Here is a 144,179-nt window from a genome sequence, read left to right as displayed (position 1 = left end):
AGGATTCAACCTCATCTTTATTGGTGCTGAGGGAACATAATGCAGGACATTGAGCAGAGGCATTGCTCGCCATTGAAGTATGGCACCAAGAGCACCAACCAAAAGGAGCAGATCACATGTCAAGATGGTACAAAATATTTATTCAGTACTGGAGATCTCTTGTTTTAAGTGGATGCTGCCATCTGTATGCAATGATGAAGTACTGCTGGCTTATCTGAATTCGACAGAGTTTTATATGCATAGTTTGATCTCCTTTGCCCCCTGACACAACCTTTCGTTTGGGCGAAATTGGTCCATATTGGGCTTTCTATTGTGTGAGATCGCCTGTGCTGAATGCATATTTTGTTCAGTCTTAGACATAGCCTTTCTGTGGTTACAAGCAAAATTGTTTACATATTATATACAGGTACTTATTTTGTACCTGGGGCATTGGAGAGTTAAGTGACTTGCCCAGAGTCGCAAGGAGCAGCAGTGGGAATCAAACCCAGTTCCCCAGGATCATCTGCTGCACTAACCACTAGGCTACTCCACATGTGATCTGTTCGTTTGATCCCTTGTGGGCTGTCAGCAGTACTTGTGGGGATCCCTCTGCTGTTGTCTACCAAGGCACGAATTCTATGCTTGACGCGTGGAACCATTCATCCTCCATGCTGACGGACCTGAGATCCCAGTTCTGATATGTCCCAAGTGACTCAGGAGAATGTGACCACTCCTGTAGTGTCCATGCCTTTTGTTAATTGCAGACTTCAAAGAGCAGTTCATGCAGAAATTCAAAGAGTAGATGGAGTACTTCTTTGGCAAGATGCTGGCAGCTTTGACATTGTCAGCATTGAAGATAGAGGTGATCCAACTGATACTTGAGACCCATACTCTGCCTGAAAGGGATGCATCAACACTGAGGCAGGCCACATCAATGTCCTTTTCCAATGCTTTGGGGGAAGAAACTCTGTTAAATTCTTGGTGTCTCGAATGCTGTAGAAAACCTGACCCAGCAGTCAGTGGTGTAAGACAGGCAGAGACTTAGACCTCACTAACCGATTTCTTCTATAGATCTGAGTCAAAATGCTCCTTGGATAATGAGGAAGAGCCATGAAACTTCTCAGAGGAGAGCTCTCCACTTAGATCGTTCCCCATCTCATGAGAGATGCAGATCCCCACCAGTGGAGCTGTCTTTCATTGATTTTATTTGGGAGATGGCTTAGATGTTCTCATTTCAGTTAGAAATGGAGACAGAGATCAGGACAGAAGTCTGTGCACAATTAAACTGTGGAATTCTTTGCCAGAGGATGTGGAAAGGCTAGTATTATAGCTGAGTTTAAACTCATTTCTATAGGACAAGTCCATTTATATCTACTAGCTAGGTGGGCTTAAGGAGCACAACCTCTTACTGCTGAGAGTGAGCAAAAGGAAATGGGTTAGACACTTTTTCCATTGACTACTGTCAGAGGCAAGATGTTGGTTTCTATTGGTCTGACTCTATATAGCATTTTTCTGTGTTCCTGTGCATCCAATGGTCATTGTGCCCTTCTGACAGTGACCCAGTACTGTTTTTCCGGTAAACACCAATGTCTGGTATTTATTTTCTGACAATCTGTGTACTTGAGGAAACATCTGTTTGATTAATGTCTGCTGCTTGAATATTTGCTTTAAAGTTCTTATCTATTGATTCAGATATAGATGTATGCATACTACATGCTTATTAGATTCACATTTTATTCTCACTCATATTGACCGAGAAGAATTCCTGTATCTCATGAGAGAGAATAAAGCCCTTAAATAAGAAAAACATGTTGATTTAACTATGTCAGGCACGGTTAGAAGGAAAGGTTTTGCCTTTTTGCGGATGACACAAAGATAACCAATAGAGTTGATACTCTGGAGGGAGTAGAAAGAATGAGAAGGGACCTCCAAGCATTGGAAGAATGGTCAAGGGTCTGACAGTTAAAATGCAATCCCTAAACAAAGCACATAAATAAACAATTATAATATTCATACCATATCCTAAATTAAAATTGAAATTAATCCACTCACACCAATTATACAATCATATAAAATAATATATAGTGTAGCAAGAACGAGCAGAAGGTCTATCGATGTTTATTATTCAGAATGAATTCTACCTTACAAATATGAAGCTAAGTACATTCACAGATGTTAAACTAAAACTTTCTGGTGAAATGGAGTAACAAAACAAGCACAATCCTGCATATATGTGTATGTACTTAGCTTCTTATGTGTTAGGTGGAATTCATTCTGAATAATAAACATTTTTATTTATTGCATTTGTATCCCACATTTTCCCACCTATTTGCGGGCTCAGTGTGGCTTACAATACATTGTGAATTGAACATTGATAGACCTTCTGCTCATTCTTGCTACACTATGAGGCATATTTTCAAAGCACTTAGCCTTCCAAAGTTCCATAGGTTTTTATGGAACTTTGGAAGGCTAAGTGCTTTGAAAATATGCCTCTATGTATTATTTTGTATGATTGTATAATTGGTGTAGGTGGTTTAATTTCAGTTTTAATTTAGGGTATGGTATGAATTATTACTACTACTACTATTTAGCATTTCTATAGCGCTACAAGGCGTACGCAATGATGCACAAACATAGAAGAAAGAATATTATAATTGTTTATTTATGTGCTTTGTTTAGGGGTTAATCATGTGGGGGCACTAGTATATATATGAGCTTTCTCCTTGTTTTGTAGGAATTAGAAGTTAAAATATAATGCCAAAAAGTGCAGAAACCCAAAATAGAGTTTCCAGCTAGGAGGGAGAGAGATTAGTAAGCTCAACTCAGGAGAGAGATCTTGGGGTGATGGTGTCCGACGATTTGAAGGTGAAAAAACAATGCGACAAAGTGGCAGCTGTGTCTAGAAGGATGCTAGGCTGCATTGAGAGGGGTAAAACCAGCAGAAGAAAGGAGGTTTTGATGCCCCTGTACAAGTCTTTGGTGAGGCCCCACTTGGAGAATTGTGTTCCGTTTTGGAGGCCATATTTTGTCAAAGATGTAAAAAGACTTGAGGCGGTGCAAAGAAGAGCTACAAAAATGGTATTGGGTTTGCATTGTAAATCATATGAGGAGAGACTTGCCAACCTGAACATATGTATACCCTGGAGGAAAGGAGAAACAGGGGTGACATGATACAGATGTTCAAATATTTGAAAGGTATTAATCCACAAACAAACCTCTTCGAGAGACGAGAAGCCGGTAGAACTAGAGGACATGAATTGAGGTTGAAAGGGGGCAAACTCATGCATAATGTCAGGAGTATTTTTTCATGGAGAGGGGGGGTAGATGCTTGGAATGCCCTCCTGCAGGAGGTGGTGGAGATGAAAATGGTAAAGGAATTAAAAAAATGTGTGGGATAAGCACAAAGGAATCCTGTTAAAGGATCCACAGAATCTAAATGGAGATTAGGCGGCAACACTGGTAACTGGAAAGAAAAGTCAGTCCTGAGCAGACTTCTACGGTCTGTTCCCTGATCGTGACAATAGGTAATGGATGGGCTGGAGTGTAACTGTTAAGGGGCTTTGACGTGAACTTCAGAAATTTTAGTACAAGAACAGAGCTGGACAGACTTCTACCTGAAAATGGCAAGAAAAGATCAAGAAAGATAAAGTATCACATACCATGTTTGGACAAATTCCTGGAGGAAAAGTCCATAATCTGCTATTGAGACAGACAAGGGGAAGCAACTGCTTGCCCCAGGATTAGTAGCATGGAATGTTGCTGCTAATTGGGTTTCTGCCAGATACTTATGACCTGGCTTGGCCACTGTTTGGAAAATAGGATACTGGGCTAGATGGACCATTGGTCTGACCCAGTATGGCTACTCTTATGTTTTTATGTGTAATGAGTTTATCGTTGACGATACGATACTTTGAAACCCTCTGATCAGTGTGCTGTGGCAGCAAAGAAAGCAGATAGAATGTTAGGTATTATTAAGAAAGGAATGGAAAAGAAAAACGAGGATGTTATAATGCCTTTGTATCGCTCCATGGTGCGACCCATACCTTGAATACTGTGTGCAATTCTGGTCACCACATCTCAAAAAATATATAGTGGAATTAGAAAAGGTACAGAGTAGAGCGACAAAAATGATAAAAAGGGGGTAGGACAACTTCCCTATGAGGAAAGGCTGAAACGGCTTGGGTTCTTCAGCTTAGTGAAAAGACAGCTGAGGGGAGATATAATAGAGGTATATAAAATACTGAGTGGAGTGGAACAGGTGGATGTGAATTGCTTGTTTACTCTTTCCAAAAATACTAGGACTAGGGGGCACGCAATGAAGCTACAAAGTAGTAAATTTAAAATGAATTGGAGAAAATATTTCTTCACTCAGCATGTAATTAAACCGTGGAATTAATTACCAGAGAATGTAGTAACAGCAGTTAGCTTAGTGGGGTTTAAAAAAGGTTTGGGTAGCTTCCTAAAAGAAAATACATAAGCCATTATTAAAATGGACTTGGAAAAATCATAAGTATGTAAGTATTGCCATACTGGGAAAGACCAAAGGTCCATCAAGCCCAGCATCCTGTTTCCAACAGTGGCCAATCCAGATCACAAATACCTGGCAAGATCCAAAAAAAGTACAAAACATTTTATACTGCTTATCCCAGAAATAGTGGATTATCCCCAAGACCATTTAATAATGGTCTATGGACTTTTCCTTTAGGAAGCCGTCCAAACCTTTTTTAACTCCGCTAAGCTAACCGCTTTTACCACGTTCTCTGGCAACGAATTCCAGAGTTTAATTACATGTTGAGTGAAGAATTGTTTTTCTCCGATTTGTTTTAAATTCACTACATTGTAGCTTCATCGCTGCCCCCTAGTCCTAGTATTTTTGGAACGCGTGAACAGACGCTTCACATCTACCCGTTCAACTCCACTCATTATTTTATAGACCTCTATCATATCTCCCCTCAGCAGCCTTTTCTCCAAGCTGAAGAGCCCTAGCCACTTTAGCCTTTCCTCATAGGGAAGTCGTCCCATCCCCTTTATCATTTTCATCGCCCTTCTCTGCACCTTTTCTAATTCCACTATATCTTTTTTGAGATATGGCGACCAGAATTGAACACAATATTCGAGGTGCGGTCGCACCATGGAGCAATACAAAGGCATTATAACATCCTCATTTTTGTTTTCCATTCCTTTCCTAGTAATACCTAACATTCTATTTGCTTTCTTAGCCGCAGCAGCACACTGAGCAGAAGGTTTCAACGTATCGTCGACGACACCTAGATCCCTTTCTTGGTCCGTGACTCCTAATGTGGAACCTTGCATGACGTAGCTATAATTCGAGTTCCTCTTTCCCACATGCATCACTTTGCACTTGCTCACATTAAACGTCATCAGCCATTTAGACGCCCAGTCTTCCAGTCTCATAAGGTCCTCTTGTAATATTTCACAATCCTCCTGCAATTTAACGACTTTGAATAACTTTGTGTGTAATTACCTCACTAGTTACTCCCATCTCTAGGTCATTTATAAATATGTTAAAAAGCAGAGGTCCCAGCACAGACCCCTTGGGAACCCCACTAACTACCCTTCTGCTTATTTCTAGGATAAGCAGCATAAAATGTATTGTACTGGTTTGGGATCTTGCCAGGTACTTGTGACCTGGATTTGACCACTGTTGGAAACAGGATAATGGGCTTGATGGACCTTCGATCTGTCCCAGTATGGCAACACTTATGTACTTATGCTGGGCAGACTGGATGGGCCACACAGTTCTGCCGTCATAGACTTTGGGATCCTTTTACTAAGGTGCACTGAAAAATGGCCTGCGGTAGTGTAGGAGCGGGTTTTTGGCGCGCCTAGAATCATTTTTCAGCGCACCTGTAAAAAAGGCCTTTTTAAAATTTTTGCCGAAAATGAACGTGCGGCAAAATGAAAATTGACGCACGTCCATTTTGGGTCTGAGACCTTACCGCCAGCCATTGACCTAGCGGTAAAGACTCACACGGTAACCAAGTGGTAATGACCAATGTATTTAAAATTCCACTTGGCACGCCTAGCTGACGCGCGTCAGAAAATAAAAAAAATATTTTTCGATGCGCATAGCGGATGTGCGCCAAAAATGAAATAATCACAAGGGCCACGTGGTAGCGGGGCAGTAACTCGGAATTGGCGCACGTTGGATGCGTGTAGGCGCTTAAGCGGCTTAGTAAAAGAAGCCCCTATGTTACTGTGTTAGTTTAACTCTCGATGTACCTTGGGCGATTTCACTGATTTTTACCTATTGGAATCAGCTTTGTTAAATTATTCACATCTCCTTGGTTGGAGGTGATGTGTTTCCTCATGGTATTCCAAATTTGGAACTCCGTGAAAAGCTGTGAAAACTTATACACAAATTCATGTAATAGTATTTGGTCATTTATTAGCTATTCAGATGAAGGTGTTTGCATGACAGTAATTTGGCCTGGCTCTTATTTTAAAAAGCTTATTTACACATGTAAAAAATGACACTTACACATGCATATTTATTTATTTGGATTTTGCTCACACCTTATTCAGTAGTAGTTCTTGGTGAATTACATTCAGGTACATTGGGTATTTCTCTGTCCATGGAGGGCTCACAATCTAATTTTGTACCTGAGGCAATGGAGGGTTAAGTGACTTGCCCAAGATCACCAGGATCAGCAGTGCTTTAACCACTAGGCTACTCCTCCACTCCTATATCATACACATGTAAAATCCGATTTTAGAAAGACAGTTTTCTGTACACATAGACAGTACAATGTGTGGGGTATCTTACTGGTTATCGCCTCACACTTTGAAGGACCCTCCCCATCAGAGCTCCCCCGTTTACAAACATACCCACCTCTGATCATATCCCCCTAAACAAAGACCACTCCCTCAATCACATACCCCTCCCATGGAAGAAAGCCCTGTCCCTATGCTCCCAGTACACCCATGCAGATGTTGAGACTGCTAGGCCATATGGCCTTCACAGTCCATGTGGCTCCCATGGCCTGTCTTCACATGCGATAAGCTCAATGGACCCTAGCTTCCCAGTGGTTTCAGGCTGCAGGGGATCTAGAGGATGCAATCCAGCTATCCACCGATTTCACAATTCCCTTCAGTGGTGGACAATTCGATCCAGTTTGACCTTGGGACGTCCCTTCCAAATTCCTCAGCCACAAAAAGTGCTGACAATGGATGCATCTCTCCTGGGGTGGGGAGCCCATGTAGATGGGCTTCACATTCAAGGAGCTTGGTCCTTCCAGGAGTCAGGTCTTCAGATCAATCTCCTGGAGTTGTGAGCGATCTGGAACGCTCTAAAGGCTTTCAGAGATCGGCTGTCCAATTATTCAATTTCATACAGACAATCAGGTTGCCATGTACTACATCAACAAGCAGGGGGGCACCGGATCTCACCCCCTGTGTCGGGAAGCCGTCCAGATGTGGCTGTGGGCTCGCGCTCACGGCATGCTTCTCCAAGCCACATATCTGGCAGGCGTAAACAGTCTGGCCGACAGGTTGAGCACTCAGACCAATCACAAGGTCCCTCAGTTCTGTTCCAGACTTTTGGCCTACAACAGACTAGCGTCGGATGTTTTTCTCTTTCATTGGGGGAAGGGTCTTCTGTATGCATATCCTCCCATACCTCTGGTGGGGAAGACTTTGTTGAAACTCAAGCAAGACTGCGGAACCATGATTCTGATAGCTCCTTTTTGGCCGCATCAGATCTGGTTCCCTCTTCTTCTGGAGTTTTCCTCCAAAGAACCGCGGAGATTGGAGTGTTTTCCAGCCCTCATTACTCAGAACGAGGGGGCGCTTCTGCATCCCAACCTCCAGTCTCTGGCTCTCATGGCCTGGATGTTGAGGGCACAGACCCTGCTTGAATACCTTCTACATTTATCAGAGTCTGGTCTCAAGACCAACTCCGTAATAGTTCACCTTAGTGCAATTAGTGCTTATCATCAGCGTGTAGAGGGTAAGCCTATCTCTGGACAGTCTTTCGCTTCATGAGAGGTTTGCTTTTGTCAAAGCCCCCTGTCAAACCTCCACCAGTGTCATGGGATCTCAACGTCGTTCTCACCCAGCTGATGAAGCCTCTTTTGAGCCACTGAATTCCTGCCGTCTGAAGTATTTGACCTGGAAGGTCATTTTCTTGGTGGCTGTTATTTCAGCTTGTAGAGTCAATGAGCTTCAAGCCTTGGTAGCCCATGCTCCCTATACTAAATTTCATCATAACAGAGTAGTCCTCCGCACTCACCCTAAGTTCTTGCCGAAGTGGTGTCGGAATTCCATCTGAACCAGTCAATTGTCTTGCCAACATTTTTTCCCCATCCTCATACCCGCCCTGCTGAACGTCAGTTGCATACATTGGACTGCAAGAGAGCATTGGCCTTCTACGTGGAGTGGACAAGCCCCTTTAGACAGTCCGCCCAAATGTTTGTTTCTTTTGACCCCAACAGAAGGGGAGTTGCTGTCGGGAAATGCACCATTTCAAATTGGCTAGCAGATTGCATTTCTTTCACTTACGCCCAAACTGGGCTGACTCTTGAGGGTCATGTCACGGCTCATAGTGTTTGAGCCATGGCAGCGTCAGTGGCCCACTTGAAGTCAGCCGCTATAGAAGAGATTTGCAAGGCTGCGACGTGGTCTTCAGTCCACACATTCACATCTCACTACTGCCTTCAGCAGGATTCCCGACGCGAAAGTCGGTTTGGGCAGTCGGTGCTGCAGAATCTGTTTGGGGTTTAGAATCCAACTCCACCCCCCTAGGTCCTTTTTGTTCTGTTCCAGGCTGCACTCTCTGTTAGATGTTTCTTCATAGGTCAATCCTTGTTATGTCCTCGCCGTTGCGAGGCCCAGTTGACCTTTCTTTGTTGTTTTGAGTGAGCCTGGGGGCTAGGGATACCCCAGTTGTGAGAACAAGCAGCCTGCTTGTCCTTGGAGACAATGAAGATACATACCTTTAGCAGGTATTCTCCAAGGACAGCAGGCTGATTGTTCTCACATACCCGCCCGCCTCCCCTTTGGAGTTGTCTTTTCCTTCTTTGCTTTGTTATCAAACTAACGGGACTCTTGCATGACGGGCGGGAAGCTGATGGCTGCGCATGCACGGTGCGCGCGCCTGCTTGCGCTCGAAGGATCTAGCAAACTTTTGTTGCTAGGAAGATTTCCGATCATCGGGGCTGCCGTGGATGTCACCCAGTCTTGAGAACAATCAGCCTGCTGTCCTCAGAGAATACCTGCTACAGGTATGTATCTTCATTTTTCTGTGTTGTGTAGGGGACGGAAACCTGACTGAGATTCGTGTAGAATTGAGAATTTATTTATATATTCTGTGAGTTGTTTGGCTACCATGCTTTCCATCAGTTTGTCTGACATTGGGATGGATGCTACTGGACGGTAGTTAGTGATTTCAATTTGTTTTTATCATGGAGTCCTTTGGTATCGGGGTGAGTAGAATATTGCCATTTTCCTTAGGGAAGAGACCTCGTTGAAGCATATAATTTAGGTGGGATGGGAGGTCTGTTATGAAGCATTCGGGCGGATTTCAGTAGGTAGTTGGGACGTGTCTAGTTTGCAGTGAGTGTTGGAGAACCTGCTGATCGCCTGCGCAACTATATCGACGGTGAGGAGGTCGAAGTTTAACCAGATTCGGTCAGCCGGGTATCCTCCATTAGTTGGGTCCAGTTCATTAAAGAAGTAATCAATGTCAGTGTTGTCGTGAGGTAGTGTGTTGCTTAGGTTTATAATTTTTTCATAGACGTACTTGGCAAGTTTGTCTGCGGATGGAATGGCTGTTTTTGTTGTTGTGACCAAGTTGGTGTCTAGGAGTTTGTTCATGAGTTGGTATAATTAGTTTTTTCAGTTCGTCGTTGAACCATGATATCGAGTTATTCTTACGTGATGTTTTTGTTCGTAGAGGTGCTATTTCGTCTAGTATGTGTTTACATCTTTTGTCCCATTCCAAGAGATAATGTATGGAATCTATTTGTGTTGCCCATTCATTGTTGTAAAGCAGTTGCCAGAATGTTTTCGTGTCTACATGACCTCTTGTTTTGTAGGGTGTGTTTTCTGTCATTTTGAGCCCTTCAGCCTCGCACTGGCGCCTATTTTACAAAAGTCTGCTCCCCCTGATGTCAAAACCTGGCTACGCCTCTGCTTAGAACTACCTGCATAAGTTCATAGTGTTCATAATTTGGTTGCATGAAAAACATGTAACTTATTTGCAAAATGTGTGTGTGTGTGTAACCCTAACTTGCAGGAACACCTTAACGCTGTCCTGCTCTACAGACCACCAGGCAATTGGCAAGACTCCCAAACACACTTCATGGACTTTATCTCAAACACTTGCGTCTCTACCTCAAATCTTATCATAATAGGAGATATCAACCTGCACCTTGAAGATCTCAACTCAACAAGCACCCTAGAATGTGAAGATTTCCTACAACTATGGGAGTTTCACAGGACAAACACGCAGCCAACTCGCATCAAAGGACACACACTAGAGATTGTCACACACAAATTTGATCCAGACTTGAACCTCATACTAACAGACACAAAGTGGACACTCGCACCGTGGTCCGATCATTATAAAGTAAACATCTCCCTCCAATGGCGTACGAAAAACTCGCCGAACAAACAAGAACGGAAAACCTACACCACGAGAGGAAAAATAGATCCGGTAATATTCTGGCAACAAACCTACTATAACGAATAGACAATAAAAACAGATACAATCCAATTCCTCCTAGAATGGGACGACAGATGCAGATCCATATTAGACAAGATAACTTCAATCCAAACCAGAACCTCACGTAGGAAGAATTGAATACCATGGTTCAATGAAGAACTGAAAATAACTTAAAACACAAGTTAGAAGGTTAGAACGAGCATGGAATAAAAAGGAAGACGAGCCCACACTTAATGCCTGGAAACAACTCCAAAGAAAATACAAATATACCATAAGACAAACAAAAAGATTACATTACAAAACTATAATTGGACCAAACTTCAAGGACACACACAAACTCTTCCAACTCGTGAATAAACTACTAGATATTACACCAGTCACAACCAACAGTAAAGATGCACCAGGAGCAGACAATCTCGCGAGATACTTCAATGAGAAAATCGTACAACTACGACTTAAGATACCTGCCAGTACCATCGACCATGCTGAACTCCTTGACTGTCTAGACTCAGACCCTGGCATTTACCCAGCAGACAGAACCTGGACCAACTTCGAGATATTACCAGAGGATATCATCTCCCAAATGCTCAAAAGATTTGCCAAATCTCATTGCAAACTAGACATATGTCCAAACAACATTATGACATCAGCACCTCGACAATTTATAACAGACATAACGAAACACTTGAACTACGTGTTACAAAATGGACTCTTCCCGAAGGAGAACAGAAATATTCTACTCACCCCCATCCCCAAAGACGCAAAGAAAAGCGCCAGTGAACTAACCAACTACAGGCCAGTAGCATCCATTCCATTATTAACCAAAATAACGGAAGGGTTGGTGACCAAACAACTCACAAGCTATCTAAACAAATTCTCAATACTCCATGACTCCCAGTCAGGATTTCGGTCTAACCACAGTACTGAAACAGTACTAGTTACCCTCATGACTAAATTCAAACAAACGATCGCAACAGGAAAGAACATACTACTTCTACAATTCGACATGTCAAGCGCTTTTGACATGGTTGATCATAGAATATTACTACATATCCTTGAATACTTCGGAATTGGAGGCAATGTTCTCAATTGGTTCAAGGGATTCCTAACCACACGATCATATCAAGTGACATCCAACTCGACCACTTCAGCCACATGGATACCCGAATGCGGAGTCCCACAGGGATCCCCCCTATCACCGATCCTATTCAACTTAATGATGATACCCTTAGCCAAACTACTATCAAACCAAAACTTTAACCCATACGTTTACGCAGACGACGTAACGATTTACATCTCATTTAAACAAGATTTAAAGGAAATTTCCAACGACATCAACCAAAGTCTCCATATCATGCATTCATGGGCGGATGCTTTTAGATTGAAACTTAATGCAGAAAAAACCCAATGCCTAATACTCGCATCTCAACATAACAAGAACAAATTCACAGCCATTAACACACCAAATCTGAACCTTCCTATTTCGGACACCCTAAAAATTCTTGGAGTTACCATCAATCAACACCTAACACTCCAAAGCCATGCGAAAAACACAACCAAGAAGATGTTCCACTCAATGTGGAAATTAAAAAGAGTAAGACCTTTCTTCCCAAGGAATGTTTTCCGTAATCTGGTACAATCAATGGTGCTCAGTCATCTAGATTACTGCAACACACTCTATGCCATCTGTAAAGAGCAAATAATCAAGAAACTTCAGACAGCCCAGAACACTGCAGTCAGACTCATATTCGGCAAAACAAAATATGAAAGTGCCAAGCCCCTACGAGAAAAACTACACTGGCTCCCACTCAAAGAAAGCATCACGTTCAAAATTTGCTCCCTAGTTCACAAAATCATTCATGGAGATGCACCAGCCTACATGTCAAACCTGATAGACTTACCACCCAGGAATGCCAAAAGATCATCCCGCACATTCCTTGATCTGCACTTCCCTAACTGCAAAGGTCTAAAATACAAAGTAATGCACGCATCAAACTTCACCTACTTAAGCACACAGTTATGGAACGCACTGCCGCGCAACTTAAAAATGACCTATGAACTAACGAACTTCCGCAAACTACTGAAGACCCATCTCTTCAGCAAGGCTTACCACAAAGGTCAACCGATGTGAATATACATAAATCCTCCACGTGTAGTTAGAAATGTCTTATAATATCTGCTTGTCATACTACTATTATGTCTTATCATTATCATGTTACCAAACATTTTCTGTAACACTAAATGCCTATTTATCTATTATATTTCCACTATCCATGATGTATTGTAAGCCACATTGAGCCTGCAAAGAGGTGGGAAAATGTGGGATACAAATGCAGTAAATAAATAAATAACTAGCATATTTACTTAATGTAAATTTTATTTTGAAAATGATAAAAAATTTAAAAAAAAATAACTAGCATTTTTTACGCACTTCAAACGCTGGAAGTTGTGTACATCTTTTCCACAGGGAAGGTGATTTTCAAAGCCACTTCTGCTTTACCACCAAAATGGGCTTTTGCAGAATTGACTGTGCGATGTGCAGCTAGAAGTATGAGCATACAGCATGTACTTGTGCATATTTTAACCACAGTGAGCAGAAGTGTTTGGGGTGGGGGAAGGTTAATGGGTATGCACAATAAAAGAACACATGGTGTAAATATATGGACATAGCTTTCCTTGGGGAATTTTCAAAACAAAAATACATGCAACTGGCGTACTTAGTGAAAAATACATATGCACCTTTGGTTAATGTCCACAGTTATAGCATATTCTCTATAATCTACTTTCAAGGCCATATTTTACAGGTACCTTGTGTTTGGAATTGTTTTGTGCTTAACTTGTCAAGAGCATTACTGAAAATATTCCCTTTCATCTGTAAATGCTTCATAAATCACAGGAGAATGTTAACTTTGTGTTTCTGTTTTTGGTTTTAGGTGGAAGTTAAGCCATATGTCTTGGATGATCAGTTGTGTGATGAATGTCAAGGGGCTCGTTGTGGTGGAAAGTTTGCTCCATTTTTCTGTGCTAATGTTACCTGTCTGCAGTATTACTGTGAATATTGCTGGGCTGCTATCCATTCTCGTGCTGGCAGGGAGTTCCACAAGCCCCTGGTAAAGGAAGGAGGTGATCGCCCGAGACATATCTCATTCCGCTGGAACTGAACAACTGCTGCAGGGCTCATATGCAGGCATCCCCAAAATAAGTGCACTCTTCTGGTATTCTCAAGTTTGCCTCCCCCAACATCTCTGACCTAGCATGTCCTTTTGTAGTAGTCTGTATTTTAATAATAGTATAATGGAAGAATGACCTATAACATAGGTATTTTGTAGATTCTGGTGTCATTGAAAACTGTATTGGAACTCCTTTTTGTATTGATATCATTCTGTTGCATGCGAGTTTCACTCTGACTTTATTTAAACCAAGAGAGCAGAGAGACTTCTTGCAATACTTTCTTCTAAAAGAGGAGAGCAAAAACAAGTACGAAAATATTGAAGAAGAGAGAAACGAAATAAAAGTATTTTGTGTGATTTAGTTATGATTATTAACAAGGAAAAGTACATAAGAATGTGTATATTAAAATAACCATACACACCACCACCAGAATAACCCTATGGGGGTAGTTCTCTAAGTAGCTGCCTAGTTTCAGACAGTAGGAGGGTGCATAAATGGTGGTATTCTAGTCAATTGCACATGTAAATGACCTCTTATACAATGGGGCTTATTTTCAAAGCATAGGTTACTATGTAGCTATGTAAGTCTAAATGCTTTGAAAATATGCCTCCATACCAGCTAGCAGAAAAGTGTCATGCTTTTATGTCATGTACTTTGCCAGTGGGTGTGTGCATGAGTGGAACTTGGGCGGAGCATGCATATTAAATGCCTGCATCTGGATATACTAGCTATAGGGCTGTATTAAGTGATCACTCCCAGATCTATGCATGTTCTCTGCCACTTCTGTAAAGAAAAGAAAAAGTGCTTACTTTACTTCATAGAATAGGCTTAAAATAAGCCCCATAACCAGCGCCTGTAGTAGGCACCCTGTTAAAGAACTACCCACCCCCCCCCCCCCCCCATCTGTCTAATGTGACACAGGTTTTCCCTGGGGAGATTTTATTTACTGTTCCTTTTGTCTTTTTCTCTGTTTTCTCAAAAATGGAATTAGTGAGAAATTCCCTGTTAACAGGAAAGAACATGTTGGAGTGACAGCGAGCAGATGAGCAAGGTTAAGGTAGCATCCATTGTAAATGAGCTTCTGCTTGGGGTTTGGTTTGATTTCATTTTCAGTGGATTTTGAGAATAGTTTCAGCATGCCTCCAAAATATAACCATCGATATAAGACAAACAAACAATTACTAATCTAGGTAGAGCTTAAAATATTTTAATTAAAGTAATTACATAATAAAAAATCATTTGAAGAATGTAAGCATTGTGTAAAGATACTACTGAAGGGAGAGCACTTGTTTATTTTTTAAAAAGGTAAAAAGAACTAAGTTACCCAATTATAATCCCTGAGATCCTACCAAAGTTAGAATAATTAGATGACTAGTAGAAGACTGGCATTTTCTCTCCTAAGGAACAGATGTATAGATTTTATTTTTGATGTTTATATATCTATATATCTATATCTCTCTCTATATATATATCTGTGTATATATATATATATATATATATGTGTGTGTGTGTATCCTAATTTACTAACCTCCATCAGGTGTCAGCCTTTGCTCTCCATTTTGACATCTAAAACCTACAGATACCTCAAGGATAATATCTTGATTTAAAGTCTAGTAATCCACTGTAACAATAACAACAGACATAAAAATTGGCTGCTAATTTATTTACTTCTTAGTGTTAACTCAGCTTTGTAATCTCTCATCTTCTTGTCCAATAGAGAACTCAACAGAGGGAAAAAAATTAAAGTAGTCTGAAGGCGTTTTTTGCACCATCTCTCGAAGCTCAAAATCTTTGCAAATCTGCGTATATGTAGTTTACTCTTCCTGTAGAAAACAAGAAATCTTGTTTTCAGGACTTAGCATGGAACAATGAACAGCAAGTGTCAGGTGTGCTAAGCAAATGCATGGTTTTATTCAAAATAAACTGTAGCTTGAAAACCATAGCTCAGTACATCCAACTGCTTCATGAGAACACTGTTCAGAATGATCAGTGGAAGCCCTTGTTAAAGTATATTTGCTTGCTTCTCTTCCCCCTCCTTTCAAAATAATGACCTTTATGTATGCCTACATGTGTACACATATTCATATATGGTATGAGTAAAGTGAAAATGGTAAATGAGAACAGCAACTGAAGAATCCAGTGAATAATGTCACCAGTTTCTGGATAATATTCACACTATCCAAATTCCTCACTTCACCCATGTATTTTGGATATTCTGATATATATTCTCTTAATAATGTCCCAGTCATTTTAAAGTAGTTGTGTAGCAGTGTCCAAAATTAAATCCTTTTGGAGGGGCAATCTTCTAAACTATCATACTACCACTGCCACAGGCTGTTGGAAACCAAAGACTTGCCTCAGCACTGTTGCTGGTGACATACCACTTCTGTGGCCCACTGGTTATCTTCATAGAAGCAGTTTATTTTTCTCCTTTCAATACAGGCTTTAATGAACTGTGCTTTTGTAAGTTCCAAAGGTCAAAATGGAGACATTTGCTGTCAAATAGTCAAGTAGAAAAAGGGACCTGCTCTTTAATGAAATTCCCAAGGGCACTGAATCAGTCAGTCAAGCAAGTGGAGGGTGCTCTTCTGTAGCTTGTCAGGGATTTGTTGTTATTTTCTGTAGTACGTAATTCTAGTTGATATGTTAATTCAAAAACTTTTTTTAAACATTTTGTTTTCAAAATGCTTGTAGGTGGCTTGGAATGTGCTACTTTGCCATTTCTAGCAGTAAACAGGTGTGATACGTTAACATTACAAGAAAATAACACTGTTTAAGAACTAGCATTGGAAGAATAATTTTCCCTTTGTACATGACCTGCTGAATTTCGGTACAGTGTTTTTGTAGCTAACTTATTTTGTCATGCACATAATGTATATTTGTTATGCACTACTTTTGTATATCTTGTTTTTCCAACAGTGAGCATTTTTAGGCACACTTTTCACTGACGGATATCTCTTTATGCAATACCTCAATTTTTCATATTGCAGAGAGTAGCTTTTTGTACTTTTATTACTAAGAGATCTTCATATAGTTCATTTTTTAATATAAATAATTTTAATAAATTTTATTTTCTTATATTCTGCTTTTTATACATTTCAGTGCTCTGCATACATTTTGAATTATGGATGTTGGGCACTGGTGATGCTCTTTTAGAATCTGCAGAGAAAAGGAAGCATGTTACTTAAACATCTTCATCCAGCACTGGCTATTTGGTGTGTATTTAATTTTAAGAAGTAGTACTGCTAATGTACAGTTAAAAAAAGCATGAAAGCAACAAATTACAGTTTCATTAGCCCCTTAATTACAGTACATAAATGTAGTATAGACATTTAAAAGCAAAGCAACATAATGAAGAAAATGTTGACTGCTTCTTATTACATTTTTAAACAACAAAAGCATACACAGTTGCAGATGTTTTTGGTAAGTGTTTAGCCATTTTTAAATATTAGCTAAATTGATGTTAGGTGTTTGGAGAAAATGTCTACTCTTTTAAGAATTAAATTATTAATAACAAAGTAAAGAGAATGGCCAAGTGCCTGATGTGTAATGTTAGTATGCATGACTAATGTACGAAAATTGTTATTCTGCTAATATTCACTTGTGATTGTGTAACAAGCGTGTTTACAGACTGTTTGGTAACACTGATATTTACTGGGCAGAAACAGACATGCATTACTCTGAACTTAACATGGCTTTTCGATGACATTGACGCTGTCCTGTAACTCAAAATGAATCCCTTTAGTAGTGAACATTGCTGTGATCATTCACTCTTAGGAGTGAGTCTTGACTCTCTTTTTTTAATGAAGAGCGCCCTTTATGCTGGGCACTTACCAGGCAGAACAAGTAATTTGTATATGCTCCTCAGCTTACACTTTAATTTCACATTCTGCCCTTATTTTGTAGATATCATGCCTAAGAGTATAATTAAGACTCTGCAACGGGTGGTGTCTCTCCTAACTGAGAATTTTCCCTTCTCGGTCTCCCTTTCCTGAGAGAGCATGCACCACTCCATTTCTTTGTATCATTGTGGTTGTGGCTTTTTGTGGGTGACATTTCATTGTACAAATGCACCACTCACTATCTACACCAAATGCCAGGCTATAAATAATAGTTTGAAATTGCACTCTTCAAGTGATACAGAAGTGATGTGACTAGATGTGTTGAGTTTGTATTTTCACTTGATACAGCTTAGCTGAAGGGTGATAAGGACACAGGAGGGAAATAACTGGAGGGTCTGTGATGACATAGTACAAAGGGAAAACAGAACAGACTTGGTGAGCAAAAAGCTCTTTACCTGCCAACAACTGCTGTGCTACCATGACATGAATCTCCCCTATTGTAGACCAAGCTTTCTTGAGGTTGATGAGTTCATCGTAAAAGGGTTCTAATGTAATGTATTTCACGTGTAATCTGTGATTTTCAGATTTCATGATGGCAGTGCTCATAATGTGGAAATGAACTTGAAATCTCTCGTTTTTGGATGTGTATTTGGCACACAGTTACAGAGTAAATACAGGGTTAGTTTTGCACTGTAAAGTAGTGTTACTGATTATTTTATATGTAATGGAACCCCACTGCCTCATGCTTTGGCATAGTATATTCTTCTCCATACACAGACCTCTGCAGAATACAAATTAAAACTTGCAGTGATTGAATTTAGCATTTTATAAGGATGCTGTTGGAAAGACTTGATAATTCACCATTTTATTTTAGTTTTTGTTTTGAAGAGTTAAGCCTTCTGTTAAAAGGTGATTTAAAACTTGAATGTGATAAATTGTGGCAAGTTTAACTTCAAGTTCTTATGTGCAATACTTATTTCTGACTTTTGGAAGATCTTTGCAGTGTAATTCTTTATCATTTTTAATTACAGACATTTAAAAATGTCGGTTTTCTACTGTTCTAGTACTCCTCTTTCTTGCTGGTGTTTCTAAAGAAAAGAATCAGAAATCAAACTTTCTACTAATATAAAACTGAGATTATTTTTAAAAAAAATGGAATAAAAGAGGTTTTGGTCATTTGCTTTATTTTATTACCTTATTTTCAAGCTACTGTGATTGATAGCATTGTAAGAATTGGGACAATATTGTATTCAGCTGTTTTATTTTTTATATTTTAAAATTTAAAAGTAAAATTAGTTTTTATAATTTTCATCAGATTTTTGTTATATTTTTTTGGAAGTGAAACTTTTAACAAGTGGGTGTCTGGTTTTTACTAATCCCTAATTTTTTTTTTCCAATGTATTGCTTATATTATCAGAAGGAAAAGTTATTTATGTCATTTATTAATTGTACTATGTGGCTGAATTTCCATTTAGTTTTTACTGTGTATGGGGAGGTTATAGTATTTATTATAGCATTTTAAATAAAGATAATTCATTTTTTATTAAAGTCATTTTCACGTTTTAAGTTCATATTTTTGTATGTTCTACTCTAATTAAGTTATATAACACAAAAGTTCATTTTTTAAAGAGTTAATTTGTTGAAGTGCTAGTGGAAAATTAATGTTATTAAATAGTTTGCAAATGACTATTTATACCAGTATGCATATAATTTTTAAATATTTGTAATGTGAGATGTTGAATGAATAAAACTTTTAACGCAAGATTCTTTTAAATGTGTTTTTATTGTGAATGCAGTGAAACCGTTACATTTTTTGCCACTGACATCCTTATTTAGTGGTTAGTGCAGTGGCCTGAGAACCAGGGGAACTGGGTTCAATTCCCACTGCAGCTCCAGGACCCCTTTTAGCACAGCGGGTGAAAATAGCCAAAAATGAAATGACCATGCAGTAAGTTTGCAATTGCTGCATGCCCATTTCGAGAGGGAACACTTGCCACCACCCATTTTTGAGGTGGCGGTAAGGGCTCCCATGCTAACCTGGCAGTAACCAGGCAGCGTCTACCGCCTGGTAACCCCCTGCGGAAATGGCGTGCACTGGGGGCAGAACTACATCTAGCACCCACGTTGGGCCAGTGGTAGTTCCAGATTGCCACACAGCAAACCTTTAGTAAAAGGGCCCCTTAACCCTCTGTTGTCCCAGGTACAAAATAAGTACCTGTATGTAAAGTGTAAACCACTTTGATTGTAATCACAGAAAGGCCCGTTTCCATTATTTGATTTATTCCACCTAACCAAGCCTTAGGTTTACTAAGCGGTGCTGTGGGCACGTTAGGGTTTTTAACGCACGTAAATGATGTACGAGCGTTAAATGCTAATGCACCCTTAGAAATGTATTTTACAGGTGAATTAGAAACGCTAACGCGCCTTAGTAAACATCCCCCCCAAATATGCTTAAAGTTCATTGTGGACCTGATTCTCTGAAATATTTCTTCTCTTCTGTGTCAGTCGGATATGAGCTTAGTGAATCAGGCCTATTATGTGATTTAAATACTAGTATATAGTCTTTAATTGTGAACCACATGTTCATCCCATATGTATTTTATTACCACATTCTTCATTGGCTGTGTCCTATGAAAACAAAAGGCAGAAAACACAGGCAATAAATTCAGAAGTTTGCAAGCATTATGCTCCAAGAGATACTCTAATAATACACACATACAAATATAATGGGTTCATTAAAAAAAAAAAAAAAGGATACAAATGTGAGAAGTTCAGTGAGGCACGCTAAGCTCCCAGGAGGTTCCAAGGCCAGAAACACTTTCTTTGTCTTCATACTTGCTTGGACCTGAGGCCGATGTGTCCCTAACTAGGCCTCAGCAACCTAGACTAGACCTCAGGATCAGCACTGAGGCTTTAGAATGATTTTGTCACTGCACCAGTAACCAGGGTCCTCATCACAGCAGATGATAGATAAGCATGGAATGTGCTGAGCTTTCAAGACAACTTCCTCCTAGTGAGCACAGCCAGCTTTTGATTTTTTGTTTTCAGCATTCAGTGCTGAGAATTCTGTGCAATTTCCTTACTGTATAACCAGTGCTTCATACACACAGTGCTGCCATTCTGTTCATGTTGCATGGAAGGGTTTCCTTCCATGGTTTTTGTGCAGACTACTTCTATTTCTTCTGGTCATACATTTTTCTTTCCTGGTATGTGGGCTCTATAACACAGTTCTGGTTGGCATAATAATTCCAATTCCACCAGCGTTTGATCCTCTCAGCCTCTATCTCTGGTTTTCTTTCTACACTCAGTAGACCAGACTTCAGGACCATTATAACAGTCATCTGGATCACCCCCACCTATTCCTAGAGTATGCCAGAATAGTTTGGAAAGGCTAATGCAGAAAATCTGAAACTACAGATTAGAGTGGCCTTTTTAGAAAGGAAATCGGAAGTGAGATGTCCAGGGTCAGGAGGTCTCAAGTTCCACTAGTATTTTAGTACAGGATCTACCAACATAGAGCCTGTTCCAAAATACACAAGGGAATAAAAGTGTGTGTGCCAGTTATGTGTGATGGGAGCATCCATTTCAGAACCATAAAATTCCAAAAATCAACGGGAGCAAAACAGGCACATACACGTGTGTTTTCTGAAATAGCAACAAACACATATATAAGCGGGAACTTACACATTTATATCAACCGTTTTTTTAAGAAATGTATTTTTTCTTATGCAATCACAGAGCCTGTTCCTTGCCCGTTTGTCTTTCAGGGAAGACATAAACCACATTGGGATTAAGGACATGACCTCCCCTAACCTTCCAGTGAACTGCTGCTCAATATGAACATTTTTCTGAAACCTAGACATCCCAGGTAGCAGGTGTAAATCCTGATGGTGATCTTTATTGACATAGATATGAGTTCCAATTTTGAAATGAGGAATACAAATTTACTTTTTAGTCCTGCCTAGATCACGCCCCCTTGCAAGATGCATGTTTTTGGGTTTTAGATGTGCATATCTGGGATTTAGGCATGCATACAACATACATCTCTGAATGCCAGTTTTTGCATATCTAAAACAAGTGTGCTTCTAAAATAAGCCCCACAACATCTCTAAGAACACCATACTAGACTAGTCATTGCCTCTGAATAAAGATTTTTGCATTAAAAGAAATACTTATCTGAGATTCATTGTCTGAAACATACTTATTTCCTTCCAATATGATGCAAAGCAAAACTATGTTCTGATTTTCTTGGCGTGTCAAGATTTGTCTATAGACCAAAAGAGGCCATTGTCATAGTGCCAGTATATGGCCTTCTAAACAGACTCTGCCTTTATTCAATAGGGTCCAGCTCTTGCATTATTTAGGTCAAGGCCGTCATGAATAACCCTAGTAAAGTCCAATGCCTCTTTGACTATTTAGGCAAGAAGGTCTTCCATGAACCAGTGTTTTCAGCCTGGATTTATGAATATCATCATAGCCACTAGGCGATTAGGTTGGTAATGCTTCTCTAGCAAATCCTGGGGCTCCTTGTAAGGACATCCAAATGGCAGATGAAATTTAATGTGGACAAATGCACGGTAGTGCATATTAGAAAAAATAATCTGAATCATAGTTACCTGATGCTAGAGTCCACCTTGGGTGTCAGCACTCAAGAAAAAGATCTGGGTGTCATTGTAGATAATATGCTGAAACCTGCTCAGTGTGCGGCAGCAGCCAAAAAAGCAAACAGGATGCTAGGAATTATTAGGAAAGGAATGGTGAATAAGACCAAAAATACTATAATGCCTTTGTATCGCTCCATGGTGTTGTCCACACCTTGAGTATTGCATTCAGTTCTGGTCACCATATCTCAAGATGCAGTGAAATTAGAAAAGGTTCAAAGAAGATCAACCAAAATGATAAAGGGGATGGAACTCCTCTCATGTGAGGAAAGGCTAAAGAGGTTAGGGCTCCTCAGCTTGGAAAAAAGACGGCTGAGGGGAGATATGATCGAGGTCTACAAAATCCTGAGTGGTGTGGAATGAGAAGTAAATCGATGTTTTTACTTGTTCCAAAAGTACAAAGACCAGGGGACACTTGAAGTTACATGGAAATAGTTTTAAAACAAATAGGAGGAAATATTTTTTCAATGAATAGTTAAGCTCTGGAGCTGATTGCCAGAGGATGTGATAACAGCGGTTAGTGTATCTGGGTTTAAAAAAGGTTTGGACAAATTCCTGGAGGAAAAGTCCATAGTCTGCTATTGAGACAGACATGGGAAGCAACTGCTTGCCTTGGGATTTGTAGTATGGAATGTTGCCATGATTTGAGTTTCTGCCAGGTACTTGTGACCTGGCTTGGCCACTGTTTGAAAAACAGGATACTTGGCTAGATGGACCATTGGTCCTATGGCTACTCTTATATTCTTAAGACCACTTTACCAGACCTAACACTGGTTCAGTCAACGTCTGGGTGGCTGTAAGATGTATCTGTATTTCCCAGTACACAGTTCTTTGGGGTAATGATCCTCATACAGCAATGTCACAGTATTTACCTTATTGTGTCTTTCTCATGTTGCTGTGTGATTCTATAGAAATGCATTTTTAACTAACTTGGAGCCAGAGTACTGGCCTGTGGGATTTCCCACTGGCTAGCTGCCTTTTTCATGTGTAGTTTACTGCAGATGTAAACTTGTATGAAAAACTTTAGATTGTAACAACAAATAAAGCTGTAAAATTTCATTCTGAAATCAAAGCGGTTGCTGAGAAAACAGCAAAAAAACCTCTAGGGACTTACTTTTTCTTTTTGCCTTACCCTGTTTTTTTTTTTTTAATTGCACACACACAAATACAACTGAGTGTAAAAGGTTGAAATTGGAGGAAGTTTAGAAGATTTTTTTTTTGCTGTTTTGACCTAATGGAGGGAGTGTAATTCCTAAAATTTAGTCAAGAAATGTATTAGTCCAATAAAAGTATCACATTTTTATTTTGTTTTATTTATTGCCCTTTATTTCTGCACATTTTCAAAAGAACCCCAGTTTACAGAGGAACAATGCATTTGCCCTTGTAGTTTCATGTCTGCTTTAAAATTAGTTGAAAGAAGGATGTGTTTACATTGGCTTTTGCGTATGTTGATGTCTGACAATCATGCTGCTGGATCTTGCTGGACGTGGGAATTCTTGGTTGGGTTATAGTTAGCTGTTGAGAGAAGGGTGGGCATTTGATCTTCTTTGCCTGTTTTAGTACTGTTTTCATTATGGGTTTGTCATTTCTGTGCTGGCTGTTGGATTAGAAAGCGATCAGCAAATATATAAAAAAAAAAAAAATGTTTGCTTCTAGCTGTTGAAGCATTTATGCCATGTTAAATAATATGTATGTTTAAATTGCAAAAGTGTTTTCTCTGTGATTTGGCACTTGGTGCACTGGGAGAACACTTTATCCCATTGAAAGCAGTACTTTCTGCCTAATTTGCCCTGGCTACACTGAGGGGGTCTTTTACTAAAGCTTAGCTTGAGTTATCTGCGGCAGGGCCCATTGGAATAAATTGGGCCCTGCTGCAGATAACTCAAGCTAAGCTTTAGTAAAAGACCCCCTGAGTTTCTTACTGTTCTTTGTCAATTGCGCCAATGATAACAGGCACCTTGGATATATCTCCTAATAAATTATTCAGTTCCCTCTAGCTGTTAAATGATAAGATCTGACTTGATATAATACTTTTAAATGTAAATAGGTCAGGACATGAGAAAAATGGGTTAGAATGCCCTATGAATTGACTTGCGCACAGCATGACAAATTTTGGAATGCAGAAAATACGTTATTATTACTACCAGGGAACAATTATGGCTGGAAGCCTAACTCCTGGTTCCCAGTAGACATTACATAATTCATCCACAAAAAAAGAGAGAGAAAAAAAACACAGCATTAACTTGTACCTATTAATTCATCTCCCTTTGAATGATTTCACTCCTCATGCCTTCCTATCCATTCCTGTTGTCACACACCCGCAGCCTCTTTCCCATTTAGTTCATATACTGCAGTAACCTCAGATGCCTTTGAAAGTGGCAGTAAAGCTCTTTAGTCAGCTACTGAGGGTTAGCATACGAAACTGGCTTGACTCAGCCAATCCTCAAAGGGATGGTGAGTTCTACTTCAGCAACACTGCTGAAGCAAGGAGTTATCCATGTTATTAATACTGCCTTCTCTCTTCTTTTATGTTAATCAAAAGACAATCTTCTCAAGATTGTTGGAGAACCAAAATCCATTCCTGCACTATTCCTATTGCCACTAAGAACCATGTGGAAGAAAACCTATCTCAGACTCATAAAATAGATGGTTTGGAGTCGTTTATTCTGATTTGACCATAGAAGATCAAATCAATAGTGTTTTAAGAACAGCTCTTTACAATCTGGGGGAGTAATGGTATCCCTGATTCCCTACAGTGGTCTTGTGGTCATTTAGAGCACCTTTTTGTGTCCTATTCATTCTGAAAACAGGTCTAGACCAAAACATTGAATTTTTCGCCCTGGACGTTTTCATTTTGCTCCATTATGGCTGTAGAAAGTGTTAGGCATGCCCTAAGCCCACCTTCAAAATGCCCCGACATGCCTCCTTGTGATTTGGACACACTGCAAATGAAATGCATTGAAAAACATCAGCAAAATGAGTTCAGAAAATACCGATTTGGACATTTAGAGAAGAAATCCATCCAAATGGTGCTTTACGACACTTTTTGGACATTTTTCTCTTTCAAAAATGAGCCCCATAGTGTGTATCTCCAATGGGGACATGGCCATGAGAGGAACATAGGTGGGTCAGAGGTATTCACTAAAGATGCATGCAGTATTACTGACTATCAGGGATCCATATCTAAATTACATGCCAGGATTTACACCAGGTTTCAACTGGGGTAAATCCTCACATCTAAAATTTGGCATGGAAATCAGCTGTAAGCGCTATTCTATAAACAGTGCCCAACTCAGAGCATCATTTATAGAATAGCCCTCCATGCAGATTGTTTTTACGTACTGTTTTTTGAGCGCCATTTACTGAATCTAGTCCTCTGAGAGTAATTTTTTAACTACATAAAGAGGTGAAGTAGGCATCTACTTTCTGAAGACACATTGGCTTATCCTCCTATATAATAATTCTCACCTCCAACATTCTGAGGCTGCCTGGAACCGTGGATCCCTTGGAGGTGGTCTGGAGTTGGAGTAGATAATAGTGACATCACACAACCCACACCAGATTGGCCAGTAGAAGGGAGAGGGGCGGAGCCACGATACAGGGAGCAGAGAATCAGCACAACACGGGGAATGCACAGCAGCAGGAACAGAAGCCTCTCTCACACAGTCACTCTCACATACACTCTCAAACATACACACTCAGAGGAAAACCTTGCTAGCGCCCATTTCCTTTCAAACAGAAATGGGCCTTTTTTACTAGTGTGTCTATAAAAGACCAGCATAAATGCTGGTTACCCCATTGAGGCCACTTTCACTTTAAGACTGTCTAGTGTTCAAAACTTTGTTTTTGTTAGGTCTATTGTATCTGAAATAATGTTGAAGTCTTTATAGCAGGTGCCTCATAGTGTTAGAACCAACATTTTGTTTCAACATTGATGACAGCTTTAACCCGAGTCCCTGAGGAAAGCAGTTTGAAACCTGCGGTGTCGGGCGATTCCAGGGGAGAGCAGTCTGTTATTTTTGCTCTTTGACAGCCCTGAGCGTCAAGACAGCGAGGACGCTGGCTAAAAAGATAAGTCCAGTTCCAACTATTGATTTTGTAACTTTAGAAAAATGGCAGTTGGCCATAGCTGGTGAAGGTTTTACAAAGGCACAATCACAAGTGACACTAATAGCATTTAATATGGTATTAAAAGAATGGAGTGCTATACCACTTGGCAATAGTTATTACTAACTGTCAAAGATAGTAGATATTTCTGAGGGTACTCTTCTTAAAAATATCTTTGAAAAAAAAGAAATAAGATATGGTAGCAATTGTCCTGGTTTTTGATAGTACTCGTAGTGTTAGGTTGCAGTGCACCCAGATGTGTACATTTGTGATCTCTTGGCCTAAGTTATCGAACTCACTAGCTGTTGAACCTTGTTTTGAGTGACATTACAAGGCATTCAAGAATAAGGTGAAAGCTGTTTTTCAGTTGATGGAGGTGATTGGGGTGGTTGAATTAGATAAGATTAAGATGGAGGGCATTGAGTGGATTGGGTTGTGGGATTGGTTGGGGTGGAGGGTTTTTATGAGGTTTTATTGATATTTCTTGACAAGGCACATTATCAAGTTCTGCTAACAGATCCTCCCTTCTTACATAGTAAATGACGGCAGATAAAGACCTGTACAGTCATCCAGTCTGCCCAACAAGATAAACTCATTTACATAGTATGTGGTACTTTATATGTATACCCGAGTTTGATTTGTCTTTGCCATTCTCAGGCACAGACTGTAAAAGTCTGCCCAGCACTGTTCTTGTACTAAGTTCTGAAGCTAACGTCAAAGCCCCTTAAAATTTACACTCCAGCCCATCCCTATCCAGTCACGATCAGGGCATAGACCGTAGAAGTCTGCCCAGCTCCCATTTTGTTTCCCAATTACCAGTGTCGCCACCCAATCTCTGCTAAGATTCCACGGAACTATTCATTTTAAACAGGATTCCTTTGTGTTTATCCCATGCATGTTTGAATTCCATTACCGTTTTCATCTCCACCACTTCCCGCAGGAGGGCATTCCACATATCCACCACCCTCTCCGTGAAAAAATACTTCCTGACATAACATTAGTCCTGAGTCTGCCCCCCTTCAACCTCAATTCATGTCGTCTAGTTCTACCGCCTTCCTGTCTCTGAAAAAGTCTTGAAATAAGTCTTTAAGTAACATAACATAGTAACATAGTAGATGACGGCAGAAAAAGACCTGCACGGTCCATCTAGTCTGCCCACGATAAACTCATATGTGTATACCTTACCTTGATTTGTACCTGTCTTTTTCAGGGCACAGACCGTATAAGTCTGTCCAGCAGTATTTCCCGCCTCCCAACCACCAGTCCCGCCTCCCATCACCGGCTCCGGCACAGACCCCGTATAAGTCTGCCCTCCCCCATCCTAGCCTCTCAACCACCAACCCCTCTTCCCCCGCCACCCAATTTCAGCTAAGCTTCTGTGGATCCATTCCTTCTGCACAGGATTCCTTTATGCCTGTCCCACGCATGTTTGAATTCTGTTACCGTTTTCATCTCCACCACCCGCGGGAGGGCATTCCAAGCGTTCACCACCCTCTCCGTGAAGAAATACTTCCTGACATCTTTCCTGAGTCTGCCCCCCTTCAATCTCATTTCATGTCCTCTCGTTCTACCGCCTTCCCATCTCCGGAAAAGATTCGTTTGTGGATTAATACCTTTCAAATATTTGAACGACTGTATCATATCACCCCTGTTCCTCCTTTCCTCCAGAGTATACATGTTCAGGTCAGCAAGTCTCTCTTCATACGTCTTGGAACGCAACTCCCATACCATCCTCGTAGCTTTTCTTTGCACTGCTTTTTAACATCCTTCGCAAGGTACGGCCTCCAAAACTGAACACAATACTCCAGGTGGGGCCTCACCAACGTCTTATACAGGGGCATTAAAACCTCCTTTTTTCTGCTGGTCACACCTCTCTCTATACAGCCTAGCAACCATCTCGCTACGGCCACCGCCTTGTCGCACTGTTTCATCGCCTTCAGGTCCTCAGATACTATCACCCCAAGATCCCTCTCCCCGTCCGTGTCTATCAGGCTCTCCCCACCTAACACATACGCCTCCCTTGGATTTCTACTCCCTAAGTGCATCACTTTGCATTTCTTCGCATTGAATTTTAATTGCCAAACGTTAGACCATTTTTCCAGCTTCTTCAGATCTTTTTTCATGTTTTCCAGTCCCTCCGGGGTGTCCACTCTGTTGCAAATCTTGGTGTCATCCGCAAAAAGGCAAACTTTACCTTGTAACGCTTCGGCAATGTCACTCACAAATATATTGAACAGAATGGGCCCCAGCACCGATCCCTGAGGCACTCCACTACTCACCTTTCCCTCCTCCGAGCGAACTCCATTCACTACCACCCTCTGGCTTCTGCCTGTCAACCAGTTCCTAATCCAGTTCACCACTTCGGGTCCTATCTTCAGCCCTTCTAGTTTATTCAAGAGCCTCCTGTGGGGAACCGTGTCAAAAGCCTTGCTGAAATCTAAGTAGATGACGTCCATAGTAAGAGCTGAACCTTCATTTCTGGAAAACTAGGTGTTCTCCACCTCCACTAATATTTGTGAACCAGTTTAAGCAATGTTCATAAGTAACCAATACAGCCTGAGGTGCTGCTATAGCATCAATAACTGTTCTAAGACAGATGTTGAACACAGCTTTAATCAGCTCAGAATTATTTCATTCAATGAAAAGGGGGCTCAAGCATGGATTCTCATAGTGTGAATGTACTTCATTATCTCTGAACAGCAAACAATCCCCAAGAAATACAATGGCCACTATATATGTGACCTTGGCATCCATTTCCAGTCCTTTGAAAAATTTGTGCCCATAGAAAACAATACTGGGAAAGCACTGATCATGATTAGCTGAACTAACTAGATTTAACTACACATATGCCAGTGGGACTGCCTGGTAAGAGATGCCCAAAGAATGTGTCTCATTAATAGCATGAAAAGATCCATAATGCTTTACAATCTGATTCTCAAAATGCACAGAGTGGAATGACAACCTTACTAAAAACAACCCCCCCCCCCCCCCCACAAACAAAACACACACACACACATGGCAGAGACGGTGTAAAAAAATTCCAATGATGATATGGGGTTTTTCTGATTTTTATCCTGGAATTTAATTATTTGCATATTATGATGCACTGATCCTGTGAAGAATTAGTTCACTTTACAAATATAGAATATAGTTATCTTCCGGTCTCTAAGTCAGTGGCGTTCCTAGGGTGGCTGACACCCGGGGCGGATCGCCAATTGCCCCCCCCCCCGGGTGCAGCGCAACCCCCCCCCACCCCCGGCGAAAGGCCACGTCCCCCTGGCAAAAGGACACACCTCCCCCTGGCGAAAAGACACCCCCCCCCGGGTGCATTTTTACTTGCTAGGGGGGGGGGTGCAGCATGCCTGTCAGCTTCGCTCGTTCCATGCTCCCTCTGCCCTGGAACAGGAAGTAACCTGTTCCGGGGCAGAGGGAGCACGGAACGAGCAGAGCAGACAGGCGCGCCGCACCCCCCCAGCGGTGTGCACCCAGGGCGGACCGCCCCCACCACCCCCTTACTACGCCACTGTTCTAAGTTGCATATTTTAAAAAAATTATTAGAGATCAAGTTGATAACAAAGCAAGCTTAGCAAACCCTTATTAAGGCAGACTTTGGGAAATCCAATGCTTATCCCTGGGTGCAAACTGCATGAAATCTATCTTTGGGGATCCTACCAAATACTTGTCACTTAGATTGGCCACTGTTGGAACCAGGATACTGGACTTCAGTATGACAATTGTTTTGTTTTTATGTAACACAGGCATGGACAAACATGCTGAATAATGAGTTCTAGCAATCCTATTGGGTCCTGGAGAAAACTGAAGTCTCGAAAGCCTGGGCATCATTTTCTGGTCCAATATAACCCAGAACCATGTAACATTCCATTTTGCTCTACATAATGGACTATTTCTTCCTATCTCTTCTTTGTACCCTGCTAATTGCACCTGTTCTGAATTATGCTCATGAACTTCTCCCCCCCCCCCCCCCCCCTCCCGTATAGACACTGAATGGGAAAAAGACCTTAGTAAATTAAGCTTGATATATTTTTGGAATCAAAAGTGAAAGATGGAAGGTAAAGTCATGCAATGATTTAGCATTTTCTGTATTTATATTTCTTTGTTTCTGCAGCATCTATTTTTTTTGTTTTATTTTTAATGCAAGTAAGATTGCCATCTAGTGGAATGTTTAAGAACAGTATCACCACAGTTCACTACCACCTACTTTACTTAAAAGAGCAGATGCACAACAGCAGGTCCTCTCTGTAGTGTACTACTGTAATGCCATGAATTTGAGGTGTCCATCTTTCTCGATAAAGGCTTTACAATGGCTGCCCGTTTATTTGTAGGTACTGTGTGATCACATCTCTCTAGCAAATATCACTTTACACAGGCTTCCAACAGAATAGTGGATAAATTTGACATGATTACACATGTGCGCTCATGCGAGGCAAGGAACCTCCTTCTCCAGATGCCATTTAATCATTTTACCTTCAATTAGTTTGGTCTCTACCTCCTACCTCCCTATTCCAATTAGGTATGTAAATGCTAGGTCGGTGGTCAATAAAACTGATGTTAATAGGGATTGGTTGGTGGAGAAACAATTTGGGTTGTTGCTGTTCTCTGAAATGTGGCTTTGTTCAACAGAGGATACTTTACTCAATACTTTATGTCCCCAGGGTTACAAGGTCCGTCATCAAACTAGAGCTAAACAGAGAGGGGGTTGAATTGCCATCATTTATAAGGCCTTCTTCAAAGTAGAACTATTGACCCAACTGAACATTTCTGATCTCAAGATTTTCGCCTGCAAATTAAGTGATCCTACATTGTTGGAGCCCATATGCCTTGTTCTCTTCTATCACCCTCCAGGAAGCTGGTCTGCCTTGGAAAGCTATTTTATTGACTTCCTCTCAAATATGTGTTAGGTTTGCTAATGTATTATTATTATTAGGTGATATTAATTTGCATCTCGATAACCCTAGGGATGTTAAGACAAAGAGCTTACTTGATTTTCTTGCCTCCTGGTGATTCCTTCTGCCACATTCCCAAACCTTCCACATTAGGGGTCATCTGCTGGCTTATAGAACTATACATATGGAGAATTTCTACCTGGGTGACCCATCCTGGTGCCATGTCCCTTGGTCAGACCATAAGACTCTGAAGTTTACTCTTTACTGGAGGGAATCTACTAGATCTTTCCAGTCCACTGTCACCTCTCCTCCTTTTAGATCAAGAGGTAGAATTAATCCTGTAAAATTCTGGTCTGGAATGTTTGATATTCCACAATTTCCAGATGCAGACAGCAAAGATTTATTGTGTAAGTGGGATGAGTTATGTAGTTCTACCCTGGATAGTATGGCTCCAATCAAAATTTTGCCCAAACTCATCCAATAGGGTGTCACCCTGGTACAATCAAGATATTTTCCTCATGAAGAGGTAGAGTAGAAAATTAGACAGAAAGTGGACCACACATAAATCTGATGAGAACAAATGTTTTGGAGGAAGGCTATCAGGGATTATAAGAAAAAGACTGTAGAAGCTAAAACCCTCTACTATCAATTGTTTGCATCCACTTAAATACCCATAAGCTCTTTAGCCTTAATAGGATTCTGTTGACTGAAAACTTAACATCAGTAACTGTATCCACTCCCTCTGCTAATCAATTAACCACGCACTTTGAACAAAAAGTAGCTAAAATTAGGGGGGTTGTACTGCAACGTAAGGCCACTAGCGTTCAATCTTGCATCAAGCAGCCTAGTCTGGATACTGGTATTGCAGCTGATCGACTGTGGCCCTCCTTTCTGCTACCCGCTCATGAGACTATCAAATCCTTTCTCAAAATGTATTCTTCCTCACATTGCCTTCTAGATGCTTATCTGAGTTATTTATTAAAAAACTGCACCAACAGGATTCATTGATCTTCTTCAAGCTCATATCTCATTTATGCTGATTTGGGGTGCTTTTCTTCAGCGGAAGGGTTCCATAATACTTACCCCAATCCCTAAGAGCACTTCGGCTTCATTGGGAGACGTTACTAATTACAGGCCTGTCACTTCTATCCCATTGATGACTAAGGTAATGGAGGGAGTAGTTGGTACTCAGCTTATGAATCACCTTTCCTCTTTCTCCCTCTTGCATAAATCTGTCAGGCTTTAGGCCTTGTTATAATACTGAGACAGTCTTGACCACCTTAGTATCTGATTTTAGGAAAGCATTTTATTTATTTATTTGCAGCATTTGTATCCCACATTTTCCCACCTATTTGCAGGCTCAATGTGGCTTACATTATGCCGTAATGGCAATCGCCATTGCGGAGTGAGAAATACAGAGTATTGTAACATTAAGTACAGGAAATATAGGATAAGTTATAAGTATTTCTACAGTTCACTTCAGGCATTAAGGATCAGAGTAGATGTAAAAATCATTCAGCAGTATTCATGTGAGTAAGTAAACCAATAAAAAGAGTTCAATGTTGACTTGAGTTGGTAAGGTCTAAGCTTTAAGTTTTTAGTAATGCAAATTCGATATGTCAAGTGACTTTGACCTCGTTGATCATGAATTATTTTTAAGCCTGTTGGACCAATTTGGACTGTGTGGGGAGGTTCACCAATGGTTCCACAGCTTCCTAAAATTTAGATTGTATCAGGTGTAGAATCTGACTACTTGGTATTTCACAGAAGACTGAAAACTTTCCTTTTTGAGAGGTTTCTACCCATTGATGGAATGTGTTAGATTGTAAATGGTCATCAATGGTTTATTATTTAGTTCTTATTTGTATCTTGTGCTACTCTGCTCTTACTTGATATTGTTTATGGTATTGTAAGCCTTGCCTGTTGTTTTTACACGCCAGAGGACAACAGCTCTCAAGGGACAATAGGGAGGACTCTTGAGGAAGCCTGCGTGAAACGGGTCTGTCGGGACCTCACCCCACATGAGAGCATGGGATCAGCTGTATAAAATGTTTTGTACATTTTTGGGATCTTGCCGGGTATTTGTGACTGGCTGCTGAGCCCAGAGCCTCCACGCTGCTGCGTCCTGCCCCCTTTTGATGTCACTTTCTGCTTCTGCAAGGGCGGGATGCAGCAACAATGAGGCTGTGGGCTTGGCAGCTGACGGGATATGAAAATTGCTGCTGCTCTCTGCTGCAACGTGGTGGATGCATATCAAGGTATGGGGTGAGGTGGGGTTCCGAGCTCTAAACCTCCTTTTAATAATAATAATAATAATAAAGGTCAGGCTCATTTCCACATTATATGAGCCAGCTATAGCCTCTCTTAATCAGCAATTGTTTTGTTGCCATAGAAAATCCCATCTTTATTTCTATGAACCAAACAATGATTTGGACCTGCCTACTACTAGGCCTTGGTGCTCTACTAGTTTAGATTTGGAAGCAGTATTTCAGTGTTAACTATTTTAGGCTCAGCTCTGTCATATAAAGCCTACCAAGAGAACCCTTAACTAACTACAACACAATACCTATCCTACTTTATTCAGGATGTATCCTTCTACAAATGCTTGAACAAACCCTCGTCTACTTTAACGTCTTTGTAACACCAATTGTATGATGTAACTTGGTTTGGCATTGCCATAACAGGTCTCTGTAAGCCACATTGAGCCTGCAAATAGGTGGGAAAATGTGGGATACAAATACAATAAATAATAATAATAATAATAAATTTTGGCTTATGGTGGCGGGTGCAGGTAGGTGCTGGCAGGCCCACTGAACGGGTCTGGACAGGGCCCCGCAATTGCTAAGATCGGCCCTGCTGCTCCTACCACTTAAAATAAACTCTCTCCATTCATTGCGTGTCCTTGTAACCTCCACTGCCCTGAGCCTGCCATAAGGGTCATCTCGTAGTAATACAGCTGGCACATCAGGGCAGGGAAACAAACAAAAAAGTTGTGAATAACATATATATACACGTCTGTACACATGCTAGCAACACCTGTGTAAAAGTAAAGCATCTAGTTTATATATATTTTTTTAATCCCCAGCTTGCTCACCCCTCTCCCCTTCTGCTACGTGGGATATTCCATAAAGATCCAAGTCGCTCCGCCCCCCCGTCGTTGATGTCATTACTGACGTCAACGTGAGCAGGGGCGGAGCTCGCGCGTCAGGAGGGTCCTTTCCACTGAGGCGCAGTTTTTTTTTCTTTCATTCGCTAATTCCATTTTTTTCCTGTGGGGAGAAAGCGGGAAGGGAACGCGACGCCCTCCTTCCGGCATGAAGGTCATAAGAAAGGAAACGTTTAGGGCCGTGTACGTCAACCGCTTCGGCGCTCACTGCTGCGGTAGCATCATCCAATATGGCGGCGGAAGCGAGAAACAACGGGCGGCGGCGGGGGGCGGGGAAGGGGCGGGGTTGAAGTCTTTACGCATGCGCCGCAAACATGTTAGGTATAGGTGGTGGTCTGATGATGCAGATCGCCGCCAGGCTGGTGGCAGCAGGGCAGAATTGGGCAGGCACTGGCAGGGGGCAACCAGAGGTGAGAGGCAAGGGCGAGGGAAGGTAGCAGCAGGGACTACTCAGAGTAGCACCCAGGAAAAAGAAAGTGAGGAGGGGGGGAATGAAAAACTACGGGCTGCTCAGAGTCGGGTCATGGCAAGGAAATGTGAATGCAAGGCAGAGGTTAGCAGAATGCAGAAAAAGACCTGCAAACCAGGATCAGGGATTTCATCAGCTCAAGGGTCGCCCCTGCTGCAGTGTTCAAAGGGCAGGTGTGCTAATTCCTGGAGGAATGGTATGCAGTGTCTCCAGTTTCCTTTCAGTAGTTTGAAATGACCGTTTACTACAATGTAAAACAGTGGTCCACAGAGGGAAGCATTTCCTAAATCCTGTATTTACCTGACTATTTAACTCTATGGTGAACCACTATGCCTCCAGGCTTAGCACTACACATATTTTAAATAATCACATTACATATAAAGGTCTAGATTCAGTAAATGGTGCCCCAAAACACGGACCTTGTGTAATTCCTTGTGCCTTACTTCGGCGTAAATCCCCTTGATTAATATTGCTTGCATCTTTAGTGAATTCCCCAAAATGCCGATGCCACTCCCGTGACCATGCCCCCTTTTCAGTTGCTAGCTAAAAAGTTTACGCACACATTTATAGAATACCAAGATGGGCGTTTAAATTCGGATTGTTGCCAATTAGTGCTGACGATTATTAGTGCCCAATTATTGGTGCTAATTGGCTCATTCAATTAAATTGTGTGTGCAAATTGAGTGCACAGCTAAATTTGTGCACGCAGTTTTCAGTACCATTTATAGAATTTGGGGGAAAATTTAAAATTCTCAACTGCCTATGTTCTACCAAAACAGCAGATGCTTTTCCGGCTGAATTTAGACCATCATAGCTTCTGTGTGCCCCACATCCAGAGGAATGGTTGTTTTGTTAAACTGTATTATGGAGTTAGTGCATGCTACAGTAGGTCCCTTTGTATAACACGGGACCCACAATAAATAACATGCTTTAATTTGTGACACTGGCATACCTAGCTTGTTTGCCACCTGGAGCAGGTTGCTGCTGTGCTCCCCTCCTGGCATGTCACCCTCAAGGCATGCCATCCCCGAACCGCATCACCCCATCGTCTTTCCTCTTAGCAAGGGGGTGTGCAGAGCAGGTGCATGGCTATCGTCTCTGCCAGTCCCCTGTCCCGGAACAGGAAGTAACCCAGACGGGGCAGGGGATCGCCAGAGCCAACAGCAGCTTGCGTACTCCGCACACCCCTTTGCTGCCGGTACCCGGGGCAAACTGCACTTGGTACGCTACTGATTTGTGGTAGCACCAAGTTTGAGAAAAGACCCCCCCCAGAAGAAGGAAGTTCACCTCAGAAGATCCAGGTATGGCTACAAGTAGGTCTCCTTTTCCTTGGTACCCCCTGCACTGCCAGAGCTTCACTTGATGTGAAGTAATAGAAGAGAGAAGGTGGAAATTAATGAAGCAAATAACGAACAGTAGGCTGAAGGCCTAGAAATGGATTCCTGTATTTGCCTATTGAGAAGGCAAAGTAAATAAGAGGCTGAGAAAAAATGGATAGCGCATGGTGCTCCCTTATGCTATTGTCAGCCACTCTTTCCTGTTTTGAGGCAATAAATATAATTTTACTTTGCTCCTGCACAACAAACTTCATAAAGAAGGAAAGAAGATAAATAAATAAGCTATACATTGCTACTGATAGCATTGTTGACAACAGGAGCTCTACCTGCTAACAAAGGAAAGCATGATGTACAGGAGATGATCAAAACAAAGCAGTGTGATGGTCTGCTAATTATGCTGTATAAAGGCCCTGTTTACAAAGGTGCACAATAGCAGTGTAGACACCCATAGGAATATTATGGGCTTCTACAGCATGCGCTAATTTTTAGCGCGGGCTAAATATGCTAGTGAGCCTTTGTAAATGGGGCCTTAAAAGAATAAAAACATGTATGCAAAAACCTCCCTTAAAAATAAGTATTGTGCAGAATGACTTTAATAGCTAACCATTATATGATAGCGTTATCACTTTTTACTTTATTGATACTCAGTAACTTAGGGGCCCTTTTACTAAACTGCAGACAAATTTGCAGTTACTGCAGCTTAACACGGGACCTTACTGCATGGTAGCTGCTAATGTAACATAGCAACCATTGGGGGCGTTCCTGGTATTTGTCTTTATAGGTCCCACGTTGGGGCCGTTTTAATAACTGCAGTCAAATTTGCAATTACCGCAGCTTATCATGGGACTTTACTGCATGGTAGCTGCTAATGTAACATAGCAACCATCAGGGGTGTTCCTAGTATTTGTCTTTATAGGTCCCGCATTAAGTTACCTTAATGTGTGGTACTCTAGAGTTAGCGTGGAAGCACTTAGCACCTCCAGTATACAGTAGGAGGCCACGTTAACTGCACGTTATTGCCAGGTATTTCGAGTGCGCAAACCACAAAATACCTTCCATGCTCGTTCACCCATGACATACCTCCTCACACAAAATGCGTTTGGGAGGAATTCTATAAATGTTGCCTAAAAAATCAGCACGGTTTATAGAATAGTGCTTAAGCCCATGGATTGCGCCTACATTTAGGTGTGGATGCCCCTTATTCTATAATTACACATGTAATTATTAAAATGGACTTGGGGAAAATCCAATGCTTATTTCTAGGATAAGCAGCATAAAATGTATTGTATTTTTTTGGGATCTTGCCAGGTACTTGTGACCTGGATTGGCCACTGTTAGAAACAGCATGCTGGTGCTTGATGGACCTTCGGTCTGTCCCGTTATGGCAATACTTATGTACTTATGTAACTAAAAGTCATGCCTCCAATCCACCCATGGCCCTCCCAGTTCTGCACCCCCTTTTCCGTCTCACATGTACAATTTAGGCGCATACATGTTAATTGATTCTAATTAGTGCCAATAATTGCTTGTTAAAAAGCCAATTATTGGTGCTAATTAGCTCATTCAGTTAAAATGTGTGAGCAAATTGGGCACATAGCCAAATTTATGTGGGCATTTTTTAGCACTTTTTATACAATTAGGGGTTTAATTTGCAGTTTATTGTGCGCTAACTACAAAACTATTGCAAAGCCCTTAATGTGGTTCTGTGCTAGCAGTTAGCATGTGGAAAACTGTGTGTACTGAACTAGATTCTATATATCACACCTAAAAATTGATACTGAAAAAAATACACCTAGGCGTATTTTATAAAGTACACCTAAATTTAGGCATACTTTCTAGAATACACCTAAATTTCCACACGGTTTATAGAATACTTCGAGTGCCCGACTAAATTTAGTCACGGGCAGTTACGCCAAGTAAAACTTGGTATAAATGCCAACACCTAAATTAGGCATGGACCAGGTGTATTCTGTAACAATGCGCATAGATTTTAGAAACACCCACAACCCGCTCATTCAGCGCCCATGGCCGCGCTCACGTTTTAACTGTGCAACTTAGAATTTATGCGCATCACCTTACAGAATACACTCAGACAGTTGTGCATGTAATTTCTAATTAATGCCAATTAGTGTCAGTAATTGCTTGTTAATTGACAATTATCTGCGCTGATAGGCTTGTTAACTAATTAAGTTGTGTACACAAATCCAGAATATGACTGGATTTGAGCTTGCAACTTAAGTTGCGCTAATATAGAATCCAGGGGTAAGTACTTAACATGGTTTATTAAAAGGGCCTCTTAAAAAGGCTTTGCATTTGACTTCTAGATAAACATAATCAACTCACTGCAGTATGCATTTTGCTCATTTTTGCGCTGTTGTAGGTGTTTTACCTGTGACCAAGTACAGTATCTTTGGATTTCATTCCAGTTTACATGGTGGCCTCAGAGTTAAAAAAAGAAAACAGAAAAAGGTATTACCATATGTAATTTACATTTAGCAGAAATGTTATCAGTAGTTTTGAAAAAGTAAGCTTTTTAGGGATAATTTTATAGTTGACAAATTTTCAGAATGAAAGAATGCACATACTTGTTTTATGAAAGTACCCTAGGTAGAGTAAAGTCGTGCAGTAGCCGTGTTAGTCCACTTTTAAAGGTAATAAATAGAAATAAAACAAAACAGAGCAAAGAAAATAAGATGATACCTTTTTTATTGGCGTCCCAATGGGCTGTATTCTGTAACAATGTGGGTAAATTCTGGGAATGTCCCTGGAACACTCCGACCACACCCCCTTGAATTTACATGCTATAGGATTTATGTGTGGAGTGTTATAGAATATGATCCATTTGTAAATCACAATTAAGGCCAATTAACATCAATTAACACCAATAATTGGTTGTTAGCCAATTATTGGTACTGATTTGCTTATTAATCAAGTTGCACGCAAATCTGCAATATGTGCTGATTTACGCACCCAACTTTAGTTGACAACTTGCCATATATAGAATCCCCCAGTTAACTTTAAAATAAAAAATAAAATCATTATTTTTACCTTTGTTGTCTGGTGATTTTGTCTTTCTAACCATTTTGCTCCTCCTTTCAACTTTCTTCAGTTTCTACACCCCCTTAGTCCACATCCTACTTGCAGCTCCATCTGCTTGCCTGTCTCGGCTCTCTGAATTTGCCTTTAGTGCTGCCGTGCTGGTGGCATGATGCTTCTCTCACCGAAAGCTTCTCTCTGTAGTGTCCTGCCTGGAAACAGGAAGTTCTGTCAGAGGATGCGGGACTGTACAGAGAGAGGCTTCAGGCAGGTGAGAGAAGCAGTATGCCTTTAGCACAGCAGCTCTAAAGGCAAGTTCAGAGGGCTGAGATAGGTAGGTAGATGAAGCTGAGAGAGGATGGGAACCATAGGGGCATGTAGACCATTTTTCACAACTGTTTGAGATGTGCAAAGGAGGACTTCTGGGGCTCCTTGAGGCCTGCAGGCTGTGTGTTGGAGACCACTGACAAGCCAACACCCAGACACCCTTTGGTGTCTTACTAAATTTTTGTAATAAATTAATAATACCAGCACCCACCAAGGTTAGTGAGGCTGTTTAAAAACAAAAATCTGGTTGCCTTGGTTTATTGACGATCAGGTTTTAACTGGGAGTTTTTTTTAATCTGAAGCTTTGCATCTTGGAAATCTTGAAATGTTTTTTAGGAGGCCTGATGCAATCATACCACAATCACAGTATTGTCATACAACAGCTATTTAGGGTGTATCTACCACTACAATCTGGTTTTCGCCCTCTCCACTCAACCGAAACTGCGCTTACTAAAGTCTCCAATGACCTATTACTGGCTAAATCCAGAGGTCAATATTCCATCCTCATTCTTCTTGATCTTTCTGCTGCTTTTGACACTGTCGATCACAGCATACTTCTCAATACCTGGATTCCAGGGCTCTGTCCTTTCCTGGTTCTCTTCCTACCTCTCCCTCCGCACCTTTAGTGTTCACTCTGGTGGATCCTCTTCTGCTTCTATCCCTTTGCCTGTTGGCGTACCTCAGGGTTCTGTTCTTGGTCCCCTCCTCTTTTCTATCTACACTTCTTCCCTTGGTTCATTAATCTCATCCTGTGGCTTTTCCTACCATCTCTGCTGATGACTCCCAAATCTACCTTTCTACCCCTGATATCTCACCTTGCATCCAAACCAAAGTTTCAGCGTGCTTGTCTGACATTGCTGTCTGGATGTCTCAACGCCACCTGAAATTAAATATGACCAAAACCGAGCTTCTCATTTCCCCCCCAAACCCACCTCCCCGCTCCCCCCCATTTTCTATTTCTGTTGATGGCTCTCTCATTCTCCCTGTCTCCTCAGCTCAAAACCTTGTGGTTATCTTTGACTCTTCTCTCTCCTTCTCTGCTCATATCCAGCAGATTGCCAAGACCTGTTGTTTTTTTCTTTACAACATCTGTAAAATCCGCCCCTTTCTGAGCACTCTACCAAAACCCTCATCCACACCCTTGTCACCTGTCGTTTGGACTACTGCAATCTGCTTCTTGCTGGCCTCCCACTTAGTCACATCTCCCCTCTCCAGTCGGTTCAAAACTCTGCTGCCCGTCTCGTGTTCCGCCAGGGTCGCTTTACTCATACTACCCCTCTCCTCAAGTCGCTTCACTGGCTCCCTATCCGTTTTTGCATCCTGTTCAAACTTCTTCTACTAACCTATAAATGTACTCACTCTGCTGCTCCCCAGTATCTCTCCACACTCGTCCTTCCCTACACCCCTTCCTGTGCACTTTGTTCCCTGGATAAATCCTTCTTATCTGTTCCCTTCTCCGCTACTGCCAACTCTAGATTTCGCTCCTGTCTAGCTGCGCCCTACACCTGGACAAGACTTCCTGAGTCCCTACGTCTTGCCCCATCCTTGACCATCTTTAAATCTAGATTGAAAGCCCACCTCTTTAACATTGCATTTGACTCGTAACCACTTGTATCCACTCGCCTCCACCTACCCTCCTCTCCTCTTTCCTCTACACATTAATTGATTTGTTTGCTTTATTTTTTGTCTACTAGATTGTAAGCTCTTTGAGCAGGGACTGTCTTTCTTCTATGTTTGTGCAGTGCTGCTTACGCTTTGTAGCGCTATAGAAATGCTAAATAGTAGTAGTAGTAGTAATCTGCCACTATGCAAAGGTTCCCCCTATCGTACAAGAACTGTGTTTTCAAAACCATTGCTGAAACATGAGGTTATTTATGTAGTTTCAGGGCTGGATTTTTCTTACTCTTTGGAGACAAACCTGGGTTTATGTTGATATGACTGAGATTAATTCCCCTCTTTCTAGAGCACTGATATTTTTTTAGCATTCAGACTATTCCCCTGTTGCATAAACACCCAGATGTGGATGATCCTGTCAGAAATACATCTGCTAGCTAGCTGTAAGTACTGCACTGACCAACCAAGCAGGTGCTTCAGAACTCCTTCAGTCTGATCGCTGGTTGTGATATCTTAAACTATTAACCTGTTATGTTTAAACTAGTACTTCATGTAAAAGGAGAGAAATGATTTCTAATGCTTAATATACAGAATTTGATTTTAAGTCCACAGGCAGTCAAAAGGTGTTAAAAGTAATTTCAAGAATGCTGGAAGAAAATGAAAAGCTTAGAATCAGACTGCTGACATGCAGCCAGATATATAGTGAAGGTAGGTAATACAGCAGCTATATATTATTCTAGTATATGTGGGTAAGAAATGTTTTTGGTAGATCCATACATAAAATATCAAATTGAGGGTCCTCCTGTTATGGGAGGATGGTAAAGAGGAGTGGCCTAGTGGTTAGGGTGGTGGACTTTGGTCCTGGGGAACTGAGGAACTGAGTTCAATTTCCACTTCAGGCACAGGCAGCTCCTTGTGATTTTGGGCAAGTCACTTAACCCTCCATTGCCCCATGTAAGCCGCATTGAGCCTGCCATGAGTGGGAAAGCGTGGGGTACAAATGTAACAAAAAAAAGTGGTATCGTAGTTTATATATCAACAGTCAGAGCTCTAAGGATAAAATTCTTCCAAATTTAAATACAAATGAATGTTTGAGTCTGATTTACTAAGCTCATTTCTATAGCGTCCCACAGATCAATCCAGAGACTTGTGGGTTATGTCCCCCTACCAGTAGGTGCGTCATTTTCGCATGGAAACCCTATGGTCGGTTATAGCGGCGGTTCAGCCGGAAGAGTATTTGACAGCCTCCTCATCAGCATTTCCTCCGCTTTGCAGTAGTCGGTCAGCACTTTCAATTCAAGGCTGTGCCATTTGGGCTAGCGACAGCTCCGCAAACCTTTTCCAAGGTTTTGGTCATCGTGGCGGTGTTCCTGTGAAAAGAGGGAATCCAAGTGCATCCCTACCTAGACGATTGGCTTATTCGAGCTCCGTCTTTTCAGGAAAGCGTTCGGGCAATGGACAGGGTGATCAAGCTGTTGCAATCCTTGGGTTGGGTCATCAATTTTCCCAAGTGTCACCTACAACCTTCTCAGTCTGTGGAGTACCCGGGGGTATTGTTCAATACCCGAGTGGGGATGGTGTCCCTCCCAGTAGCTCGCAGTCTGCGAATCCAGTCACAGTTACGAGAGTTGTTGAGGAGCCCGGCTCCCAGGGCCTGGGATTACGTTCAGGTTCTGGGGTCGGTGGTGTGTCCAGACTCTTGAGGCTTGTTAACTTAAAGTCTCAATATCTTGGAGTATAACCTTGGCACACCAGTCACACCTGAAGTCTCTATTATTTTTACGAAGTCTCTTTTATTAAATAAATCACAGATAATTTACTCACAGTCAGATGTTCAGAAGTATTGCTGCAGGGCACAGAGACTCCGTAATCTTTAGAGCTGTTTCAGTGGTTGGAGGTGGAGATCTGAAGAGAGGTAGCTTTATTGCAGGTGAGAAATAGTTGAGCAGCTAGAAGTGGTTCAAAGCTGGGTGACTGGAATGTGCAATATCTCATTAGGAAGGAGATATTTTCAAGGTAAAAAACCAAGTTTATTGCATGGAGTTTCAGCAGGACAGTGCTTCCTGAAGCAAGATGGTGAATGCCTCATGGCTGAAGGGACAAAGAGGTCAGAAAGCCTTACACAGGCTCAGGGAGGAGCAGGTAAAGACCAAGGGGGACAGAGCCTGCCATCAGGTAGCAAGGGGTGGCCCTAGAGGACGGCTCTCGATTGGAGGGAAACGTCATACCTGGCTGACCTCTCAGGACAGAGATAGTCAGACTGACCAGGAAATGATAGCAAGTAAACACAGGAACCAAGCTTGGCTGAGTGAGAAAAGAGGTCTGGGCAGCCTCATAACCAGTGGTAACCGTTCTTATACAGACAAACAAGTGTGGTTGCATTGCCTGTGAACTACATTACACACAATGCCTTGCTCACATATCTTTGTAGAGGAAACTGCAGCAATGAAAGTCCTTAGAAATGAGAATAACAGTAAAAGCATTACACACATTTTAGAATCACATTATAAACTAGTGCAAGGCTGTCAGAGGACAGAACAGGCGGCCACCCTGGACATGGTCCTCTGGTCCAGATGGCACATGAGACCTCTTCAGTGGCATCTGCTCAGTTGGTGGTCTCCCCTTTCGGAGGACTATTCAATCCGCATCCCGTGGTCAACCCGAGTTCAGTCTGAAATGAATTGGTGGTTGAGTCCGGAAAAGCTGTTGGCTGCTCCAGAGTGGATGGTGATAACCACAGATGCGTCCTTAACCGGTTGGGGAGCACACTGCTTGGGACACACGGCTCAGGGGAGGTGGTCTCCGGAGGAGTCTGAATGGTCCATCAACAGACTGGAGCTCAGGGCCATTCACTTGGCTCTGAGAGAGTTTCTCTCCTTGATTCGCAGTCGCCCGGTGAGGGTGCTCTCCAACAATGCTTCTGCGGTGGCTTATGTGAACAGGCAAGGGGGCACCAGGAGTGCTCCCTTGGCTCGGGAGGTGGCTCAGATCTGCCGGTGGGCAGAAGATCATGTGTTCCTTCTCTTGGCAGCTCACATGGGATTGCAGAATGTTCAAGCAGACTTCCTGAGTCGGCACAGCTTAGATCCGGGGGAGTGGGAACTGTCTCCCCTGGCCTTTCAACAGATAGTGTCAAGGTGGGGGCTCCTGGTGCTGGATCTGATGGCGACCCAGCACAACGCCAAAGTGACCAGTTTCTTCAGCAGGAGCAGGGAGTCAGGCTCCAGCGGAATTGATGCGCTTCTTCAGCAGTGGCCGTTGGGGCCTGCTGTATGTCTTTCCTCCCTGGCCCATGGTGGGGAGACTGGTGGCTCGGATAGCCAGGCACCCTGGGCGCGTAATCTTGGTCGCCCCGGATTGACCATGGCGGCCTTGGTATGCGGATTTGATCAGGTTGATGTTCAACAGTCCCTTACGCCTCAGTGGGAGGAAGGGTCTGCTGTGTCAGGTCCCAGTGATTATGGAAGATCCTTCCCCCTTTGGTCTTACGGCATGGCCCTTGAACGGAAGAGATTGAGGAGGAAAGGTTATCCAGAAACCGTTATTACTACCATGCTTCAGGCACAAAAGTGATCTACTTCCACAGCCTATGCGAGAGTGTGGAGCACCTTTGAAACGTGGTGTTCTCAGTCGGGGGGTTCGGCAACGTCAGCCTCTATATCAGTGATTCTTGCCTTTCTTCAGCAGGGACTACAAAAATCCCTATCTTTGAGTACGTTGAAGGTCCAGGTAGCGGTGTTAGAGTGTTTTAGGGGTCGCCTTCGAGGCGTGTTGCTGGCGGCCCATCCAGATGTCGTTTCCTAAAGGGTGTGAACCATCTTCAGCCACCTCATCCTGCTCTGCTGCCGAGTTGGAGTCTGAATCTCGTTCTCAGAGCCATGCAAAGGCTGCCTTTTGAGCCTTTGACGAAGGTGTCGTTGAAGGATCTTACTTTGAAGACGGTCTTCTTGGTTGCGATTGCTTCAGCCAGGAGAATTTCGGAGTTACAGGCTCTTTCTTGCAGGGACCCTTTCCTGCAATTCACGAAAGCGGGGGTGTCCAATCATACGGTTCCGTCCTTTTTACCGAAGGTGGTTTCACGGTTCCATCTAAGCCAGTCTCTGTTGTTACCATTGTTTCGCAGAGAGGATTATCTGGAGGATTTTAGGGCCCTGCATTGCTTGGATATCAAACGTGTTTTGATGCGATATCTGGAAGTCACCAATGAGTTCTGGCATTCGGATCATTTGTTTGTTCTTTTTGCAGGGCACAAGAAAGGTTCTCCGGCATTAAAGGCTACGGTAGCTCACTGGCTTCGGGAGGCGATTGCGGCTGCATACTTGGCCTCAGGGAAGGATCCTCCCTTACAAGTTAGGGCTCATTCGACAAGAGTGCTGGCTTCTTCGCTGGCGGAGGTCCGTTCGGTGTCTTTAGAGGACATTTGCAAGGCGGCCACATGGGCGTCGGTTCATACTTTCGCTAAGCATTATCGGGTGGACATGGCTGCTTGCCAGGACGCGGTTTTTGGTGCGTCGGTTATCGCAGCAGGGTTGGGGATTTCCTGCCCTACTTGAGGACTGTTTTGGTACATCCCACAAGTCTCTGGATTGATCTGTGGGATGCTATGGAAAGTAAAATTAGTCCTTACCTGATAATTTTCTTTCCATTAGTCCCAACAGATCAATCCAGAGGCCCGGCCAGTTAGGAGTTTTTTTGCTGCGGTTCGGTTTGTTGTGAGTTCTATAAGGATTCCTTTGTTAGTACTGTTTAATGATTATTAGCAGTTTAAATGTGTTGAAGGTTCTCACACGCATGGTGTGGTGTTAAATTGTTCTTCAGGAGAGGCAGGAGAGTGAGTTTGGTATCACATATTTCCACTGCTTTGGTATCGTTCATACTGAGATATAAGTGGCTGCACATGACCACATATAGAAAGCCTCTGGCGTTTTCTCTATCTCCACCTGCTGGTAGGGGGACATAACCCACAAGTCTCTGGATTGATCTGTTTGGACTAATGGAAAAATGTTTAGTAAATTCAAGGGTGGAGGAGTAGCCTGATGGTTAGAGCAGTGGGTTGAGCATCAGAGAATCCCAGTTCAAATCCCACTCAGGGCCAGATGCACTAAACTAAACGAGCCTTTAATGAACAAGTTTTAAACCGTGGCATGCACTAAAGTCCATTTTCCGACGGCGGTACCAGCTAACGAAAACGGAATGCAGATGAGCAAATTGTGCAGAAACCCTATTGTAATGAGATGCACTAACCTTTTCCGATTGCCTTAACGGTGGAAATAGCCGGAAAATTTAACGAGAGGTTGTACCTCTCGTTGGGGCTGCGCTAGATTGAAAAATTGTTAAAACGTATGTCATATACGCCGCCCAAAGACACCGTGCCGCTCACCTCCCCGTTTTTCAATCAGCTGATATTGGAGAGTGCAGTTGAAAGCGTGCATCACAAAAATAGCCTTCCATTTTGGCCAAAAATAGCCTTCCATTTTGGCCAAATAAAAAAAACTTCCTTTTTGGCCGTGCTTCACTCAGCTGAGAGACTTCCAGATCTTTTAGCTGACTGTGAAGCATGGCCAAAAAAAACGTTTTTATTATTTGGGTGTGAATAATGGCCAAAATGGAAGGCTATTTTTGTGATGCACGCTTTCAACTGCACTCTCTGATATCAGCTGATTGATGAGAAACGGGGGTGAGCGGCATTGGCGATTATGAGCATGCGTTTCCTATACCGCTGGCGGAGATTACACCAGATTAACGATACTTTAATGCATCTGACTTTTGAATACCGTGCCGAACGTGTGCATCTTTTTTTTTAGTGCATCATTCATTTTTTTCTAAAATGGTAATGATTTTTACGTTTTCGGTTGTTTTACGTTTTGTTGATGCATCTAGTCCTCAATTCCTTGTGATCTTGGGCAAGTCAGCTACAGCTTAGGGGCTGATACAGAAAAACTCCCTGCACAGTTATTGTGGGTTTTACACAGTTTTACTGCAGGATGGCAATGCAGGAAGGGTCTCAGTATGGGTGTTTAATATGCGCTGGCACACTGAATGAATGTAAATTTGGTATTTAGCCATTCCACAGCATGTAAAATTAAAAAAAAATGTTTTGGCTACATCTGTAGGAAAGCTTCCCCAGGGTCTGGGGCATGTAGAAGGGTTGGTTAAGAGGCGTGTGTGTCTAATGGCACCCCTCTCGCCTTCCAAAATGACTACCCTGCCTCAGATAACATTTTGCCTCCCCACTCCACCCCATGATCAGACTAAAGAAAATTAAACCCTGGTGTCTAGTGGCCCCCCTCACAGGTACCCCCTTTCCTCTCCCCACTCAACGTCCTTCCCCCATTCTGGTGTTTAGAGATACCCCCTTCCTCCCCCAGTACTCCAAATAAACCATAGTGTTTAGTGACCCCCCCACCCATATGACCCCTCCCCTAGGTACTTCTCAACCCCTTCCCCTTCCTGGTGTCTAACAGCACCTCCTTCCCTCCTCCAACTCCAAAAAATAATCCCTGGTGTCTAGTGGCACCCTCACCCATCTGACCCGTCCCCCCAGGTACCCCTGCACTCCTTTAGCACCTTAAGAGGCAGGAATGATGCCCACTTGCTCTTGCCTTTGGCACTACCATCTTGAAATGGTGGCACCTGGAGATGCACTGGGCAGATTTAGTCTGACTTATGAGAAAAAAATAAGGTCATAGGGTAAGAAAGCTACGGTATTTGTTAACACAAAGTCCACTTTTTATTTGAATTTCCACTTCTTATTGTGCTGCCCAGGAATTTGGGAGTGATTTGCTTCTCAGGGTGTTATTCAGAGTTATTGAAAGACAGCGTGCTGTTCAATTAAAGCTATTGTTTTACTTCCAAGAAGTTTTAAACACAAAAACAGTTTATTTAGAATTTGCTTTTATAATCCAAATTATTTGAAAATCATGGTGACCCTTGTACTATGCACACAGTTGCCAACTTTTCTTTGATATTTCATTAGAAGATGCATTTTCTTATTCTGTAAATATTATATTACATCTTATTTGTTTTATTTCTGTATTTATTTAATGTTGTAAAACAAATTACATAAAGCACAGGACATCCATCCCCATCGAGCTTACATTTTATGTGGGTACCTGAGGTAAAGTGACTTGCTGAAGGTCACAATGAGTGACTTTGGCAAAACAAGATTTGAGCCCTGCTCTCCTGGTTTCTTGACCAGTAGGCCACTCTCTCTTCCTGTATGGGAGGGTCATCGCTATTATAGTACTGTCTAGATCTGTGGTTAAACTTTAAGGGCTTGATATTCAGACTGTGGGAGTTAGCATGGCAAGCTCCTGCAGTTGGAACTGAGCCCAGCTATTCAATGCGGGGCTGTTTCTGGTTTATTTTTGGCCGGCTTGAAGTTAACCAGCCAAGCCAATATTAAGCGTTGGCCAGTTAAGTTCAAACTGACCAAAGATATACCAGCTATTCACTTGACCATATTTGGCCACTTAACTGGCGCTGAATATTCCCGGCTAGTGTGCGTGTATGTTTAAATTTTACACAAGATAGTAACACCAGTATTTTTAATCATTATTTTCCTTTAGAGTGAATCTGTCTTTGGAAGAACAAGACTTCAACTGAAAGAACAAGTGACTTATTTTAAAAATATATTTTCAGAAATGTTTGTCTTTGATAAGGACTTATTTATTGTAGCTTGGTAACTTCTATTACTATATTATTGCAATTCAGGAGGTAATATTCAGCCAGCAGTGGTTAGTGTCTTTTAAACACTGACTGCTGCCATTGAAATGGTGTCTGGACATTCAGTGCTGGGCCAAATCCAGGTACTGCCATTAAATACCAGGTATGTGTGGATGGCCAGCACTTAACTGGATAAGTGGCAATATTTAGTTCTTGACCAGCTAAGTTAAACTAGCCAAAGATAAGGCTGCTATATATATAGTTCTGTTTGGCTGCTTAACTTAATTGGTAAAGGGATGGATATCTAGTTAAGTGCTGGCGCCACCCACTAGAGGGGATATTCAGTGGCATTAACTGAGTAAGTGTTGCTTAATATTCTCTCAAGGCCTGATCAACTCCAGTCAACTGGATGAGAAGTTTTCTTAGGTTAACTGGCTTTGAATATCGACCCCCTCAGTTTTTTATTATCACAAAATAAATGATTTTGGACTAAGAAAGATAGTTAGTTTTGTTATTTCTGAATGCCACCTCAAGCAAATGTTGCACTCTTGAAAGATCGGAAATACATTAATGTAATGACATGTACTTATCAGAGCAAGCTTGTAAGTAATTGTGAACAAATATGTAAAATGGCAGTAGTCATGTAATCTGCATGTAAAACTGTATGGTTTCATGCTTTATAGTCCTTGTTCAGTATTTCAGGATCAAACTGTGTTAGCAATACTTTCCCACCGGTCGTTGTGGATGAATGAGAAGCTGCCTTATTCTTTCTCCTGGATTTGCTCTGTGTTACACTGATTATTAAAAAAAATGTACTGCTTGTAAATTGTAATAAAAAATGAATAAAACGTTTTCCTATGCGTTTTGAAAGTGCAGTTCTTGTATTAAGTATTTTGGAAAAATAGAACAGTGCACAACACATCGGATAGGTTTCTTTCTCACGTTCAAATGTCTCAGCATTTGTGATGACTAGAGTTTCAGCGATGGTGAGCTGTGATGCTACAGTGGTGATTATGTCATCAAGCATCAAAGCCCCTGGACGGCCGAAATTTCTTTCTGGCACAGTGAAGCAGCACCAGATAACTGGCATTTACTGAGTCTGTTTTTCATCAGAAATATGCAAATTTGTTGTGGGAAAAATTGGAATATATAAAATGAGCTCATGTGTATAAGTTCCTTGTCGTATATGTGATAAGCGCTTTCTTTTCATATGTGATGGGCTACAAATACTGTGTGGAACCGTAAAGTAAAATCCCATAGATTGTGCAGTTTATTCATAAAAATACAATGCGCCTTTAAATTTGGCGACTGAGAGTTTCCATTTTTTTTTCTGAACAAATGCCTGTATTTGATTATTTGATTTATTTATTTTTATTTCTTTCACAGCTGATACCAGGAAGTACTTTTAATATAATTCTAAATAATATTTTGAAGAAAGCTCCCAACAATTGAAAATACCACATTCTAAAATTTCATTGTGTTGTTGCATTAAAAGCCTGTATGAGTTAGTTTGCTTGCTTTTAAGCAGTCATGGCTTTATTTCTATTTGGGGTATTCGAGAGGTATGTTGCACAGTATTTCTTTATTTTACCCATTGCATTTGTAGACCGAATTTGCATTCCGACGATTTTTTAATTGTAGGCAAACCAACCCCTTTGTTTCCTTTTCTTTCCTTGTTTTTCCTCTGGACCATATCATTTTCTTTGTCAGTACGGGCTCCAGGTGGCGTTGCTCCGTAAGAGGTATGGGGTTTTTTTTGTGTGTGTTGTGACCAGGCATCTGAAACAGCAGGTGGTGCCAGCCGTCAGATGCAAGGTTGAGAAGCCGATCCCTGCGCTGCGAGGAGCTACGATCGGCGCTCTGCTCCCCCGCTCGCGTTCAGTAGCTCTGGGAAGCCGCCGACTGCAGACGGGCAGAGTGTTCAGCACCATAGACAGCGACCAGCACTGCGAGAAGTCTGGCATTAGAAACAGCTTCTTCAACAGTAAGTACCCGGCCACAGCGCTCTGCTTAATGTTTGGCCAGCATTTGTCGTCACTGCCATGTCAGCTTTTTGTATAGTGTCTCCAAGCAGTTTATGAAACACCAAGGAGTGGAAATAGATGATTACGGTTCCAAGGAACGGATACGTTTCAATGGCCGCTAATGGTCTTTTTCAGATTTTTCTTTTCATGTTCATTCTTATAATGAACTCGCATGCAAAAACTTCTTTCAGCAATAATATGTAACAATAATCCAAACAGTTGATTAATGAGGCCATGAATAGCAGCATTTTAGGGTTTCCCTTTATTTATTTATTTATATATTTTTACTGTTATGTACTTGAAAATATCACAAAGGGAGAGTGCTTTAAAGAAAAAATCAGTCGGACATTTGTGGGTTTGCAAGACTGTAAATCCATCTGTTGTTCATTTGCTCTTTATGTTCTGCTTTATTTTTTCTTTTTGCACATACAATCTTCAGACTGGATTGTCTGAAAATGAAAACAAAAGTTCATTAGTATTCATATCTTGTGCACCTAAATCTGGCAGATAAAGCAGGACTGAGAGTGATATACATGACTGAATTGAACGTATCTGCAGACGAGTAAATACATATCTGTGCTTCCCATATCATTTTGCTACCATTCTGACATCCGCTATTTTGATTTATTTAAGGTCTGGAAAGTGAGGTACAAGAATGGTGAAGCTGGGGAGTAATTTGAATGACAAGAACAGCAAACAGCCTCCTAGTGAGGATGGGTTTCAGACGGTTCCTCTGATCACACCCTTGGATGTGAATCATCTGCAGTTCCCTGCTCCAGAAAAGGTGAAGGATAGAAGGCTGCAAGACCAGTGTTTCTGCTCTTTTTCCATTCTATCAAGTATTGCGTGGTTATTTTTTTTTTTTTGGTGCTGAATGTTATAGATGTTGAGATAACGATAAACAATGCACTAATCAAAAGTAATAATAATGGATTTTAATGTCAGGCTGCGTGTGTCACGTGATAGTAGTGTACACCAGACATATAAAGAATTCATTATACATAGCAACTGGAATTTTGTTTGGTAATTTATTATATTGCTCTGTAAAATAATGAAATAGAAACAAATTATTCTTTCATAGATTTTTGGCCTAATGGTTTCCTTCTGCTTCCATAGGCATCCAGCATAGTTAGAACTGGGAGTGGGATTTGGCACAACTACCTGGAAATTTTGACTCTTTTATAAACCCTCCCTTCTTACCTAGTCCAATCATTAAGTGAAGTCCTCCACCAGGGACCCACACATCAGGAGTCCCTCCAGAACACTGAAAGCTTGGGCCCTAAGTCCAGGTACTAGATGTTGCTGTTGCAGTATGACTAAGATTCCCCCTTCTGTCCCTCTACTATATTCCCAGCTATCTGGGGAATGGAGGACCTGACCTAGAAATCGATCTTTAAGTCCTTTGCATGGAACAGAGTGCAGCATTGGCATCGACAGTCACCACCCTCATTTTAGGAACTGTGCCAGGAATAATCGTAGGGCTGGCGTTTCCTGGGGTTTGAGAAGGAAAGGATAAAAGGATTTGTTCTTTGCCTTCAGGCCAATGATGTGTAACTTTGAAGTGCAAAATCCTTTTAGTAACTTTCCTAATCAGATATATTTGAGAGGTACTGATATTGCCATCTTCCATCTGTCTTTACTGTCTAAATCCATGCATCAGTAATTTCATCTCATGTGGTTCTTCTATAGTGAATTTGCATTAAAATGATATAATAAGGGAATTCTAATATAAAGTCACAATAGAAGCACAAATGGATTGCAGAAACCACATTATCCTTTGTTTAGCAGCATTTCCATTCATTTACTGATACCATGGTTGGACTAACTGACCTGACCCCATTTGTGTAGGATGGATAGAATATTTCTGTCCTTACCTACACACTCAAGTCATTTCTGGAGGGGGAGGGTGCTTTTATAAGGAGCTGCCTAGTTAAATAACCTGTTATAAAATACAGGCTAATGTGAAAATACGTGTGCAAGTTTCATGGTAAATACTTTCACTGTGGGTTTGCACAGGAAGGGAACATGGGTAGAGTCTACGCTTACACACATAGATTATAACATTACTTGGGGGGTCCTTGTACTAAGGTGCGCTGAAAAATGGCTTGTGGTAGTGTAGGCACGGGTTTTGGGCACGCGTAGAATCATTTTTCAGTGAATCTGTAAGAAATGCCTTTTTAAAATTTTTGCCAAAAATGGATGTGTGGCAAAATCAAAATTGCTGCGCATCCATTTTGGGCGTGTGACCTTACCACCAGCCATTGACCTAGCGGTAGAGTCTCATGCGGTAACCGGGCAGTAATGACCTACACGCGCCAAATGCCACTTGGTGCATGTCCGTTACACACAGCCTAAAGTAATGATTTTTCAGTTGTGTGTATTGGATGTGCGCCAAAAATGAAATTACCACAAGAGCCACGTGGTAAGTCCATTTTTGCACGCATTGGGCACACATAGAGCCTTACGCAGCTTAGTAAAAGGGCCCCTTAGTTTTCATGTGTACTGTTTGTGCAGCACGTATGTGCTAAGATTTACACCAACCCCAGAGCTGGTGTAATTTACAAAATCAAGCAGGCACATATTGATTTATAAAATAGATGCATAAAAACATGTGTTAACTAGATACAACTTTATAAAATTACCTCTTTTTGTGCAAACATATTCAAACATATTTAGAAAGTTTAAACATTCTGTTCTACAAGGTTTGGTTGCCATACAGAACTGTAAAGGAACATGGCACATTAGTTTGGCTTTTGTCTTGGTGATTGAATCCTTTTTGCCATAACTTGTCCATATGTTAAGACGTAACTTCTAGGCTTTTATTCCTTGTTTTGTGATTACACTGGATGTGCTTTCTATGGTTATGTTTGTATAGCAAATCTTTGTTGTTTTGCTTGATTGCAAGATCTCTTGAAATCAAAGTAGTGTGCTTATATGTTTTTCTGTTGCTTAGACTTGACTCCGTACTTTTTGCCATCCAGTTTTCACCAGACATGTAGAATGTGTAGCTTCTATTTTCCTATTTTTCCCTTGCATTCCCTTCTATACACAAGAGTAAGACAAGGACTGTATCAGCTGCCTGCAGCCAAAAAAATAGGATGCAGTTACCTTCAAAGTTACTCTTGTTTGCCACTAGGTGTCTCCACAGGAGCAGCATATGAGTGAACCTTTCTCCCTACCCCTTCCATTATCACAGTCACCCTTCTAGCATTAATGTTAAGAGTCAAATGAAGATGTTCTTTTTGACAGTGTGGGCAACTAACCACTAAGCCTTTGGGTGTTCTTAATTATTATTGAGTTGTTTTTTTGTTTGGGGGGGGGGAGGGTTGGATTTAGCTCATGGTTTTTCAGTAGCAGCTCAAAGACGTGTTACATTCAGCTACTGTAGGTGTTTTCTTAACCCCAGAGGACTTACAATTTAAGTTTATACCTGAAGCAATAGAGGGTTAAGTGACTTGCCCAAGATCACAAGAAGTGAGTGGGATTTGAATCCTGGCTTCCCTGGTTCTCAGCCAGTGGTGTAGCCACAGGTGGGCCTGGGCCCACCCGCTTAGGGCTCAGGCCCACCCAACAGTAGCACACGTTTAGAGGTAGCTGGTGGGGATCCCATGCACTGCCAGCTGAAGACTTCCCACTGATGATAATGAAAACACTACTCTCCATGATACCAGCACCTGTGCATGCTCAGTTTTCAAAGCATGCCTGCTGTGCTAAGGTGGAAAGAAGTGTTTTCCCATCAGCTGAGATATTTGTTTGGTGGTGGTGGTGGTGGTGGGGGAAGGGGGGGGGAGAACACTTGGTGCCCACCCACTTCTTGCCTAGACCCACCCAAAATCTGTTGTCTGTCTATGCCCCTGTTCTCAGCTTACTGCTCTAACCACTGAAGTTACTTTATGATATTGATACTTTTTTTTTTTTTTTTAGTTACATTTTCCCACTCATGGCAGGCTCAATGCGGCTTACATATACAGGTACTTATTTGTACCTGGGAGGGTTAAGTGACGCCCAGAGTCACAAGGAGCTGAAGTGGGAATTGAACTCAATTCCTCAGTTCCCCAGGACCAGAGTCCACCAACACCCTAACCACTAGGCCCTCCTCCACTCATACTTCCTTTGCTTGGAAAAGTTCTTTGAATTTCTGCTCTTGAACTGCCACATAGGAGGCAATTCATTAAGAAGTGGCCACTTTCCTTCTCAATTTAAATATTTTGTCCTTCCTTTTTACACACCAGTGTGTTGCATCAGGAAAGGCAAAATGTTGTGACTGTGTGCAAAGAAAGAATTGCAGACAATGCACTAAAGTGTGGTAAGACATGATAACATCAACATGGGTCATGCTAAGTATAATGGGGCCATGGCAGTTAACACACGCAGTAGCCTGCGGTAAATTAGTATGACTCTTTTTTCCGTGGGTTACTGCACTTAAGTGAACAGACTTTTAATTTGTTTTATTGTTGCTTCATTCTTTGTAAATTTATGGGTGTAAATTTAGTATGCATTCACTTATGGTTTCAGATTACTTTGGGTTGAAAGGTTCCATGTGTTTGCACAGGGCTACATGGAGGTCCATAACCGAATGGGGCGCCCAAGTTTTCCTGGGGCCGTCCTCGCAGGGCGGCTCCGTGAAGGGGCGGGGAAACTCGTATTATCGAAACAAGATTGGCGTCCATCTTTCGTTTTGATAATACGGTCGGGGACGCCCAAATCTCAACATTTAGGTCGACCTTAGAGATGGTCGTCTTTAGAGATGGTCATCCCTGGTTTTCGGTCATAATGGAAACCGAGGACGCCCATCTCAGAAATGACCAAATCCAAGTCATTTGGTCATGGGAGGAGCCAGCATTCGTAGTGCACTGGTCCCCCTGACATGCCAGGACATCAACCGGGCACCCTGGGGGACACTGCAGTGGACTTCACAAATTGCTCCCAGGTGCATAGCTCCCTTACCTTGGGTGCTGAGCCCCCCAAACCCCCCAAACCCCACTCCCCATAACTGCACACCACTACCATAGCCCTAAAGGGTGAAGGGGGGCACCTAGATGTGGGTACAGTGGGTTTCGGGTGGGTTTTGAATGGCTCACATTTACCAGCACAAGTGTAACAGGTAGGGGGGATGGGCCTGGGTCCGCCTGCCTGAAGTGCACTGCACCCACTAAAACTGCTCCAGGGACTTGCATACTGCTGTCATGGAGCTGGGTATGACATTTGAGGCTGGCATAGAGGATGGCAAAAAAAAAAATGTAAATTTTTTTAGGGTGGGAGGGGGTTGGTGACCACTGGGGGAGTAAGGGGAAGTCATCCCCGATTCCCTCTGGTGGTCATCTGGTCAATTTGGGCACCTTTTTGAGGCTTGGTCGTGAAAATAAATGGACCAAGTAAAGTCGGCCAAATGCTCGTTAGGGATGGCCTTCTTTTTTCCATTATCGGCCGAGGACGCTCATGTCTTAAGCACGCCCCAGTCCTGCCTTCGCTACGCCTCTGACATGCCCCCGAGAACTTTGGTCATCCCCATGACGGATTGCAGTTGAGGGCGCCCAAAATCGGCTTTTGATTATGCCGATTTGGTGACCCTGAGAGATGGATGCTCATCTCCCGATTTGTGTCGGAAGATGGGTGCCCTTCTCTTTCGAAAATGCACCTGAAAGCCTTTCACCTTCTCTGCATTCCTCAGAGCCTTGGCACTTTCATTCAAAAGCAAGGGTCTCTGGCCTGATTATCCTTTGAATCCTACTATGCCTAAATAATACTTATCATTCACTGACCTCCTAAGGTGGCGCATGACATTTTTTGGAATCTCTGTTGATCTTTCTGTTGAGATTTGTTGTAGATTAAAACGAAAACTCTCCAAGAAAAAAGTCTCTACCAAATTGCATCAAACTACATCAAAAACCAAAGCCAACAGTAAACTTGGCAAAACTAATACATTTAAAATAAATGGGGACTTCTGAAACAGAGGGAACTTCTGCAAGACTCTGCACTAAGCCGAACTTTCAAACTGCTCGTTATTCCTCTTTTTTTTATCAATCATAGGTCCCAACAGACTAATTTTTATATGTTGTTCCAATACAATAAAACAGTCTCTAAAATGCTAGGTGTGCTTATCTCTAAGTCGCAATGCCATCATAGTTTCTGTGGATCTGGGCGTGCTAACTTTTGCAGTGACTTGTATGTGAATCCATTGAGGCAACTTGTTATTAGGAAAGTGGAATTGCTTTCTTGTCAGGTACCCATTGTTTTCTAATGCAGCCGGGTGGATGCACCCATTTCATCTACCTTCCTTTACAATATTTTACATTCTGATCTCGCTTTAAGATTTTGGAAAATAAGAGAAATAAGACGACGTTTGTTGCTAACAGAAACTGCTTGGTTGCTTAGCAACCAGTCCAAAGGCTTCAAAGTTTCATCTATCATCTTGTGAAGCTGCTTTGCGGCACATGGCAGGATCCACATGACTCGTGCATGAATCTGCTGAGCTGCTGCTATTAGATTTATGGAAAAGAAATTACACTTTCTCTCATGTCTGTAAGAGAATATTACATTTCTTTTCTTTTTTTTTTTTTACCAAGTTTTCTCCAGCTTTTTTGGGCTTCCTGATCAACTGGAGGTAGACTAACTTAGACTATGGTCCCTTAAAGCCATCATTTGCCAGCTTCTTGGCTTTTTTTTTTTACTGCATTCAGTCCTCATTATCAAAAGCAAACACCGGCGCTAGAGGCTGTTAGCGCCATACTAGCACCGACGTTTGCTACCGCCCCATGATTGGAGCCCTTGAGCGTGTGAAACCTTAAGGGCTTGATTCACTAAGACAGACACATTTTTTTGGATCTAGGAGCCAGTCTGAAATTCTAGGAAGCATCAGAAAGGGGAACGTTGATAGATGGATGATGATGGGGCCAAGGGGGATATGTCAAATGAGAGATCTGAGAGTTCTTCCTCCTTCTCCATCTCCATCAGTCTCACTCTCTCTCTCAACCCTTTCCCTTCCATCACAGTCTTCCTCTGTCCCCAGTAGTTTCTCAACTTCCCTTTAAACTTCAACCCCATCTGTAGCAGACTCCATTTCTCCCTCAACCTCACCATCTCTAGCAGTTTAACTCTTTCTCAAACTCTGCTTTTTTCAGTAGTCTATCTTTCTCAACCCCTCCTCCCCCACCCCTATTCCCTACAGCCTCTGCCTGTCAAACTCTTCTGTCTCCAGTAGTCAGCTCCCCCCATCCCTGGCAGTCTTTCTCTTTCAAACTGTCTTGCCCCCCTGAAATGTTTCATGTCATTTCACCACAAACAGGCAACAGTCCTCTTCCTCCTCCAGTCTGATGATGGTGATGACAGCAGCTCTGTTTGGCCTGTCTTTTTAGCCTGCATTGACTTCTGACACTGCCTTTTCTTCAGCCTATGCGAGTGCTGGTGCTGTTGACCTTTTCCTTCCTTTGGCTTGGTCTTCTTCAGCCTGTATAGGTTGCTGCTGCCTCTTCCTCCAACCTTTGTCACATCTGGGTTGTAAAGCACCACAGTTCAGTTTCTGATTACTAGGGCAACCTGGCAGTTTGAGCGCAGCACTAAGGCTTTTCTGCATATGGGAAAACATTTGTGAATTAGGTCCAAAGTCAGGCTTGTAGGTGTTACCATTGAGATTCCCACCTTTCCCTTCCAGGGTCTAGACAGCCTGCTGACCAATGTCTTGTCCCTGAATTGAACTCAGGCCCTCTGCATAGCACTGTGTAGCATTTGCTGATATGCCATCCCATTAATGCTTTCCTTAAAATATAGTTTGCATCTTAGCAAATGGGAATGCCAGCAGGTAAACCAAATATTTTTCCCAAAATCTTTCAAATAATATAATTGTAAAATGCATTTCTAAGTCTGGGAACAGGCATAACAATCTGACTAGCTGATGGATGGGACAGAGAAACCCAGAAACATGGAATGTGTAGCAGAAAAAAAAAAACCCCAGACAGCTTATCTAATCTTGCCATCCTCACCAACTGATCAGCTTTTACACTCACTTCCCTCAGATGTCCTTGGTGGTTGGTCCATGCTTTCTAGAATTCATTTACTGATCTTGTCTCCATCACCGTCACTGGGAGACTGGTCCATTCATCCACCACATTTTGAGTAAAGAATTATTTGTTTAGATTGCTCTTGATTCTACCCCTCACTTCAGTCCTCATTTCCTTTGAAAAAGGCCTGCTTCTGTGTGTGTTTATATCTTGGAGAGATATGGGATAAGTAGATTGTAGGAAAACCTTTGACACAGTTTTGCATAGGTGACTTATAAATAAACTGAGTACTCTCAATATGGGTGACTGACTGGGTTAGAAACTGGTTGAGTAGAAGACGACAAAGGGTAGTGGTAAATGGAATTCATTCTGAGGAAAGGGATGTTACAAGTGATGTGCTGCAAGGATCAGTTCTTGATCTGATTCTTTTTAACATTTTTGTAAGCGATATTGTAGAAGGACTTTCTGGTAAGGTTTGCCTTTTTAGCAGATGATACCAAAATCTGCAATATGGTAGACGCCCTGATGGTATGGATAGCATGAAGAAGGATCTACTGAAGCTTGAAAAATGGTCCAGAATTTGGATGTTAGATTTAATGCTAAAAAGTGCAGGGCCATGCATTTGGGCTGCAAAAATCCAAGGGAGAAGTACAGCATAGGGGGTGAAGTACTTCTGTGCATGAAAGAAGAGTGGGACTTGGGGGTGATCATATCTGGTCATCTTAAGTGGCAAAACAGGTAGAAAAGGTGATAGCAAAAGATAGAAAGATGCTCGGATGCATAGAGAGATGAATGGCCAATGTCTCTGTATAAGTCTATGGTGAGAATTAGTTTAGAGTACATTTCTTATATTCTGCAAATACCTTTTACAGCTCTGTGCAGATCACAAAAAGAAAACTAGGTAGTCCTAGGAATTATATAAAATAATAACACAAATTCATTGCTTTCACTATATATTTTTTTTAATAATGAAGGGGCCCTTTTACTAAATTACATTAAGTACTTATATGTGCTTAACTCCGGAAAAATGGCCTAATGCAGGACTCTTTTACATGTATTGCATTAGCTTTGCTATGTGCATGCACTAACCATGTGGTATTTTTAAAAATTGTTTTTTAGAGGAGGTGTGTGGGGCAGAGAATGGTCGTAGATGCGCATTTCAGCTAGTGTGCTAAAATTAGCGCACACCAACTGAATAATCCCCTGAGTTAATGCAGGAAGTGTGTTACTTTTTTCAGTGGCCATGTTCTAATGTGAACAGTGCACAGCCAGAAAAAGAAATAATTGAAAATGTCCGAATTTATGCCCGTGCTAAAAATGGGCATAGTGCTTGGGAAAGTCCTGCTTTAGTATGCACTGAACCAGTTAACTAGGTGCAGCTTAGTAAAAGAACCCCATAGTTTTCAAACTGTTCTGAAATGTCATGTTGTTAGTCATCACTCTCAACTCTCATTAGGTAGATTATTCCAATTTTTGGCTGCCTGGTAAGTGAACATAAGAACATAAGAATAGCCGTACTGGGTCAGATCAGTGGTCCATCTAACCCAGTATCCTGCTTCCAACAACAATCCTGGTCACAAGTACCTGGCAGAAACCCAATTAGTAGCAACATTCCATGCTACCAATCCCGGGGCAAGCAGTGGCTTCCCCCATGTCCATCTCAATAACAGACTATGGACTTTTCCTCCAGGAACTTGTCCAAACCTTTTTAAAACCCAGATATGCTAATCGCTGTTACCACATCCTCCGGCAGCAAGTTCCAGAGCTTAATTATTCTTTGAGTGAAAAAATATTTCCTCCTATTTGTTTTAAAAGTATTTTCATGTAATTTCACTGAGTGTCTCCTAGTCTTTGTACTTTTTGAAAGAGTGAAAAAATCGATTCTACCACTGAGGATTTTATAGACCTCAATCATATCCCTCTCAGCCATCTCTTTTCCAAGCTGAAGAGCTCTAACCTCTTTAGCCTTTCCTCATACGAGAGGAGTTCCAGCCCCTTTATCATTTTGTTTGCTCTTCTTTGAATCTTTTCTAATTCCTCTATATCTTTTTTGAGATACAGCGACCAGAATTGAACACAATACTCAAAGTGAGATTGCACCATGGAGCGATACAGAGACATTATAATATTCTTGGTCTTATTTTGCATCCATTTCCTAATAATTCCTAGCATCCTGTTTGTTTTTTTGGCTGCCACCACCACACACTGGACAGAAAATTTCAGAGTATTGTATACGATGACACCCACCCAGATCTTTTTCTTGAGTGCAGACTCCTAAGACGAGTACAGAGTCTTACCTTTAACCTTTCACCTTTTTAAAACTTGGGAATTGAAGATTTAACTGATTTGTAAGGCTTAAGGTATGATCATTAGTTGAAAGAATTACAAGATATTTGGTGCCTGACCATGTAATATTTTAAACACTAAAGAGCATATTTTAAAACATAAATTAAACATATAAATTGCACATGTAAGTAGTAGTATCTCCAGAATACACCGACTCTTCTCCCTTTTTGTGTGGTTAACTTTGGCCATACAACAATTTATACATACACAGGACCTTTTTTTCAGAAAGTCCTTTTGTGGCCAATACTGCCGTTGTGAGCAATGCACTGAATAATGACTTTGTTATGTTTAGCTTGTTAGTAGACAGAACCTTCATTGATGGTATTTGCTTTTTCATATATTATAAATCTAAGTAATAAAGATAGAGATAACAGTAGGGCTGTAATTAATTTTTAGGCACCCAAAGCAGCAGGGGGAAGGGGAGAGAGGGAGCTACCATCCTATCTCCGATTGCTGTTGCCCAGATCCTCCGCTCAGTCTCCCCTCACCTTCATCTCTGCACATTAAGTTTTCTGGTGCTGACCTCACTGCAGTAGCAATAAGATAGAAGAGAGAATTCAGCATGTGGCCTCTCAGCTCTTGTACTTGTTCATACCCTTTGGAATCCTGCTCCCTCCTCATGCGTAGGTTTCCCAATATCGTACAAGCCCATGGGAAATGTGGGGCTATGCAGTGGATGATAGCGTCGGGACTGGCAGGCCCCACTCTGAATGTTTTCTTTCAACCTGCTGCTACTGCCATGGGGCTGGTGCTGGAAGACAAACAGCGAGGCTATCGTCCTCTACATTGAACAGAATCAGCCCATCCTAAAGTCTCCAGTGACTTGTTCCTGGCCAGATCCAAAGGCCTCTACTCAATCCTCATCTTTCTCGATCTATCTAATGCTTTTGACACTGTTGATCTCCTTGATAAATTGTCTTCACTTGGATTTCAGGGCTCCACTCTGTCTTGGCTTTCTTCTTATCTCTCTAATCACACTTTTAGTGTATGCTCTGGTGGATCCTCCTCCACTGCTATCCCACTGTAAGTCAGTGTGTACCTCAAGGCTCTGTCTTGGGATCTCTCCTCTTCTCTCGATATATTTATTCCCCTGATACCTTGATCTCCTGCCATGGTTTTCAATATTATCTTTATGCTCATAACTACCAGATCTATATCTCCACACCAGAAATTTCAACAAGAATCCAGGCTCAAGTCTCAGTCTGCCTGACATTGCCGCCTGGATGTCCCACTATCTGAAACTGAACATGGTCAAGACTCTTTCCTCCTAAACCCACCTCTCCTCTTCCCCATTCTATATTTCTGTGGATAACGTTCTCATCCTCTGTCTTATCAGCTTGTAACCTTGGAGCATCTTTTCCTCTCTCTCTGCACATATCCAACAGACTGCTAAAACCTTCACTTCTTTCTCTATAACATCACCAAAATTCATCCCTTTCTTTCTGAGCTTGCTGCCAACACTCTTATCTACACTGTCATCACCTCACACTTAGACTACTGCAACTTGCTTCTCAGAGGTCTTCCACTAAGCCCACTCTCTCCCCTTCAGTCTTTTCAAAATTCTGCTGCATGACTTATGTTCCACCAGTGTTGCTACACTCATAAAAATCCTCTCATCAAGTCCCTTCAATATGTAAACCGCTTTGAATGTAGTTGCAAAATACCACAGAAAGGCGGTATATCAAGTCTCATTTCCCTTTCCCTTCCCTATCCATGTACATATACAGTTCAAACTCCTCGTACTGATTTACAGGTGCATTTATTCTCAAGCGCCTCAGTATCTCTTTTCACAAGGTAAGAACTCTGTTCACAAGGTAAGCCTTTCTTATCTAAACCCTTCTCCTCCACCACCAACTCCAGACTGCACTCCTTTTAGTTTGCCGCACTGTACGCCTGGAATTCATTTCCTGAGTTGGAATGTCAAACTCCATCTCTGGCCGTATTCAAATCTAAGTTAAAAGCCCACCTTTTTGAGACTGCTTTTAACTCTTAATCCCTATTCCCTTGTTCAATACTCATGTTTGCTTTAATTATTCCCACAATAAATAACTCCTTAACCCCTTATTTGTCCTGTTTGTCTGTCTTGAATAGATTGTAAGCTCTGTCCAGCAGGGACTTTCTCATGTATGTTTGGTGTACAGCACTCTGTACATCTGGTAGTGCTATAGGAATAATAAGAAGTAGTACTAGAAGCAAGCTTGAATGGAGGTAAGCAACATGGCAATATTTCAGCACCTATCAAAATTTTCACTAGACACAGTTACCTCTATTGCCTGTTGAGCCTAGATCAGTGGTTCTTAAATCTGTCCTGGGGGACTACCAATCAGTTGGGGTTTCATGCATGAAAGAGATTGACAGGCATGCAACTCTCTCTCATGCATATTCATTAAAGATATCCTGGAAACCTGACTAGCTAGGTGTGTCCCGAGGACTGGGTTGAGAACCCCTGCAGTAGTCATACATAAGTATATATGTATTGCCATACTGGGACAGACCAAAGGTCCATCAAGCCCAGCATCCTGTTTCCAACAGTGGCCAATTCAGGTCACAATTACCTGGCAAGATCCCAAAAAGTACAAAACATTTTATGCTGCTTATCCCAGAAATAAGCAGTGGAGTTTCCCCAAGTCAATAATGGTCTATGGCAGATGTTTATTTTTTAAGTTGTGGGTTTAAGGATGAAAAGGTTTTCATGGCAGCCACTCCAGATATTGCTTGCTGGCTTGTTGAACTCTTGACATGAATAAAAGGTACTAGACCCATTTAAAATATTGTTCTTTCTTTAAGATTAGAAACTGAAGCTTTTTTTTATTGTTGCAGGTGGTAGTTAAAACAAGAACAGAATATAAATCTGACCAAAAAAACAAAGGGAAACTCAGGGTACCAAAAATCGCTGAGTTTACTGTTAGCTTCACGGATGGTGTAACAGAAAGATTAAAGGTAAGAACTGGCTATGTAATTTACAAGAGAGCATGAGCTTATTTTTACAGGATTCTGTGTATTTTTTTTCTTAGCTGATTGGTGTGTAAAATCTATAGACATCACACTGGAAGTCTGAAGATTTGGAGAGATTAAAAGCTAATCTGAAGTAGCTGTAAGGAAAACACTTTAAAATTAAACCATAGTGACCATCAGTATGTCATGTCAGTAGCACTGGATTAACTAATTTGTAAACATCCATATTATGCTGATTCACAAATATGGCAATTCTATAAATTTGGGCTTCAGTGTAGACGTCCCAATGGCATGCGCTTCGTGCCAATTTTATAATGACATCTTGGCGCCAAGATTCAAATAAAACATTCTAGCATATGTTGGCATTGGCACAGCCGTGTTTAAGTGCCCTCATATGCTGTCAATAGCAGTCTAATTCTGCCGAATGATGTATGTCATTTGTAACGTTCTATGCACTGAGGGGTCCTTTTACTAACTGCGGGGAAAAAGCCCTTGCGCTAGAGGCGGGGGCTGTTTTTCTAGTGTGCCAGGGTCCTTTTTACCGCAGTGGGTAAAAAATCCCCCAGCGGGTTAAAAAAAAGTGAACGGGCTCTGTTGGCACTAGTGCAAAGCCAACCATGCTAGCAGCTTAGTAAACCCCTGCGCTAGCTATTAACTACCAGTTTAGAGGGAATAGTGAGCAGCTGTACAAGTAACTCATGAAGGTCTTGTTTGACTTGGGCTATTGCTAGTCTACTTCATGGACCAGCAACATTTGCCAGGAAGGTCAAAGTCTGGTTATTTGCCTGAGTGTTTGGAGTTCAGGAGCAATCAAGGTATATGAGCTGTAATTGTTACTCTTGTGTGTTTATGATGTGGAATGGCTGAGTTAATGAAGATGGAATCTACTTTGGAGCATTGTTGATTAAGGGCAAAAAAATAACCAAATCATGGTGTTGGTGATGAGGTGGGTTGATGTAAACACAGAAGAACAAAGTCTTCACAAACTTAAAATCACAAGGAACACAACGAAGATGACAAAAAAAATGGTCTTAAGACGATGTGAAAAAGTCTGAGTTTGTTGTATAAGTCAATATTCTCTTACCGTTAATGACAGCTATCATTGCGGCATAATGTAAGCCACATTGAGCCTGCAAAGAGGTGGGAAAATGTGGGATACAAATGCAGCAAATAATAATAATATGCACGGAAAGTCCAAATATGTCAAAGAGACTCGACACGGCTGTGTTTCAGCCAACCAGCCTGCCTCAGGAGTCTTTGTATTCTAAATTGAAACACATAATGAAACATGATTATACATATACAATCAACTAATACTGAAACAGGACACAATCTAATTAAATGTACAAACCATAAGAATATCACTAAAAGGTACAACATAATCTTTGAGCTACAAATGTAAGAACTAAAATTTTAAAGGGCAAACATTAAAATATAAAATTTAAAAGGCAAACATCAAAATATAAAAATATAAATATATATAATTTTGGGGAATATAAAATGAATAATGGATGTTAAGAAAACAGATCATCACATATATAGATGGAGCTACGTTCACAATTATAGTATACCATTACAATAAATGGGTAGACACATACTATAAAACATGTATAAAAACGTATCATGATGGAGGCAATAATGTACCTGATAAACATTGGGTTGCACAGAATATTGCTTTGCTATTTGGTGACCTTTGATCTGTTCACTCAGAGGGAAGATCCTGAGAGCTGGATATGTATAGGGAACATGAGTAATTGTACTATGTAAATGACCTCTTCTGCAGTTGGATTTGCCATACAAAAGGGGCAGAGAAAGTGCAGTAAGTTCCTCAGACTAGGAGGGATTTTCATTCTGCAATTAGGGGCTGATGCTCAAAGCCGAGCACTAATGCGCAGAAAAATAGCTAAGTGATGCTCAAAGGAAATGATATGCAAATAATATGCTTGGTTAATTTGTGCTAACAAATCGAAAGCATGGGAAGGAACATTTCTGGCACATGCAGATAAGAGTTTTGCAGGAAGTGCAGCTCTTGTGCACATGTCTAGATAAAACTGGAAGTGCAAGCAGACTATTGTGCTGTTCTTCTGTGCTCTTAAATATGAGCCTTTCAAAAATTGTTTGCACTTAACATTTTTGAATTGCTCATATTTAAGTGCAGAAAAACATGCGTCAATGTGTGCGTCCACTTTCAGTTTTGCTTACACATGTTTGTTTCTCACTGCCAACACTTAAAGTTGCATGGGCTTCCATCCCCTTGCAAAAGAAGACAGAACCCACAGTTCAGTGTGAGAAATTGACAAGAAATCTCCTGAAAACCTTCTACACCGCCTCTGACCTGGCAGTCAATTTTTGGCCTTGTGGACCATCATTTCCTTCTGTACATTGCAGCACTTTTGTTTGTACATTGGGAAAGACTATTTACTGACCTCATTAACATCCATTTAAATACATTTAAGTACAATTTGTGGCCATCTTTAGCTCGAGCTAACACCGGCGCTCGAGCCCTCCGAGCATTCGGTACTGTATAATGTGTGCGCGAATCCAGCATTAACCACATGTTGACGTCAGTGGTAGTATTGAGCATCGGCTCCTTAGGGACAAGAATGCAAATGCTTATGTTTCTGTATGGTGCACAGGAGAGTGCCAACACGTTTTCTCCAGATATAGTGTAGTGGGATCTGTTGTGCTTAGGAATTACAGACCCACTGTGATTTAAACTATAAGATGGCTGGCATGTCTTTGGCATGGAAGAAAGGTGTTTATGAACTGTGTTGCATCTTAGATCTGCTGGTAGCTGACATGCTTATGTTTTAAAATAAATGTATATTCCACTGCTCAAAGCATGCCCGGAACACAACCCCTTTAAATTTTGCATCCTGTAGTATTTATACACGTAAACAGTGACTTTTAAATAGACATTTGCACACATGTTGTTTACACATGTAAATTGTACACAGTCCTCTAAAATCACCTCTTTTACTCATGCAAACCTTTTGGCAGTTTTTAGACTTTTATGAGAGGGAAAATGAAAAAAATATTGAAGGATAACTGAGGGCCTAGTGTGAGCGCTGTGTGAACTAAACTGACTGGAGGGGGTGGGGAGAGGGGGAGCAAAGTACCACAAGTCCATATTTCATGGCTCATAAGAATAAGAATATAAGAATAGCCATAGTGGGTCAGACCAGTGGTCCATCTAGCTCAGTATCCTGCTTCCAACAGTGATCAATCCAGGTCACCAGTACCTGGTATGGTGAGGTCATAGTAGTGCTGTATCATTCAAATCAACTACAATAAATATATTTACTAATCACTTGAATACTGCTGACACTTTGCTCCTGCATAGGATTTCCATTACAGCAAAATCATCTATGAAATCAAGCAATTTACATCATGTGTGTGTGTGTATGTCCAAATATCCATTTTTAAAAGTCTTACTGCTGAAATTGCTACACAAGGGCATCTTATTACATCAACCCATCCTTCCATGTGAGAAGGCAATTCACAGCAATCAAAAAAAAAATGAAATCCTCACATCGAAATCAAAAACGGCCATTCCCTGGGGTAATATCATGCTCAGAGTCAGTCACTCTTTCAGTCTGTGCTGGATCAATGTTTAAAATAATGACTGCATCCTGCAGCATCTCTCACAAACCACCACTGTGCCCACTGACACCCCACTCATCATCCTGGAATGAACCTCATTATGACTTGGCAGGCCATACGCTCACATTTAGACACAGTCCCTGACATGCAACTTGTCTTTGAAAAAGCTGAGGTATAGACGATATTAGCAACAACAACATCTGGAAAACAATATATTTGCTATATTTAAATAAAAGAAATGAATTAAAGCTAGAGATATGATAGAGGTCTATAAAATAATGAGTGGAGTTGAACGGGTAGATGTGAAGCGTCTGTTCACGCTTTCCAAAAATATTAGGACTAGGGGGCATGCGATGAAGCTACAATATAGTAAATTTAAAACGAATCAGAGAAATTTTTTCTTCACTCAACGTGTAAATTAATCTCTGGAATTCGTTGCCAGAGAATATGGTAAAGGCGGTTAGCTTAGCGGAGTTTTAAAAAGGTTTGGACGGCTTCCTAAAGGAAAAGTCCATAGACTGTTCTTAAATGGACTGGGGAAAATCCACTATTTCTGGGATAAGCAGTATAAAATGTTTTGTACATTTTTGGGATCTTGCCAGGTATTTGTGACCTGGATTGGCCACTGTTGGAAACAGGATGCTGGGCTCGATGGACCTTTGGTCTTTCCCAGTATGGCAATACTTATGTACTTATAAGCTTATCACCAGCAAGAAGGGAGAGTGACAGATACCAAATGTGCACACTTACTAATTCCCATATCATTATCCATTGCTTGTTCAAAACTTGGGATTGAAAATTGTACTAAATAATTAATATAAGCAATAGATAGACAAAGACCATAAAGAAAAAAAAATCATGTCAATAAATAAAAGAGGTTACAAAGAATGCCAACAAAAATTTAAAAAAAAATGACACAAAAGGGATGAAAACTGAAGTAAAAATAGATATGATAATTAATATCTGAATGTTGTTTACCATGTTGTATTTTGTGATGGGGGAGGAATTGATGTACCTGCTGCAGCTCCTGTCTTAAGTACACACAGCTTATCCTGTTGCAAACGTGTTGTACAGACCATGTTATTTCTTCTGCAATATTTGAATACCTCATATCATGGCAGTTGCGTAGTCATTTTCCCTTTAAAGAAATTGCATAAGTAGCTGTGAATCAATTTAATGTTAAACAGCTGTTAGGTTGCATTCTTAGTTGGATGGTGATGGCAGATATCTTGGTTTAGTATAAATTCTATAAAAATTACAAAGGAAAGATTTGTTCATTTTCCTGTAATGGAGTCATTTTTGGAAGGAGTGGAAGGGTTATATTGAAAGACAGGATCATAGCAGCATGTTAACAACTTGCATAATACAAGTTTATATTTCATGAAAAATATTTTTCATGTTCCATATAGTATGAACTTGTCAAAACAGTAGAAACAGATCGTAAAACCAGCTGTAGAAACTTGTTCAGCAGTGAGAAGGTTAAAAGGCCAGAATGGAGTAGTGTTAAAGCAGTGGGGCATGAAGATGTGCAGAGGAGCAGTGGAATTCAGTGGGCACTTTTGACACTGAACATTCACTGGCTTGTTCCAGCAGAACAAAGTCGTCCTCTGACTCCAAGTCTTGGATCTTCTAGTACTCTGCTCTCTCAGGGCCACCGAGTATGTGTTTGCATTTTACACTTTGCTTTCCTCTGTGTGTATGGATGCTGTTTGAAAGGCTACTTTTGAAAGATGGGCTTCACAGGGCTGCTTTCCAGAATGAAATAAATAAATAAATTGGGCGTTTTTGTTTCATCTCCCTGTTCCATGTTTTGATCCTGTTTGGACAAAAGCCTGCCCTGTGTGAAATCCTCATCCTCTTTCGAGGGCCATAGCCATCAGCATTTGGGGCCATCTGAATGATAAGGGATCACTCTGCTTTTTTTGTGGTGCTTCCAGAGCTTTTTTTGAGGGGGTACTTGGGGGTACTGAGTACTGGCAGCTTTTCCATTTTATGCTAAAATGGATCCATGGTCCTAAGATTTTAATGAAAGAGCTCAGACTCTACACACCAATTCTGCCTTGTCATAATTCTGTGACTGGTTGCAGGGGGCTTGGCTATTGTGGGGTGGGTCCCTCAGTGATTGCCTCACCCCTGAAGGGTGGCCTGGCTTTTGAGTACTGGCACCTTTTTGTTGGAAAAAACGTACTGGGTATTTCAGATCCAAATTTTTTCCTCACATGTTATTCTTGATTACTGGATCGTTTGCCCAAGGGTGGCAATAAGTTCTGGGCTGATAGTCTAGGGTCTGTTTCCTAAGTTGCATTACCTGGTACTAGGGAAACTGCCACGTACTAACAGAATGGGCCTGTGCTCACATTTAGCAGTAAATTCAATAAAGGGCAGTAAAAATTTGGAGCCAAAAAACTGGCCAGTATCTAGTATTGTGCAATGGCACGTTTGAGCACCAGATGTGTTCTAGAATACTAGTGAAAGGGCACAGTAACGTGTCCAGCTTTAGATCATAGGCGTAGTTTGACTGTTTCATTTGGGGGGGCAAAGGATGGGGCGGAGCATATTAGCATATTCATTTGCATATATACATATGCAAATGAATATGCTAATATGGAGGAAGGAAGGGAAAAAGAGCTGGCTGTTTTGGGGAATAACCATAATGAATATGTATGAGATATCAAGCCAGCTCTTTCTCCCTTCCTTCCTTCTTTCCTCCTTACCCAGCACTCCCTCTTCCACTCCAGTAGTATTTCCCCACCCCCTTTCCCATACCATGCCAGTGTTGACCTTAGAAATGCATAAGCTCTATATGTAGATCCTTCAAGAGGTAGTGTGTCATGATTTAGGCTCTACACCCTTTCTGATGTTTTGGTGCCACCTCAGTAAAGCCAACACACAATCTCTCCACTGCAATAAACTATACACAAACTTGTGCAAAAACACACACATAACCTTACTAAACCATAACAGCACTAATTCCAAGGACAGGACGAGCTGCAACCTTATGCGTGAAAAGGCAGAACTGTAATTACACCAGGCTCTAAAACACATGACACAACAGACATGACACAAGGAACTAGAAAGCAAAAAATATGAAGGCAAAATACTGAACTGGAAAGTTAACTAAAGAAGTCAGACTCAGCATGCAGCAATACCAGAACAATTGAAACTTACATGCAAAATTTCACAGATACACATTTCAAAAAGCTGACATATTCCAATTAATAAATTCTGAATAAAATACTTTTTTCTACCTTTGTTGTCTGATCATTTAGTTTTTCTATTCGCTTTGGTCCCAGTGTCTTCTGTTTTATGCAGTGTCTTCTTTCCATTTGATATTCCATTTAATAGATTCAAAATAAAATACTTTTTTGTACCTTTGGACATTTTACTGTTCCATCATGCTGGTTCCAGTTTCCTCTTTTCCTGTCTTTCTGCTAATTCTCCTTCAACTGCTTGCTGTCCATTTGTCTTTTCTCTTCTCTCCTGTCTTATTCCATTCCTTCACTACACCTACCTTTGACACATTATTTCTTTTTTAGCTCTTTCCTCTCTGTTTTGTTTCTTTACTGCCTCTCTGTTCACTTAAATTTCACCCTCGTCCTCATCCTTCTCCTTTTTAGTTTTCAGCTATCAAATTCCATTTCTTTCTCTCACCCACTAGCTGCCCCATTCCTCTTCTCAGTCCTTCCTCCAACCTTTCATTTCCTTTCATCTTTAATCAACTCTCCATTACCACATTTCTGCCCCCCCCCCCCCATCGCTATCATCCTCTCATTTGTTTCCTTCCCACCTCCCCTTTGGCCTCTCCCAAATAGTTCCACCATTTGCAGCATCTTCCTCCCTCCAACCTTCTAGCCCAGCACGCCTGCTCCCTTTCTCCCATTGTAGCCTAATATCTCCCTGTCCCTTCCACACACACACCCACCCACACCCCAGCATCTTCCAGCCCCCCCCCCTTCCCTGTGGTCCAGCATTTCTTCCTCTCTCTCTTCCCTCCCTCCAATTGTCCAGCATTTCTCCCTCACTCCCTTCTGTCCCTGGATCCACAATCTCCCTCTTTTTCTCTTTCCCCTCTAGTGTATATCTATCCCTCCCTCTCATCCATCCCCATGTACAACCTCTCTTCCCTCCTTCTTCTCTCTCACTGCCCACATTACTCTCAGTATCTCCCATCCTTGCACCCTGGGCCCAACATCTATCTCTTTTGTTCTCTTCCTTCCCCTTTTAGCATCTCTCCCATCCCCATACAGCATCTCTCTCTATCTCCCTCCCTCCCACTTCCATGTTCCAACATTTCCCCTTTTCTCTTGCTGTCCCTCCCTCCTCCTCCACATCCAGTATTATTTCTCCCTCTCTCTCCCCCATGCATCTCCCCCTACCAACATTCCCACCTCTCTCGCTCACCTCTTCCTAGCATTACCCCATCACCTCAACAGTGCTCCTGTGACTGTCTCTCCCTGCCACCAGCCAGCATGCTGCCTCGGTCTTCCCCGCCGGCGCTGCCTCGGTCCCTGACTCCCTGCAGCATTTTTGTCTTCACCCGTCCTGTAGCCGTCGCCGTCAGCGCTGCCATTCATTCTCACAGGCAGCCTCGTTCCCGCTCCCCTTTGCCGCGTCCACTCCTCCGACCGGCATCAGAGAGAGCCGGTCGGAGGAGTGGACGCGGCAAAGGGGAGCGGGAACGAGGCTGCCTGTGAGAATGAATGGCAGCGCTGACGGCGACGGCTACAGGGCGGGTGAAGACAAAAATGCTGCAGGGAGTCAGGGACCGAAGCAGCGCCGGCAGGGAAGACACAACTAAGCCCCGCCAGTTCGCCGGTGCGTCTCGTTTGGGGGGGCAATGCCCCCCCTCGCCCCCCCAATCTACGCCTATGCTTTAGATGACCACTTATTTCATGTCTATGGCTAGTGTAAACGTGGCAGTTGCATACATAACAGCAAGAATTCTATAAAGTGCACACAAGGTTGGTCGGATGCCTTGACATGCTCATGCCCCTCTCCCTCCCACATCAATGCCCCTTTGCAGTTTATGTGAGAGAAGTTTACAGAACAGGGACGTAAATCAGTTACTTGCACAGCTGCTAATTAGTGCTTGTTCAGGCCAATTATTCTACTTATCTCCAATTAAGTGCCAATTTGCTAATTATGTTTCATGAGTAACTGACTCTACACTACAGTTGCGCTCCTGATTTTAGTCGCCATTTGCATGGGCGGGCCGTGGGCGTTTCTTTCAGGTATGCACGCAGTTTAGAGAATATTATACACTGCGTGCATCACTTTGTTGCACCTAGGCATGCCAACTTATGCTTGTTATTGACATGGTGTAAGAAGTCACACCTACTCATGGATGTGTCAATGCCAACCTTATGCTAGTATTCTATAATGGAATTGTGGAATTGGCTGGGAATTGGACAAGGGCTACGACTTATAGAACAAAAAAGTAATAATGTGTAGCAGTTAATGACACCTCAAGAGATGCAGTTAACAGCATCAGCCAGTGCACAGGGAAAAACCTTCTTTTCTCTGTTCATTGAAAGGAGGAAGATGCTGGAGATGCTACCAATAGTTAATATAGAGGTTTTGCAGTTACTGCATGTTAATTTTGGTAATTACCACATGGTAGCTTCAAAATTCTAACCTCACTTTAGTAAATATCTGGGGTTTATGCTGTGATTCCAACCTTTGTCATAAAGAACCAAACACATCCTTTGTTACTATAGTAACTTCTATATTTCAGTTCATTTAATGCATATGTACCCTCCCCCACCTTCCAGCAACCAGTTTGCTCAGTTTGGATAACAAATATAAAATACTTGATATTTGTCATTGTGCCAGGGGTTTAACCAGCAAGCCCATTTTTTTTGGGGGGGGGGCCCAAGAGTGAACTTGGGGAACCATGCATCTCCTCTCTGCTCACCCCTCCCCCACATTAAAAATCTTACCTTTATTGGTGGAGATGTCCAAACTCCACCAGCTGAAGAGATCGGATTCATGCAGGCGGGGGGAGGACGGGGGTTTAGGGTTAGGGGGCGGTAAGGAGGGGAAGGGGGGCACTAGGGTGGATGTGAATGTTTGTTTTCTTTGTGAATGGTTAGGGGCAGAGGCGGATAGGGGGTAGGGTGTACATGGTAGGGGATATATAAAGAAAAGGTCAGAATGTTAGTGCTAGTAGTGAGCAACCAGGGGATCAGCAAAGGGAGGGTTGGAAATGACTGTTTTTGGTACATTCTTTGTTCTAGTACAATGCATTGCTTTGCGCTGTATCCATGTTTGATATGTTTGAAATCTGTAAGTTTGCTCGGTTCTGACGTCAATAGAGATGAAATTAAAAAAAAAAATGAAGAGATCCGCCACCCAAACCCCCCCCCCCCCCCCCCCTCAGTGCTGCCTCAGCAGTAGGGAAGTCGGTGGCATGCTTTCCAGCCATTGATGCTGCACTCCTTGCACATGCTCAGTTCATGAATGAGCTCAGCATGCATGGAGTGCTTGTGTCAGCAGCTGGAAAGCCCGTTGCTGATTTTCTTGCTTTGAGGTAGCAGTGTGTGTGTGTATGGGGGGGGGGGGGGGTGCGGCAGATCTCTTCAGCTAGTGGGGCTTGGGCATTCCCACCAGCTATTCAAGTGTTGTGTGAATGGAACTGACACTGTCCTGTCACATTCTGTAGTTCCTTTTCTCTAATATTTTATGATTTTAGATTGTTGACCTCATTGATCTGCTAGTTAGCAAAGGTGGCATAGCAAATGTAAATAAACTGTAAACTGTTCAAGCGTACTGCAGTTTTGGAGGGGCCTGAGCCCAAAGCGGGGAGGCCCAGACCCCAAAGCCCCCCGTGGCTACACCACTGAGTGAACCCAGCCCTGAAACTGTGCGTAGTGTAATGTCTCTATCCATAGCTGTTCTTCTTTGAGGCTCAGTTTGCATCTGTCTGAGAAATTGCATTACGGACCTCTTTTATAAAGCCACGCTACCGATTCTCAATGCGGCAAGAGGAACTCCATTCAGTTCCTTTGGGCTTCCTCTCATTTGCCGCGTGGGAATCGCTAGTGTGGCTTTGTAAAAGAAGCCCTAAATACAATGGGATGTTCTCCCTATATGTAATTAAGTTTTCACTTATCATGCCACAAAAGTGCAAGAGATTTGAGTGATAACTTGTTAACACACATTCAGGCACATCCATTGCTGTATGTTGTATACAAAAACCCCAGAGCGACAGCACATTTAGTGTGTCAGGGGTGTAACCAGTGGTGTGCTGGAGCCGGCTCGCACCGGCTCGCAAGAGCCAGTTGTTAACTTTGCTTCCGACTTGCGAGCCAGTTGTTGAAACACGTGAGCCGGCTCTCCTCCCTCCCTCCGGATCCGGTCCCTCACGCCACCGACCTGACTCTTCAAATTCTTCGGGGCAGGCAGTCTTGCCTGCCCGCTGCCAGCACTGACTCTCCCCCGCTGGCGCTGTTGGTTCGCGCTTTAAAAATGGCTGCTGAGACTTCCAGAGGCGGCCTCGCAAGACTTCTGCTGAAGTCTCGGTGGCCATTTTGAAGCGCGAACCGGCAGCGCCAGTGGGGGAGAGTCAGCGCTGGCAGCGGGCAGGCAGTACTGCCGGCCTCGAAGAATTCGTAGAGTCAGGTTGGGTCGGTGACGTGAGGGACCGGATCCGGAGGGAGGGAGGAGAATTCGCCGAACAACTCGGGAGGGGGTGGCAGGGGAGAGAAGGGAGTTGCTGGGCATTTGTGGATGGAGGGGAGAGAAGGGTCGCTGGGTATGGGTGCATGCAGGGCAGGGGCGAGGAGGGTCACTGCTGGACATGGGTGGATGGAGGGCAGGGGAAAGGAGGGTCACTGGGTATGGGTGCATGCAGGGCAGGGGAGAGAAGCGTCGCTGGGTATGGGTGCATGCAGGGCAGGGGAGAGGAGGGTCACTGGGCATGAGTGCATGGAGGGCAGGGGAGAGGAGGGTCGCTGGGTATGGGTGCATGCAGGGCAGGGGGAGAGAAGGGTCACTGGACATGGGTGGATGGAGGGCAGGGGGAGAGAAGGGTCGCTGGACATGGGTGGATGGAGGGCAGGGGAGAGGAGGGGAGAGAGAAGAAATGCTGGACATGGATGGAGGGGAGGAAAGAGTGAGGAAGGAGATGAGATGAGGGAAAAGGAAGCGAGGAGAAAAACTGCACATGGATGAAGAAAATAGGCAGAAGCTGAGGACCAGAAATGAAGAAGAAAGGAGGAAAGGAAAGAAATAAATGGAAAGGAAGCCCTGGAAACGGAGTTGAGAGGACAGATAGCAGCAGAATCAGATACTGGGCCAGCATGATCAGAAAAACAGTCACCAGACAACAAAGGTAGAAAAGAAATCATTTTATTTTCATTATAATGTTTGGAATATGTTCACTTTGAGAATCAGGTGCTCAACATTAAAAGTTTATATTTATTTACTTATTTATGGCATTTTATCGCACATTAAACATGAATTAGATTGGAATCTGGGATCATTTAATTTTTTTTTCCTGGAGTAATGCATTGCCACCCCCCCCAGGCTGTCTCCCCGGCTATAGCCAGCTGTGCAATTTGGGGGGGGGGGGCGCAGAGGGGGCGGGGGTGGGGGGGCGCAGCGGGAGACCGGGGAGAGAGCCTGTTATTAAACATTTACCAGCACACCACTGGGTGTAACTAATGTTTATTTGATACTCAAAGTGCTCCCACAGTGCTTTTGCTGACAATGATCTTATGGTGGGGGAAGGACATGGTTGTGTGAATGCAGATACAGTTCTATTATTTAGACTGAAAATGACATCATTTACGGTGGAATTCTCATTAGATTGCAGACTTACAAGACAATTTCTCTTCAGCCTTCCGCAGGACAATCCATTGGATGGCTATTTCCTCCCTTTGTGTTACCTTCTCTTGCTGCAGTTCATAGAAGGTTTTATTACAGGTCACCTAGGTTGAGAGGCTCAAGTAGGCTCCTATTTCAAGCCTGTTTTATAAAGACTCATAGCCACCCATGTATCTGTAAACTACTAAGGGCCAAAGCAGCAGAAATTGCAACTAGATTGAAACCACAGATACTTATGCCCGCCCAATAGACAGCAGGCATAGATGTTTGTACATAAAGGGGGCAGTTCTATAAAGAGTGCCAAAAGTTAGGCATTCTTTATAAAGGTCAATTGAGATTATGCACTGAAATTTTGCAATTTAAGTGGCTATTGAAAATGTCTTTGTTTCTGAAGGTATTTATGTAAAGTCGGCTGTTATAATGGCGCAGTTTTGATGCAAGTTTTGGTTATGATACAGTGATGACATGTATTTTGTTATTTTTTTTTTGTTGTTGGTGATTTTATTTTGCATGCTTTTATTGTAAACTGCTTTGATTCAAGCAGTCTATAAATGTGTAAAATAAATAAATACATAAATAAAATGCAGTGCACTGAGCGCGATCTCTATAACAGCGTCTGGTGCCCAGGTTCCGCCAGAATACTAGCATAAGTCAGTATTTATGTGACATGTCAATAGCAGGCATAAAGTTATGTGCATAATTGTTGGACACAGCTATGTCCGCCCATCTGCCTCCCCCTTTGAACTCCTCTTTGCATTTAGTTGCGTACTAAAGTTATAGAATACCATTTGCACCAAACTTTAATAGCCTCAGGCATAAGTTCTAGAACTTAAGTGCACATACTGACACTGAATTTTAGATGCTACACAATTTAAATTTATAGAATGCTAGCGCTTATTTGGATGAGTGCACTCTTACACATGTAAGTGCTAGCAGAACGCTCAGCGCACAAATACCAGTCATCAATAAAACTGTTTAACTCCCTTTGAAAATTGCCCCTGCTATTGTTAATAATGTGCAATCAGAAATGCTTTTTTTTCCGTTGCACAGCTACAGAGGAATGTAAAATGAAGCTGGGTGGCTTTTGTCACCCTTAACAAATGTGACACCATGTTATCATTATTATAAAGCTCCCAGGAATCTTAGGTGCTGCAGCCTCTGTTTAATCAATGAAAAGCTTGTCTCTTATTTTCTACCATTTTGCTTGACATGCTTTGGCATCTACAGGTAATAGTTATGAACAGTGCAATTTTTCTAGCAAAAAAGGTGCCAGTACTCAAATGCCAGGCCACCCTTCAGGGGTGGGGTGATCACTGAGGGACCCACCCCACAATAGCCAGGCCCCCTGCAACCAGTCACAGAATCTATGACAAGGCAGAATTGGTGTGTTGAGCCTGAGCTCTTTCATTAAAACTTGTGGTCCATGGGTCAATTTTAGCAGACACTGGAAAAGGTGCCGGTACTCAGTACCCCCTCAAAAAAAGCCCTGGTTATGAAGCTGGAATAACAGGAAACAAGCATTTTTTACTGATTAATATGCAGTTTTTTAAAAATGTATTTTCCCTCTTTCTCTACTTCTCGAAGAGCAGTATAATAAAATAGGAAAAGACTGTAGTTTATAAAGTGGGTATTTATTAAAACATATCTAGGTCCTTTAAATAGTCACATAGAAGTGATATTTTAACATTTTAGGCCAGTAGTGAAGTTGGATACTGAGCAAATCATTCGAAGCTGGAGTTTTCCTTAGCAATAGATTTGACATAGGCGTGAAGAAAACAGATTACTATTGCTCATGCAGCTATGGGAAGTGACCTTAGCTGGTGGAAACTTGGCAGTATGATTTTGATTTCTAGTTTTGTTGCTAGTAATTTACTTCTCTGAAATATTATGTGAATTCATGGTCCTTCTGCAGCTTTGGGACTCCTTCCTTGAAGGGAGTAAACATGTAGGTTTGATATAGTGAACCTCATGGACGAAAGCTCCATCACCAAACAAGCAAAGAAATACATGGAAGAATCAATCAGATTACAAATATCCTCTCATACTGATGGAGTTTCTTGGCAGTTACTGAAATGTGGGCCACACACAACAGAGTGGGCCCTGGTTGCTAAACAATTTCTCCCATTTTGTGCCTGTAGCAACATTTTATGACAACGGATCAATGGGTTGAACTGAAAACACATATTCCTAAAATGCATTGTAATGCAGACATGCATTCTGGACTCAGAACTTCATGTTTCCTTCTGACCAGTTCCATTGTTCATTTTAACCCCGTATCTGCAGTCATCTATTATGTTACTGTGTTATTTAGTATTTGATTAGGAAATATTTTTTGTCTGGACTTGATCTTACTGTTTTTCATTTCTCTTCTGGTGTTGTTTCTCATCCTAGCTGCTAAGGCATGTAATGAGATTTTATTTTTACCAAAGCAAGGTGGGAGTATTATCAGTTCAAGAATCTCACAAAGGCAAAATGGCTCCCTTTCTCCCACTTAATACACCGATGCTCTGCATTTACCAGTGCACAAGGCTAATGTCTTACAGAGACTTTCAGCTTGACTGATTAAAAAGTCAACCGTAGAAATGTCTTTCACGGATCTAAAGAGATAAAACACAGCACAACATGCCCAGGAGAGGAAAAAAAAAACATTTTAATGAAAGATATTTTCTTTATGGACTGGATGACTGAAGAGAATCGATAAACTGTTATATAACCTTCCACCTCCAGTTCACCAGTTCCAATCCGAATGAGGTCAGTAGAGACTAAAACTAAAAGATGAGTTGGTTGCTTTCCATCCAGATCCTAGGGGGAACATATCCACTTAACTAACACACCATAGAAATGTGGCACTAATAGGTGTCATAGTTGGCAGTGTTAGCTATGGAAACTAAATTACCTTTTTACTGTGAGCGGTGCTTCCCTTAGGGCAGTGGTTTTCAACCCAGTCCTCAGGGACCATCTGGCCAGTTGAGTTTTCAGAATGCCTAAGATGAATATGTGCATGCAATGGAGGAAATGCATTCTAATGTCACGGTCTCAGGCTCGAAACAAACAGTCACTAGAACGTGAGCCCTTGGACCACTGCCGAGGAGCGGCAGCGGCAGGCAAGACCCCCAGCTGGGACTGGGCAAACAAGCGAGGCTGGAGCTGGAATCTAGAATGGACTTGACCAGAACGACAGGACTGGAACTGTGGCTGTAGCCAGACAATGCTGGAACCACAGGACTGGGATAACAGGAGGCAAACAGGACTGGAGCAGCTCCGGGATTCACTTGCGCTGACCGCCATTCCCCAGAGGTTGAGCCCCTGGGTGCGGGCGGCCTGCAGGACTTACAGAAAGGAGCTGGAGTGGATCAGGATTCACAGACAGACTAGGCAGACAAGGCATATAAACAAGCTTGGCAGAAGCAGAGTTCAGGATATACACACAAGCTAAGCAGAAGCAGGGTTCAGGATATACACACTAGCTAGGCAGAAGCAGGGTAAGGATATACATACGAGCTAGGCAGGAGCTGTAGACAGGCAAGGCTGGAACAACCGAACTGGAACCACAGGACTGGAACTACAGCAGTAGGCAGGCAGGGAATAAGAGGACAGAGCAACTGGTCTTCACCTGCACTTGGCCACCATTCCCCAGGGGTTGAGCCCCCAGGTGCAGGCGGCTGGCAGGACTTACTGGACCTAGCTTGCAGACAGTCTAGACCAACAGGATTCTCACACCGGACACAGGATTCTAAACAAGCTTGATTAACACAGGGTTCGGGACTACTGAGGATTCGGGATTCTCAGACAGGGAATAGGATACAGAACAAGCTTGACAGAAACAGGGTTAGGGTTCAAAACAGGAGTGCCCACAGGCACCCAGACAAGAACAAGGCATACAGGTAGGACACAAGACAAGGCAGAAGTGCTCCTACAGCACAGCAAGGCAGAAGTGCTCCTATCAGCACCAGGAGGATAAAGCAGGGAAGCAAAAGGGTAAAGCAGGGAAGCTTAAACAAGCAAGGCAGAAGTGCTTTTAACGGCACAACAATACAGAATTGCTCCTATCAGCACCAAACACTAACCTGGACCTTTGGCGTTTTCAAAGGCCCTGAATGGAAGAACACCACTTCCTTATCAAGGCCCTGCTGATGATGTCACAACTACAGGACACAGGCAGAAAGCATACTGAAGCACAGAGAGGCTTAACACACACATGTGCAGTATAGTGAAGTAATTAGAGCCATGCTGGAAGCAGCCAGCACACAGAGACAGAGGCAGAGCTAACTCAGGAAGAACAGACAGCAGCCAGCTCAGAAGCTGACCGCCGGAAATAAGGTGTGTCTGAGAGGGATCACGACCACAAATGTGAATATTTTATGCATATTTATTGTGGATATTCTAAAATCCTGATTGGCCATGTTGTTCCTGATGACTGGGTTGAAAGCCAGTGCCTTTGAGTATGGTTGAAGCACATTGCTACTACTACTACTACTATTTAGCATTTCTATAGCGCTACAAGGCATACGCAGCGCTGCACAAACATAGAAGAAAGACAGTCCCTGCTCAAAGAGCTTACAATCTAATAGACAAAAAATAAATAAAGTAAGCAAATCAAATCAATTAATGTGAACGGGAAGGAAGAGAGGAGGGTAGGTGGAGGCGAGTGGTTACAAGTGGTTACGAGTCAAAAGCAATGTTAAAGAGGTGGGCTTTCAGTCTAGATTTAAAGGTGGCCAAGGATGGGGCAAGACGTAGGAGCTCAGGAAGTTTATTCCAGGTGTAGGGTGCAGCGAGACAGAAGGCGCGAAGTCTGGAGTTGGCAGTAGTGGAGAAGGGAACAGATAAGAAGGCTTTATCCATGGAGCGGAGTGCACGGGAAGGGGATGGTAGCAGGAAACTTGCTGTACCTGTTATGAGAATAAGGGGAAAGCTGTTGGCCATCGATGCTGTCAAATATAGCACCTGTCGCTGGCATTAAATTCACTAGAAGATTTGTAAAGATAGTTTATTTTCTTTGTTGTGGAGCTTAGTCAACATCAAGAAATCCCATGTTTTGTGCTCCACAGTGCTCAGCACCAAGAAAACAGAGCACTTCCTGTGCATGCTTTCTGACAACTTCCGCAGGAAGTTAGAAGGCAGCTGGGTGCCACATACCCAGAGGAAAACCAGATATTGCAAAATGCAACTGTTTATTTAAAATCCACCTGGAGTGGCTACAAGGGTGAGGGCTGACATTTTAATTCAGCCAAGTTTGGAACTGGCCAGGTCAAAATGCTTTTCCAAAATACTAGCCACAGTAGTGTTATACAGTGGCGTAGGAAGGGGGGGGGTGGGGCGGTTTGCCCCGAGTACACGCTGCTGGGGGTTGTCGGCTCCGCTGGTTCCCTGCTCCCTCTGCCCCGGAACAGGTTACTTCCTGTTCCGGGGCAGAGAAAGCAAGGAACCAGCGGAGCTGGCACAGCTCCCAGCGACGTGCACTCGGGGGCGGATCAGCCCTCTCGCCCGCCCCTTGCTTCCTAATTGAAGTAAGAATGCGCTCCGGGGGGAGGGTGTGCTCTGGAGGGGGGAGGGGGCGTGCCGAGGGGGGGGCGCCGTGCTGCACTCGGGGGGGGGGGGGGGTGCGCAGCGGCAACCCACCCCGGGTGTCAGCCGCCCTCGCTACGGCACCTGTGTTATACAAAAACTCTTTGTTTGTGCAGTACCATTAGAAGGTTGTATGCCTGACTTTTGTTTCCGTGTTTCAGCTTTAGCCTTTATGACATCCATTTGTATTATCATTATCATCCTGTAGCAGTGTGGAGGTTGTAGCCAGTTGGACCTTAAAGGAAGGATCCGTAGTCTATGCAGAAACCGAACATGACCTTTCATTAATAGCTTCTCAAACATTAGTTACGCTCACTTGAAATTTGCTGATAGGTGAGACTCATCAAGTTCACCATAATTGATTTATAAGTTGCATTTTAAGTTGATGAGCGCTAGAAGTAGATTATAAAATGCAATAATCTGCAAGTGAACTTTACAAATATTGGCATAGACATTTATTCTTGCCCCAAGGCTGGTGTAAGTGTCTGCAGCTGCAATATACGGCATGCGTTATGCCTCATACATTAGTTTGCATAAAGAAAATAGCGCCTGAGTCCATACCCTCTTTCCCTCTTCTCCTGGGTGCTCTGCCTCCTTAGTGTCTCTTCCTGCCTGGAGGGCTCTCCAGTGTCAGGGTAATACTATAGAGATGTTTCTGTGTGTAGAGTTTCAAGTTGATTAAGAACCTACTATCTCGTCTATCAGCAATGCCAACTAGGTGACTTACAGACTATGCAATAATAGAGAAGAAGAAGGAATCAGGAAAAAGACGAACAGCATAGATTGGTAAAGGAGGAGAACTACAAAAATCATGACAGGAAAGTGGGGGGCAAGGAACACACATCAGGAACATACCCGGAGCCCTGTGGCACCTGTGTCTAGTGTCAGCAAAATGCCTCCAGAAAAAGGTAAGTTTTAAGGTCAACCTTAATCCAGTCAAGAGATAACTGAGATTTGAGATCCTCTGGCAGCTGGTTGCAGAGCTCAGGTCCTTGTACTGAAAAAAATACAGCGCCAAATTCTAGCATGAGTAACATCTCTGATTGTAGGGATGGTCAAGCATTGCTGTGTTGACGAACGGAGGGGAAGAGTTGGGATATAAGGAGACAACAAGAGGGCAAGAAAGGCAGGATCCCCAGTAGACCTAGTTTTAAATACCAAGAGCAAGATTTTGTAAAGCCTGCTTTATATCTGGAAAAGGGCTTTTTGAAACTCGCATGTAGGCATATTTTCAAAGCACTTAGCCTTCCAAAGTTCCATAGGTTTCTATGGAACTTTGGAAGGCTAAGTGCTTTGAAAATATGCCTCTTGGTCATGTATGTGCATATTATAAACTAGCCAGGCAAATGCAGAGTATATTCACACATTTATATCGTAACCGTTTTTGTGCACTATTGGGGCTGGTTATAAAGGCATATTGGCTTCTCTCTTGGCTCTATAAGATAGTCCATAGATCAGTTATACTCATCTGAAATTGCAAGAGATCCCTCTCATTTAAAGCACTCCTCGAGACCATCTTCCGACATGAGTCTCCTCAATTTCACTCACCATGCAGGATTGTTATTAATTAATGATGCGTCATGGTGAGTGAAATTGAGGAGACTAACCCTTGATACATTCTATGGCGAAACGTGAATTCATGTTGTATGATAGTCTCCAGGATGACTTTAAACGAGAGGGGTCTCTTGCAGTTTCAGATGAATACAACTGTTTAAGTTTTAACTTCTTTGAAGAACTAAAGGATGTTTTAAAACGTTGTCTGTTAAAACATGAACTGATGATGATGCAGTAAAAGTTATTTTAACCTAGGCTGCACCTCTGACGGTCCAACATACTAAGAATTTGCTCTTTGGTGGGATGGACAAAGAAACATGATGGCAGAAAAAGGCCATATGACCCATCCAGTCTGCCCATCCTCTGTAACCCCTAATTCTTCCTGTTCCTAAGCGATCCCGCATGCTTATGCCATGCCTTTTTAAATTCTGGAACAGTCCTCGACTCCACAACCTCCACCGGGAGGCCATTCCACGCCTCCACCACCGTTTCTGTGAAATAGTACTTCCTTAGATTACTCCTAAGCCTATTCCTTCTTAACTTTGTCATATGCCCCCTCATTCCAGAGCTCTTCTTCATTTGAAAAAGGCTCTCTTCCTGTACATAAATGCCCTTGAGATATGTAAACGCCTCTATCATGTCTCCTCTCTCCCTCCTCTCTTCCAGCGTATACATGTTGAGGTTCATAAGCCTGTCCCTATAATTTTTGCGTTCAAGACCGCTTAGTAATTTTGTAGCCGCCCTCTGGACTGACTCCATCCTGTTTATATCTTTCCGTAGGTGCGGTCTCCAGAACTGCATGCAGTACTCCAATTGGGGCTTCACTAGAGACTTATATAATGGCACTATCACCTCCTTTTTCCTTTTGGTTATGCCTCTCTTTATGCACCCTAGCATCCTTCTGGCTTTGACCGTCACTTTTTCTATCTGTTTGGAAGCTTTAAGGTCATCAGACACAATCACCCCCAAGTCCCGTTCTTCCTTCGTACACTGAAGTATTTCACCCCCTATACTGTACCGTTCCCTCGGATTCTTGCGACCCAAGTGCATGACCCTGCATTTTTTGGGATTAAACCTTAGTTGCCAAATATCGGTCCATTCCTCCAGCGTCACTAGGTCCTTCCTCATGTCATTCACACCCTCCAGGGTGTCCACCCTGTTGCAGAGTTTAGTATCATCCGCAAAGAGACAGACCTTACCAGACAGCCCTTCCGCAATATCGCTCACAAAGACGTTAAAAAGAGCCGGCCCTAGGACCGATCCCTGCGGTACTCCACTGACGACATCCTTTTCTTCAGAGCAAGCTCCATTTACCACTACCCTCTGTCTCCTACCATTCAACCAATTTTCAACCCAATCAGTTACTCTAGGTCCCATACCGAGGGCACTCAATTTATTTATCAGACGCCTGTTCGGAACCGTGTCAAAGGCTTTGCTGAAATCCAAATAAACCACATCAAGCGCCCCTCCCACATCCAACTGTTTGGTCACCCAGTCGAAGAAGACAGTCAGATTCGTCTGACACGACCTGCCACTAGTGAAGCCATGCTGCCTCGGGTCCCGCATTTCATGTAGTTCAAGAAATCTCACAATCCTCCTCTTTAGAAGCGTTTCCATTAGCTTACTCACCACCGAGGACTGACAGGTCTGTAATTTCCAACCTCCTCCTTACTTCCACTCTTGTGCAAAGGAACCACATCCGCCCTTCTCCAGTCCACTGGTACCACTCCAGTTTCTAAGGAAGCATTGAAAAGGTCCGTCAGCGGAGCCGACATAACTTTTCCAAGTTCCTTAAGCACCCTTGGGTGTATCCCATCTGGCCCCATCGATCTGTCTAAATGGCGCCTAGTATTATGTGCTGTTTCTGTACTGATTTTTCAGCATGGAAAGCATTGTAATGGTACTGAAATGGCCCAAAAAATGGCAGATCTGTGCCCAGAACTACACCTACGTGTCCAGTTATAGAATAACATTTTGAGAATTACCTTCTATGTGTGGCCTTTTGCAACCTAGGTGTAACCATTTCTACCAGCTTTCTGACTGGTGTAGGTGTTCACAGCTTAGATATGGACACATTTTCAGCCACTGACTCTACAGAAAAAGTAGGCTTTTACTTTTCTTTATAGAATAGGATTCAAATAGGCACTTTCCTAGCACCTAACTCTAGGTGTTCTTTTATACCATGAACTGCCACGTGTGTACCAAAGACAGTTTTTAGAGGAATGATTATAAAACACAAATCAGATCAAAGCGTTCTTCTCTAGAGGCAGAAAAATGATACTTACATGACATGCTGTGTTTAAGACATTTTAGTATGTCAAAACAAATGAAGGTCGTCATTTTGCACCTAATGCTCACACTTCATCTCTGACTGCTTGGAGATGGATGTTAGTGTTAAAAAGATAATTCAGTATTTGCAAGTTTAGATGAATGGGCAACGTTGGTGGCATCTGATCAGAGCTTTACTCATTTGCCATCTCTCTGCAGCTTGGTATAAATGAAAGGATGGCTAAGTATTTATTCCTTGTGAGAACTGGCTGTTTGGAAGCTTTGGCAGAGCTGTGGAATGAATTTTGCCTCCATATAGATTCATTATCACATTTTAAATCTACCACGATAATGAATCTATATGGAGACAGACCTTGCAACAGCCATATGGCAAAACATGAATTCATGTTGGTTTGATGGGTCTCCTATTTTGAATTATATATATACTAGCCGTTAAGCCCGTTAAAATGGGTGAGATTTGTGTTTTGCAAAATGTAATAATTCTCACCTTCATCCATCCATGTCCAGCAAACCTCCTGTCTCCCCTGCGCTCCCCTCCCCCGATCCGTGCCCAGCAGCACTGCTCTCTCCCCTGCCCTCCCCCACCATGTCCAGCAGCCCTCCTGTATCCCCTGGCCTCCCCCCGTCCACCAACCATCCTCTCTCCCCTGCCCTCCCCCCATATCCAGCAACCCTCCTCTTTCCCTTGGCCTCCCCCCCCGTCCACCAACCCTGCTCTCTCCCATGCCCTCCCCCATGTCCAGCAACCCTCTTCTATCCCCTGCCCTCCCCTCCATCAATCCATGTCCAGCAACCCTGCTCTCTCCCCTGCCTTCCCCCCCATGTCCAGCAGCCCTCCTGTCTCCCCTGGCCTCACCCCGTCCACTGACCCTCCTCTCTCTCGTGCCCTCCCCCCATATCCAGCAACCCTCCTCTTTCCCTTGGCCTCCACCCCTGCTTTCTCCCCTGCCCTTCCCCCATATCCAGCAACCCTCCTCTCTGGCCTGCTCTCTCCCCATGTCCAGCAACCCTCCTCTCTCCCCCCTGCCCTCCCCCTATGTCCAGCTACCCTCCTCGCCGCTGCTTCCTCCCCCTTCTGTGCCAGGCCCCCTGCACTGACATGAGAGCGCCTCTCACCTCCGTGTGAAAGCGCTGCAGGCAGCAGCAGATCATGCTGCTGCCTGCAGCGCTTCCACACGGAGGTGAGAGGCGCTGTCATGTCAGTGCAGGGGGCCCGATATGGAGGGGGGTGGGAGTGGCGGCGGCGACGACATTGGGGATGGGGGGGTGGAGGTTGGTGCGCCGGCGATGTTACTTCGTCTCCAGGCTCCAGCGGCAGTGGTAGCGTCCATTTCCTTCTCTGTTCCGCCCTCTGACGTCATCACGTCTTGACATGAGGGCGGGACAGAGAGGGAAGTCTCTACTGCGCATTTGCGGGTGAGTCGGTCACTTGTCATTTATATGTTTGATGAAAAGTTGAAAAATTGATGAAGAAATAAAATTGATACCCTTTATGTTTTTGACATTGTATGAGAAGGACTTTGTACTTTATGGATCAATGAAGATTACGTGGAGGGGCATAATCGAACGGGGCGCCCAAGTTTTCCTGAGGGCGTCCTCGCAGGACGTCCCCACGAAGGGATAGGGAAACCTGTATTATCAAAACAAGATGGCCGACCATCTTTCGTTTCAATAATATGATCGGGGACACCCAAATCTCAATATTTAGGTCGACCTTAGAGGTGGTCATCCCTAGGGATGAGCATCTCCGATTTTTGGCGATAATGGAAACTGAGGACGCTCATCTCAGAAATGACCAAATCCAAGCCCTTTGGTCATGGGAGGAGCCAGCATTCGTAGTGCACTGGTCCCCCTGACATGCCAGGACACCAACTGGGCACCCTAGGGGGCACTGCAGTGGACTTCAGAAAAAGCTCCAAGGTGCATAGCTCCCTTACCTTGTGTGCTGAGCCCCCCAAGCCCCCCAAAACCCACTTCCCACAACTGTACGCCACTACCATAGCCCTTAGGGATGAAGGGGGGCACCTAGATGTGGGTACAGTGGGTTTTGGAGGGTTCACATTTACCACCACAAGTTTAACAGGTAAGGGGGGATGGGCCTGGGTCCACCTGCCTGAAGTACACTGCAGTACCCAATAAAACTGCTCCAGGGACCTGTATACTGCTGTTATGGAGCTGGGTATGATATTTGAGGCTGGCATAGAGGCTGGAAAAAATATTTAAATGTTTTTTTTAGGGTGGGAGGGGGTTAGTGACCACTGGGGGAGTAGGGGGAGGTCACCCCGATTCCCTCCGGTGTTCATCTGGTCATTTAGGGCACATTTTTTTATCTTGGTCGTAAATAAAAAAGGACCAAGTAAAGTCGGCCATTTGCTCGTCAGGGACACCCTTCTTTTTTCCATTATTAGCTGAGGACGCCCATGTGTTAAGCACGCCCCAGTCCCGCCTTTGCTACGCTTCTGACATGCCCCCGGGAACTTTGGTCATCCCCGCGACGGAAAGCAGTTGAGGGCGACCAAAATCGGCTTTCGATTATGCCGATTTGGGTGAACCTGGGAGAAGGACACCCATCTCCCGATTTGTGTTGAAAGATGGGCGCGCTTCTCTTTTGAAAATGAGCCCATTAGTCACCCTATATTTGATTGCTATTGCCTAAAGGTTGAATTATGCATTTCTGACAGATCCAACAATATTTAAATATGCCTTCTATATATTACGTTTAACACGGTGGGAGTTAGGTTTTGAATAGTTAAAGTATTCTATTAACAGCAGAACGGCCATTATAGAATTTGTTCTCAGTGCACGGCATCCCGACACAATTTATTAAATTTATCCCACAGTGTTCACATGCTATAGAGGATTTTTGTACATAAATATGCTAAAGTGTAGTGTTACCGATTGTGCCCACCGAACGATTTTTAGCCTGAGTGCATAGGCTCCTAAGTGCTGAAGAGACTGAGAGAATAAGTGATGCTAAGTTTTTGGGAAGCTCCCTATCCATCTCCTTATGCTTCTATCATCTCTTACAGGTCACAATCCTTATCAGTCTGGCTCTTGCATTTCTGGCCTGCATAGTGTTCCTTGTGGTGTACAAAGCTTTCACATATGATCACAATTGCCCTGATGGATTCGTTTATAAGGTAAGGATGGGGGTGCGCATTAAGGGGTTATAAACATAAATAGTAATATAAAGAGGTACATCTGATGCACATACATCAAGAATAGGAACCTCTTACTCATGCGCTTCTCTAAAGCGCTATTCTGTAAGCTCGCATATGCACAATTGAAACAGGGTCATACGTGTGACAGGAGCATGGGTGGGATGTGTGAGTGTCTAGATGCACCCTCCTATGTTTAACGTTCAGTTGGCGTTGGCCCACCAGTGTGGGTTTGCACTAGTATTCTGTAATGGCATAAGGACGCCTTGAAGCTTTGATATTATTTGCGCTCCCTGCGCTGAATCAAGGCATCAAAAAGGAGGCAGCAGTTTCCAGAATTGTGCCATACAGTGCTGAGCAAATTTCTGATCCCTGGAAGATAGTCTGTGTTTTAGCACAATTTGGAGGTAATTCTCTAGCAGAGCACCAACATGTAGGCATTATAGTTGCACGGTTAGTGAGCCGATTGTATAAAAGCACCAACAGTCACTAGTGTTCCTATGGAATGCTAGTGTAAACCAGCTTTGGTGTGCCTACATGTAGGTGTGTACATTTACAGCAAGAAACAACAACGGGGTTGACGGAAGCAACAACTAACCAGTGGTGGTCACACAAAATACTTTATTGCTTCAACAGAGGCTTGACTCAACATGAGCCATGTTTCAGCTGTGGAGCCTGCTTCAGGCATCTAAAGCTTGTGCCTTGAGCAGAATAAACACTAGGGAAATAATACTTCATGCAAAAAATGTATTTATTTATTTGTTACATTTGTATCCCACCTTTTCCCACTTATCAGTAGGGTCAAAGTGGCTTATATAGTTCTGGTTACAGACTCCGGTGTGAACAAATACAGTATAGGGGTACTATTACAGTGATAAGTACAGTAAAGAAGTATCAGTAAATAGGTTGGGGTGATTCAGACAAAATGTTAGGGTGACCAATTCAATGTGAACAATCTTGTTGACAAATGTCTATCCAAAGAATCACATCACTTATAATACCTTGTGCACATGTACTCCTTGTCCATGGCTGATGGAAATGGGCACGCCTAAATGCAGCCTGGGTAAATGTTCTATGTCCCTTTCTTGTGAACGCCCCCTAACAATTACTTGCTAACCCATTTGGCATATAATAGCCAATGGTTAAGCATGCTACTATCATATATGCATATAGAAGAACATTTACTCATTCGAATGGCAGTATTTTATATATTTAAGTGTGCAAATACCCTGGATTCTATACAGTGCACCTAGTGTTCCATGCCAAAATCCAAGCATATTCCATAACAATGCGCGCAACTTAATTGGCTTAAAAAGCCAATCAGCATTATTGCAAGCAATAATGAGCACTAATTGGCAATAATTAGAATTTATGCGCACAACTCCCTAAACATATTCTGTAACGCACTGGACCTATATTTTAATGCACACAGACAATAAGGGGCATGGTTATGGGTAGGGAAATGGGCATTTTATGGGTGTTCCAAATGTGCATTTTACGTTAGTAAAGATGTTCTCACTACTTAGCTAGCTTGTTGCATGTCTTGAAACTAATTCTTTCTCCGTGTTCTTGCATTTCTTCACAGCATAAGCGCTGTATCCCAGCCTCTCTGGATGCTTACTATAACGCACAAGATTCCAATTCCCGAGGAAGATTCTACACTGTCATTAGCCATTACAGCATGGCTAAGCAAACAAGCTCACGGTCCGTGTCGCCATGGCTTTCTTCGAGCTCTGTGAACCAGGAAGTCAAGGCCAGCAAAAGCGAAGGCCATTAGGCCCACGTCAAGAGGCAGGGCCCTGTCTGGCCCTCCTTGTTCCCAGGAGACCCTTGTGCTGGTGGTGCAAAGCCACAATAATAAAAACAAACTCGCAGGAGTCATTTTAAATCTATATTTCTTTTTGTGCATTGTTCATTGTTGATTTGTAACGGAGTCCAGCTCTTGTACAAAGGCATGTTTGATGTTGATTGTTACATTACTATGTAAAATACCCAACAACCCCCAAAAAACAACCTAATTTTCTTTTTTTTTTTGTTATCATGACTTAAATGTTCAGAGAAAATAAAAAGAGAAATGCATAAAGGGTTCAGAACAATGATAAGAGATCAAACTTAAGAAATGATTTTCTGAAAGACGAGGATGAGGAAATATTCATAAGCCCATTTAGCAGACAAAAACATTTCCAGATCTGTTTGTTTGGCATTCAGTTTTTTGTGGCTTGAAGTTGACTCATCAAACATGCCCTCATGTTAAAACGCTATTTTGAAAGCCTACACTGTCCAGCATAGATAAAGACCCGTGCGCCATTCTTTCAAAGAGAGCCAGAGAACAGGGCAGTCTGGGGTTCATTGGGATAGCTGATTTCTAAGTGGAAATGGTAGCATTTTGAATGCCTGGCTGTGCTCAAAACAGCATTTGAAGAGTTCTGAATCTTGAAACAGCATCCTACAGGTTCAGCTGTATACTCATGAGCTCGGGAGCTGGATCTAGAGAGGCTCACAGTATTTCTAGTGCTATTCTGTCAGTCACGGGGACAGTATTGGCAGAATGATCAGCTTTATTTATTTGAATTTGCTTCTGCATTCCAAAAAAGTCTGTGATTGGACACCTAAATCCAATCAGAAAATATTCTTGAGTCTTGAACCCTACAGTGATGAGATGTCAGATTAAAGTTTTACAGAGGGGATAAACGTAATCCATAGTGCCAAACACAACCTGTTTTTAAATTAAATATCTCACTTGTAAATTCATTGACTCATGAAATATATAAAACCAAGCAGCAAACCCTCTGAACAGTTTATAACTCTATGGTGTACTTTTGTCAGTAGGTAGCAAAGACTGGAGTATTTTTGGTGTAATTCTTGAACTTTTTCTGACAGGATAAAATAAAGTTAGATGTGTCTGAGAGACTAGAATGGGCTATAGTTATTTCTCACCCGCACAGCATGGACTCACCAATATGCGGTAAAATCAATCCTGAAATTGCCTACAGACAGCATCTGAAAGTTCTTTACCTTCAGCTGCTAGTTTTTCATTTTCTATGAGATAAAAGTAGAACCAAAACAGACCTGCTTATCACAGAATTTCAAGTGCAACAGACTTATGGTGGTGGATGTGTGTTGGTGGAGGGGTAGGGGGGGGGGAAGTATTGATGTCTGGGAAATTCATTTGTTCTCTTACTACTGTATTGCTGCTGCCTCCTAACTAAAAGATTAACTGGCCCCATTGTCTTGATTTTGCCGAGTCAGTTTTCTGTATTTACTCATGAGAACCCACTCTAGTTCTGGAACTGGATTTCGTATGGTAAGTTGGGTTAAATCAGAATGCTATATCAGGGCGAGCCAAGATTTAAGATTTAAAAACAACATGAAAAAGATGGGGTTTTTAGGTGTGACTCCAAATTCAGCAAAGAAGGGGATGAGATGTGCCAGCTCAGAAAGGATACTCCAGGTGGCTGGTGCAACAAAAAGTTGCATGCACAGAGTTTGGAGGTGGCTGTAGTGTGATGAAGGATTTGGGAAGGAGGAACGTATTGTGAGACAAGCTGCAGAATATAGACTTTGTAAAGGAGTATGAGAAGCTTAAAATGTGTGGCAGAGGGTTGAGAAGAGGGGTAGGTGGTCAGAACATTGAAGGAAGATGAGCCCTGAAACTGAACATGACAGTCCAGAGATATGTGACACCATGGTATAGTGTTAGACTAAACTATTCAGAACTGAATAACTGCGGTCTCCTGGCTTCTCTTTGCAAGAAAATTGGAAATCTCTGGTGTCTTTCCTGAAGGAGAACTGTCTTTTTCTCTGGCTATGAATGAGGGGGCAGAAACCTGACTTTACAGTTAAATTGTGCATGGTAACATGTCTGGCCTTAACCAGTCCAAGTGGCCTGGAAACCTGAATTTCTTTTGTTTAGCAGCGAGGTCACAGTGACATCCATTGACTAACGTCTGTATCAACCTACAAAAACAGCAGTGGTTTTCTTTTCATGCTTCCTCATGAACTGAATTGTCAATATGCACCTGTCTTGCGCTCGATTGAAAGTAAATGCAGATACAGTGAGGCAAAATGTGTGTCATTGATGTTATAAGAATTGCTGAGGTTTACTTGCCTGTACAGCATGTTTGCTGTATGACATTTGGCATATTATCTGCACAGGGTACTACTTAAAACAGCTTGCTATGCAATTGTGTTCTGCACAGTGACAACAGCATACCAAGTTCAGGATGTATTCCTGCTATAAGAAATTCTTTGTATCTACTACTACTACTACTACTATTTAGCATTTCTATAGCGCTACAAGGCGTACGCAGTGCTGCACAAACATAGAAGAAAGACAGTCCCTGCTCAAAGAGCTTACAATCTAATAGACAAAAAATAAATAAAGTAAGCAAATCAAATCAATTAATGTGAACGGAAAGGAAGAGAGGAGGGTAGGTGGAGGTGAGTGGTTACAAGTGGTTACGAGTCAAAAGCAATGTTAAAGAGGTGGGCTTTCAGTCTAGATTTAAAGGTGGCCAAGGATGGGGCAAGACGTAGGAGCTCAGGAAGTTTATTCCAGGCGTAGGGTGCAGCGAGACAGAAGGCGCAAAGTCTGGAGTTGGCAGTAGTGGAGAAGGGAACAGATAAGAAGGCTTTATCCATGGAGCGGAGTGCACGGGAAGGGGTGTAGGGAAGGACGAGTGTGGAGAGATACTGGGGAGCAGCAGAGTGAATACCTTTATAGGTTAGTAGAAGAAGTTTGAACAGGATGTGAAAACAGATAGGGAGCCAGTGAAGGGTCTTGAGGAGAGGGGTAGTATGAGTAAAGCGACCCTGGCAGAAGATGAGACGGGCAGCAGAGTTTTGAACCGACTGGAGAGGGGAGAGGTGACTAAGTGGGAGGCCAGCAAGAAGCAGATTGCAGTAGTCTAAACGAGAGGTGACAAGGGTGTGGATGAGGGTGTGCCTGTCTTCTCTATGTCCTATAGGGGAACTTTTAGTGAGGATCCTTTCCAACATATCAGGAGGTTTACTTTTAAAAAGACGGAAACAAAACTTGAAAGTTAGAAATTCATGTTATTATTCTTACACGGATATTTAGGATTCAAAGTTCTGCCTTTCCAAACCCAAGTTCAAGGTCCCTTGCACAAATCTATGAATGATTATTAAAGAGTAACAAACACTCTTCTTTAAAGTAAGTGCTGAATTTTAAAAGGTGTTCTCAATTTCTAACAAAATATATGAAAAAACCCATCCAAGGTGCAAGAAACTGCATACTGTCTTCCTGTGTTTGCAATCCTCTGTAGTGTAGCTGACATTTCTGTTTGATATTTGAGATCTGGGGACTTTCAGTGCCAGTCCATCTTAGCCTTTGATCTGGAGGCAGGCTCTGAGGACCAGTGCTGTTACTCTGGTACCCCTCACTATCATTCTTCACAACATATCCCTGTTCCTATCATGTCAGCACCTGAATGTGTGCTCAGATTACAGAATGCTAGCACATTCCCAAATGTTACAGATTCACGTGTAAATGCTAAGATGGACACAAAGTAGTATTGTATCATCTTGGTGCACAACTGTCATAGTGTGAAAATGGAAGGGGGCATTCACATGAGCGGGTGATCGGTGTCTCCTGCAATTACTCACACATGCTGAAGAATAGTGGATTTACCCCCCCCCCCCCCCCCACACACACACACATTTACAAAACAGTGTGGCAATGAGCTGTGTCGGCATTAGCGCTGGGAACTGGGTTCAATTTGCACTGCAGCTCCTTGAGACTCTGGGCAAGTCACTTTGGGAATCTTTTACTAAGGTGTGCTAGCGTTTTTAGCGCGTGCTAAAAATAGGTGAACACTAAACACTAGAGACGCCCATAGAAATACATCAGCATCTCTAGCATTTAGCATGTGCCTATTTTAGCACGCGCTAAAAACACTAGCGTGCCTTACTACTACTACTATACATCATTTCTATAGCGCTGCCAGTCGTACGCAGCGCTTCACAATTGAACATGAAGAAAAGACAGTCCCTGCTCAAAAAGAGCTTACAATCCTTATTAAAAGACCCCATTAACTCTCCAATGCCCCAGGTACAAATAAGTACCTGCATATAATATGTAATTGCAAAAACCACAGAAAGGCAGTATATCAAGTCCCATTCCCTTTCCCTTACCTGGTGATAAGCACAGGTGCTGGTCTGTGCATTTCCTTCAAATCTGAGGCCACATTTTTCAGCAGGAGGCATTTTTTAGGTGCTGTTGTGAATAGATGGCTTTCTGTGTGCTCCCAGTAAGACAGCAGGATTCCTCAGACAAAAGGGAGTAGGGGTACAGTGAGCCCCAGATATTTGGTTTTATTTACAGTAGATAACACACCCGCATTTAAACAACTACAGATCAAAGAAATGGAACTACAGTGAAACATAGAGAGAGCAATATTTAAATCCCCTATGCATGAATTAAAGAAATAATTTTAAAAATTGCCCAGTCATCCTGTGAAAAAAGGAAGCATGCTTCCTAACAGTACACAGACCATCCACAGACAGGAGAATCCTGGGGGCAGGAAGGGCTTCACCAACTCGTGTGCTGATTCACATGGTAAAATTATATGCAGGGCTAATTTTCACAGGGGCAACCACCGAAGAAAAATGTTAGGCAGACTTTTGCTTTCATTAGAGGTGCAAACCCAGGGGTGTATTTACTCATGGAGTTTGCTGCCACTCTGGATTAATAGCTCCAAACTATTTAATATGAGCTGATAATCAAGGGGGGGGGGGGGGGTAAACCTTTGGTGTAATTTAACAGTTAACAATTTGGCTGGACAACTCAAGGGCCATCCAAAATGTATCCAAAGTGTAAAAATAGAAGTTGCTAGGGACATTCTGCATGTGGGGGGGGGTCAAAATATATTTAGATAATTGTGATATTTCAGCTGCTAGCCAGATAATGTAATCCATTTGGAGGGTGTAATGGTGGTGACAGTGGGGAGGAGGGGTCTATACAAGCAGCAATCCTAAACAGATAAGTTAGTAACCTAGATCAGGAAAAGCAGCTCATAATACAAACACTTGTAGTCTCCATAACAAAGATTTTGGTAGCCTTCCAAAAATAGGAAGCTTTTAACACTTAGACCCTGTAAGACTGAGTCTTCCCCCTAGTAACTGTCTTTTAATGACACACTCCACTGTGTAATTAATGTGGTGGGAAGAAATGGACTGAAAGGGTACAAACCAGTAATTAAGAAGCACTTAAAATGTTCTGCATCCCATCTTGCAAATGTAAGTTTTGCAAGTGACTAATCAGTTGTAGCATTACAGCACCTGCCCTTCTGACCATCAATTCAGATCCCAGCTGAGGTGGCCCATGTGACATGAGAAGGTGGTGTAGGCCAGTTTCATGGAGCATAGCAGAAATGTTCATATCGTATCTCCTGTCCTATCAATCTCTTCCGTTCTCTCTCTCAGTACATCGGTTTTTGATGTTTGACAAAACCTCTTCTTCTCCTGGTCCCCTTCCATTGTGAGTAAACGAACAGTACCGCAAGAGGACAGGAGAAAGTGAATTAAATTAGTGAATTTCTCTCTGTGTCTTTGGTGGTAACAGCTAGAATCACGTTAGTTATTTCTTCCTAATTGTGCTTCTCTCTTACTCAGCTTACAGGAAAATACCGAAATGAAAAAAAGGGATATTTGCAAAAAAATATGTGTCAGTTTCTAAAAACAATTGTTTCTTTTCTTAACATAGACATGTCAAGCAGCATACAGCAGTGTATTTCTCTTTAATCCTTCTCCCCCTCCCCCCCAAGATCCTAAAGTCTAAAGGGTTGTCCCAATAGGAAAAACCAGTGGCAAGAGCCTCAGCAATGGAGATATGGATGCCCATGGCCTTTCCTGCTCCATCACAAGAACTGTCATGTGATCAGAGGCTGCCACTGGTCCCCACACTATCTGTATCCTCAGCTGCTCAACTAAGTACCCACAGCTGGGCACACACACCGTCACATGAATTCATGTGACTACATGAGTAGACCGACCCTTCAAAACTTGTGATTGTTCCAGTGAAACACACTTAGAAATAACCTAGCTGACAGGAGAAGCTATTAAGGCCTTCTATTCTGTATGAGAAGTTCCTGAATTGCATTAAGATTGTTGGAGTGTTCTATCACATGGCCTGAAGGAAATTATTACAGTGACCTGTTTTCACCTATAGATGGAATGAGAAACCATCTGGCCCATTCGCTAATAATCAAGTGATTGTAGAGGGACCAAGAGCGAGCAATGCTGGAAGAGTTCAGATACCCGAGGACAAGTGCTGAGAGACCAGCCTGCTTATTTTCGAAGGAGAAGGGCGGCCATCTTCCGACACAAATCGGGAGATGGCCTGCCTTCTCTTAATGCCGGCCAAATTGGTATAATCGAAAGCCGATTTTGGCCGGCTTCAACTGCTTTCCGTCGCAGGGCCGGCCAAAGTTCAAGGGGGCATGTCGGCAGTGTACCGAAGGCAGGACGGGGGTGTGGTTAAGAGATGGCCGTCCTCAGCCGATAATGGAAAAAAGAAGGCCGGCCCTGACGAGCATTTGGCCGACTTTACTTGGTCCCTTTTTGTTCACGACTAAGCCTCGAAAAGGTGCCCAAACTGACTAGATGACCACCGGAGGGAATTGGGGATCACCTCCCATTACTCACCCAGTGGTCACCAACGCCATCCCACTCAAAAAAAATTAAAAAATAATTTTTGTCAGCCTCTATGCCAGCCTCAAATGTCATACCTAGCTCCATGACAGCAGTATGCAGGTCCATGGAGTAGTTTTTAGTGGGTGCAGTGCACTTCAGGCAGGTGGACCCAGGCCTATCCCCTCCCCCCCACCAGTTACACTTGTGGTGGTAAATGGGAGCCCTCCAACCCCCTCAACACCCACCTTACCCACATGTAGGTGCCCCCCTTCATCCCTAAGGGCTATGGTAGTGTTGTACAGTTGTGGGTAGTGGGTTTTGGGGGGGGGTTGGGGGGCTCAGCACCCAAGATAAGGGAGCTATGCAGCTGGGAGCACTTTGTGATGTCCACTGCAGTGCCCCCTAGGGTGCCCGGTTGGTGTCCTGGCATGTGAGGGGGACCAGTGCACTACAAATGCTGGCTGCCAGATGCTGGCTGCCAGATGCTGCAGTATGTTGAAGATAAAGTTGCCGATATAAGTAACATTGAAATGTTTTGACTGTATTGGATTAAACACAGATATTCACAAAGAATCACTTTCATGTTATATAGACACTTTTAGTTTGGACCAATGATTATATCTTTATTATTATTATTTGTTACATTTGTATCCCACATTTTCCCACCTTTTGCAGGCTCAATGTGGCTTACATATAACTGTTAACAGCGTTACCGATTACGGTCTGAACAAATACATAGTATGAATGAATACAAAGTGATATTGTAGTAGAATGGAGTACATGTATGGTAGGTACAGTTGGGGGAACTTATAGAGGAAAAGGGGGAAGAAGAGTCAGGTAATGTTAGTTACGGTCTTTGGTTGCATTGTGTCGCAGGTGAACAGGCATTTTTATGTTGGGTCGGTGGGGTATGCTCTTCTGAACAGGTCTATCTTTAGTGTTTTCCGAAAATTTAGGTGGTCAAGCGTAGTTTTTATTGCTTTTGGCAATGCATTCCATAGTTGTGCACTTAGGTAGGAAAAGCTGGTTGCATAGGTGGATTTATATTTGAGTCCTTTGCTGCTTGGGTAGTGGAGGTTTGGGTATGATCGTGCAGATTTTGTGGTGTTTCTGGTTGGCAGGTCGATGAAGTCTGTCATGTATCCTGGTGACTCGCCGTAAATAATTTTATGAACAGTCTTGCAGATTTTGAAAGTGATACGTTCTTTGATTGGTAGCCAGTGCAGTTTTTCTCTGAGTGGTTTGGCGCTGTCAAAACGTGTTTTTCCAAATATAAGCCTTGCTGCTGTGTTTTGGGTGGTTTGAAGTTTCTTTATGATTTGATCCTTGCATCCCGCATAGATTCCATTACAGTAATCTGCGTGGCTTAGTACCATGGACTGTACCAGGCTACGAAATATTTTCCTCGGGAAGAATGGTTTTATGCGTTTGAGTTTCCAAATTGAGAGAAACATTTTCTTTATGGTGGATTTCGCTTGGGTCTCTAATGATAGGTTACTCCCCCAGTGGTCACCAACGTCATCCCACTAAAAAAAAAATTAAAAAACTATTTTTGTCAGCCTCTATGCCAGCCTCAAATGTCATACCTAGCTCCATGAAGGCAGTATGCAGGTCCCTGGAGTAGTTTTTAGTGGGTGCAGTGCACTTCAGGCAGGTGGACCCAGGCCTATCCCCCCCCCCCCCACCAGTTACACTTGTGGTGGTAAATGGGAGCCCTCCAACCCCCTCAACACCCACCTTACCCACATGTAGGTGCCCCCCTTCATCCCTAAGGGCTATGGTAGTGTTGTACAGTTGTGGGTAGTGGGTTTTGGGGGGGGTTGGGGGGCTCAGCACCCAAGATAAGGGAGCTATGCAGCTGGGAGCAATTTGTGATGTCCACAGCAGTGCCCCCTAGGGTGCCCGGTTGGTGTCCTGGCATGTGAGGGGGACCAGTGCACTACAAATGCTGGCTCCTCCCACGACCAAATGGCTTGGATTTGGCCTGGTTTGAGATGGCTGCCATTAGTTTCCATTATCGGCGAAAACCAATGGCGGCCATCTCTAACACCGGGGATCTCTAAGGGCGGCCCAAATGTTGAGATTTGGCCGCCCCCAACCATATTATCAAAACGAAAGATGGCCGGCCATCTTGTTTTGATAATACAGTCGGGTACGCTGCTTGCTGGGGCCGTCATTAGAGATGGCCGCCCTTATAGATGGTCGGCCCCGTTCGATTATGCCCCTCTATGCTATAATGGATGCACATTGTGTGAAATAAATAATGACCCCAGTCCTGAAGGAGAGATTAAGGCCTGACACATGATATCATTTCACCTGTTGGACTACTATATTGCAGATAAGGCTGCCAGATGCTGCAGTATGTTGAAGATAAAGTTGCCGATATAAGTAACATTGAAATGTTTTGACTGTATTGGATTAAACACAGATATTCACAAAGAATCACTTTCATGTTATATAGACACTTTTAGTTTGGACCAATGATTATATCTTTATTATTATTATTTGTTACATTTGTATCCCACATTTTCCCACCTTTTGCAGGCTCAATGTGGCTTACATATAACTGTTAACGGCGTTACCGATTACGGTCTGAACAAATACATGGTATGAATGAATACAAAGTGATATTGTAGTAGAATGGAGTACATGTATGGTAGGTACAGTTGGGGGAACTTATAGAGGAAAAGGGGGAAGAAGAGTCAGGTAATGTTCGTTATGGTCTTTGGTTGCATTGTGTCGCAGGTGAACAGGCATTTTTATGTTGGGTCGGTGGGGTATGCTCTTCTGAACAGGTCTATCTTTAGTGTTTTCCGAAAATTTAGGTGGTCAAGCGTAGTTTTTATTGCTTTTGGCAATGCATTCCATAGTTGTGCACTTAGGTAGGAAAAGCTGGTTGCATAGGTGGATTTATATTTGAGTCCTTTGTTGCTTGGGTAGTGGAGGTTTAGGTATGATCGTGCAGATTTTGTGGTGTTTCTGGTTGGCAGGTCGATGAAGTCTGTCATGTATCCTGGTGACTCGCCGTAAATAATTTTATGAACAGTCTTGCAGATTTTGAAAGTGATACGTTTTTTGATTGGTAGCCAGTGCAGTTTTTCTCTGAGTGGTCTGACGCTGTCAAAACGTGTTTTTCCAAATATAAGCCTTGCTGCTGTGTTTTGGGCGGTTTGAAGTTTCTTTATGATTTGATCCTTGCATCCCGCATAGATTCCATTACAGTAATCTGCATGGCTTAGTACCATGGACTGTACCAGGCTACGAAATATTTTCCTCGGGAAGAATGGTTTTATGCGTTTGAGTTTCCAAATTGAGAGAAACATTTTCTTTATGGTGGATTTCGCTTGGGTCTGTAATGATAGGTTACGGTCGATTGTTACTCCGAGAATTTTCAGGGAGGGTGTATCCTGGGGTGTTAATGTTTGTGGGTTTGTATGTATTGTACTGGGATGAGATGATGAGACAGTGTGTTTTTTCTGTATTGAGTTTTAGTTGGAATGTATTTGCCCATGAGTTCATGATGCTTAGGCTTAACTTGATTTTGTTGGTGATTTCCGCTAGATCATGTTTGTATGGGATGTATAATGTAACATTATCAGCGTAGATAAATGGGTTGAGGCCTTGGGTGGATAGGGTCTTGGCTAGTGGAATCATCATGAGGTTGAAAAGGATCGGTGATAGTGGTGATCCTTGCAGTACTCCGCAGCCTGGTTTCCACGGTGACGATATGTTTGTTTTTGATTTCACTTGCTATGTTCTTGTGGTTAAAAAACCCTTAATCCAATTGAGAGTGCCATCACTGATTCCGAAGTATTCTAGGAGTCTTAGCAATATGTTATGGTTAACCACGTCGAATGCATTTGACATGTCAAATTGGAGACATGTCAAATTGGAGGAGGAGAATGCTCTTGCCCATTGCTATTTCCTGCTTGAACTTGGTTAGTAGGGTGAGTAGTACTGTTTCAGTGCTGTGTAGGGGTCGAAATCCTGATTGTGACTCATGTAGTATGGTGAATTTGTTTATGTAGTCATTGAGTTGTTTGGTCACCAGTCCTTTCATTAGTTTGACTACTAATGGGATAGATGCTACTGGGCGGTAGTTGGTGATGTCGTTTTTTTCTTGGTGTCTTTTGGTATTGGGGTGAGCAGGATGTTGCCTTTTTCTTGAGGATAGATACCCTGTTGAAGCATGAAGTTTAAGTGGGATGTGAGATCTATTATGAAGCGGTGGGGGGCAGATTGTATTAGGTAGCTGGGACAGGTGTCCAATTGACAATGGCTGTTTTAGTATTTTTTTAATCGCCTGGGTGACTGTGTCAACGCTGAGTAGAGCAAAATTTGACCATATTTGGTCAGCAGGGTATTCACCGGGGGTTGGGTCTAGAACATTGATGAAGTTTTCAATGTCCATGTTCTTCTGAGGTAGGGTTTTGCGTAGGTTTACGATTTTTTTCGTTGAAATATTTAGCAAGGTTGTCTGCAGATGGGATGTCAGTGTTGATTGTGGTGACAGGAGTTGTGTCTAGTAGTTTGTTCATGAGATAGTATAGTTTCTTTGTGTTTTTGTAGTCCGTCCCAATTTTAGTTTTGTAGTATGACCTTTTGGTCTGTCTAATTGCGTATTTGTATTTCCTTTGTAGTTGTTTCCATGCGTTGAGTGTGTGTTCGTCTTTTATTTTTTTCCATGCATGTTCCAGTTTCCTAGATTGTGTTTTTAGTTTTTTCAGTTCTTCATTGAACCATGGTGTCGAGTTGTGTCTACGTGAAGTTCTTGTTTGTAAGGGCGCTATTTCGTCTATTATGTGTCTGCATCTTTTGTCCCATTCTGAGAGGTAATATATAGATTCTGTTTGTGCTGTCCAATCGTTGTTGTATAACTGTTGCCAGAAAGTAACCGGATCTATTTGGCCTCTCGTTGTATAAGTTGTGTGTTCTCGTGTGTAGAGAGATCCCCTTTTTTGCCATTTTATGGATAGGTTTAGTTTGTAATTTATTTATTTTATTTATTGCATTTGTATCCCACCTTTTCCTACCTATTTGCAGGCTCAAAGTGGCTTACAGAGTGTGGTTATGACATAATGGTCAGTCCACGGTGTTTCTGTCCATCTAGTCTGTGTTATGGTTAGGTTCTTATCAGTGGACAGTTTGTATGAGATGAGGTCAAGTGTGTGACCCTTCACGTGGGTTGTTTGCGTGTGTGGCCATGTAAGGTCACATAGATGAAGGAAGTCCTTGCAATCTTGTGCGTTGGTAGAGTTTGAGTCTTCAAGGTGAAGGTTAATGTCTCCTAATACTAGTGTATTGGAGTTAGATACACAAAGTCCATGAAGTCTGCCTGGTTGTCATTCCAGTTACATGGTGGTCTGTAGAATAGGACGCAGTTTAGATATATATAGATACAGAGGTGTGTTCTTAGATATGAAGGGCCTTCATTTTTTTTGTTCGTGTGTTAGATATTAAATTCTTTGAGTTAAATTGAGCTTAGTTGTTGGATGCACAACACAAATGACACACCTGAATAGAAATGAATTGTAACAATCAAATAACATATATATGATGCTCATAATGTCAGTACAATACAATGAAACATCTTAATAGACAGCCGAGGGGACAAGCGCATTTAAGTTCATATGCAATCTGAACTTTAGTCAATCAATAAATTCAAAGCTATATCTTAGAAGGTGTCTATTAAAGGCAGAATACAGTGACTCTATATATGAACATCAGCTATCGATCCCTCCATCTATATGTGCAAAGCTCAAGATGAACCTTCATACAAAAACTGTCAATCAGACATCCAAACTCATCTTTTTTACAGTGATGCTCAAGCAGTCATAGTTGTCTTCTGGGTGACTTCCTTACACTCACTTATTCTTTCCCTGTTCTCGGTTCTATACTATCATTTAATGGCATTCCTTTTCTTTTCCATTATTTTTTGTGAATTCATAAACCACTTTGCTGGTTTATGAAAGATTGTATAGCAAATATACCTAAAGGTATAGCTAATACAACCCAAAGGTAAGATTGTCCAAACTTACAGTTTAAGTTGTTGCATTACTAGTTACTGACCATCAATTGTTTAACAATTAATCTTCTTTGAAGAAGGAAATCACCTGGTCCGGTGGCTATCATCTGGACAAGAGTAGGGAAATTTTCAATCAAGTCAGTGTACTCACTTTCAGAGATATTTTTGACAAGTACTGCGATAAAATAATTTTTATGATATTGAACGATTTTGTCCCTCTTCCCCCCTTTATTTTTATTGTGAAGGAGACAGTTATAAAAATCTTGCCACTCTTCATGTGCAAAACTTGTTGATAGGCTTGTTGGATAGAGCCTATACCAAACAGACATGGCTTGCCAGAGATAGTCTTAACACAACATCTCTTTCCATATAGTTGTGGGCTCCCTCCTGAGTTCAAAGTTGTGTATCATGTATTACTCTATCCTACTGGTGTTTTATTTTAAGAAGTTGTATATCGTCATGGGTCCAATTTGAGCTACTGGTGATAAATACAATTTTTTATTATTATAAAGTACTTTCCAATATTTTGACTAATCAAAAATGAAACAAGATGGCAGGAAGAGAAATTATTTAATTATCTCTGTTTGTCCTCTGCTAGAAGCAAGTTAGCTTATAAAAGAATGGAATTATTTCAATTAACAAGATGGATTGTTCCATGGAGAGCTGATGGATTTTTTTTAGCCTGTGTTTTACTTTCCTTTAAATGAGATGGTTTTTAAAAGGTTTATATATAATAATTGAATTCAAGCTTAAATTAAGATGACTCAAAGCACTTTCAGCAATTTTATTTCATTTTTCTCAAAGCAGTTGAATTAAAAAATTTAGGAAGATTAGAGTTACCTGGTCATCTTTAGCTGAGAAACACAAGAGAAAAGAAATACAATTTGCTTTGACTGATCGTTGTAAATTTTAGAACATATTAATGAAGTATGCTCATATCCAACAGATTTCATAAATTTGTGGATTTCACATCTTCTGGGATTTGCTCAAAGGGACAGATTTCCTATGGCTTTTTTTCCCCATTTTGGGGTAGTATTCAGGTCCGTGGCTGGGTCAGACCAGGAAATAAATCATATAATTTGCTTAGGAAAATTCTCCACAAAGTGTTCATTTGAAAATTTTGGCCAGCAAAGGCCTCAGCTGCAAAATTTTCCACGTACTGAGCAAATCCCCATGCACAGTTTCCCTTTCCCTGCTCTTCCCCTACCCCTTCTATCAATAACTAAAAGTATACTCCAAGGAGGCAGTTTTTGCCCACAAGGGTTTACCCAAGTAAATCCCAGGCAAATCCCTGTGAAAATTCACCTCTCTGTAAGCTTAGTGTATCAGGCCCACAATGCTAAATCAACACATGGAATAAGTATTGCAATGTAGATTTACCCTTTACAGAAAAATCTCATTATTGCATTCCACACACTGCATCCAAAGCAATTATCTGTGTAGTGTTTGAATGGGAAATGAGTTGATAATCTCAATCCAGTTCCCAGTGGATAGGTCCTTTTATCACTAAATTCATAATAAAAGGGAAATAAAGCAGAGCTAAAATAAATCCCATGTTTAATTCTATTTCAAACATGAGACGTGTGTGTGTAAACCCAACACACATAGCATACACCAGATCCCTTCCTAGCCAAGTTTAGTGTTTGAGGGGTGCCTCTTCTTCATCCTGCCTACATTTTGACACATTATAAGTTCCAACATTGCTGTTCATAATAACATAGTAAATGTTGGTAGATATTGACCTGCACGATCCATCCCATCTGCCCCACAAAGTGGCGAGAGTTGAATCTGGCACTCCGCACAAGTTCCACTTCTTCATAATTAAACACTTAACCAGTTAAGTGTCGCTGAATACCATGATTAGAATCAAACTCAAAGATGGCTATGTTGGGGGTGTTCTGGGGCTGAATGTTGGCCCCACAGCACTTCAAAAGGGGTGTTCAAGGGGCGGAAAAGACAGTAGGTAGACAAACTCTGGAAGGCACCATTTACTTCAGGTGGTCACTTAGAGAAAATTTGATTAGAAAGCATTCATGATAGAGGTGTCATTTCAACACCACCATCTCAGTGTTCTGCTATGTCAGTACAAAACACCAAGTCTTGTATGTGACATTTTTCAGGGGATGGAGTATGATCACCTGTATTAATCCTAGTTCTGTGACCATGTCCAGGAAAAGCTTGGTGGTATTTGGAGTTTTGATATGTACATTAACACCTCCCATGAACACCAACCTAAGGAAACTAAGCGTCACCTCTTTAGTCAGATTGAGGAGTTCTTCCAAAGTTGATGTGTTGTTACAAGGTGATTGGTATACCATGAGCATCCAGATTTATTTCTCTTCTTTTAGCTGGATTAAAGGTGATTCTGATTCAGTTAGGTGGAGGACAGTGATCAGGACCTCTACCCCTTCACCCCATCTCCTTCGTCTTGGTTGATGTTGGAAAATGAAATCTGTTGGGCATAGTTCAGACAGTGGTAATCCCCTGTTTTTATCTAGCCAGGTTTCAGTTTTTCTTAAGATGTTTAGATGTTCACAGATGACATCATGGATCATTGTGGATTTCTTAGTAGCTAATCTGGTGTTCACCTGACCTATGGTTCCAAAAGGTAGTCTAGGGGTACTGAGGATAACTTGGATATGACAATGAGGTGAACATTTGGATACTATTAGGCAGGTATTTTACTTTTTACCCTTTGTCTTTGATTGGTGGGGATTATAGTTTCCATTTCCACACACCTTTGGAATGCCTGAAATCTCTTGGTTTACTGGGCCAAGATACAGTCTTGGTGTTTCTTGTTGTTGGATGCTACTTAGGCAAATTTTACCAGGTGACCCCACACTACTAAATACTCTGTAGGTTTACAGGTCTAGGAAAACAAAGCCCTTTCTTGTAAATCAAACCAGGCGTATGTAATGGAAGTGAATTTTAAAGATTGTTTTTCAGCTCTGTCTTTGACCAAAAGTAACTTTTCTTGTAAATAGAAAAATAAGTTGGAATGCAGAAGATAAGACACAGCTCTAACTAATTTGGTATGCAAAGTGGAGGATGGTTCTTGTTTACAGGTCCAGCCTGGCCACCTGGAGTTGGAAATCATGTGACCACGTTCCCACAGTATGGCTTGTTTACCTAAACAGAGAAGCATTCTGTAATTTTCCTTAGCTCTGAACATGAGCTCAGAGCCTAATAAAAAGGGAGGGCTTGTCAAAGCAGAGTGGGGTCTCATCTGTGAGTAGACGTACTGTGCAGAGGATCTGTTCCTGGTCCAAGAAGCTCCTGGCTCTTGCTGTGAACCGGGCCCCTCCAGCTGATGATGATCCTGGATGTAAGGACCAGAGATGATTGTATGTATAGTGTATTATTGCTTCCTTTCCTGGTCTAAGAACTCTGCATTGCTTGGATGTAGAGACCAGTGATGTAATGATTGTTTAGCTAATCATTGTGTGTATAGAGCTAATCATTGTATATGTGCTAACCATTGTATATACCTTAATCATTGTAGAATTTAGCTCCTCTAATAAAGGTCTTATTTACTTGATACAAATCCAAATGAATCCACAGTAATTATTGGGCAGTCTGTGTCAGTGAGGCAGGCTGTAAATCCATAGCAGTTCAGCCTGTGAGATCAAAGGCTTTCTGTATTGTCTACTTAATGACTGTATTTCAAACTCCTGCATGAATTTCTTCTAGAGGTTTAATGCAGAGGGGTTAAGGAGCTTTCATGTCAGCAGTATATCAGAATCTTAAAGATAGTTATGTAGTTACTGATTTAAATTTCGGCTCACAGATTGTAGTTATTGTTTCACTTTGCAGTTTCTCTTTCTGATGTCCTTGGATGGTCTAGTTGATGCCACTGAGACTTTTTTTTCCTTTTTCTTTCTTTTTGCTGCCTAGGAGGAAGGCTAGATATAGTTCCAACTGAGATCATAAGAGAAAAATGAGAACCTGCTTGTAATGCACCTTTCTCCTTATAAAACAAATTAAATTAAATGAAGGAAAGAAACTCAAAATAAAACCGAAGGCCGTTGACTCAACAAAGACTGAGCAGTAGTGTGTAAAATCTGAGTCATAAGAAAACAAAAAAGTGTATTATTTAACCTAATTTGCAGGAGCCCAATGTGAATAGAGCTTGTATACAGCCAGATGATTTATTATACTTTTCTGTAAACCATTTTGGATTGAACTTTGTTCAAGAAGGACTGTACAAACATAACATAACATAACATAACATAACATAACATAACATAACATAACATAACATAACATAACATAACATAACATAACATAACATTGTGCTTTCTTAGGCTCTATTTCAATTGAATTCTTTATTCCCATATGAAACAAAAGATTTGAAATACATACTCTATCAACAATGGAACAGAGCTTTCCAAATATACTTTATACAGAGAGATAGAGAGAGAGAAACAGTATGTGTTTAATATCAATTTCTCTTGCCCCACTTGACCTTTGGTCATTTATTTCCTCCCCTGCTCTGTCCCCTCTCCCAAGCTTCTATTACCATCCCCACCCCCATTCCCTGTCCATCAACTCACCCTTCCAGCAATCCTTTCATTGGGATAAAAACAAAAAGACATGTCCTGTGATTGTTTTTTCTTCTTCCATCAAAGCTCTTCTGATAATTCAGTCCAAAGAATAGTTTGGGTAAGAGTCATCCTGTGTGGCTGGGAATTATTTGAAGATTCAGAAGAGTCTTTCACCTGTGGCTCACCAGTTGGTCCTTGACATATAAACTTCCCCTGTTGGACAAGGACCTAAGCTGCTACTTTTCTGTTACTGTTGGGTGAAGCAGCTGAGGGACAGAGAGGTTGAGAAAGAGAAAACGAGTAATACAGCGAAAACCAAGAGTAGACTAGTCTCTGAATTGCAGGGGCCCATGCTCTCTGAGAAGTCGTTAAACCTGAAGTTTTGCTTGGTAACATAGCAAATAACATAAACTGTTCCTTATCAGGTTTAGTCTGTCTTTAGCTGTAGTATTTGACTGCAGTGCTAGCAGTTTAGTTTCTGTAGGATGCTGTTTGAGAAATATACCCTTTTATTTCTGGTCTTTGAATTATGCTTTGTTGTTCTGTTGCAGGTTGTGGGTGTTATTAGGATTTATGGATTAGGAGGACATATATTCTGCCAAGAACTCTTTGAGGTGTCCGGATTGTGCTGAAGGGAATGTAAAATGCTAAGAATGAAGCAAGCTTAGGCGGATTGCCCTTTGCTTTATGGCATGTGAAGATCAGAGATACACTGGGAACTCAGCCATGTGTTTTTGGATTGATTGCTTTCTAGGGCATGCTTAAGCCTTTAAAGGAATCTGTGCTGATGTCAGGCCTATTGCTTAAAGATCATTACCACTGAGCAAAAAGAATCAAGAGAGAGGAATGTATCAGCTATAAATTACAGAGATACCAAGAGTCACTCGTTAGGAGAGAGTCACACTCATTTGAAGGATCTCTCATTCTCCTACTCTCTGAGCCCCTTCTTATTTATTTATATATTTATTTATTTATTTCATGGATTTATATCCCGCTTTAAACCCCATCTCACACTCATTTGAAGGCTGTTTCTCTCACACTCTTTGAACCCCTTCTCGCACTCATTAGAAGTGTGTCGTACTCATTTGAAGCTCTCTCATTCTCATACTCTTTGAACTCATTCTCTCATTCATTAGGAATATGTCACACTCATTTGAAGGGCTCTCTCACTAACACTCTGTGAACCCCCTTTTCTTACTCATTAGGTCCTCAGTGTCCATACATTGATCCTCATCACTGCTTTCACGAGAGGCAAGCCATAGAGAAGAAAAGCCAAGTGATCCCATCAGTAGGAAGAAATCAGCACAATTTTCTGCACTCTACCTCCCCCCAACCCATCACACAGGTACCTGCACTGTGAGGCCTATGGGTGCCAGTGGGTGCTGAATACCCCCAATATCGAGCCAGCTCCTTCACTGTATCCAGGGAGGGGGAAATTCCTATTGTGGTTGGCATTTTGAAATGTTGGTAGCTTTGCATGTGTACATTCCACCCAGTCTATATCATTTCAAAAGCATCAAAGGAACGTAAAATCATTTTATCCTGCTTTTTTCATTTCCAAAGCAATACTGCACTTAAAATGTCTAGATTTATAGCCTAGATACATTGTCTGAGGTATAATCTAGGCATCTGTGATGGTATTAGGAACGAGAACATTTTGGTTGGCTTGGTGGCTGAGCAACTGAACTTTCATGAGGAACAGAAAGCTTTATTCAGTTATTGCACCTGGATTCTGCTGCCCAACTTGGCTAAGGATGTTGAAAAGATCACATTCTCAGCCTCTGGCCTTGGGAGGAGGGGGGGTGGAGGTAGGGTGAGGACTCCAAGTCATTGCTCAACAATGACACTTATTGACTGAGTTTCTCAGTGAGCCACGGTCTGTGTCCTCTCTCCATGGACTGTCACTGCAATATACCCAGTCATCTGTGAATGAAGGCATATTCCACCATATATCAATGGAGGCTGGTTGTGATTCAACTGGTAGCCTAAACTGTCAGACTTTAAAAAGAATTATATTAATCGTTGACGTTCATCTATGATATTTCGTTGTAGAGAGTTAGGGTTTGCAGACATTTTCTGCAGGTAGTATAGGCAAGGACCCAGAGAACATGTCATAGATACGCTGTCCCAGGATAGGAACTGGGAAACCAAAGAAGGTATATAGGGAGGGAGGATATATGAGGGGAGTCTCAATCCAGTCCTTGGAACACACCCAGCCAGTTAGATTTTCAGGACATCCACAGTGAATATACATAAAGATAAATTTGCATGAACTACCTGCATTGTAGGACTGTATTTCTCAAGGAAGGCAGACTTTCAACCCTAATCAAACAGGGTAGCGGTGCACAGATCAAGACAAAATGATAGGTGAGACTATTTGTTTCTTTAGCTTCTGCTGGGTTCTTGGCCTTTCGGCTGAGAGAGGAAGGATTCTTCTTGATCAGGGAAGCTGAACTGCAATTCATGGGCTCTGATAGCCAAAATCCCTGGGAGCTGGAATCGCAGAGGTGGAATTTGTAAGTGTTTCATTCACAAGTAGCTAGAGCTACTGAGCCTTGTACATAGCAGGGATGCACCCCATAGCCATGGAAATCACTCTCAAGAAAAAAGGCTGGGCCAGATTTTGAGTTGCAGCTGAGTGGGATGTGGAAGAGGCAGCCCTGGAGGAGGAGCTGCAGCAGGTAAGAAGCACACAATAGGGGGCTCCTGGCAGCTCCTGGGGTCCTGTGACTGAGAGGTTCCTGAAGCAGCAATACCTCCAAGAGGGATGAAGGTCCAATATTTCTGCCCTGCAACTGAGAGGTACATGGAGCAGTGATGCATGCCTCCAGGAGGGAGGAAGATCTAGCAGGTGAGAAGTGCTGGGGCAGTGACCCCTCCAGGAAGAGGGAGGTGCTGCAACACAGAAGCAGTAGTGCTAGCCACTGAGGTGGAGCTTTGAACTAAGTGAGAAAGCAACTGCAATGGGCCAGCCTAGATACCACAGATTCTTCCAGGGCTTTCAGCTAACATCAGTGTAGTTGCAGTTCTGCCTGTGGCTGAAATCTGGGGTACAGTGGTATAGGGAGATGTGCACTGCCTCAGGAATTATTTACACCTGCCCTGGTCTCAGATTTACACTAGTAATAAGATGACTGAAAAAGAAATTCCATGCATGTAATGATTTATTGTAGATCAGCTAAACAGTTACTTCGCATAAAACCAGACATGTTTCTCATAGAAGTAATTTTGCTCCAAACCTGTAATCTCATAAAACCTAATACATTATCCCTATTGAAACAAAGAATAAAATATCAGATAGCCTGACTCACACTTCCCAAACACAAAGGTCAATTTTAGGAGCCAGAAGGAGAATAAAATGAACAGCCATACAACCTTTTGTGGCAGACAAGATGCTAACCGAGGATCCTGTTCGAGGAATGTCAAAGTGGTTGGATTTATTCTTCCAATGTTGGCTTTTGTCAAACCAATCCTCCAGATAGTGAGCTGCCTTTGTGAGCCTCAAGATAAGGTCACATCAGCAAACACATGGATTAGTAAGAAAGACCAATGTCCAGTGAATGTTGCATTGATGGCAGCATAGAGAATGCATGTCTCGTATTATCTTGGGCAAAACCTTTGGGAGACAAATGTCAAAGGCAGAGAAGAGAAAATGGCTAAAAAGCAAAGTCTCTGTCTGTGCTTGCAAATTAGTAGTTTGTGTATGAGCAATACCTCAAGCAGTCTCTCTGGTTGGCTAGATCAGGACTTACCTATGTTAGCAGAACCCATTTACTTTCACAGGGATGATGGAAAGTGAAGAAGAAGCCTAGTGGTTCAGTCCCCATGACTCTGGGCAAGTCACTTAACCCTCAATTGCCCCAGGTACAAATAAGGACCTGTATATACTATGTAAACTGCTTTGAATGTAGTTGCAAAAACCACAGAAAGGCGATATATCAAGTCTCATTTCCCTTTCCCTGTTTGAGATTCTACGTGGAATGTTGCTAATGGAAGCGTAGCCTAGTGGTTAGTGCAGCGGACTTTGATCTTGGGGAACTGGTTTTGATTCCCAGTGCAGATCTGTGTGACTCTGGGCAAGTCACTTAGCCCTCCATTTCCCCAGATACAAAAAACTTAGTCGAAGTCATCCATACCATAGGTAATATGGTGCATGATGCTGAACTGTTAACTTCTACTTTTTAAATTGAAATTTGAGATTCATTACATACCCCCCCAAATTGAAATAAACAAAAGAATACAAACTAAGATAATAAATCTCAATAAAATAAAGATAGATAAATTTAAAAATGTGTCCAAAGGAAAGAAGGGAAAACACCTTTCAAACTACTCCTGGTGGGTACCTAACATAGGACACAACTCACGCTCCTAACAGAAAAACTCAAGGAAACTAGTCAGGACTCTTATCTTGCACAAACCTTTCAAGGTATAAAGGGTCAATGAAAACAAATGGATTCCCCTGAAAGTTAATAATACAGAGGAATCGAAAATAAAATGTTGCCCTCATTCATAGCACCTGTGCTTTCTTCTACAAGAAAGATCTCTTATGCAGCTGAGTCACGCAAACCACATCTGGAAAAATTTGGATTTTTTTTGTCTGCAAAATGAAAGATCCTGTACTTTAAAATAAGTTCTTACAATCCTTGATTTATCTTTTTCCTTTATAAAAGTATCAGTCAGAGTAGCCCTCTTTGCAAAGTCATCTTGAGAAATCTCCAAGAAAACAGGTCAAGACCCCCAGATGATATCACCATATCAGGCTCTCCTTCAGTTTCTTGAAAGAGGACATTACTTTGAAATCCCAACCCCCCCTCAGGTTTAGAGAGGGCCAGGATTTCCTTAAAGCATACTGGGATTATTTCATATGCATGATGGAGGGTGTTACAAAAATCTGTAATCACACTATAAAGATAGAAAGCAGAAAAATCCTAACGAGTAGAACTTGCTGAGTCTTTGTATAAAGCTGAACAATGTGAAGAGTCTGGAGTGGAAATTGAACTGTTTATTGTTACTATGGTTACCCGTGTCGCTCCAATCATTGGGGGCAGACTGTTCCAGAGCTGCCAGGAGATGAATTCAGTCAACTGAACTTGGTGTCATCCTGAGATGAAAGGATTTGTTTTACACAGAAAGGACAGAAGGACTAGCTTTTAAGTTTCAGTGGTTCGAATGTGAGCGTGTGCTGGGCCAGGTAGCACTAGTTAAAACATGGCTAATTGCTTCTATTGTAGAAGATGAGAATGCTTGTCTTTTTCTCAGTAAAAATGATGACTTGAATATGTTTAAAAACCTGTATTTGTAGGTGCAGGTTCAATGTGTTTTCAGAGTGTTTGCATTCATGTTCATGTCACTTTGGTTTGGTTTTCAGCGAGGGATCTCACAAGGAGGCAGATGCATCAACCAAACGTTAAAAAATCTAAAACGTTAAAGTCCCTAACGATTTTTAAAAAACGAAGAATGCACCAAAAAAACAAGTCGCACATGCTCAGTGCGGTATTGAAAAGTACAATGTATCAAAGAATCGTAATCCCCGTCCGTAATCGGCCCCTAAAGCATGTGCAGAGCAGCCAAGCGTTTTGCTGGCTGCTCTGCGCATGCCACAAACGTCAAAACACCAACAACAAAAAAAACAGAAACACGTGGCTCCCTGCTTCCGCCTGCATATAGAAAACCAAAATCATAAAAAGGATCGGGAGGAGGCAAAGGTGCTCGTCAGGAGCACCCTGTATGGACGGCCTTGCCCCCCCTTGCCCCCTCCGAGGTCGCTGCTGCTCCCCGCTTCTGTTCGTATAAAATAAAAAATTAAAACAAACTAAAAAGTTTAGCAGCCAAGGTCCCCCTCCCTTCCTGTGTCTCTCTGTACTCCTTCTCCCATAGCTCCGCCTCCTGGCATCCTCCGCCCCATGTCCCGCCCCCCTGAGGTCGTTGCTGCCGCTCCCCCCCCTCCACCGGACCCCCCCTCCGCATTACCGGGCCGTGCAGCGCCTCTCACCTCTGTATGAAGGCGCTGCACGGGCAAGAAGACCGTCTGATCAGCTGAGTCTTCAGGACATCTCTTTCCTTCGTCTTCCCTGAGCTGGCCCCGCCCCCGTATGACATAAGCAGACGGGGGCAGGCCCAGCTCAGGGAAGACGAAGGAAAGAGACGTCCTGAAGACTCAGCTGATCAGAAGGTCTTCTTGCCCATGCAGCGCCTTCATACAGAGGTGAGAGGCGCTGCACGGCCCGGTAATGCGGAGGGGGGTTCCGGTGGAGGGGGGGAGCGGCAGCGATGACCTCGGGGGGGGGGGGCGGGACAAGGGGCGGAGGATGCCAGGAGGCGGAGCTATGGGAGAAGGAGTACAGAGAGACACAGGAAGGGAGGGGGACCTTGGCTGCTAAACTTTTAAAGCTTAAACTACTGCTGCTATCACTTCTATAGTGCTATTAGAGGCAAACTAATCAGTTACGAGCTAGCAATAAGATTTTTCCCTGCTTTGGATTGAGATAGTAAGAAGTCCCAGAAGGAAATGATGCTTTTTCACAGCTTTTGTTGAGGGAGGGGGCCAAATGCCTCAGCTCCAGGAGTCACCACCTACATAAACTCTTTTTTGTTTTTCAATGTGGCTTTAGTAGGGGTGGGAAGCTTATTTTATACGAGCAGAAGCGGGGAGCAGCGGCGACCTCGGGGGGGGGGGCAAGGGGGTAGCACGTCGATACGCACGCACTACATTGATGTGGTTATGACACGTTTTTCTTTAAGATTTATTAAAAAAAACACAGCTCCCATACTTTTTTGGACATATGTAATGCAACATCCTTTTGACCAATCACAGCGCTTTTAGCTCTGCTAATGCGCTGGGATTGGCTCACAGTTTGTTTTTTTTCACTTTACGATTTTTCCTGGCACACACTGTCCTAACGAGAGGTACAGACCTCTCGTTAGATTTTCTGCCTTTTTCCTGCGTAAAGGCAATCGGAAAAGGTTAGTGCATCTCGGTTCAATTGGGTTTGTACACGAATTGCTCATCTGCATTCCGTTTTCGTTAGCTGCCAGCTTTGTCGGTAAAAGCCCTTTGATGCATGCAACGGATCAAAATTTCCTCGTTGGAGGGTCGTTAAAGGCTCATTAAAGTTTAGTGCATCTGCCTCAAGATGACTAATCATGAAGAGGGCTGGGCTCACAGGGACAAGAAGCCTGTACGGTCCATCCAGTCTTGTTGGGCAGACTGGATGGACCATACAGGTCTTTATCTGCCATCATTTACTATGTTAGTATGCTCTAAAGGTAATTTGTGATTTCATGTAAAAGAGGAGCTTTAGTACAGGAGGGTTGTCCTAATAAGATTGCAGAATGTAAAGCCTGGATGCGTACCACAGCCAAATTTCTTACACAGGTACCTACCTGGCTTTAACCCTTAAGGGGTCTGAAACTCATTTCTGATTTTCAGTTCCTGTTTTCAGGCATTTGGGGAACTTCTCGGTGTGAAAGCCAGTTGAACAGGAGATGTAGGCCCAAGGCCTGACTCTTCTCAAGCTGTGTCCTCACCAAACTCCTAGAGTTCATTTTTCTGCTGGCACTGTCTGCTTCACAGTTAATGAAGGATTTTAAGCCCTTCAGGTTCTAGATTTTAATGAGGAGAGCACCATGCAGGCAAATTGAAAGGAGACTACTATTGTATTTATGTCTATGGATTGAGAAAGCAGCACATTCAGAAGGTTACAGTCACCTTCAGTTCAATATTCAAAGGGGTTATGAGGCTCCATTCATGTTACTAGATTGGATTTCTGCATCCAGAATATAAGGAGTTAAATTTCCATCAGATACTGGAATAGGAAGTAATAGACCCTTGACACTTGCTGCTACCCAGTGATCTCAGTCTGTGCACAGTATATGAGATGTACAATTTTATTTCACTATCTCTGCTATTTGTTCAGTTCTTTCCGATTTTCGCCTTTTTCTCATCTGTCAATAAGTCTCTGGATGCTTCTGCCACTGCTTTTTACAATGTACTCTGGTTTTCTGGCATGAATGGTCCTGCCTTCTTTCTCTCTTCCTATCCCTTCTCTTTCTCCTTTCTTTCTCTCACTCTTTTCCACTTTCCGTCTCTTTTTTTCTTAATTTCCTTTCTGCTTTCTTTCCGTCACTTACTTCTTCTCTCTTGCCCTTTCTCGCTCCTTTTCTTCCTCACTCGACTTTGCTTCCTGTCACCTCATTCTTCTGTTCCATCATTCACCCTCCCTCCTGCTCAGGATATTGATTTCTGGATATGCTGTGAAAATGAAATCAATATTCTGGTGGACGGAAGTGAATGACTTTTCTGTAGCACAGACTCACCTCTTCAGCAAATGTAGAGAAAAGGCATCCAGGAACTGTAAAATGAGAAACTGGTAGCAAATTTTAGTTATTGGTTGCAGGAGGGCAAAGTTCCAGGGGTTTACAAGCTATCATAATTGTGTGAGCATTTGAATTAAGTGCTGACGTGTTCTTTTCCTGTTGTGTGGAACATTATAATTATAAAAGAGAATTTTCCAAGTGACATACAGATAAAATAAACCGTGTTTTACCTTGCCTTGCTCAAATCCCACTGCAGCTCCTTGTCATCTTGGGCAGGTCACTTAGGGGGAACTTTGATAACATCGGCACTGACATTTATGTGCTGATTACATGCCTCAATGATTAACATATCATCTACATGTGTGTGTGCGCATGAATGTACAGGAATGCCAAAAACCCAGCATTTTACAGGTGGACTTACACTGATGGAGTCTGGGAGGGTATAAGTGGGTCTCACACTTACACATTTTCCCCCGGATTCTATATAGCGCACTTAGTGATCTGCCCTGAAATATAAGTGTATTCTGTAACAACGCATGCAACATCATTGGTCTAACAAGCCAATCAGCATTGATAACAGATCTTAACAAGCAATAATGAGCCCTAATTGGCAATAATTAGAATTTTCATGCACAGTTTACTAAGCGTATTCTTTCATGCAGTGCACCTAACATCTAACACGTGCAGCCAAAAAGGGGTATGGTTATAGGCAGGAAAATGGGCATTTTGTGGGCATTCCAAAATTTATGTGCGTAGTTATAGAATAGACCCCGTGCATCTAAATCTATGCGCTGGGATTTACACCATATTTTCATTGGTGCTGGAATATCAACTAAGCTTTGTAAAGGGCCCCTTCAATGACAAGAAATATGTAACTCATCTTCAGCTACAACTGAAAAAATTCCCAAATCCCCTATCTCACTTCTGCTTCTTAAATTGTTTGTCCAGCTTCTACATACATGGAGGAAGCATTTCCAGGGTTGGAAGGAGGAAATGTGAACGCAGAAATGGCATTTTCAGATCTAAGTACGGAAGCAAAGAATTCATTCAAACTCTTGGCTATGGCTTATTCTCCAAGTGCCCACTTTGCTCCTTCATGATCTAACGGTTCCACAGATTCCCTCACAGGCTGCTTCTGATGTACCTGAAAAAGGTGTTACTATGAGTTTTTGTCTCCATGGCAAGTTTTTCTTCATATTTTCATTTATCTTTCTTCATCAATGCTTTGCCTCTAGCTTGATACTGCTTATATTGCTTCTTATTTTCTTCATTCGGATCCTTTTTCCATTCTTGCTGCTTTCACAGCATTGGGGCCGTAGACTGAAGTGCCAAGTTATAGAATTGCTCTTTATTTATCTAACCCCCATATAAAGATCCTGTATGTGGATATTTTTGCTTCCACATGCCTTTAGCAAAGAGAAAGTACCTTAATGCAGACATACCTGCCACTTCCCGGCTCTGCAGCGTTGTGAAAACTGACCTCTTAACTCTTCCACTGCAGCTCTGAGCCATGTCTGTTGAATCATAATTAGCAAAAGCCTGGAAGGGAAAGGGAAGGCGTTTTATCCTGGTACAGGGCAGCTTTCTCCTCCCTCCTCTCTACAGATCTTTCTACCTCTCTGTCACAGATAATCTTGGATCCAGTGACCCACGGAACCACAATTATTTGGAACAACTGCCCACAGACGAATGCTTTCCCCTTTCATGTGCACTGAGAGTACTTACATATGTCAATTATCTATAAAAATGAGTGTTGAAGTGACTACACTGAGGAGAAAACATGTTGCTACAGAGTTTTAGCATTGTATCTGTTCTGTATAACCCATTATAGGGAGCTGCAGTGTATTGTATATACACTGTTATTTATCCCTCTGCACAATGGATACATAGAGGGGTACCTAACCTTTATACCTTTCAGGAAATCTAGACTGCCCCAATTTGACTGCCCCTACTTGATTGACTGTACATTTGTCCATTAGATTGTAAGCTCTTTCAGCAGGGACTGTCTTTCTATGTTAAATTGTACAGCGCTGCGTAACCCTAGTAGCGCTTTAGAAATGTTAAATAGTAGTAGTAGTAGTAGAGGCATAATTGAACGGCGCCAGCCATCTCTGTGGCCGGTCATCTCCGTGGCCGGCTCTGTAAATGGCCGGAGCCAACCGTATTTTCGAGAAAGATGGCCGGCCGGCTAAATCTCAACATTTAGGCCAAATGTTGAGATCGCCGGGCTTAGAGATGGCCGGCTTCGGTTTTCGGCCATAATGGAAACCGGGCTCGGCCATCTCAAACCCGGTGAAATGCAAGGCATTTGGTCATGGGAGGAGCCAACATTTGTAGTGCACTGGTCCCCCTCACATGCCAGGACACCAACCGGGCACCCTAGGGGGCACTTCTAAAAATAAAAATAAAAATTGCTCCCAGGTGCATAGCTCCCTTCCCTTGGGTGCTGAGCCCCCCAAATCCCCCCAAAACCCACTCCCCTCAACTCTAGACAACTACCATAGCCCTAAGGGGTGAAGGGGGCACCTACATGTGGGTACAGTGGGTTTTGGGGGGGTTTGGAGGGCTCCCATTTACCACCACAAGTGTAACTGGTAGGGGGGATGGGTATGGGTCCACCTGCCTGAAGTGCACTGCACCCACAAAAAACTGCTCCAGGTACCTGTATACTGCTGTCATGGAGCTGGGTATGACATTTGAGGCTGGCATACAGGCTTGTAAAAAAATGTGTAAAAAGTTTTTTTTTTTTGGGGGGGGGGGTTGGAAGGGGTTGGTGTCCACTGGGGGAGTAAGGGGAGGTGATCCCCAATTCCCTCCGGTGGTCATCTGGTCAATTGGGGCACTTTTTTGAGGCTTGGTTGTAAAAATAAATTGACCAAGTGAAGCCGGCGAAATGCTCATCAGAGCCGGCCATATTTTTTCCATTATTGGGCGAAGCTGGCCATCTCTTAACCATGCCCCGGTCCTGCCCCTGTCCTGCCTTCTGTACCCTGCCAAAACGCCCCCTTGAAGTTTCGCTGGCTCCGTGACGGAAAGCAGTTGGCGCCGGACAAAATCGGCTTTCGATTATACCGATTTGGCCGGGTTCAGGAGATGGCCGGCCATCTCCCGATTTGTGTTGGAAGATCACCAGTAATCTCTTTCGAAAATGAGCTGGATAGTTGCAGACACACAAAGGGGCTTGAATGAGCACAGTCTGGAAACGTGAGCAATACTTCAATGGTAGCCTTACACTATTCATGCATCTTTCATAAGCATGCATAATTCAATTAACTTAAAAATTGTGAATAAGGAACTTCCACAGTAGAAACAGTGGAGGAGTGGCCTAGTGGTTAGAGCACCAGTCTTGAAATCCAGAGGTGGCCAGTCCAAATCTCACTGCTGCTCCTTGTGATCTTGGGCAAGTCGCTTAACCCTCCAGTGCCTCAAGTACAAACTTAGATTGTGAACCCTCCCGGGACAGAGAAATATCCAGTGTACCTGAATGTAACTCACCTTGAGCTACTACTGAAAAAGTTGTGGGCAAAATCCAAATAAATAAATAAACCCGTCAATCACTTTCTCTCTAGCTTGGATTGATAAGGAAAGCCAGACAGGCTACTTCTAGAGTTTTTAAAAGGATCCTTAGGAGATAGATTGAAATATGACTAGGGAAAGAAGGTTTGCAGAGGAACGTGGGTTTTGTAGGTGAAGGGAACAGGCAAATTTTAAAGCAGTTTAGAAACCAATGTGGAGAAAGATACTAAAAGCAAAACAACAGGAAGAACCGTAGTACCCCAGAGCTTGCTAAAATTCATTGTAAACAGGAATTCATATTGACTCAGACAAGCTTTGAGCGTTGATAGGATGGATGGGAAAAACAAATTGTGTAAATATAAAGGCCCACCAGTCAACATCAAAGACCTTTTTTCAGTCAATAGTTCCTAAAGCAGGAAATAGCTGATGTGCTGACATCAACATTTCTCTTCTTGTATTTTTCTTTTTTAGAACAGTATCAAACAGTAACCAGACTGTTAAAATGAATAATCAATATTAGTCCTTCAGAAGGAAACAGCAGCCTCCAGAGGAAATATAATTATCTCTCAGCGCTATTCTCTGTATATGAATATGAAGTCGCAGGGAGCAAGCAACGAGTCACTTAGCCCCCAATGCTCAAAAGTAAACGCTGGTGCTAGAGGCCATTAGCACTGTACTAGCTCCTGCATTTACTGCACAACATGCTCAGAGGGGTCTAGCATGGGAAATGAGCACGCCAGGCGCTAGCGCAGATAGCATGCAAATGTTGTCAAGATCATGTAAATAAGGTCATTTTGCATTCCTCCCCAAAGCTCAGAAAAGAGCGCCTGAAACGAAACTGCCTTACCGCTGTAAAAAAATAACGCCTGGTCAAAGCAGGCATTAGGGTGTTGGAAGAGAGGATTTCGCATGATTCTCATGCTTCTCTCTGCAAATTCTGCCCGTTTTGATTCCTTAAGTGCTGGTCATGGGGATCAGCAGACTGAAGTGAAAGCACACATTGGCATCTGTTTCCTGCGTCTAAATTTAAAGCGTCCATGCTAAAAAAGTTAAAAATGCTTATATTTAGGCTGCAGAAAACAGATGCCAATGTGTGTTTCACTTTCGGGTTTTACCAGCGCATGCACACAGGAGCCAAGCCTACCATGGAATTCTGCACATTCGCCAGAACAATCCTCCCATGCCAGAGCACAATCCTCCTGCCAAACTCCCTAATGCTCAATGCTATGTGCGTGTCTATATTTGCATCTCATTAGCGTTGAGCATTAGGGTGTTGTTCTTCTGCGCTGTTCCAGTGGTATTTTTACAGCGCTATTTGGAACAGCGCTGGAGTTTTGAGCATCAGGGCCTAAGGGCTTCTTTGACAAAGCCACACTAGTGATTCCTGCAAGCAAATGAGAGGAAGCCCATAGGAATTGCATGGGCTTCCTCTCATTTACCACACAGGAATCGAAAGCGCAGCTTTGTAAAAGAGTTTCTCCTTGACAGAATTTGAGGGGACTGAATTGCAGATCGGAGTAACATGTTCACTACCATAAAAGCTTTGCCCTATGATGGATGGGTCACCACTTTTATCAGAGAGGTCAGATGTAATTCAGACATAAATTACTACATTAGCAGAACCTAAGAAACCTGGAACTACACATGGAAACTGCTCATGTAATATATTTTGTCTTCACTTTAAAGAGCTGTTTTAACTGCAGAGCACTGACATACTCCCTTAGGTTGTTTAGCAAAGTAACAGCATGCTATATGCATCTTCAAATGGAGAAAAAAGGAGTATTAAATTAAAAGTTCTTATCTTCAGGACAATGTAATACTATTCTCCCCAAAGCTTCCTCAAATTTCAGAAAATAAAAATGAACTTTCACAGTTCAAATGTATTTTAATATACCATAAATCATAACAGCTAAGCAGATTGTAATTATAAAATTAAAATAATATAATGAAGAAATTAGAGAGGAGCATGACAAGAGAAGGAAGGTCTAAGTGGAAATGTGTTTAGAACTGACAATTATCAACCTTCATCTGTGGCAGAACCATCTCAAAGGAAGCATATTACTCATTCCATCACTGGATCATCATCCTGATCAAATCTCAGTGTCTGCAGTAGCAGGTGTCACCCATCCTATCCTCTTCACCCCCTCCCCCCCAACCCTGTAAGCTCTCAGTGGAAGAGCTCTCTCAGATTAGTTTGTCATGCTATCGGTTCCATCTGCCCATTTGCAGCCCCCTGACAGCTCGGTATCTGATGACTCTCTATTACTGTGTGGGCAACTTCTGAGCCCGACCAGGACTTATGCTCTGTAGCTGCATTTAGATTTGCCATTAGTTCTGTGTGACAACACAGCAACACTTCCTGTTGCACATTCGGCGTGAAGGCCATTGCTTTTTCTTTGACTGCAATAGGTTTTCAGCAAATATTAGCCTACAGCATTCCCTCAGGACACATTTCAGCAAGCAGCAATTTTCAAGTGAGTGCTGGGAAAGTTTGTACTCTGCATCAGAAGTGCGCACAGAGCTTACATAACACACTGGCCTTTGTTGTACCTTTACCTACCCTGTCTTGGGGTGATGGAGACTGGCACAGAGCTTACATAACACACTGGTCATTGTTGTACCTTTACCTACCCTGTCTTGGGGTGATGGAGACTGGCACAGAGCCTACATAACACACTGGTCTTTGTTGTACCTTTACCTAACCTGCCTTGAGGTGATGGCATTGGAATGCTTAGCTTACTTCATCAAGGAAGAAGCCTGTCTGATCGTTTGTCAGGTGGTTGATGAGCTTATTTCTCTGCACACCTAGAAACTCATCAGGTAAGAAGGGAGCCATGGCCCCCACCCACCTTTTTAAAAAAAATCTCAGCACTAAAGAAAAATGTATGCTTAATGTTACAAATAAAACATATCCACACTGCTACATTCCAGTCCAAGGGGAATCTTGCTAAACCTCTGAAACAATTCAAAGAAATAGCAGACCTGAAGATCATAAATCTAAACCCTAATCACCTGCAATACATCAATACAAAACTTAATTATCTTTTATATTAGATTTATTCAAAAGAAAATTCTCCAAAATGCATGGGATCCAGAAAAACACACAACTTTTCTCCATATGTTAAATTTATCATGCTGATGAATCCAATCCCGTGCTCCTAGCATCAGCCGTCGGGATCCAGGTACCATCCAGTTGTAACACTATAGACATTAACATTATATTTGTTGAGATTAGGAAGAGAAGATCTGAGATTTTAGTGATGTAGGAACTCAAGGAATTTGGGTGTGATAACAACCACATACAGCTGCTGAAAAGTCATTACTTGTTAATCCCCAGTGTTAATTAGCAATTTCTTCACTAATGAATGTGTTAGTAGCAGTTTTACCTCTATCTCGTTGCTCTGGTCTGAAGCAGGTTGAGTTTTTCTTACCAGTATGGTTGTATCACGATCTCCCAGCAACCTTTGAGAGTCCAGGGATTTAGCAGAGCTTGAATACAATGCCACTGAGTCTCATGTACTACTTATTTCTTAAAGGAGGTTTTTCTTTTTTCAGTTTTATAAGTCCAAGAAGAGGTCCTTTCATGTGTAATAGAACATTTCCTTTAAAACTTTGAGAATTTAGTGGGTCAGTAAAATTAAAAAAAAATTCATAAGGCTTCCCAGTTTCCCAAGCCTTTCTTTGGAATCCTACAGGCAACAAAAACTGAAGAAACAAAGTCACAAGAACAACCACACAGCGGGGATGATAGAAAAACAAAGCAAACCAGAGGTACTCAACAATTTATTGCATCAATATAATCAAAACACAGGTCGTGTTTCGGCCACGAAGCCTGCTTCAGGAGTCTAATTGTAAAGTCTTGTTCAGATCAGATGCCTAAAAACACAAATACACTGTGACCCATATAAGGCTCAGTGTGTTTGTCTTTTTAGGCATCTGAACTGAACAACACTTTAAGATTAGACTCCTGAAGCAGACCTCGTGGCTGAAACACGACCTGTGTTAAGTCTTGATTATTTTGATGCAATAAACTGTTGTTGAACTCCTCTGGTTTGTTTTGTAATCTATCAGGATATTTACAATAAATATATATTCATTAGAATGTCTCATGAATATTCATTACTTCTCTATTTCATAACCTAAATTCACCCATCCAGATTACAACATTACTATTATACCAACACACATAACTTTATTACATTTACACATATATTTAACAAGTGGAGATTACACAAAACACTGGAGTAAGATATTTATCAACACTGGCACTCTAAAGATTTTCTCACATCACTATGTATTACATAATTGACTTATCTTTTGTCCATTCCAACTTGAAGAGATGTTGTATAATCTCACATCAAATTCAACAATAAGTGTCAGAATTATGTTCGTTGATAAAAAAGATTTGCCAATGTCCTCTTGATAAAACAGTGTTCTTGAAACCAATGATTCCACTGAACCAGATCTTCCATCAAGTTCTTCTTACAACAGTGTTAGAATCCCACACATATCCACAATTATCCACAGATCTCAACACAGGCCGTGTTTCATTACTACTTCTTCAGGAGATCCAGCCACCTTTCGGCGCTAAGCACAAAAACAGAGACTTCCGTTCTGATAGTCTACAATGTCATATCCGATTGAATATTCATTAGGTATATCCTGTACGCTCAACTGGCTGGGTTTTCACGTTCTTTGATGCTGTGGCTCAGGAAAGAGTAGTCTCTGTTCTAATGTGACAGCTCAGATTGGTTTCTTTGAGAGTAATCTATTTGGTAGACCTTCTTCTCAACTAGGAGTCCTGATGAAGGTATTGATGCCGAGACATGGCCTATATTGAGTTCTGTTGTCTCACTACAATTATTAATTCTGAGCATATGTGTATTGTACACCACTGCTGAAAAAAGAACATTCTTGATGAAATCTTGGTTCACCTGTTGGGTTGTTCCCACTGTGTTTCTTCTATGTTTGCATCGTGGGGATCATCTTGATTTTCTTCTTTCTTTGTGGAGTTACAAGGACAGGATTGGGAAGCCCTGGCTAAGATATTGTCTCAAACCTTCAAACACTCTTCTTTGTTCATAAACCTTCATTTACAACTACTGAGGGACTTCCCCTCTATTTTATTACCCCCTCTCTCTATCTTACTACGGCCATTTCACAGTGATAGTCCTGCCCCAAGAGTTGTGCTCCATGGCTCTTTCTAGAGCCTTGCAATCATATGCTCTGACTCTTGCCACTAGGTGTCACTGTTAATCAGCATGATGTCCTTCCTCTTCTCTCTGGGGCTGTGAGTGCAACCACTGCAACATTCCTAACTGACCCAGGGAGTGGAAGACCTAACCCAAGGATGGAACCAAGGATCTTTAACAAGGTAGTTCACAGCATTTGCCACCTGAGCTCTGGGCTGGTCCTATATTTGACATCTGAAGCCCTATGCTTCTCCACAATATTTGAATATTATAGAATTTGAGTCTTGTGTGAGATAATTCTGATTTTTCTAAGTGACCATCTGCCCAGCTCACATAGAATATCATTCTTGCATAATCTTACACCCAGTCTGGAAATTGTACAACGCAATGGAAGGGAAAAGCAATCAACATGACTGATCCAGGTCTGGTTTTACCATATTATCCCCTGGATTCTACATAGCTCAACTTAAGTTGTGCGTGGAAATCCAGTCTTATTCTGGATTTGTGCATGCAACTTAATTACTTAACAAGCCAATAGCGTGATGTGCGTAAATTCTAAGTCACATAGCTGACAAGGGGGGGGGGGGGTAGCCATGGCCGTGGAATGGGCATTTCTAAACTCTATATGCATTGTTATAGAATACACCCAGTCTGTGCATAATTTAGGCATCAACATTTCCACCCAGTTTTACTGGGTGTAACTATCTGCAACTAAATTTAGTTGCGCGGATGAGAGCTCAGCATATTTTACAAATTGCGCAGAAATTTAGGCTTATTCTATAAAGTGCACCTAAATTTAGGCATACTTTATAGAACATGTCTAAGTATATTTTGTTTTGGCACTAATTTTTTAGGTGTGATATATACCGCCGATATTCAAAAGTATTTAACCAGCCAGGAATAGCACATGGCTGGTTAAATACACTCAAGCTGGCTATCCACTATTCAATTGGAGATAACTGGCTATCTCCTGCTGAATATCCCAGTTAACAGTTAGCTCGGTCACCGGCTATGTCGCATGACATAGCTGGTTACTGCTGATTTTCACCAGCTGACTAGTTTAGTAGCCAGATAGACCTGCGTATATAGCAGGTCTATCTTTGGCCACTAGAACTAGCTGGTCATCTGTTGAATATCGGCTTAACCGGCTATATTTGCTGCACTAAGAAAACCCCTGGAAATTCAATGCTGATGGCCAGGTATGGCTCCGTCATTGAATTTCCGGGTTCCCGGTGTCCCAGTATCAAGGCCATGGAATCTAGTCCTATATGCATAATGGGACAAAGCTAACAGTGGATCAGCTGGCTCAGATTGATCCGGGGGGGGGGGGGGGGGGTGGGGGTGGGAATAGAAGAGGTTGTGGCAGTTCTATACACTGGGTCCTTTTTAAGCAGACAGCTACAATCTTCTATTGATATGCTCAACTCAACCTGTCCTCCATCATTTATTACATCAAAGCTAGTACAGTAGAATATTGTTTATCCAGAATAGTCTAGAACAAGGTCATTCCAAATGATGGAAGCTCACGATACTAGGAAGTTTCTGGTATAATTATTTTGGATAATGAGAATGTTTTTCCCCCCAGATAATTGATCAGAGGAAGCAAACCAATTTTCATATAATTGAAGCTTTATTTTCAGATAATGAAGACAGGAAGCCAACCAATTTTCAAATAATTGAAGTTTTATTTTCAGATAATGAAAGATATGAAGCTAACCAATTTTTCACTAATGGAAGCTTTTATAGGTCATAAATCACAGGCTAGGGATCACAATGCTTTCTGAATAATAACATTCTACTTAATAGATCTTTTAATAAGTGGTGCTACACTCTAGCACACTCAGTACAGTTTCAGTTTCTCCTTGAAACTAACATTTCCTCTATGTCCTAACTTTAAGCATTGAGTTAACTGGGCAACGGTCTGATTATTGGCCACTGCCTGCTTAATTTCTGGGTTGGCAGACATACCTAGATATTCAATTTAGGGAGCCATGCGTGCTCTGGCATTGAGTATCTGGGGTTAGTTCAGGCCACAGCTGGAAGCAGTTTACTAGCTATTTACCACCATCGGTTGAATATCGGGTCCTAACCCCCAAATTCTATATATGGTGCTTTAAATTATGCACGACTTAATTGATTAACAAGCCAATCACTGCCAATAATGGGCACTTAACAACCAATTAGCGGCACTAATTGGCTTTGATTAGAATTTACACACACAACTTTATAGGCATATTGTATAACACAGTGTGTGTAAATTCTAATGCATACAGTTGAAAAGGGGCCATGGCCATGGGCGTAGAATGGGTGGGTTGTGGGCATTTCAAAAAACTATGCACACTATTATAGAATACACCCGATCTGCGCCTAACGTAGGCACAGGTATTTAAACCTAGTTTTAGGTGGCCTAAATGGATGCACCTAAATTTTAGTTGCAAGAATGGCACATGAGTGTATTATATAAACTACACCTAACTTTAGGTGTAGTTTATAGAATCACTCTATTTACTGCGCTAATTTTTAAGGTGCCGTATATAGAATTTCCCCCTACCTGTGTAGCAGGACATCCACTTATATTAGCGTATTCAGCAGTGCTTACTAAGGGGTCCTTTTACTAAGCAGTGGCAAAAAACGGCCTGCAGTAGCATAGGCACATGTATTGGGTGCGCACCGTCGGGCTACTTTTTACTGCGTCTACAAAAATAGCTTTGTGACGGGAAAAGGGCCTGCGGTAAAAATGGAACCAGCATGCGCCCAAAACCAGCCTGAGCCCTTAACACCACCCATTGACCTAGTGGTAAAAGCTCATTCGGTACATACGCGGTGACCGGTCAGCACGCGCCAAGTGCCGATTACCGGCGCATGTAGGATGAAATAAATAAATAATTCATCCCCACATTATGAGTGTGTGCCAAATCTGAAATTACTGCCAGGAGGGTGCGATGACTTGGCGGTAGTCTCATTTTGGTGTGCACTACATGCACGTACAGCCTACCACGGTTTAGTAAAAGGGCCCCTAAATGAATAGAGCCAGTGAATAATTTGAAATGTGTACATTAGACACACCCTGCTGAACATTTACCTCAATGGTTTCATTTGCCTCATGTATTTATTTATTTAAGCCTGCTTATCAAGACTATCTGAGCAAGTTGCAACAAACATTCATAAAAGCAATAAGAGACATGATTTAAAATATTTACATACAAAACCCAAGAGCAGATGACCTAACTACAACCATTGGCAAATAGTGAATGTATGTAAATATCCTGAATTTGAAAACTGATTGGGTTGCATGGGATGAAAAGTGTGTGTATAAACCTTGCAGTTAGGCATCCTATGGAAAATTTACCTCTGTAGGAACTGTGTCCTGTCTGCACGCGCTAAGGGATCTATTCATCAATATGTTTCATGTACCATGGCTCCCATCATTTACGATGGAGGGACTATTTGCTAACTGCATGCATTAATAAATAAACTCCAAAGTGTGGGGTCAGAAGACAGGACAAATTGATGGTATTATGTGCCCTGGGAGAAGTGGAACATCGCACTGTAGGTCTGGAAGGTTTGACAGCGATAGCCTGAAACCCAGAAACTGGCTATTGAGCCAACAAACAACACATGAATTGATTCTAAGAAAGCACATAGCTTGGAATGGCCATCTTTATAAAATGTCTTTTCATTAAGTCATCAATAATGCAGACTCCATGCATTTTTCATGTAAGTACTTTTAGAGGTTCTTGTATTTTTTCATGTTTGCTTGGAGTGTTTTTTTTTTCTGATTCTTTTGGGCCTGCCCACTCAGCCATTAAATCCCTCAGCCGCTCAGGAGGCACACATCACTTCCCAAAGCTAAAACCATTTGCTTCCAAACTCCCTTTCCATCACCAATGGAAACATAGTAACATAGTAAATGATGGCAGATAAAGACCTGTACGGTCTATCCAGTCTGCCCAACAAGATAAACTCATTTTACATGGTATGCAATACTTTATATGTATACCCGAGTTTGATTTGTCCTTGCCATTCTCAGGGCACAGACCATAGAAGTCTGCCCATCACTCTTCTTGTACTAAGTTCTGAAGCTAACGTCGAAGCCCCTTAAAATGTGCACTCCAGCCCATCCATATCTATTCAGTCACGATCAGAGCATAGACCGTAGAAGTCTGCCCAACACTCTTCTTGTACTAAAAGTTCTGAAGCTAACGTCTAAGTCCCTTAAAATTTATACAATTTATATAATCAATTGTCGAAACAAATAACTTTTGCAAATCTCTGAAGACATACTTCTTCAACAAGGCCTACAACGAGAGCCAACAGCTTCACTAATTCACTTTCCCAACCGAACCAGTTAGGAAAATCCACTTCTACTATCACCCGCCTAATCACTTCCTCTTTCTTCCCTACTGATCTCTACACACTACTAACTGTATCTGATATTCTGTAATGATAATGTCATAACAAAACCATGTAAGCCACATTGAACCTGCAAATAGGTGGGATAATGTGGGATACAAATGCAATAAATACTCAAGCCCATCCATATCTATTCAGTCACAATCAGGGCATAGACCGTAGAAGTCAGCCCAGTACTGGTTTTGCTTCCCAATTACCAGTGTTGCCACCCAATCTCCACTAAGATTCCTGAAAGGAAGGGACTGCAATGTCGTTAATAATCTACCAGGGCAACTCTATAAATTGGTGCCTCAGTCTAAGTGCCCCAATGCCATGGTGCTTAGTACCAATTCTAAAACAGACTCTTGGCTCCAAACTTCTGTTATAGAACATGAGTGTGCATCAAGATTGGATGCACCCTCTTCTGACGTGTCAGTGATAGGTGTACACTGGTATGCCTACATGTGCCATGTGATGCGAGCAGGGGCGTGCTGGTAAATTTATAACAACAGGCTCTCTGTGTATAGCTAGCCCTGCAATTTGTTTGGGTGGGGGGGGGGGGAGCAGGGTAGGCTGGGGAGGAAACACCTGCCTCTCTCTCTCCCCGCCCTGTGCAGGCACATTAGGTATACATTTGCTGACCGGGATGCCGCCCAACAATCAATAAATGGACTGGCACCGCTCCCTGCTGCTTGTTTCTGGCTCTGCGCATCACGCTGGGAATTCACTCGCTTGCACAAGAAGTCTCAGCCTGATGCTCAAAGCTGGAAACAAGGAGCAGAGAGTAAAGTAAAAGAGAATTCAGGAGGGGGCCTGAGCCACATCTTGAGAGCCAGTTGTTAAAGTAGTCACTGGGGGGGGGGGGGGGGGGGGGGGCTGCTGCTTATACATATGAAAGACACTATTTAGCTCATGATACTTTTCATTCCCTTGTTGAGGTCCCTTTTTATTAGCAAACTTGACTACTGTAATGTTATTTATTTTGTCTGCATACAAGTCAACCTGAAAAAGTTACAGACTCTGCAAAATATTTGGCTTATCACTCATCCTTCCAAAAACTGATCATGTCACCCCACTTCTGAAGAGTTATCATTGGCTTCTAGTTGCCTATCAAATCACATTTAAAATTCTGTTATCAACTTTCAAAGAAGTGACATTTGGCTCCTCTCCAAATCTCAATAATCTCACCATCCCTTATTCTTCTTCCAGAACTCTTCATTCACTAAATAACCACCGACTAATGCTCCCAGGTCCAAAACAGACTCAGTATGAAAAAACTAGGCACAGTGCCTTTTTCTTTACTTCTTCTTTTCAATAGACTAGTCTACCTCTTGAAATTAGGAATGAACCTTCTTTGCCCAATTTCAAATCAGCTGTCAAGACCTGGCTCTTTCACCAGGCTTACTTTGACTGAGGGATTTTGGTCTTAGCAGTGCTTTCCTCCCCCTTTCGACTTCTTGTTATCCTTCCCGATGAGTGAATGGCTCCAAGCTTTCCTTTATTGAACATGTAGTTGCTTTCTTTCTAGAATTTTTGGACCTTGTAAACCACCTGTCTGCTCATCAGGTTAGGCAGTATAGCAAACACGAATAAAGAATTTGGCAGCAGGGCTCCACATTTACACATCACCTGAGCACAGAAAAGTACAGCACACTGTTACTTACGCATATCAGAGACAGAGGCCGATAAAGTGCAATTCTCATAAATGTACATAGCTCATAAATGTGAGGTGATGTGTATGTGGGCGGAGCATGGGTGAGGTTCCCATTAATGGATGTAAGTTACAGAACAGCATCAGTTATATATGTTCCTGTCTTATGTATATGATAGCAGTTATGCCAGGTCTATGGTATAAGTAGATGTCTCTTTCCTGTATTTATTTATTTATTAGGATTTATTTACCGCCTTTTTGAAGGAATTCACTCAAGGCGGTGTACAGTAAGAATAGATCAAACATGAGCAGTAAAAATATTCAAGTAACAATACAAAATGTGGCATGGTATACTACTTGCAATGACAATACGTAATAGAACATTATAATTGGTAATAAAGGGTAAGGCAAAGTTGTAACATATAGATGAGTAAGAAAGTAGGAAGAATTTGAAAGTGAGGTGACTGATTTGAAGAAAGTTGCACATGAGGTCAGAGAGATGGTTAAATATTATCTCAATTAGGCTAGGAGTGGATAAACATGTCCCACTGCAGTATGTGCAGCCCGAGTCAATCCTTGTATGTGTGAGTGAGACTAACAAGTTAGTTACTTCTTCCATTAAAGGCTTGGTTGAAGAGCCAAGCTTTCACCTGCTTCCTGAAGTAGAGATATTTCCTCCCCCTTTCGACTTCTTCTTATCCTTCCCGATGAGTGAATGGCTCCAAGCTTTCCTTTATTGAACATGTAGTTGTAGAGTATAGACACCTGTCTCCTGCCCTCTGGGTTCCTCTATATAGACACCCAGTTAAAGAATTATCCCCATAGGGCAGTGGTTCCCAAACCTGGTCCTGGAGGCACCCCAGCCAGTCAGATTTTCAGGATATCCACAATGAATATTCAGGACCGAGATTTGCATGCACTGCCTCCACGACTTGCAAATATCTCTCATGAATATTTACTGTGGGTATCCTGAAAACCTGACTGGCTGGGGTGCCTCCAGGACCAGGTTTGGGAACCACTGCCAAAGAGGATGTATATTCAGATTAAGTTGAACAGCACCAGCATTTAACTTAAGCTAGTTACCTGGCTGGCTCAAAATCCGATGCCAAGTTACCCAGTTCCAGGCTAGAGATTTTGGGACAATCCTGTTTCTGATCACCCCCATCCTGGTGCATTATGGGACTTGAAGCACTGATTTCCATGGGCAGAATCAGGTGCTACAAATCCTACACTGCTTTGTGATGGAAGTTCAAAACCAGGACTGACCAATACTCTGCAGCCTGAAACTGGGCAACTTGGCATCTCTGTCTCAGTGATTTTAGGATTGGCACAGGACAGATCCCCAGTGCTTTGAGCAGAGTGTTGCTACCCTGCAAAGAAGCTATGGAGGAGGTGCAGCAGACTCAGCCAGAGCTAAGGGTGAGTGCTTCAAGGCAAAGGACTTGTGCAGTGGAAATGACGAAAAGATACAGCACTGAAAACACTAAAACGTCCAGATTACGAAGAAAATAATAGTGCTTGTCAGAACTGAGCAGTGGGAGGGGATTCTTCCAGTGGAAGCAATAAGAAAAGTTGGGTTTCATCGTTCCTTTTGCTTTAAATGACAGCGCCAGACGGGAAGAGCTGGATCCTGTTGCTAGGTTACCAATCTGTGCAATGTGGGTCCCTTGTGACTCTCTGTTTAACATCAAATGCTTTATGCCACATTGAGCAATTTGTGGATGAAAAAAGAATCGATCTCATGCTTCTGCTTGAATTTCGTGATATTCTGCCCCAGGTTTTTGCTTTTCAAGAGGGAGGGAAAGAAATGTTTTACTCTGTTGCATTGTTTTGGGAAGAATATAAACCTCTGTGGACTGTATTAATAATTTAGAGCTGTCAGGCCTAGTTTTTGATAAGATATTAGACATGTAGCATAATATAACATAGCATACTGGAGACAGGACCTAGTTTTTTTGCTTGTTCATGCAGCAGTCTCTACCAGCCACACTGCAATGTGCTTCCCAGTGATAGCAGACGCTTCTGAACTGGCCAGTGTTTGGGACTTGATAAATGGCACAGCCTCTGATAAAGAGAATGAACAATGTTTTCATTATTCTGCTATCACAGAAGGGTAAACTCAGACACAACTAATTGATGGACATTTAATTGATTTATATCCTATAGTGACAAAGCAGGGATTGATTCTCATGATTCCCGGTGGTTCTCAATCACTGCCAGCCACACTATATATTACCAGTCATCGCAATATTGAAGTACTGCTTAGAACAGGGGTTCTCAATCCAGTCCTCGGGACACACCCAGGCAGTCAGGTTTTCAGAATATGTACAATGAATAAATCAGTCATTGAGACAGAAGGAAAACAATGACAGTAGACCACCAGTACGGAAGAAGAAAGTTTATGGAATAACAGTTAACCTGAATCGTGGCCGTGTTGGGTTTACCATTATTCAATAAACTTTCTTCTGCCATACTGGTGGTCTACTGTCATTGTTTTTCTTCTATCTCAACAACTGATTGGTTCTCTTTTGCCTCTCCTATGGACTACCCACCATGAATATGCATAAGATAGATTTGCATAGTTGCGGCACTGCATGCAAATTTATCTCATGCATATTCATTGTGGATATCTTGAAAACCAGACTGACGTGGTGTGTCCCAAGGTCTGGGATGAGAACCACTGATTTATAATTACTACAGTTCTATAATCAATCAAGATGCGCACCCTACTGATGATGCGTCGTTGTGATAATAATCCTGCTTAGTAAATATATGAGACTGTAAACTCCATGCAGCAGGAATCATCTAGCGAAGATAGTAATTTAAAGAGAAATGAAGGTTTCAGGAATCCTGCTTAGTGTAGACATGTTTCAAATACAGGGGGCCTAACCAGGGAAAGCCAGGGTTTAAGTTTTGAAGGCATTCTCATGTAGCTGGGGTAAGGTAGTCGCAAAGGTGTCCCTTCCTAGTGACTCTTGTGTCCCTACTGACACTGATGAAGCCATTGCAAATACATGTAGTCACCAAGCCTGAGACTAACAGTAGATTTTCATTAAACTCTAAGCTTATTTTACCAGTAGTGTAATCACTGCCCAGCTCTGTGGCTAAGGATGAACGTACCAGGGAATCATTTGGATTACGTTGACTACCTAAGAGAAGTATCAGAGACTTTTCTTCTTGCCTTGGAGCCTTACCTTGTTAAAGAGAGTAGAAACTTTATTAAGAAGCTCCTCTGCACACCTCGAAGGTCATTCAGGTCCTCCCAAGTAGTATCCCAAACCACACCCTATCCAATGACACTCGACAATGGCCCTTCTCCAGAAAAGCCCCAACACTCTAGAACATACTCCCAGAAAGGCTTCATCTAATGCAAAACTATCTCTACTTCAGAAGCAGGTGAAAGTCTGGGTCCTCTTCCAAGCATTTAATGGAGGAACCAACTAACCAAACAAAGCCACACAAGGACTAACATTGTCCACTTGTACTGCAGTAGGACTTGCTCACAATGCATACTCCTTTTATGACTCCTTAAGTTAGTTATGATCATCAGACTCTTTATCTAATCTGTCTATTTGTTCCGCCTCTGTGTTGATATTGGAAGTAGTATATTATGTTATATTGTGTATTGTGTGTAGTGTTATTTGAGTATTTTTTTTACTGCTTTAATCGTGTATTGTCTGTGCTTAAGTTGTTCTTGCTGTGCATTGCTTTCTTCAAAAAGAAGGTAAATAAACATATGTAGATACATACGTAAAATAAAGGCCTAACCTTGAAAACTGCATCTGTAAATCGTACGGCAGAGAACACTGAATTATTTGAATTTGTCTCAGGTGTGCTTCACCTTGCCATACCAGGCCATCTACCTAAAAGTGGCCTCCCAAAATAACACGAAATTACAAAAAGCACTGAGAACTGGAGAAATATTAATTATTATTGTTACAATAACAAGCAGAGCTTGTCCTGGCTTTTGCTGTAGAGGGTGACTGTGCTACGTTGTTTGGCAAATTGAAAACGGGCTTTTGTAAAGCAATTTTGATCAGAGACTGTTTTGCAATTGTATCTCCTCTGCTAGCTCTTAATGGAAAAGTACGAATGAAGACATCACCATTACAAGACACATCTCTGCTGCTGATGCTATCGCCCTGGAAAGAGTCGCAGATGCTTGCAATAAATTAGTTCCTCTCACATCTGCGTCTGAGTCATTTTTACCTTGGCAAGAAGCTGAACATAACTACAAATTTGTCAGTACAATCTCCCCCTCTCCCAGCCTGCTAAATGTAGTAATTCAAAATGCACTTAGAAAAGTACACAAACCCTTTGCAGATTGACCAGGACAAGACCTGTCATTTACAGCACAGGTGTCAAAGGTAATGCTAGAGCTGTAATGTCAACGCCCACCAGCACATTATCATTACCATTTGCAAATGACTTCCTACCCAATCCTACTGAATCTTAGCATGTCAGAGTGTTACCCTCATATGAAGCTCACACAATCAAGCTTCAGAGATATATCTCTGTCTCTATCTGTGTGTGTGGAAAAAATATGAACAGCTGGTGTGGAAACATGTAAGTCTACTGAACACTTGGAAAAGACTTCATAAAATGAACCCCGATGTGAATACAGGGCTTCAATTAGAATGGAACCTTTCAGACTGAAATTCCAGAAGCAGATGGCAGCATGACAAATTCATGAATGCCACCACTAGAATACAAAAATCTGCTATCTAGGAATTTAAAAATGAGACACTCCCATGTGCTAACATTAGGAGTGCCAATACTGGCAGCTTTGCAGATCCTGTAATGAAATCAGTCCGTGAAAAAGGATCAGTCGTGTAATTCTTGTGGGGAATAAAAGAGACACAAGATTCAGAGGGGCAATTTTCAAATAGTCAATGAGGCTACAAACTGTGGAGGTGATTTTAGAAGATTTACACCTCTAGACAAGGGCATTTTTTTTGTGTAAATACACATTTATGTATCATTAGTAAAAAAAAAAAAAAAAGGCCCGTTTCTGACACAAATGAAACGGGCACTAGCAAGGTTTTCCTCGGTTCCCCTGCAGCCACCCATGTCCAGCGACCCTCCTCTCCCCCTGCAGTCACCCATGTCCAGCGAACCTCCTCTCTCCCCTGCCCCCCTTCAGCCACCCATGTCTAGTGACCCCCTGCCCTTGCTGCAGCCACCCATGTCCAGCGACCCTCCTCTCTCCCCTGCCCCCCCTCCAGCCACCCATGTTCAGCGACCCTCCTCTGGACATGGATCAGCTGTGAGGCATGTTTTTTTCCCCCCCCCCCGGGTTCTGAAGTTGACATCATAATGGCTACGGTGATGTCAGCCTGATCTGCGGAGCCTAGCAGACCAACTCGGAATGAGCCACGGTCCCAGGCAGCAAGTCAGAACGTTGGAGGTGAGAATTATTATATGTGTTTGATTCCAGCACACTCAGACTTGAAAAACATATGCTCTGGGAGTGATTTGAACAGATGTTAAAATTATATGTGTGTTTCCTATTTTGCTACAGAAATACATATATACTTCAAAAAAAAGTTCTCCGTCAGCATTTACACCAGTTCTGAGGCATAACTGGCAGATAAACTACTTATTTGGAGCTGAGCAAACAGCTTTAGAAAGTTTCCTAAAATTAGTCTTATGATATATGAAATGACTGAAGAATAAGGGGGGGAGGGGGGGGGAGGGAACAGCGAGCTTTTACCGCATCTGATTTACCATGGGATCCAGCTTCCTGCGGTATCTCAGTACTGAAGGTTGCTGAATCCCATGGTAAAAGTATAACTCTGTCAGCCACCTCATAAGCAATGTTCTTTTATGTGCCCAGGAGCCTTGGGCCTCAAAGCCATGGCCCGATGCTCCTGGGCCCGATCTTAAAGGGGCTACCGGGCTGTTGGTAATGCCCCCATCATGCCCCCCTGACCCCTGATCAAGCCCCTTCATCAAGAACCCCTGACCCCCAATCAAACCCCCCCATCAAGACCCCCAATCATACTCCCCATGAAGACCCCTCCTTATACGGAAATATGATCCTTAGCAGTAGTAACTTGTGACTACCACTAGGGGCACCATTTTATAGGTGGCACCAGCCAGGCAGGAGTGAAGGGGATTACCTTTAGGCCCTCACTGATGCCTGCAGGGTTTTTTTTTGCCCATAATATATAAAATAGAAAATATGCATGTAAAGTGTGCACCTAAATTCCACCCAGTTCTGCCTTCTGGAAAATCTACATAGTAACATACGTGGAGGGGCATAATTGAACAGAAACGCCTATCTCCATGGGCATTTATCTCCGAGAACGGGTCCGTGAAGGGGCAGGCCGAACCGTATTTTCGAAAAAATGGACGTTTTTGAGCTGGGCATTTCTTTTTTTTAGCGATAATGGAAACTAAAAATGCCCAGCTCAAAAACGCCCTAATCCGAGCCATTTGGTTGTGGGAGGGGCCACGATTCGTAGTACACTCACCCCCCTGATATGCCAGGACACCAACTGGGCACCCTAGGTCAGTGCGGTGGACCTCAGAAAAAGCTCCCACATGCATAGCTCCCTTACCACGGGTGCTGAGCTCCCAACCCCCCTCCCCCAAAACCCACTACCCACAAATGTACAACACTACCATAGCTCTTAGGGGTGAAGGGGGCACCTACATGTGGGTACAGTGGGTTTTGGAGGCCTCCCATTTACCAGCACAAGTGTTACAGGTGGGGGGGGGGGGATGGGCCTGGGTCCACCTGGCTGAAGTGCACTGCGGTACACACTAAAAGTGCTCCAGGGACCTGCATACACGCAGGCCTCTAGGACTTGTTACTGCTGTATAACATTGGCACACCAGTTTACACCTGAAGACTAATCTCTCCGAAAACGTCCTTTATTGGAATAAGCATGCTTACTCACAGTTAACTGCAGATCAGAGGTTGTGCCCCACTGGCAACGAGTCTCCCTGGTACTGAGATTAGCAGTAGGCCAGAGCTGGCAGAATGCTGTACAATGCCCTCTTTCAGCCACATTCAAGGTAAGAACTAAGTTCTCTAACGTGGCTAACACATGGAAGGGATCTAAAACTGGCTTACAAAATGGCCACTACCTCATGGACTACCGGAAACACAACAGGGCACACTGTGACCCAGTAGGCAGGGGGAAAAGCATCGTGAGACTGTAACAGAAGCTAATGAAATCACGGAGCCCAATACCCTACACCCACCACAATGCAATGCTGATGTGACCCTGTACTGCACCCGAGAGCCACATCTGACCCAGGAAAAGGCTGTGACAGGATCGAACACATTCTGCTGTCATGGAGGTGGGTACGACATTTGAGGCTGGCATAGAGGCTGGAAAAAAAGTTTTTAAAGTGTGTTTTTTTTTGTGGGAGGGGGTTAGTGACCACTGGGGGAGTCCAGGGAGGTCATCCTCGATTCCCTCCAGTGGTCATCTGGGCAGTTTGGGCACTTTTTTGGGACTTGTTCGTGAAAAAAAAGGGTCCAAAAAAGGTGACCCAAAATCGCGGTAAAAACGCCTTTTTTTTTTCGATTATCAGCTAAAGACGCCCATCTCTCCTCGGCTGATAATCACGCCCCAGTCCTGCCTCCACCACACCTCCGACACACCCCCGTCAACTTTATTCGTTTCCGCGACGGAGTGCAGTTGGAAACGCCCAAAATTGGCTTTTGATTATACCGGTTTGGGCGCCTTTGCGAGAAAAACGCCCATCTCCCGATTTGGGTCGAAATATAGGCGTTTTTCTCTTTCGATTATAAGCTGGATAGTAACATAGTAGGTGACGGCAGAAAAAGACCTGTATGGTCCATCCAGCCTGCCCAACAAGATAAACTCATATGCGCTATTTATTTTGTTTTTATTTTGCTATATTTGACATGCAAACATACATAAAGTAAAGGCCTAACCTTGAAAACTGCACCTGTAAATAGTATAGTAGAGAGCACTGGCCCAGCATTGGATATCTGGAGATAATGCCAGCAGCGGCCTAAGATGCTGACCATTGCCTGCTGAACAGCTCACATTACCCCTAAATGTTTATCTGGTCAATGCCTGAGTATATAGAGGCCGGGCAGTTTAATAAAGACCCGCTTCTGTGCCAACACATACATCCAGAATTGTCTTATAATATCTGCTTGTTATACTACTATCATGTTTTATCATTATAATGTTACCCAAGATCCTTCTGTAATACTAAATGTATATTTTCTTATATATTTACATAATTCATGATGTATTGTAAGCCACACTGAGGCTGCACAGAGGTGGGAAAATGTGGGATACAAATGCAATAAATAAATAAATAAATAAATAAATAAGCTGCTTTAGGGACAGAAATGCCTTATAAAATTATCCCCATTAGTTATACGTTCACCTAGAGATCCACGCTTCAATCCAAGAAGATTCTATAGCAATGCGCATAACAAGCTTAACAAGCTAATGAGCGCTGATAACAGCATTTAACAAGCAATACAAAGCACCGATTAGAATTTAGGTGCACAAGTCGCTAAGCGTATTCTGTAACAAAGTGCGCCAAACTTCTAAAATGCACAGGCAAAGAGGGGCGTGGTTATATTCAAGGAAATGGACGTTCTGAAATTTACACACGTAGTTATAGAATATGGCCTACTATGTGTAAATCTACACGCCGTGATTTACACCACGTTTTCATTGGTGTAAATGGATGTGCGCAGTTTTAGGTGCTGAAAATATCAACTAAGTGTTTTCTATAATCGGCGCAGCACTGATTTCAGCACCAATTTTATAGGCGTCACATATTACTACTACTACTACTACTACTTAACATTTCTAGAGTGCTACTAGGGTTACGCAGCGCTGTACAGTTTAGCAAAGAAAGACAGTCCCTGCTCAAAGGAGCTTACAATGTAAAGGACGAAATGTCAAGTTGGGGCAGTCTAGATTTCTTGAATAGTGGTATAGTGGTTAGGTGCCAAAGGCGACATTGAAGAGGTGGGCTTTGAGCAAGGATTTGAAGATGGGCAGGGAGGGGGCCTGGCGTATGGGCTCAGGGAGTTTATTCCAAGCATGGGGTGAGGCGAGGCAGAAAGGGCGGAGCCTGGAGTTGGCGGTGGTGGAGAAGGGTACTGAAAGGAGTGATTTGTCTTGAGAGCGGAGGTTACGGGTAGGAACTTAAGGGAAGAGAGGTAAGGAGGGGCTGCAGATTGGGTGTATTTGTAGGTTAGCAGGAGAAGCTTGAACTGTATGTGGTACCTGATCGGAAGCCAGTGAAGTGACTTGAGGAGAGGGGTGATATGAGTATATCGGTCCAGGCGGAAGATAAGACATGCAGCAGAGTTCTGAACGGATTGAAGGGGAGATAGATGGCTAAGTGGGAGGCCAGTGAGGAGTAGGTTGCAGTAGTCAAGGTGAGAGGTAATGAGAGAGTGGATGAGAGTTCGGGTGGTGTGCTCAGAGAGGAAAGGGTGAATTTTGCTGATGTTATAGAGGAAGAAGCGACAGGTCTTGGCTATCTGCTGGATATGCGCAGAGAAGGAGAGGGAGGAGTCGAAGATGACTCCGAGGTTGCGGGCAGATGAGGCGGGGAGGATGAGGGTGTTGTCAACTGAGATAGAGAGTGGCGGGAGAGGAGAAGTGGGTTTGGGTGGGAAGACAAGAAGCTCGGTCTTGGCCATGTTCAGTTTCAGGTGGCGGTTGGACATCCAGGCAGCAATATCGGATAGGCAGGCCGATACTTTGTCCTGGGTTTCCGCAGTGATGTCTGGTGTAGAGAGATAAAGCTGGGTGTCATCAGCATAAAGATGATATTGGAAGCCATGGGATGAGATCAGGGAGCCCAGGGAAGAGGTGTAGATTGAAAAAAGAAGGGGTCCAAGGACAGATACCCGAGGAACTCCAACAGAGAACGGGATGGGGGTGGAGTAAGAACCATGAGAATGTACTCTGAAGGTACGGTGGGAGAGATAAGAGGAGAACCAGGAGAGGACAGAGCCCTGGAACCCAAATGAGGACAGTGTGGCAAGAAGTAAATTGTGATTGACAGTGTCAAAAGTGGCGGATAGGTCAAGGAGGATGAGGATGGAATAGTGGCCTTTGTATTTGGCAAGGAAGAGATCATTGCAGACTTTAGATAGCGCCGTTTCTGTAGAGTGTAAGGGGCGAAAGCTGGATTGAAGCGGATCGAGGATGGCATGAGAGGAGAGAAAATCAATGCAACGGCTGTGAACGGCACGTTCAAGTAACTTGGAGAGGAAGGGTAGGAGGGAAATGGGGCGGTAGTTGGAAGGACAGGTAAGGTCAAGTGATGGTTTTTTGAGGAGTGGTGTGACTACAGCATGCTTGAAGGTGTCAGGGACAGTTGCAGTGGAGAGAGGTTGAAAATATCAACTAAGTGTATTCTATAATTGGCGCGGCACTGATTTCAGCACCGATTTTTATAGGCGTCACATGTAGTATCTCCCCCTCAGTGACTGAATTATTTGCTGCATAATCTATAACTTTCGTACCTGCCTCTGCCCCGATCCTTCCTCTTTAAGCACATTTCAATTATTATAGGGAGAAGGTGATATGGGCTGATTTCCCTTCACCATAGCCCCTATCAGATGAGAAGAATGCTGGCTTCTGTTCCTTTAAATGCCTCTTCTCAGCTCCAGTGTAAACATCTTGATTATTCTGCTGAGACCATCACACTGCTTACGATTAACACTAGGTTTGTAAGGAATAAGATCACAACACTGTTTCACCTTATATGTGTGAGGAAACCAGATATCTTACGCATCACAAAGTCATGGCAGATCCTGTTCTAAGTAAGTTACTAGTGGAACTTGAGGTGTCCTGACCTGGACATCTTAATTCCAATTTGAACATCCTAAATGCCACTCTCTATGAGTTAGCACCTGAGAAACTCATATTTATTTATTAGGATTTATTTACCACCTTTTTGAAGGAATTAGTCAAGGCGGTGTACAGCAAGAATAAGCCAACATAAGCAATAGACAATTACAGCAGAAAAAATATTCAAGCAACAATACTACTTACAATGTCAACATAATATACTGTATAATAAAATATTTTAATAGACAGCATAGGGTGTAAGCAAAGATGGAACATATAGATAGATAAGACAGAGTAACAGGAGTAAGAAAATAAGGGACTAGTTAAATATAACACAACATAATTTATTCTTATATTCTGCAAAACCCTTGCAGTTCAATGCGGATTTCAGAATGCAGTGATGTATACACTGTGGTTTAACACAAAAGTTGAGTATCGGCAAAGTGGCAACTGAGCCAGAAAGAACTTGTCCTGACACTTTCACATTGATTGAAGATAATGATTAGTCAGGTCCATATAATTCAATGGCAATTGCTGCAAAAGATATTTTTTAATAAGCAAATTGTTTAACTGACTACCAGTGATGATCCTAGGTTGGTTGCCACCCAGGGCAGATCACCGATATGCACCCCCCCCCCCCCCGGGTGCAACATGACCATCCCCCCCCCCCGGTGCAATGACATCCCCCCCGGGTGCATTCTTGGCTGCTGGGAGCAGTCATGCGGCTCTGGGCTCCGCTGGCTCCCTGCTCCCTCTGCCCCGGAACAGGAAGTCCGACAGGCGCGCGGCTGCTCTCTGCACCCCTCCAACGGCGTGCACCTGGGGTGGACCGCCCCCACCACCCCGCCCTTGGTACTCCACTGCTGACTACAGAACAATATGTTAGTAATTCATCAAAAATGATTGCACATAGGTTCTTGCAGATATGTTAACAGATAAAGATAAAACCATAAACGCGTCATTTGCTATTACTGAGAATTCATGTTTAGTTGATCTCCCAGAAGTAATCTGGGATATATTTTCAGTTGTCACCACAGAAGAGGTAATATTTTATTTATTTATTTATTGGGAATTATTAACCGCCTTTATGAAGAGATTCATCCAAGGCTCGATGTATAGCAGGTTCAGTTTAACATAAAACTTATAATTTTGTTAACAACATAACAATAGTAAAATGACCAAATATAAGCATAAATACAATGAGGTGCCCTTTTACTAAGCCATGGGAGGACTAACACACAGGTACCACATGTAAAATCAGCACTACTGCCCTCTCTGATGCAACTTCCTGTTGTAAGGGCCAGACGCAGCAGAGGGAAGTCCCCTCAGTGCCTGTGTGAATCACGGACAGCCCAAAAATGTAAGCTGCAATCACTGCAGCAGTGGTGTGAGAAGAAGCAGGAAGTGGCAGATGCCGGACCTGCGGGAGGGGAAAGTAGGGAGTGATGTGCTGTGGCCTCTCTGAGAGTTCACTGTGACACATCAGGGTGCCGCATCACACAGTTTGGGAACCGCTGAACTAACGGTTAATACACACTAAAATCCACGCTAACTGCTTAGTGCATTTTAGTAAAAAGACTCCTCTTTTATATATTTGCTCACACCTTTTTCAGTAGTAGCTCAAGGTGAGTTACATTCAGGACCTTCTGTCCCTGGAGGACTCACAATCTAATTTTGTACCTGAGGGAATGGAGGGTTAAGTGACTTCCCAAGATTACAAGAAGCAACAGTAGGATTTTAACCAGACACCTCTGGATGTCAAGATGAGTGCTCTAACCACTAGGTCACT

At 42.5% G+C, this 144,179-nt stretch overlaps 3 protein-coding genes across 3 annotated transcripts in view; all 3 read left to right on the top strand.

The window, feature by feature from the left end:
• The window catches only part of CPEB4 (cytoplasmic polyadenylation element binding protein 4), a 138,974-nt gene extending 123,774 nt beyond the window's left edge, over positions 1 to 15,200 (top strand). Inside the window, exon 9 of the mRNA XM_030212665.1 lies at positions 13,597 to 15,200. Coding sequence (XP_030068525.1) covers positions 13,597 to 13,824 — 228 coding nt within the window. The 3' untranslated portion in view covers positions 13,825 to 15,200. The remainder of the gene's footprint in view (positions 1 to 13,596) is intronic.
• Positions 15,201 to 34,557: 19,357 nt separating this feature from the next.
• Positions 34,558 to 48,949, top strand: LOC115476858. The gene is made up of 4 exons (XM_030213432.1): positions 34,558 to 35,179; positions 38,701 to 38,789; positions 41,903 to 42,005; positions 48,866 to 48,949. Exons 1-4 carry the CDS (start codon positions 34,663 to 34,665, stop codon positions 48,868 to 48,870), a joined length of 714 nt encoding a protein of 237 aa, XP_030069292.1. The 5' UTR covers positions 34,558 to 34,662; the 3' UTR covers positions 48,871 to 48,949.
• Positions 48,950 to 50,859: 1,910 nt separating this feature from the next.
• Positions 50,860 to 92,150, top strand: NSG2 (neuronal vesicle trafficking associated 2). Its single transcript, XM_030212789.1, has 5 exons — positions 50,860 to 50,946; positions 51,620 to 51,770; positions 64,150 to 64,269; positions 89,154 to 89,264; positions 90,868 to 92,150. Exons 2-5 carry the CDS (start codon positions 51,642 to 51,644, stop codon positions 91,057 to 91,059), a joined length of 552 nt encoding a protein of 183 aa, XP_030068649.1. The 5' UTR covers positions 50,860 to 50,946; positions 51,620 to 51,641; the 3' UTR covers positions 91,060 to 92,150.
• The last annotated feature ends 52,029 nt before the right edge of the window (positions 92,151 to 144,179 follow it).

This window comes from Microcaecilia unicolor, chromosome 8 (genome assembly GCF_901765095.1).
Source record: "Microcaecilia unicolor chromosome 8, aMicUni1.1, whole genome shotgun sequence".
NCBI classification, from domain to species: Eukaryota; Metazoa; Chordata; class Amphibia; order Gymnophiona; family Siphonopidae; genus Microcaecilia; species Microcaecilia unicolor.
This window is presented reverse-complemented; position numbering and strand designations above follow the sequence as displayed.

Bases quoted from the DNA above. Each gene is read 5' to 3' on its own strand.
- LOC115476858 (XM_030213432.1), top strand. From the start codon at position 34,663: ATGAAGGTCATAAGAAAGGAAACGTTTAGGGCCGTGTACGTCAACCGC. The intron at 35,180-38,700 runs GTATGCAGTGTC...GCGCTGTTGTAG, and splicing joins TGCTAATTCCTGGAGGAATG to GTGTTTTACCTGTGACCAAG. The intron at 38,790-41,902 runs GTATTACCATAT...TTTGATTTTAAG, and splicing joins AAAAAAGAAAACAGAAAAAG to TCCACAGGCAGTCAAAAGGT.
- NSG2 (XM_030212789.1), top strand. From the start codon at position 51,642: ATGGTGAAGCTGGGGAGTAATTTGAATGACAAGAACAGCAAACAGCCT. The intron at 51,771-64,149 runs GTGAAGGATAGA...TTATTGTTGCAG, and splicing joins AGTTCCCTGCTCCAGAAAAG to GTGGTAGTTAAAACAAGAAC. The intron at 64,270-89,153 runs GTAAGAACTGGC...CATCTCTTACAG, and splicing joins GTGTAACAGAAAGATTAAAG to GTCACAATCCTTATCAGTCT.